The sequence below is a fragment of the Chenopodium quinoa genome, unplaced genomic scaffold (genome assembly GCF_001683475.1).
Source record: "Chenopodium quinoa cultivar QQ74 unplaced genomic scaffold, ASM168347v1, whole genome shotgun sequence".
NCBI classification, from domain to species: domain Eukaryota; kingdom Viridiplantae; phylum Streptophyta; class Magnoliopsida; order Caryophyllales; family Amaranthaceae; genus Chenopodium; species Chenopodium quinoa.
In genome coordinates, this window is record NW_018745454.1 from 445,266 (window position 1) to 574,112 (window position 128,847).

General features: G+C 34.8%; 15 protein-coding genes and 1 pseudogene across 20 annotated transcripts; 11 read left to right on the forward strand and 5 right to left on the reverse strand.

Annotated features, from left to right (window-relative positions):
- The first annotated feature begins 1,945 nt into the window (after positions 1-1,945).
- LOC110714426 (protein transport protein SEC16B homolog) lies at positions 1,946-11,727 on the forward strand. Of its 2 annotated transcripts, XM_021892937.1 has the most exons (15): positions 1,946-2,285; positions 2,476-4,512; positions 4,630-4,947; positions 5,532-5,651; positions 5,732-5,854; positions 5,974-6,132; positions 6,316-6,441; positions 6,701-6,835; positions 7,718-7,845; positions 8,213-8,321; positions 8,400-8,696; positions 9,161-9,301; positions 9,466-9,764; positions 10,713-10,804; positions 10,957-11,727. In XM_021892937.1, exons 2-15 carry the CDS (start codon positions 2,629-2,631, stop codon positions 11,010-11,012), a joined length of 3,987 nt encoding a protein of 1,328 aa, XP_021748629.1. In that variant the 5' UTR covers positions 1,946-2,285; positions 2,476-2,628; the 3' UTR covers positions 11,013-11,727. The 2 variants fall into 2 exon arrangements, with proteins under 2 accessions (XP_021748629.1, XP_021748628.1); XM_021892936.1 differs by having other exon boundaries at positions 1,948-2,285; positions 10,713-11,727.
- A 12,279-nt stretch (positions 11,728-24,006) lies between these two features.
- LOC110714582 lies at positions 24,007-30,636 on the forward strand. Its single transcript, XM_021893123.1, has 2 exons — positions 24,007-24,575; positions 28,986-30,636. The coding sequence occupies exons 1-2, from the start codon at positions 24,201-24,203 to the stop codon at positions 30,099-30,101; spliced, it is 1,491 nt and encodes a 496-aa protein (XP_021748815.1). The 5' UTR covers positions 24,007-24,200; the 3' UTR covers positions 30,102-30,636.
- Positions 30,637-30,877: 241 nt separating this feature from the next.
- On the forward strand, positions 30,878-43,239 carry LOC110714583 (putative pre-16S rRNA nuclease). Its single transcript, XM_021893124.1, has 6 exons — positions 30,878-31,659; positions 31,761-31,820; positions 31,907-32,019; positions 42,274-42,342; positions 42,450-42,501; positions 42,757-43,239. Exons 1-6 carry the CDS (start codon positions 31,327-31,329, stop codon positions 42,880-42,882), a joined length of 753 nt encoding a protein of 250 aa, XP_021748816.1. The 5' UTR covers positions 30,878-31,326; the 3' UTR covers positions 42,883-43,239.
- A 606-nt stretch (positions 43,240-43,845) lies between these two features.
- LOC110714301 (NAC domain-containing protein 14-like) lies at positions 43,846-44,970 on the forward strand. The gene has a single exon (XM_021892805.1). It carries the CDS (start codon positions 43,846-43,848, stop codon positions 44,968-44,970), a length of 1,125 nt encoding a protein of 374 aa, XP_021748497.1.
- Positions 44,971-45,507: 537 nt separating this feature from the next.
- Positions 45,508-57,721, reverse strand: LOC110714581. Of its 3 annotated transcripts, XM_021893121.1 has the most exons (18): positions 56,571-57,721; positions 54,450-54,986; positions 52,116-54,131; positions 51,921-52,037; positions 51,590-51,772; positions 51,433-51,495; positions 50,615-50,686; positions 50,269-50,529; positions 49,717-49,836; positions 49,409-49,468; positions 48,487-48,527; positions 48,288-48,365; positions 48,087-48,171; positions 47,406-47,569; positions 47,177-47,302; positions 46,712-46,803; positions 46,261-46,398; positions 45,508-46,161 (listed from the first exon to the last, which is right to left on the reverse strand). In XM_021893121.1, exons 1-14 carry the CDS (start codon positions 57,426-57,428, stop codon positions 47,444-47,446), a joined length of 4,617 nt encoding a protein of 1,538 aa, XP_021748813.1. In that variant the 5' UTR covers positions 57,429-57,721; the 3' UTR covers positions 45,508-46,161; positions 46,261-46,398; positions 46,712-46,803; positions 47,177-47,302; positions 47,406-47,443. The 3 variants fall into 3 exon arrangements, with proteins under 3 accessions (XP_021748813.1, XP_021748811.1, XP_021748814.1); XM_021893119.1 differs by lacking the exon at positions 46,712-46,803; XM_021893122.1 differs by lacking the exon at positions 46,712-46,803 and having other exon boundaries at positions 54,450-54,993; positions 56,571-56,699.
- A 6,734-nt stretch (positions 57,722-64,455) lies between these two features.
- On the forward strand, positions 64,456-67,799 carry LOC110714172 (SPX domain-containing protein 3-like). The gene is made up of 3 exons (XM_021892649.1): positions 64,456-65,037; positions 66,865-67,030; positions 67,214-67,799. The coding sequence occupies exons 1-3, from the start codon at positions 64,786-64,788 to the stop codon at positions 67,579-67,581; spliced, it is 786 nt and encodes a 261-aa protein (XP_021748341.1). The 5' UTR covers positions 64,456-64,785; the 3' UTR covers positions 67,582-67,799.
- Positions 67,800-70,990: 3,191 nt separating this feature from the next.
- On the forward strand, positions 70,991-72,650 carry LOC110714302. The gene is made up of 3 exons (XM_021892806.1): positions 70,991-71,230; positions 71,328-71,393; positions 71,700-72,650. Exons 1-3 carry the CDS (start codon positions 70,991-70,993, stop codon positions 72,648-72,650), a joined length of 1,257 nt encoding a protein of 418 aa, XP_021748498.1.
- An 876-nt stretch (positions 72,651-73,526) lies between these two features.
- On the forward strand, positions 73,527-76,647 carry LOC110714245. Of its 3 annotated transcripts, none has more exons than XM_021892742.1 (3): positions 73,527-73,836; positions 75,034-75,096; positions 75,320-76,647. In XM_021892742.1, the coding sequence occupies exon 3, from the start codon at positions 75,370-75,372 to the stop codon at positions 76,345-76,347; it is 978 nt and encodes a 325-aa protein (XP_021748434.1). In that variant the 5' UTR covers positions 73,527-73,836; positions 75,034-75,096; positions 75,320-75,369; the 3' UTR covers positions 76,348-76,647. The 3 variants fall into 3 exon arrangements, with proteins under 3 accessions (XP_021748434.1, XP_021748433.1, XP_021748432.1); XM_021892741.1 differs by having other exon boundaries at positions 75,052-75,096; XM_021892740.1 differs by lacking the exon at positions 75,034-75,096 and having other exon boundaries at positions 73,531-73,836.
- A 501-nt stretch (positions 76,648-77,148) lies between these two features.
- On the forward strand, positions 77,149-80,739 carry LOC110714247 (vesicle-associated protein 1-2-like). Its single transcript, XM_021892744.1, has 8 exons — positions 77,149-77,498; positions 77,597-77,667; positions 77,788-77,869; positions 78,321-78,436; positions 78,658-78,801; positions 78,907-78,948; positions 79,400-79,477; positions 80,359-80,739. Exons 1-8 carry the CDS (start codon positions 77,447-77,449, stop codon positions 80,467-80,469), a joined length of 696 nt encoding a protein of 231 aa, XP_021748436.1. The 5' UTR covers positions 77,149-77,446; the 3' UTR covers positions 80,470-80,739.
- LOC110714246 lies at positions 80,588-84,971 on the reverse strand. The gene is made up of 7 exons (XM_021892743.1): positions 84,353-84,971; positions 82,058-82,153; positions 81,647-81,796; positions 81,503-81,563; positions 81,134-81,258; positions 80,937-81,018; positions 80,588-80,835 (listed from the first exon to the last, which is right to left on the reverse strand). Exons 1-6 carry the CDS (start codon positions 84,761-84,763, stop codon positions 80,950-80,952), a joined length of 912 nt encoding a protein of 303 aa, XP_021748435.1. The 5' UTR covers positions 84,764-84,971; the 3' UTR covers positions 80,588-80,835; positions 80,937-80,949.
- A 2,580-nt stretch (positions 84,972-87,551) lies between these two features.
- Positions 87,552-88,652, forward strand: LOC110714535. The gene is made up of 2 exons (XM_021893068.1): positions 87,552-87,934; positions 88,138-88,652. The coding sequence occupies exons 1-2, from the start codon at positions 87,791-87,793 to the stop codon at positions 88,477-88,479; spliced, it is 486 nt and encodes a 161-aa protein (XP_021748760.1). The 5' UTR covers positions 87,552-87,790; the 3' UTR covers positions 88,480-88,652.
- A 3,534-nt stretch (positions 88,653-92,186) lies between these two features.
- On the forward strand, positions 92,187-95,939 carry LOC110713896 (spindle and kinetochore-associated protein 1 homolog). The gene is made up of 10 exons (XM_021892334.1): positions 92,187-92,598; positions 92,698-92,822; positions 93,066-93,178; positions 93,420-93,501; positions 93,612-93,679; positions 93,794-93,899; positions 93,988-94,017; positions 94,235-94,348; positions 95,300-95,389; positions 95,478-95,939. The coding sequence occupies exons 1-9, from the start codon at positions 92,502-92,504 to the stop codon at positions 95,375-95,377; spliced, it is 813 nt and encodes a 270-aa protein (XP_021748026.1). The 5' UTR covers positions 92,187-92,501; the 3' UTR covers positions 95,378-95,389; positions 95,478-95,939.
- Positions 95,940-96,038: 99 nt separating this feature from the next.
- Positions 96,039-96,781, reverse strand: LOC110713899 (putative lipid-binding protein At4g00165). Its single transcript, XM_021892337.1, has one exon. It carries the CDS (start codon positions 96,557-96,559, stop codon positions 96,182-96,184), a length of 378 nt encoding a protein of 125 aa, XP_021748029.1. The 5' UTR covers positions 96,560-96,781; the 3' UTR covers positions 96,039-96,181.
- A 5,469-nt stretch (positions 96,782-102,250) lies between these two features.
- On the forward strand, positions 102,251-105,857 carry LOC110713898 (annotated as a pseudogene).
- A 7,398-nt stretch (positions 105,858-113,255) lies between these two features.
- LOC110713897 (vesicle-associated protein 1-3-like) lies at positions 113,256-118,213 on the reverse strand. Its single transcript, XM_021892335.1, has 8 exons — positions 118,005-118,213; positions 117,739-117,809; positions 117,552-117,633; positions 117,043-117,158; positions 116,797-116,946; positions 116,671-116,712; positions 114,171-114,248; positions 113,256-113,852 (listed from the first exon to the last, which is right to left on the reverse strand). Exons 1-8 carry the CDS (start codon positions 118,054-118,056, stop codon positions 113,739-113,741), a joined length of 705 nt encoding a protein of 234 aa, XP_021748027.1. The 5' UTR covers positions 118,057-118,213; the 3' UTR covers positions 113,256-113,738.
- Positions 118,214-119,575: 1,362 nt separating this feature from the next.
- LOC110713895 lies at positions 119,576-124,522 on the reverse strand. The gene is made up of 5 exons (XM_021892333.1): positions 124,279-124,522; positions 122,041-123,135; positions 120,713-121,586; positions 120,544-120,610; positions 119,576-120,070 (listed from the first exon to the last, which is right to left on the reverse strand). The coding sequence occupies exons 2-4, from the start codon at positions 123,007-123,009 to the stop codon at positions 120,600-120,602; spliced, it is 1,854 nt and encodes a 617-aa protein (XP_021748025.1). The 5' UTR covers positions 123,010-123,135; positions 124,279-124,522; the 3' UTR covers positions 119,576-120,070; positions 120,544-120,599.
- Between the last annotated feature and the right edge of the window lie 4,325 nt (positions 124,523-128,847).

Here is a 128,847-nt window from a genome sequence, read left to right on the forward strand (position 1 = left end):
CATTAAATCATCCCCGCCTCGTGAGGCTGTTAATGAATAACGAAATGCATAAAATAATGTAAATGAATGCTTGTATTGTAATTACTTTTGGATAATAAATAGATAAAATATATAGGAAATTTTGTTTTTTACCACCTCACAAAAACACGAAAATGGCTTTTACCACCTCCAAAAAAAAAAGTTTTACTTTACCACCTCATAAAAAACACGAAGATAGGTTTTACCACCACTTAACGATTTCCATCCGAAAATTCCATTAAGTGTAGCCAACAGTAATACGTGTCAGCATTTTATTTGTTCAAAAAAAAAAGAGAGATTAAAAAAAAAACAAAACAAAAAAACCTAAAACTACCCCAGCCACCACCCCTGCGCCACCGCCGCCTTCCCCCAAACTCACCACAGCCCTCCCCGAAACCACCACCCGCGTCGCACTACCAGCCCCAACCCACCTGAACCCTCCCCCTCCCTTTCCCGCAACCATATCGCCCCCAAAAACCACCAACACACAAAACCCTCGTCCCACCTAAACGGCCACGAATCCGGCCTTAAAAGGTCGAAATCGGCCGATTAAGGCCACTAAGCCCCAAAACCAGTCGATTTTGGCCATTGTGGCCAGATTCGTGGTCGTTTTGAGGGTTTTGGGTTTTGTTGTTTTCAGAGACGACAGGGTTGCGCGAAAGGGAGGGGGAGGGTTCAGGTGGCTTGGAGCTGGTGGTGCGACGCCGGTGGTGGGTTTGGGGAGGGAATTGTTGGGTTGGGGAGAGGGCGGTGGTGGCGGGGGATTGGTGATTCGGAGTGTCATGGTTCGAAGGGTCAGGAGGTTTAGGTTAGTTTTAGGTTTTTCTTTATTTTTTTTTAATTTTTTTCTATTTTTTTTCATTTTTTGGCCAATAATAACACAACACGTGGCTTTATGGGCCCACTTAACGGATTCCTAAACGAAATCAGTTAAGTGGTGGTAATACCAAATATTTGGAAATTTATCTGGTGGTAAAGTAAAACCTTTTTTTGGAGGTGGTAAAAGCAATTTTCGTGTTTCTGTGAGGTGGTAAAAAACAAAATTTCCAAATATATATGTAAATACGAATGTTGTTTTGCCAACTTTTAACCCCTAAGTCCACAATCCTCCTATATCTTTGTATATTTGCATTTTTAGAAAAGAAAACTTTCCATGATATATATAATTTCCAACATTGCTTTTGTTTGAATATATTGAGAGTGAGTGATAGCTAAGGTAGTTAGAGCTTCACTCCCAAAAGGATCCTCAGATTAATTCTCATCATACACCTTTTATGTCAAAAAAAAAAAAAAAAAAAACATATCCAATACATTAGCACAAATATATTATAAGGTTTAATATTATCTCGGCTGTTTTCCTCATGGAAAAAAACAAAACAAGAGATTAATAAGGGATTCCTAATTTACTTTAAGATACTCCCTCTATATGTATGAAACGTTATTTTTAATTGATCAATAAATAAAACTATTACCCGTAACAATTTACTAATAATGAACTATTTATTTTAAGGGCTATATATAAGCATTGAATATACTCTTGGAAATTGTATAGAATTAGGAATTCATGACAAAAAACACGCGTAAATAAGTGTTATTAGTGTTTATATTTTGATGATTTCTTAACTATAAATATTATTACGTAAAAATCATAAATATTAGTCAAAGTAAATTAAATGAATAGTTCAAAAAGTCAAATTTATTCATTTGTATAAATCACAAACATTATTTGAATGAATTAGATGGACAATGCAAAAAGTTGAAACATTTTACCTGTTTAGATATGAAGACGGCAAGATAAGATAATTTCAGATACCAAATAAGTTTAGATAAGTTAAAAAAAGGAGTACTTGTATTAGATTTGATTAACGTTTATCTATATCTAATACCAAATTCTTTTTATTCACATTTTTTGGAATTTTTTTCTTAGCTAACGTAAAATTGTTCTTTTTATCCAGAAACAAAAGCATATCATTGGACGGATGACGTCGATAATAAATTCCATAAAGAGCAATAATCCAATTATAAACCAAAAAAAAATTATTACTATGAAAAAAAGGAAAGTATTATCGTTAATCACAAAATTTGCCACCAAAAAATGAAATAATTAAATGACCTCCTACGTGGTGGCTACTGGGTTGATGGGTTGCGGTGATCTGTCGGCTGTTGCCTAATTCATCTATTCTTTGTCTCTTCTTCGTCTTTCTCTCTCTACCCTCTCTCTTTCTCTTTCTTCTTCGATCGATCTCCAGATCTTCGAATTTAATCGGGTATGCTTACTTATTTTGTTATTCTGTATAATGTGAATCTTATTTTTTTGATTGTTATTGTTTTAATTTTTCGAATTACGGTTTGATTGATTGCGGAATTCGAATTTATTTTTTTTTGGATTTTTTAGATCTTGTTTTATGTTTAATTGTTGGATTTTTGGATTGATTTTGTGACTGTTATGTGTTTCAGATGATTTGTTTGAAGAGTTTGATCAATGTGGATTGATTTCGTGGTGTAATTGGGGATAATTTATTTGAGGAGTTTGTGATAGAAATTGAGCGTAAATTAAGTGATTTGGGATTGATTTTAGGGTTTGTTTTTGTTTTAATAAGGATTTGATTGATGGCGTCACCTCCATTTACAATGGAGGATCAGACGGATGAGGATTTTTTTGATAAGTTGGTGGATGATGAGGTTGATGACGGTGGATTTGAACCTAGGTCTTTGAATAATGTAGGGAGTAATGATGAGCAAGCGTTTGCGAAATTGAGTATTGATGAAGTCAGTGCTGCCCCTGCCACTGGCACCACCGTAGATAGCTTAGATAATGTAGGTAGTGTTGAAGGAGATTGTAGTGAAAAGGGTGGGGATGGTGATGGAAAGGTGGAAGAGTTTTGTGTCGAGGGTGGTGATGGTGGTGTCACTGGAGTTTTTGAAGCAGTGGATCGAGAGTCTAGTGACCTTGTTGTCGGGGGAGATAGTGAATCTGATTCGAGGGTTTGTGGGAAGGGTGCAAATGCCGGTGTGGGGGTTAAAGAAGTGCAATGGAGTGCACTTAGTGATGTTACACATCAGGTTTCATATGCGGATTTCTTTGATCAAATAGGAGATGGTTCAGAGGATCCTTTTAGTGAAGTGACCGATGGTTTAATGGTTGCATCAGGGAGTTTGGACAGTGTTTCATCTAATCAAGCTACCTGTTCAACTTCATATAGTCTTGTGCATAATGGAGAAGATACACAGCATGCTTCGTCTATGGTTACATCAGGTTCTTTGGACAGTGTTTCGTCTATTCAAGCTACTAGTCCTAGTGCACATAGTTTTGGGCATAATGGAGTTGATATGCAACTTGCTCCGTCTATGATTTCACCAGGCACTTTGGATGGTGTGTCATCTAATCAAGCTACTTCTTCAGATTCATATAGTCTTGTGCAAAATGGAGAAGCTACGTCGCATGCTTTGTATGCAGAAAGTGAACAAGGGATGCCAGACCAATATAGTGTTCAATATTGGGAGAGCCTATATCCAGGTTGGAAATATGATCCGAATTCTGGACAGTGGTTCCAGGTTGATGCTTCTGGTGCCAATGGTCTGTCTACATATGAGGGGGCTGCTGCCAATCTGATATCTGATGTTTATTCTCCTCAGCAGACAGCTCGTGTTGTATCTGGGAGTATGCCCGAGGAAAGTACAGCAGGCACCTCTGCTTGTTGGGATCCGGCTGCTTTTGGAAACATTGAGTATCCTGCACACATGATTTTTAATCCACAATATCCTGGTTGGTATTATGATACAATTGCACTAGAATGGAGATCACTAGAGTCTTATATTTCATCGACCAACCAGTCAAATATATTGGATCAAAACCGACAAATGTCTTATGGGAGTGCTAGTACAGTTAATTACTACCCTGAACAAAATATAACCTATAGTCAGGGTGAACAAGTCCATAACAATCCTTACCAATTAAAGCAGCCAGTGCATTGGAGTGATTCTGGGAAGGACACTTTGAATATGATGCAACCTGTTAATAGTGAGGCCTTCAGTTCTACTGGAAACACACAATATGGAAATGGATTTATATCGAATGGTGTTGCTAATTACCCAACAGACCATAGAGTAGGTGCTGCTCCGTATGAAAAATCCTTACTAAATGAACAATCAAGACAGTTTTTTGATAACAGTAATGAGGTTAACAGATCTCAAGATGTTGGAATTGGTGAAACTGGTTTCCCAAACTTTGTTTCTGCTGGAAACTCTCAGCCATACAATAATCATTTTAATGCATCTGATCAACAGTTCTCTGCTACTGGCTTTAATGGTCCAAATATCCTCAATTTTACTCAGCAGCCACTTCAAAATGGCAAATTATCCTATCCTTCCAGTGAGGGGAGGTCACCAGATGGACGACCTCCACATGCCCTGGTCTCTTTTGGATTTGGCGGAAAACTTATAGTCATGAAGGATCAGAGTAGTTTATTTACACAACCAGCATATGCAAGTCAGGTAAGGTTTGTTTTATATGGATACCTCAAATCAGTTATTGATTTTACGGTTTTACCGCGTCACTAGGTTATAAAGGAAATGATAATTCTCTCAAGGTTTTTTCTATTTGATTTGAAGGACTCAGCAGGAGGTGTCATCAGTGTTCTGAATGTGATGGAAGTAGCCATGCCGAAGAATGATGGTTCAGATGTTGGAATTGGTTGTGAATATTTTCATACTCTATGCCAGCAATCGTTTTCAGGCCCACTGGTTTCAGGCAATGTTGGAAGCAAAGAGCTGAATAAATGGATTGATGACAGAATTGCAAGTGGTAACACCCCAGATGCAGACTACAGGGATGGTGCAGCTATAAAAATGCTTCTCTCTTTGTTGAAAATAGCGTGTCAATATTATGGGAGGCTACGGTCAGCTTTTGGGACTGACCATAATGTGAAGGTAGCATTGTTTAGTTATTATATGTTAATCAGTAACTTTATTCTGTTCTTGAAAATTAAATTTCCAGCATGTGTGAACAAGGATCTTTGTATTTGGTGGTCTGCTTTCCTCTGTACCTAGCAAGAAAATTATGTATTTTGAAGTCTTTGGTGTGGATGGTCTAGATTTGGCGGTGAAGCAGGATTCATATTACAAGAAAGTCTCCAGACTCCACATATTTTTTTGGACTTTCCCTTTTTTGGAATGAGAATTTATTAGTTTGGATGCGGTGTTATAAAAAACACCTAACCCTGAAATTATCACTTATTGATTTGGGAATTAGTTAGTGTGGATTTATTTCATTCTTGTGTGGAATAAGTTTTAGTGTAAGCCTGTGCTTATGAGCTCTTGTTTGCAGCTTCTATTTAGATAATCACTCATGAACTTTTGGCATAACACAAACTTTGTTGCTGTTAGTACGTGAATATTAGTGTCTAAATTCATGTCAGGTGTTAATTGGCAGTTCAAGTCATTGGAGTTTCATTTATTAAGGTATCCAAGTTTGAGTTTATATTAGTGCTGAGTTATAAGTTTTCTTTGACTAGGAAAATGATTCCCCAGAGACAGAATTGGCAAAGCTTTTTTCATCTGCAAAGAGAAATAGTGCACAGTTCCCTGCCATCTCCCAGTGCTTGCAGAACATGCCTTCCGAGGGACAGATGAAGGTATATCATCTTATTTTTTGGTCATGCGTTCTTGTGTTGTGATTGTCAATGTGGTTTTTAGCTAATTTGCTTTGCTTCAGGCAACGACTGAAGAAGTGCAAATGCTTCTTGTATCTGGTAGAAAGATGGAGGCTCTTCAATGTGCACAGAATGGTCATTTGTGGGGACCAGCTATTGTTATTGCCACTTTGCTTGGTGAACAGGTTTTTAATGATGCAACTTCTTGCTTCCATCACATTCTGTGAATGAATGGATTAAATTTGTTCACATTTCAGATGAATGATTATTACACCTGACTTTTGTATTAATCGAACAATTGCAGTTTTATGGTGAAACCGTGAAGCAAATGGCTCTTCACCAGTTGGTAGCTGGATCTCCTCTGAGGACTTTGTGTCTCTTAATTGCTGGACAGCCTGCTGAAGTATTTTCCACTTCCATTCCAAGCAGCGCACAAAATGGAGTTAATGCTAACTTATCAGGGGTAATATGCCTATTTTAAATTTAAAGACAGTAGCTACTGGTATTGGTTGGCTTTTGCTTTCAAGTTTGTGCTTTAGAACCTTGTTGAGGAATCATGCAGATTGTTTCCTTTGTTTGAAATTAGAATTTTGTGTACCTGGTCTTACTATTTTTATCTGCCCCCTAATCTTTTTTGCTACTACAGGTTGGGCCTGGTGGTATGCTAGATGATTGGAAAGAGAATCTGGCCATGATAAGTGCTAACAGGACAAAAGGTGATGAGCTTGTAATCACTCACCTTGGGGATTGCCTCTGGAGAGAGAAGGATGAGGTATGGTGCAAAACACATATTTCCTTTTCATTTTGTAGACCCCTATATTAATGCTTGTATGATCTGCAATGGGTGAATAGTTGAACTAGGTTCTGCTTTGTGAACTCTATGGGCCATGGGATGACAAATTGCATATGAAAGATCCTTTCTTCTTAAAGTGGGATCTTGTTAATTGAAAAGTTTTGAATCAAATTGATAGGTATCCTCCATTTAATAGAGTATGCCTTTGACATTCCTGCAACAATTTCTTGCCATGTAGGTGACAGCAGCTCATATCTGTTACTTGGTTGCTGAATCTAACATTGAGTCGTATTCAGAGAGTGCTAGACTTTGCCTTGTTGGTGCAAATCATTTGAAATATCCAAGAACTTATGCCAGTCCTCAGGCGATTCAGGTATCTGTAATTCTTTGGTAGTCAAATTCTGTTTAATGTCATGTCCTTTGGATCCCTTTCTTGTGCTCTGTATTTCCTCTCCTTATGCTTGGCTTATGCAAATGGATGTATTTGAGAAAAGGATAGAAATTTGATTGGATATAGCAAATTAGACGATGGTGGCAAGATGTTTCGAGTAGAATAATTTGAAAAAACATGAAACAAACTTAACGTGAAGTGAAAGACATCTTAGATGATTTCAAGATTTAAAGGTCTGCATTGGAAAGTGAAATGCACATGCTTGCTCTATAACCTGATAAGTGTAGTTTCTTACTCAGATATTCTGTTTGTTATACAAAGCATTTTGTTTGATTGGATTTAGTTGTTGGCTTATTCACCAATCATCTTATGTTTCTCTTCTTTTTTTGGCTATTTACTTATCTTCTATCAACTATATTAGCCTCAATTAATTTCAAATTTTCATCATACTGTCTCAGTAAATCCTTCTCCTTTACTGTTTTCTTTGTATGGGAAGATTGACTGGGGACTTGTGGCTTATTAATACATGTAGAACAAATAGCTACATGATCTTATGGTTTTCAACTCTCCCAGTCCAAAATATACTGTCATGTATACTTTGGGTTATTTGGATAAAAGGTATCCACTTGCAATTTTAATGGCTGATGATTGGATATATCAAGATGACACTGCCCTAAATGAGTATGGAAAGATTGTAAGAATGAAGCAACTTTCATGAAGAATCTTAAGGAAAATCATATTATCATGGCAGTTTTCGGATGGAAGAGTTTTTACATTTGGTGTTTCTTTTTTTTTTTTCCCCCCTCTGGGGTTTTCTTCTTTGAGAAGTTAACTAAAATGGCTTTTATCTTGTCAAAATCACAGAGAACAGAGTTATATGAATATGCTAAGGTGCTTGGAAACTCTCAATGTGTACTGCTTCCATTTCAGCCATATAAGCTTTTATATGCTTGTATGTTGGCAGAAGTTGGAAAAATGTCAGATTCTTTGAAGTAAGTACTGTTTAAATTTCTTCCTTCTTTTTTTTTTTTCACTTCAGGTGCCCATTTGCCTTATCGGTCTTATAAATAGGGTATTTCAATGCTGCTAGCCTGAGTAATTTGTCATTTGCAATACCATATGATGTTTGAAAGTGCTCCTGAAATACTTAAATGACTGAAACTTGTCAATTTGGATTTGTAATTTACTAACATACAAAAATGATATAGTATCTTTGCGTCTGGTTTAGACTTCACTGAAGCTGGTTACTTAGTAATTAATACTCGTACAAAGTTCCAGAACAACATTACTCTTATGAATGTATGATTACACATGTCAGTAACCCTATTTTAAGTTTGTAACATTATTGCATTTATTTAGATACTGTCAAGCAGTTTTGAAGTCTGTGAAAACTGGTAGATCACCAGAGGTTGATGCGTGGCGACATATGGTATCTTCTCTTGAAGAGCGGATAAAAATCCATCAGCAGGTATGCTTTCCTAGTATACTACTACATGTAGTAGTTGTCACTCTCAATATTTTGATATAATAATTACACCATTTGCAGGGTGGTTATGCAACCAATTTTGGTCGAGCAAAACTGGTGGGTAAATTGCTGAACTTCTTCGATAATACTGCTCATCGGGTTGTTGGAGGCTTACCACCACCTACACCTTTAACATCACAAAATAATAGCCAACACAGTGAGAATGATAATCAGTCAAGGGGGCCACGGGTCTCTAGTAGTCAGTCCACAATGGCTATGTCTTCATTAATGACATCTACATCAGCTGATGGCAGCAATCGAATGTCAATGCATAATAGAAGCATGTCAGAGCCTAACTTTGGTAGAGCACCAGGAAAGGTAGATTTTTAGTATCACTGTACTAAATTGAGTTTTTCTCTTCAAGTTTTTCACTGCTAGGTCAAAATCAAATTTGTTGTTTTGTTAGTGTAGAATAATATGGTAGTGTGATGTTTGAAATTAGGATTTTGGGTCAAAATATTTCCGAGTCAATGGTGGAACTTTGAGAACAATGATGTTGTTGGGGATGGGTCATGGGGACGACCGGTCTGCTATTTCCTTTTGATAGAGTCAAAGATCACATTTGGTGACATATGGATGATATTCCATGACATTAATAGTATTGTTATAAATTTTGGTGCATGTCTGCACTAGACCCAAAAGGAAGAAATTATGATCCTTTTACGTTCGTTCCATTTACTATACTCATGATTTAGATAAGAGCACAACAAATATACTGCTGTGCCAATTTTTAAATTGATATCATGATCTGCTCAAAGTTTAAATTCTGTCTCTTTTGTCAGGATGAATCACCAAAATCAAGCTCATCTAGTCCACGTGATCATACATCAGTGTCAGGCAGTTCCTCTCGCTTTGGTCGTTTTGGTTCACAGATATTCCAGAAGACCGTTGGCTTGGTGCTAAAATCTCGTTCTGATCGTCAGGCAAGTCAGAATGGACCTTTTGGTTTCCACCTTTTATGTAGATTGATATAGTTTTAATTTATGAGATGCTTACAGTTTTGTGGTCCTCTTTTTTTATTTTTTATTTTGTGTTTGTGTGTATTTAAATACATACTGATTTGTCTTTACTCCTGTTCTTTCTGCAGGCCAAGCTGGGGGAGTCGAATAAGTTCTATTATGATGAAAAACTTAAGCGCTGGGTTGAAGAAGGTGCTGAACCTCAAGCTGAGGAAATGACCTTGGCTCCACCTCCAACAACTACTGCGTACATGAATGGAATGCTAGATCACAGCAAAAAAGACGAATCCGTTAGTGCGACAGTTCATGCAAATGGGGAACCTGAATATAAATACTCAAATTTCAATGGAAAGGGTGCTGAGTTACCACCCATTCCGTCTGGTTCGAATCATTTTTCAGCTCGTGGGAGAATGAGTGTTCGATCAAGGTATATATTTTCTATCTTTCTGTGAAGAGACCACAAGTAGGTTGGGTGGCAGGGACATGGGAAGGCTGGAATGCTTTTAAGGTTTTGGACTTAAAACATCCACATGTTATATCCCTTCTAACATCTCGTTTGGCATGGGGCAAAAATTCAAGGGAATATGTTATGAAGTTTTTTCATAATCTGACCTAGAATGTCTGATATGAATCTCATAGGGCATCTCCACGATAAAATGCGTTTTTCTTTTAACATTTATTTCCATTCTCTTACCACCTTAGAATGGGGACTTGAGTGATTTTAAAAATTGATTAGGAAAATTTATGGCTCTCAACTATCTCTGCCCCTGTAAAACTTAAGTTTCTTCATTGAGATTATCAAAACTAATTTCAAACTTCTGTTTCTTCTATCTCAAGCCCGTTGTTCCTTATTTTGTCTTTCTCCAGCACTTCCTCTTGTATCCCTCTCTATAGCGACTTCCAGAATTTTTCTATTATATTTGACCTTTTTTGTATAGCTCCATGCCTGGCAAAAGTGTGTTGTTTACTTGGGCATGATAACAGTATTAAAAAGGCATTACTCAGGTTATCCTTGTGAGATACATCATGCTTAATCCTACTTAAATTCCAATCACATATTTTTAATCTTTTGCCAAAAGCACTGTATACATCGGGCCTAGAGGTGTTTTTTTCATGACTTGAAAGTTGAAAGTACAAATAGTATACCGAGACACTTGTAACTTCCTTTATTTTTTATTCCCTTGCATCTTGTCTAGATTTCTATTTTTCTTGTGCATCAGATTTCTCTCACTTTTTGCTGCTGTAGATTTTCCCGCCTCCCGCTCTTTTTAGGACTTGATTATTTCTTCTCCAATGGTTTATTTGAGCTATTGGACAAGCTTTAATGATTTCTTATGGCGGTTTGGAAGCTGATTATATGTTATGATTGTTTTAGGTATGTGGATACGTTCAACAAAGGTGGAGGAACTCCAGCAAACTCATTCCAAGCACCGTCACCTCTTGTTCCAGCTATAAAACCTGCTATTGGTAATCCCAACTTTTTTATCCCTACTCCAGTTCCTGGAGTACAAGAAACTGACAGTACCCAAAGTACACAACAAACTTTTGTTATGGATGACAATGCTACCACATCTAAAAGTCATGATTCATTTTCATCACCTCAAATGTTTTCACCACAGTCAACAATCCACCGGAATTCAAGCATGGACAAGGGAGCGGGAAGCATGATAAATAGCAATGGTTCTTTACCTTCAAATACAAGGCGAACATTATCATGGGGCGAAGGCCTTGATCTGTCAAATCATACTGGAATGAATGAATCAAGATCTCCAGGGTCATCTGGTTTTCCACAATCTACCTAGTATGCTCTATGAAACCATTTACTTCAGATAATACCGGTGGGACAGAAGAGCTTCACAAAGTCTAGCTTCAAAATGATGTGGCCAAATTTGTATATTTCAGTATAGTATGGCAGTTCGTCCCCTTTTTGACCTTGGTGAAAGTGGTGAGCATTATAGTATGAACTATATACAGGTCGGAGGGGTGATGATAAGGCTAACTTCAGACAAGTTTGTGGGTTTCATAAACAGATTATGCAGATCATGTAGTAGCTGCCTCTGTCATTTGTGGTATACAATCCCCGAGATCTTTTGAGTTCGGGGGAAAGGAGGTGAGGATTTTGACATTGTTGTACAGATAAATTTGTTGATTTACTGGGAAAAGATCGCTGCAAGAAAGAGTGGTGAGGTGTCAAAGTAAAGCTCCTCCCGATGCATTCATAGGGGAAATTTCACTCAAGAGAAACTACATACTGCATAAAGATATCTTTGTTATTTTGTTGTATATTCCCCCATTTTGTTACATCACACGGGTACATGAATACACTATACATGTTCTGAATGAGTAAATGACGTCTCCTTGATAAATGAGGAGTACATTTGTTTGTCTTTTTCTCACTCCCACTTGATTAAAAAGACTAGTACTACTTCGGATTTTTATTATTTGCAAATTTGGGGTATTATTTGTGAGATATAAAATATTTCAAAGTTGCAAATAATAAAAATCGAAGGTAGTACATAAACTTGATAGTCTCAGAATTGACATTGTTATATGTTGACACAAACACAGAATTATTGAGAGAAAACATAAAGTTGACACAAAACAAAATCGATTCGAATATGGTCGGTTTTGATCAATATATCATGTTATGCGATTGTCTTATATTCTACATAGTTTCTTATGCATTTTATGAATAAGTGTAACACAAAATGAACACGAGATCGAACTCATGTTCTACATAGTTTCTTGTGCATTTTATGAATAAGTGTAACAGAAAATGAACACGAAATTGAACTCATGACATATTTTTTAGCTCAATATGCAAAATGGTCGAACCTAAGTTAATCCAATACCTAAATGGTCTTACCTAAGTTAATTTGATACTTAGTTGGTTCAATCTGATATGTATTCCGTACCCAAAATGACCTCACCTAAGATATTTGATGTGTAATTGGTCCGACTTAATATGGATCCAAAATCGGGTAGATTTTGACTCAATATGCACCCAATGTTCAATTGACTTGCCCCAATATATGTATATAGTACCTGATTGATTTGATGCGATATGTAATGAAAACCCAAAAGACTAAACTCTATTTTAATCCAATATAGCCTGACTAAACTCTTTACAACATGATTGATTTCAACCCGAATTGAATAAGACTCTACTCGAATAAGACTTGATTTCCTTACAACCTAGAGAAAAATATGACCAACTTGACCGATTTGCTTATTTCTTATAAGTCATAACTAACCCAACTTAATCTACAAGCCAAATTTAAATGTTTATAATTAACCCCTTTCAGTTCATTTTGACCTGATCAAATTGCCCAAATTGACATCTATTGTATAATTAGACAAGTGTTACCTTATACACATTTATGTCCTCAATTGTTTTCCATAATCATGTTTTACTTTAAGTTTTGACTAAGTGAACTTAATGAATATAAAAGTGATGCAATAATACAATTATAGTATGGTGCCTATATATATATATATATATTGGATTTGCTAGAATGAGAAATAAGAAATGAGAAAAGAAATCTCCACCCTTAGGTTTTAGTAACCACCAACGGCTCAGATTAGAACATTAAAAATTTACCCTTCTCTTTCATCCCTCTCCCACGTTTCTATTTCATATATATGGCTGGTTTCCTTTCTTTCTCTCTCCTCTCTTTTCTCTTTCCCTTATTTTTGTTTCCTTTAAACTTATCTTTTTTTTTCATTTACATTGGCTCTTAATTTATGCAAGCAACAACTCCCGCCGACTGAAGACCAATTCAAGATAAATTTGATTTTTTTTCCCTTTTTTTTCACAATTTTACTTTTAGGGGTTCCCAATTAAAGTTATTGGGGTTCCCAATTAAAGTTATTGGGGTTTCCAATTAAACGTTTCTTATTGCTTTTGATCAATCATAATTTTAGTTTCAGGGATCTGCAACTAAATAAAGTTTTTGATTTTTATTTTACAAATTCTACAATATTTGTTAATTATGGTTTTTAAAAATTGTTCTTTTTTACCCAAAATTTGTGTTTTTTGATTCATTTGTTACGAAACCTATGATACTCTTGGAAATGGTTAGTGGCCTAGTGCCTTGATATATTGGTTGTTGTGCTTACTGATTAGTGGAATAAGAAACATATTAGCTCCTTTTTTTGAGATCTAAAATATATACTACGTAATAGGCAGAGGTACTCTTGGTTGTATCATTTTTTTTTGCATTCATAAGTTGAATTTTCGGATATTATTAGATAACAAAAAATGATTTTGTGAAACCTATTAGCTCAAACGGTAGAGCATTGTGCATTTGCACAAGGTTGTGGGTTCGATTCCCTCATGGGTTATCAGTTAGTCGTAATTTGTTGTTTCCTGAGTTATAGTTTTGGCATTATTGCATTAATCGTATACTGAAATCAATATAGCAATGGAGCATGTAAAAATGGAGTTGAACCAAATAATAATTATTCAAGATAAATATATATTTGTCATTCAATCCCAATCACAAAATCAATTACATGTCCATGTGAGACAAAAAATGGAATAACTCTGCAAACATTCAATAGCCAAATTAAACCCAACACCGTCTGAAGTGCCTATATCTTGATAAGCATCACAAGCACCAACCTGTAAGGGCAAAAGGTTATAAAATAGTTTAACATAAAAAAAAATAAAAAAATGATGCTAACATCATAAATAAGAAATTATATTGTTAATAAGGAATAACTAACCAAAGAAGAGAATCAAGCCTCTTTCATAGGGCAATTGCGACTATCATGTTGTGGATATTTTCCACATGATTTACAGAGTCTCTGTCGCTTTTGCTTATCTTCAATAGCCTTCTCTTTCCCACTTGGAATTCTCTTGCAACTTCCTTTAGTTATTGAATGCTTTGGTGGATGAATATCAATTTTCACTGGAATGGTAGACTCCACATATGCTTCCAAATCATTTGTCTTGTTATCTACACAAACATTGGTACTCTCGAGCAAAGATTTTTTTAAATCTATGATCCCATTCCTTAAAACACGAATTTTATCAATATCATAACCGACCAATTCTGCACAACCATGAAAATCTTTCCATAACTCAGATATTTCTATATTAGCAAGTTGAATTTGAGAACAACCTTCATCTACAACAGTATCCATATCAAATATAAGTGAGCAAGTTGCACTTTTAGTCCATCTGTGAACAATATAATATGATGGTATTGCATCAATTCCTCTGCCCTTGAAAACACAAAGAATATGACGACATGAAATGCCATCTTGTTCAAATAACTTACATGAGCAATGAGCCACATTGTCCAAAGTATTATAAGATACAATTCTTTGTTTTGGTTTCCAAGGATTACTGTCATGAACTTCAAATATTATACTTCCATTTTCCTCTTTGGTCTCCTTAACTCCACAATACATACAAGAACACCAAAATTCCTTTTGAAAGACATAAAAATTTGCATGAGTATAAATATCTCTTGCATGCTTTTCTATACTATGATTTGTCTTCAATATAGGAAGTGAATGTGATGTGTCATGATCAGATTTTTTTTTGGTTATGCCTCTGCCTGTCGATAATACTTTCATATCGAACCCAAAATTCAACCAAATTGAGCCACTTATCTGTAAGACTACCAAATACTGAATTTTCACTTTCAGAAATAGAAGTTGTTCTAAATAAACCAACCAAGAACAAGTCTTTGAAGTATGCAGGTATCCATGAGTGTCGTATCTCGTACATAGAAGAGAACCACTCGTTTTTGTGAGCTCAAACTCATTAACAACTTGTGTCCAACTATGCTCAAATTCCTATGGAGTCTCTGATTGCCACACACATGATTTAAATTTATCTTGAAAATCCTCGTTACTATTAAGACTTCCACCTACCTTCTCAGAAACTTTTTTTTAAAATATGCCACATGCAAAATCGATGCGAAGAGGTATCAAATATATTTTTTATTGCAGCTTTCATTGCTGGATCTTGATCGGTGATTATGCATCTAGGTTTATGACCACCCATTGCTTCTTAGAACTTCTCAAACAACCAAGTAAAGGATTCAGTTTTCTCATCACACAAAAATGCAGCACCAAATGTAATGCATTGTCGATGATGATTTCTTCCGGTAAATGGAGCAAATATCATTGAGTATTTATTTGTTCCATATGTCGTATCAAAAGAGACAATACCACCGAAAGTGGCATAATTTTTTCTCCCAATGCCATCAGCCCAGAAAAAAATACTTTAACCGATGTTCATCATCTACCTCATATGCAAAATAATAAGAAGGATCAAGTTCTTTTTTTCTTTCAAAATTCTCTTTAAACATCTGTGCATCATAATCACTGATCATAATTTTAAGTCCTGTTTGATAATTTTGAAGGTCTTTTTGCGTACATCCAACTTTATCATATCCTCCAACTTGATGTTTAATCAACTGATATGCTTTGGCAGGTCCTATATTGGCTCGACTACATGTGAATAAAACAGCCTTATGCATAGAATTAACCTTTCTTGCTGATCTCAAAAGGTGTCTCTTTGTAGGAGTTGCAAGTGCATGGGTATGGTGCTCAACAAACTCCTTAATCTCATATTTACCCTCTTCCGTTCGCTTGATTTTGATTTTGGCACCACACCCTTCTCTTGTTTCTTTCAACCTTTTAGATTTACCCCCATTCATAGATTGATTTGTAGGTTGATTATAACCTTCTTTAGAACACAAAAAGTATTTCAATATAACAAAACCAGTCTTCTTATCTTTCACCTCCGTCGAAGACCTAACGCTAAAACCAATATTATGCGTAAACATGGGCACGGGCCGTGCCGGCACGCGGGCGGCACGGGCCTGGCACGACTCTGGCACGGCACGGCACGGCGGCCCACCTGTGGGCCGTGGGCCGTGCCGTGAACAAATTTCTGGAATTTGGCACGGGCACGACACGTGGCACGCCGGGCGGCACGGTGGCCGGCACGTGGGCCGACACGCTGGCACGACCCGCCGGCACGGCACGAGCCCGTAAGGCACGGACCGGCACGTCACGGCCCGTGCCAAATTACCGTTGGAAAACTAGCCGTTTATTGGCCGTTTTCCAACAGCTATAAACGACTAGTTTTCCACCCCATTTCCCACCCAAATTCCCTATAAATACCTCATATTTTCCTCCAAAATTTTCACAATTCATCAACTCATCTCTTCTCTCTTATTCTCTAATTTTCTTACTCCCAAATTCTCAATTCTCAAATTCCTAAAAATCCTACAATCTTGCTCTCTTTTGTGAAAAAAAAAAAAAATTCCTACTCTCTTATAAATTTTACATTTTTACTATTATTACTTTTATTAGTCTACTACCAAAAAAAAATTTTATATTTACATTCGGGAAATTATAAATTCGGGAAATTATAAATTTGGGAAAGCATTGAAGCGTCATTGTAAGATCTAACTCAACTTTATTTTAATTTGTTATTGTTAGTTGTTAATCTTGTTATTATTATTATTATTATTATTATTATTATTATTATTATTATTATTGTATTCTTGGAAGTTGGAACTACTTAATTATATAAAAACTACTTTCTATTTTAATTGTGGGTTATTTGGATTGTTGAAATCTGTCTAAGGCGGGACTTGGGCTCTGGACAACGTCACTCCTAACCTCTCCTACCTGGGATCTCATTGATCCAAGTAATCTACTATTATTATAATTATTTTTAAAAATTTAATTTATATAAAAACTACTTACTAATTCTTATTGTTATTGTTATTATTATTGTTGTTAATTGTTATTATTATTGTTATTGTTACTTTGTTATTGTTATTTGTATTATTATTATTATTGTTATTGTTACTTTTATTGTTATTATTATTAATTAATCATGGCATCAAACCCGAACGCTTCCTCCTCCTCTAGAAAAGCCAAGTCAAAACATAGGGAATCACCAAATCCAAACACTTCAATGCCTATGCCCCCCCTAACATGCCCTTTCCAAACACTTCCACCCCTTTCTTTCATCCCCAAAACACGGGAGGGCAAGAACAAATGGATTACTTGGACCCAATTTCAACAAACCCACTTTCAATAACATGAATTTCCTTTTCCTCCTCCTTCCCAAGGTAGCCAAACACAAGCCTCCGGGTCGAGTGAACCATCCACCCAAATGCCCAACACCCAAAATCCTAACATATTAGAGTGGTGTACCGAAGAGGATTTTGCTCAAACCAAAAGAAAGAGTGAAGTTTGGTCACATTATCAATTAAGTAAAAATGGACAAAAAGCCAAGTGTCGGACTTGTGGTAAAATTTTCTTGGCCGATACCAAGGGAGGGACGGGTCACCTTAGTAGACATACAAAAAAATGTGGTGGACCATCTAGTGATCCAACCCAACCCAAAATTTCTCAATTCCATCCGCAAAGCTTCATTTACAATTACGAGATAGATAGGGATGAACTTGGGAGAATGATTGTACATGCGGAACAACCTTTTCTTTTCGCCGAAAATGATGCCTTCAACAACTATATTAACCGAGCACTACAACCAAAACACAAAAAAATCTCCCGAAAAACCGTTCGATCTGCTGCCATGAAGACTTATCTAGAGTACAAATTGAAATTAGTAAATGAATTAGCTAATCTTCCTAGTAGAGTTTCTTTAACCGCCGATGCATGGGATGGTGGATACGGACTTCACTATTTATGTGTTACTTGTCATTGGTTATATAATGAGTGGTTGTTACAAAAACGCATCATTCATTTCAAAATGCTTGAATACCCTCATATCGGTCTTAACATTTCACATCATTTAATGGAAGCCATTGATGCATATAGTCTTAGGGATAAAATCATGTCTATGACTTTCGATAATGCAACTTCTATGACATATAGTGCGAATTTGGTCAAATCCCAATTGACCGATTTTATATTAGATGGAGATGCACTTCATGTTAGATGCATTTGTCATGTTCCTTGTGTGTGAAGGATGGAACACAAGCAATTGGTCCATTTTATCACAAAATAAGGAATGCTATTATGTCTATTAATAGCTCTAACATGAGATATCAAGAATGGAAAGGTTTTTGCAGGCAACAACGGATAAAAACCATAAAAATAGCACCGGATTGTCCAACTAGGTGGAACTCCACCTATGAAATGTTGAGTCGGGCAATCGAGTACAAGGTTCATTTAACACTTTTTTATAATATGAAATTTCCACAATGTGCTTTACTAGAAGATGATTGGGTTAATTGTGAAAATTATATGCAGTTTTTACAATTACTATATGGTATGACACATTGTTTTTCTTCTGTATATAATCCTTGTTCTCATTCTTTTCTTAGCAATGCATGTTTACTTGCACAAATTTTTGCGGAACACCGATCTCAACATGTTTATCGTGGATATCTTCCATCCATGGAGGAAAAAATGGCGTAAATATTACACCGATATTCCTATGATTTATATTTTTGCTTCTATTTTAGATCCTAGGCAAAAATATGATGGCACCTTTTTATTAATTGATATTTATTAGTAACATGAATTTTGAAGATGATGTTGAAACTTTTAAAAATAAGGTGACTAATGATTTTTTTTCTTTATATAGAGTTTATGAAAGTAAATATGTAACCGTGTCTCGATTTGCCCCTTCTCAAACATCCAAAAATGTAAGTAAACGGGCCAAAGGTTTATTTGCACAAGCTGCTAACATGATGTCCAAGTTTTCAGGTACGGGATCATCATCAAGTAAGAGAATACAAAGCGATGTTTCGGAGTTGCAAATGTACTTAAGTTACGACTTCATGAAAGGCATGGACGATGAAGAGAAGTTTGGCCTCGACATCCTCGATTGGTGGAAATCACAAACCGTGAAACATCCAATTTTGTCGGCAATGGCTCGTGATATTTTTGCTATCCAAGTCTCCTCCGTTGCCTCCGAAAGAGCTTTTAGTGCGTCGGGACGAGTTTTAGATGATAGAAGAACAAGACTAAAACCCGAAACACTTGAAATGTGTGTTTGCTTCAAGGATTGGTTGGATGCCGAAACTCGTTCTCAAGATCGTACTTATGCACAAAACGACGACTATGAAGGAACGTCGACTTCTTTTAGTTCTCATACTTCTCAATCAACTCAATTGGCGGATGAACTTGAACCTCTAGGAGACGAAGACGAAGACGAAGATGAAGACGAAGGCGAAGGCGAAGACGAAGACGACCAATAATAATTACATGATTACATATTTACATTATACACTATTGTATTCTTTTTGTATTATCGAACTTCGTATTCCGTATAATAAATGAAGTTATTCAATATTCATACACTATTGTACGATTTTTAATTATCATTACTTATTTTGTATTATTGAATTATCGTACATTCGTACCGGCTACCGTCATATAATAAAATAATTTATTCTTCAATTTTTTGTGTTTTCGGATTATCGCACTCGTATTTTTTTTTTATTATATGCATTGTTGTTTTTTGCTAAATTAATAAAATTGTTTTTATTTGTTTAAATAAACTTAAACATAATTATTAATTAGATAAATAATTTATATAACCTAAATTAAAATAAAGTTGTTCAAAAAATGAAAACAAAATATATTAACATTAACATAAACATAAATTAATCACATATATTAAGTTGTACTAAAAAAAATATATATCGTTTAATTCGTTTTTTTTCATTTATTAAAAAAAACAAAAAAAAAAAGGTGGCACGGTTTGGCCCGCGGGCCGGCACGGCACGGCCCGCAAGGCATGTGGGTCGTGCCGTGGGTTGGGGTGTGCCAATTTCAGGCACGACCCTCCGCGGAGCCCACCCCGGCACGACCAGGCACGGCCCGCGGCGGCACGGGCACGACCCGTGCCCATGTTTAATTATGTGCATACCGTTTGTAAAATTCTGCTCCTTCATCTAAGTTATTAAATATCATTCCTAGTGATGGCCTGACATTATCCATTGCCTTGATTGCCTTCATAAGGGGTAACAATAAACATGTATCGAATAAGTAAAAGATATTATAATTGATGATGTAATTAAAAAATACATTAATGGTGTGCTATTGTTAGATACTACAGAGTATGAAATTTTAAGCATTTTTTATTAATGAAATAAAAATTGAATGTATGTACCTATTCCATATAAACACACAAAGACAATAATCAATCAAAGAAAACCCCAAAATCATATACTATCTAGTTAACCACTTGATTTGATATTAACAAAAAAAAAATGCAAACAAACGAACAAGAATTATTCAAGCCAACAATTATCAAGTCTAGGTATTATTAAAAAAATAAAAAAAACAAATACCAGTCCATACCTCAATTGTGATTGAAATTGTTGGTCAAAGCAACAAGATAATACTATTGTAAAGGTGCAATTTTTGTCGTTTTTGCCGATCACATAATTTTTTGGGTATTTTGATTTTTACCACCTTCAAATAACGACTTTATTGAATTTACCACCTCCAAAAAAAAAAGATTTACTTTACCACCTCATAAAAAATAAAACATCAGTTTTACCACCAATCACCTCCAACTAACGGATTCCGTCCATAAATCCGTTAGTGGGGCCTACCTTGCACACGTGTCGTCATATTATTGGGTAAGTTTTAAAAAAAAATTAAAAAAATCCCCATTAATCAACCGGTGTTGCTGCCACCGTCAGGACCCCCACCGCCGACCAGCCACGACCAGCCCCCACCACCTAACCGCTACAACCAGCCCCACCACCGCACCGCACAGCCACAACCACCTTTCCACCAATTTTTATTTATTTTTTTGCTCTGTTTTCTCGAAAGCCACAACAATGGCGTCTCTTCCAATGGAGTTAATCACCTCCATTCTTTTCGATTACCCACTAAATCACTACTTCGCTTCAAATGCGTTTCCAAGGCTTGGCATTCCTTAATCAATCAACAACACCCATTTAATCAGACTTCATCTCGCTCATTCTCTCTCCTCTGACCGTCGTCTTCTTATCCTCAACCATGGAAGTCACCTGGAATCGACTCCATTGAAGTGGGGTTCTGAGCTTGATGCTAAAAACGATTAACAAGGTTTGATTTACCCAATTCTTTTTCTGGTTTTGAGGTTTCGATTTGTGGGTATTGTAATGGATTAATTGCTTTGGTTTGTAGAAATGTTGATGATAATCGATTTCTATCGTTGTTGTTGGTGATTTGGCTTCTTAGTTTTTGGCAGCCACCAAATCCCGACCACCCATAAATCCCCTTCTAATTCCGACCACTCTAAAAACCCTAGCCACCACCAAATTTCGCACTCCTAAAACCCTAACCACCACCTAATTCCGACCACCTCCCTAACCCACACACCAAATTCCGGCCCCTCCTTAGTCACACACAAAATTCCGACCAACCGAGGTAGTTGATTTCGTTGCTGGTTGGTTTACACGGAAGATCGGGGAAGATGAAGAAGAAACGTCAAAAAGGTGGGCCCTACTAACGGATTCGTGGACGGAATCCGTTAGTTGGTGGTAAAATCGATTTTTTGGAAATTTTGTTGGTGGTAAAGTAAATCTTTTTTTTTTTGGAGGTGGTAAATTCAATTAAGTGGTTATTTGAAGGTGGTAAAAGTCAAAATAACCTAATTTTTTGGTCAATTGATCAATTAAAGGAGAATGAAGAGCTTATTGAAAAAAAAGGAACTGAAATAGAAACGTGGGAGGGGGATGAAAGAGAAGGGTGAATTTTTAAATAAATAAATAAATATATATATATATATATATATATATATATATATATATATATATATATATATATAATGAAACAATGCATAAGAGACAATAAATGCTCTCTTCATTTGAAAGTAGTTTGACCAAATAAAATACAAAATTGACACTCAGTAAAGAAAAAAAAACACCTTGTTTATTAACATATTTTATGAAAAAAATTTGCTTTTGTTACGTTACCACAAAAGGGGGTGTTAAACACCGCCATAAAAAAATGATTAAAATCGTCAACATTTCAATGAATAGACCATCATGCCCTTAGTACTTCATCACTATTTTTTCTCTTTCCATTAATCACTAATACCTGGACACCACCACCCTAAGCTGCAATGACCACCACCACCTCGACCGGAGGCGCATCACATCCCTCTCAATGACGACCCACCATATTCTCTCGCGCGTCTGGGATAGTGGTGGTTTTTTTTTTTTTTTTTCAGCAATCACCCAACATAATCTAATAATGTAATACTTGCTTCAAAAAAAATAATACTTCATCCGTCCCCGAAAGAATGCCCCATTTGGTCTAATTTTAGTCCCAAAAAGAATGACCCATTAGCATTAAAATACCTACCAATTTGCAACAATATTTGTGTAAAATTAGCTTCCCCATATAAAATTTTGTTTTTTCATATACTTTTATTACTATCTCTCTCTACTTTTTTGTAAACCCCATGTGAATTTATCTTTCCAATATACTTTTATAGTTTTACCTCTTTTTATTTAACTTTATCAATACCAGAGAAATCAACCCAAAAGGGTTGTTCTTTCGAGGACAGAGGGAGTATTAGGTGGTTGCAAGGGATGGTGAAGTAATAAGGGCAAAATTGTCCATTTACACTAAATGTTGACGTTGATGATAAATTTGAATGGCGGTGTTTAGCGATCCACGAATATAATGGTCAATTATCGGAGAAAGTAATTTGCAGCCAATTACTAATTTTTACGGAGTACTATATTTGGAGCCCTTTCCCTAAATTATGTTGGGAAATTATCTAATTCCCAAATTACAACTATTCTTTTTTTTATTCTCACCATACCGTCCACGTCACCGGTTATGTGGGATTTTTTTTTTTAAAAAACGGGTTTATTAGAAAACCGCTACTTCAAGTAGCGGTTTACATATTAGAAACCGCTACTTGAAGTAGCGGTTTACATATTAGAAACTGCTACTTGAAGTAGCGGTTTGTATTTACTAATTAATTTTTTAATAAAATCACTTTCTCCCCTTCCATTGTAAAATAATTCAGCAGAATCATCCAAAAAGAAAAATAAAATAAAATTCGAACGACACTTCTCAAGTAGCCTTCCAACGCAGCAATCCCTCACGCTGGAAGCCGTTTTCGCCACCATCAACGCATTCCTACAGTTGTTTGCCGACAATGATTGCTGTGAGAATATAACCAGAAACGAGGATATATAAAAGGATTTGTGATTGCCGACACCGATTGCACAGATTATCAAAGGTTTATGGGACTTGGTGATACACCTATTTAAGTACTTGAAGGTTTAATTTTGAGTGATTTACAGATTTTGTTTTTAAAGAAAAACTTACAAAACAAACCCATAAACCACTACTTGAGGGTTCGTTTGGCATCACTATAGTTTTCTGTTTTTTTGGTTTTTTTTTTTTAAAAGTATGTTATATATGCCACATAATAAATAAAAAATTATTTAGACTTTTTAAAATCATGATAATTTTGAAAACTGGCAACAGAAACGTGGAAACACCTTTTTCTTGTTTCCTATTTTTGGTTTTTAGTTTAAAAAAAAAAACAGAAAATTAAAAACCAAAAATGATGCCAAACAAGCCCTGAAGTAGCGGTTTTAATTTCATAAACTGCTACTTGAAGTAGCGATTTGTTGCTAGACCGAGAAAATAAAAAACCGGTTTGTTTTCCTTAGCTAACAATATAATGGGAATTAATAAAAGAGAAGGAGTAACTTGGGAATTAAAAAAACCGGTTTGTTGCTCCTGTATTTGTTCTTCACTTCTTCCTCATTCTCCTCGTCTTCTTCTGCGCAACACAAATTTGGGAAATATTTTCCACCAATTACAAACCCTAAAATTTATAAACATTTGAAGAATCGTAAATTCGCAAAGTCATTCACTGATTACAATGGAAGCCCAGCAACAACAACAGCAATATCATTATCAATATCAACCTCAGACGACTGAAACTTTAACAACTCAATCCTATGATCCTTCTTCCCAGATTCAATCATATGATCACTCTACTCAATCTTACTATGCTGCTTATCAACAACAATATCCAACTAACCCTTACAATCAACCCCAACAACAACAAGATTATTCATCTTATTATTACCCAGATTATTCAGCTTCTTATCAAACTGATCCCAATTTAATTCACCCACCTGGGGTTCCAGTTTCTGTTGATTCTCAACAAACCCATGTTCAAAATCCCCAGAATTTGTATTACCCACATGGGGTTGTTGCCTCTCATCATCCTCCTTCTCAAGGGTATTTGATGGTATGATTTATTTTCATGATATTGTTGAAATTTTGGTTTTGAATTTTGTGTTTTCATGGTGTTTCATTTCTTTTTTGCTGGGATTTCTTGGCTTAAATTTAATTATTGTGATGTTGTTTATATATATATATATATATATATATATATATATATATATATATATATATATATATATATATATATATATATATATATATATATATATATATAGAATTAATCTCTTAGAATTTAAAGACTGGGTAAATGATACTTGTATTAGGACAATGCCATGAAATTAATGTTAAATATAGTATGGTTATGAGTTTAATGTGGTTTAGGTGGAATTGTAATGTCTAGCCAGTAGTCGAAACTTGAAACAATGTCTTCTGTAAGGGCTGAGCTTGTTAATCTCATACGCAGTAATGAAAAATTAGAACTCGGAAGCTTTTCTTTTATATATGTTATATTGAAGTTATTTGTAATAGTAATGGGTTCGATATTGTCTAGTACAGCATTGGAGCCCAGAAATATGCAAAGTCATTAAGCTGGAGATAGGAAGTTGTTTGCTAGGGTGCTTGTTCTGGGGCATAAGGGGGTGTCAGATTGACAGTTGGGGACAATATTAGAACTATGGTCTTTATTAATGGTAAAGTTAGGAAATGTGTCTATTTTTTGATAACATCCTAAATTGTTGAGTACCTCGATATTTTGTGCCTTGTTTCTGGAGAGTCTTGACTTTGATATTATAAGTTGTTAAGATGAATTATCAATTTCTTTCTCTTTTAACCATTACAAGCTATGGCGTAAATAGATGAATTATTTTGGTAAATTATTCCATCAATTTTCCAATTCTTCGTACACCATGTTATATTTAAAGCCTACATACAATATTACAATCAATTGTCTACATGACAACGAGTCAGTAAAGTGCTACTGATGATCAACAGATAACTTAGAAAAAGTTCCTTTTGATCTTTCTGATACATTTGCTGTTAGTTCTGATCAAGCCAGACTGTAATAACTTAAACGACGGTAGAAGTGAGGATTGCTTGTTTTCAAGAGACAAAATACTTGGAAGCAGTATAAAATTATTTGGCATAAAGTGGAATGCATATGGTTGAAACTTTTAACTTTAATGTATCAAAGATTGAAAGAAAAATCCGGAAGGGAAAAAATAAAACCAGGGATTCCCCCATCTGTGATCTGCGTGTCTTTTCAGCACCTCCCACCCTCGCCGGAATTATGTATTTCTTTGGATTTTTTTTTACCTTATATCAGTATATGACTATTGATAGTTTAGGAATATTGCATTTTATTTTGTAGATTCTGGTGCTCCCTTTGGTGGATAAATTTGTGCACATCAAGGTTATGTTTTTAAATTTGATATGTGAGTCAGATAATAGTACCTGTTATACCTCTACAAAGTGGATTCGGTTTATTATATGCCAGTGATAGCTGTGCAGTGCACATTTTGGGCAGTTGGCCATATAATTGGACGTTTATCTCATTCTAATTGAAAGTTATATTTAAGGGCTATAATCATGGGTATTTCTGATCTATGTTCATCCATTTCTTATCTTTTTTTTTCCATTACATTTTGGGAGGGGGTGGGGGGGAGTTTCTCATGACTTGCTGGTGCTATAGTGAACAATTCCGGCACCATTTCACTGTTTGTCTTTCGTGGGAGTTCTACAAGTTTGCCAGTGCTATATGAACAGTTCTGGCAGCATTTCATTGCTTGGATTCGGTTTGTACATATCGCTACAAGTTTTTCGCCTTATTAAGCTAATGTTAGGAACCTACTTTGCATGATTTCGTTCTCCAAGAACTTGTTCCTTATCACTTTGTTTGGCATAGTATTAGTGAGGAAGAAGAAGAGAAAGGAAGGAAAGGAAAAAGAATGGAAGGGAAAGGAGAGGATAGAGATTTAAGTTTCTAACGTTTGGTTTAATGAAAAAAGTGAAGGGAAGAAAGGATTTTGATTAACAGTTTTTAATTCTCTTTCCTCTCAAATTTCTTCAATTTCCTTTCTGTTCTTTTCTACTTAATTCCCCTCTACTAAAAAGGGTCTATATTCTCTTTTGGTGGCCATTGCAATTCTGGATCATTTCAAAATTACTAGTACATGCTAGCAGAATAATTTGAAGGAGCAAGCATGATAAACAAGGGATGGAGTTATCCATATTTTCCTTCCAGTTTTTACTTGTGTGACGACTCTTTCCTTGCAGAACTCTTTGTCACAGGCTGATGCAGGATTGGAGATGTTTTGACATTGATAAATTAGTGAAGTAGGGCTCACTGACAACAATTTTTATCTTACCATTCTATTATTTTTCATTTTTTTTTTTCAATTACTTTCAAGTGGATCACTGGACTGAAAAGTTTCTTTCAATATCGCTGGGCTCACCAAATTCTAAAGGATCACTTGATTTAGGTGTCTATATGACATTTGATAACGATAACACGACATGAATACCTGGACTAGATATTCCTTGGTCAGAATGGTCACTATAGGTTTATTGTGGGTTCATAGTTTTTTTTTTTTTTTTTTTTTTTTTTTTTTTTTTTTTTTTTTTTTTTTCTTGTTTCAGTCTTCTGAAAGTTATGTGTATCTCCTCTTCGTTTGTAGCAATCATCATCAAAATTCAAGACTCATCTTCTACTTGTCTACTACTTCTCTGTATGGACCCAAAGATACAGGTTTAAGTTTTTTTGTATAGCAAAAGGGCAGAATAGATTCTCTTTCGTAGCAACTCTCCTCTATTTTCTAGAAAAAACAAAGTTAATATTATAAGAATAGGTTTATGCGGAGGAATTTTTTTTTTTTTTTGCTTTGCTCTTTGCATGTCATCATAGGTGAGCGTGAGGGATGCTGGGACTATTAAGTTGAGTCTTCAAGGAATTACTAGTGAAGTGGATTACTGAAGCTGTTTGATTTTGGTTGACAGTTGTGGAAAGATTTGAGGTCAAAGACTTGGTCTTTCTATTCTCGATGCAGTTGCCGTCTTTGAAGGTTTAGTTGTATAGATTATGAAGGTTTGGCCAGTTCTGGATACCATACTGTTGATACCTGCTTCAGTATTAAGTCATACACTTTTAAAGGTATTAAGCAATTTTGAAGTTAAGGATGTACTCTATTTTGTGTATAGAGGAGGATTATGCTATGTTTACATTAATATATATGTGGCTATAGACTGAGCAAAGTGCTTGATTTGTCGTTTGGGAGTATAACTATCTGGAGTTTAGTTTGTTTCTGAACGTTTCCTTGAGAAAGCAACTCCAGTTGGTTAACTCCCAAAGGCTGGGCATTTATGTTTAATGTATACTTCACATGAGTGCCTCTACATCTAACCATCCCTGGTTAGTGTAGGAGTATTCAAATTTGATGGCCAACCTGGATGATAGGCGTTGTTCAACGGCAGAGTCCTGGTTTTAGGTCTGCCTTTTGTCCAGACAGGTCTCAAAACATCCTTCCATACAGGGTTAGGCTCTAGTTGCAAATTCTTGACTTTGCAGTTAATTTGCAGCTGGAACCTGGCCTGAAGCTAAACAAATTTCTATTGAATTTTCTTCTTTTGTTTGACCTGGAGCTGACCCCAACTGGCTTAAACAGTCCAAGTCCAGAATCCAGATTACAGATGGCCATCAGTCGATAGGCCTTGCTGGGAGTCAATGGAAGATTGATTGGTTGCTCAAACCTGAAGTAGATTTGTCCCTGGTGCCGGTTGTATAATCTTTCTCTCTCGTACATTAAGTTGAAAACTGAAATTAGTTCTCAAGAAATTGTTGATGATTTTGAGGTAATGAAATTCTTCTTGTATGAGTTCAAGTTTGTGGAATTTTCGAACCGTAGCTGTTTTCTGCTTTCAGTAATTGTTGATATTACTTACTTTTCAGGATAGTTCATAAGCCTCCATTGTATGGATTCTGTTGAACTTGAAATGTAGAGGCAAATAGGCAATACTACTATGAAACAAAGGACCATCCCTTTTGATGGTGTGTCATAATAGATGATTACTTCAAGTTATTAGTTTTATAGGTATGTCAATGTCGTACTTAGATATAGCTTCTTGGTTCTACATATTTGATTTTTGTTACTGTTCTGCCTCCCGTTAGGCCGTTATAACAATGAAACTGCCATACACTTGATATTTGCTGTTGCATGTAGATATATTTTAATCACACATTTTACATTCAGACTCTGTTGCTGCTTGAAAGCGTGGAAAATGTACTTAATTTATTATTGTAATACCATAATTATATTCTAGAATGGATGATTAACATGAAAGTTTCTAACGCAAGATATTTCACTTCAGTTTTTACATAATGATGGTTAATTGGTTTATAGATTATCTTTCCACATCTCATTTTGCTTAGTGATGTTACCGCCATTTAAATACTATTGTGCAACCTCATAATTTTGTATATTAGGCTGGAGGCAGTCAAGCTGTTCGGTCTTTGAGAGGGCGTGGCACTTTTGGTCGTCATGGTAGAGGGAGAGGTGGTGGTCGTGGCAAGCATGGTCAGATTTCAAGGTCATCTGCAATAGCAGCCTCTAGTGGTGCTCAATCAGTGACAGAGGGACAAGCTGGTCCAACCAAGCCACCTCTTCGTATGGCATGGTGTGAAATTTGCAGAACTGATTGTACTACCCTTGAAGTGCTTGAGCAGCATAAGAATGGAAAGCGACATAAGCGAAATTTAAAGGTGCATGAGGAGTTGCAGAATCTAAGCAGACATATAACAATGCAGGATCCTAAATTACCTGTCTCTCAGCCTACACCTGAAATTATTCCGCCACAAAAAGATGTAGGATCCAACTGCATTCCTCCCTTAAATGTGAATGTAGCTATTATTCCTGCAGCTCCAGATAATAAAGTTGAAGCTACTGCAGAAAAGGATACAACTGATAAACCTGAAAGTTCAGGGGCACTACCATCACAGGAGTCAGTCAGGCATGGTCAATTTGGCGGTCGGGGTGGTTTAAAGAGAAGGGTGAGAGGGGGCCGCGGTGGTAAGTGGATGAGAGGCTTTGATGGGTCAAGAAGGGTAGTTGAGCCTCCAAAGCCTAAACAGGCAGTTCCTTTAATATGCAACTTGTGCAATGTGAAATGTGAGTCTCAGGTTGTTTTTGAAAGCCATGTAGCAGGTAAAAAACACCTTGCAAATGTGAAGCGTTTCCAGGGTCATAAAGAGGCACTTGGAGATGGTATTGAGGCGTTATACCCTACTATTGCTAATCTTCCATCGACTGTGATCATTCCCCAAGCCAATCAACAGGGTCCTGACAACGCTCAAGCCCTTGCAACGATGATGCTGAGCCAACAAAATTTGACAGATCCTCAAGCTGCTCATGCAGCTTTGACACAGCTTCTCCATCAACATGGTATTCACGATGCTCAGACTCTTATCACTCAGTTGGTTCCACATTTGCTTGCTCAATCCCCACAAGTACCTGGGGTATTACCTGTCCCAGCAGCTGGATTTGGGATAGATACCCAGCAGAATTTTTTTGAGTCAAGGAGCACATGTTTCTGCTGGAGCTGAGAGCCATAATGTTGCTGTAGGAAATTTAGCTGAGCAGAAAAATGTGTCTAGTAATGTCGAATCCCAAGCCGTCAAACCTGCTGATGCCCCACCTGAAAATGAAGGTCAGAGCTGAGAACGTTCTCTCTGGGCGAAAAAGGAAGCTTTTGTTTCATGACATCATAAACTGTCCAGTTCAGATGGAAGTCGATTTTCACACAGTTGATGTTGTACATTTTGGCCTTTTGTATGTTGCTCCATCTAAGAGTGTGTGCTTCTTGGTGATGTGGGAAATATCTAGGGATAGCCTGATAATGTACACCCTTAGGCTGTTGTCGTTGCCAGCTTGCTGCATTACCCAAGAGTTCATGTTTTTGGGTGCACCAAATAATAGATGGATGCACTTTTAAGTTTCTACTGTTGAATCTAATAGGGGCTGGATGTTTTCCCATTGTGAAATTCCTTTGCAAAAAATTATGTTCGATAGTTTTTTTCTACAATAAAGAAATTAAGATCAGGTGCTTCCAGCTTATTTATGCTAGCTTTTCTTTTGCAAGTCTGATGCTTTGCTTGGTTTATGTAATAATGGTCGTCAAGTAGCCAAAAATAGAATAATTCCCTATCTAATTGAGGGAGGTTGTGACCAGCTGCATGCGATGAAACTTGAACTTGAACTACGTCTTGCATTTAACATCATAATTTATGTTATTGTTACGTACAATCACTTTACACCTTCTAAATCTTATTGTTACATATAATGTATGTGAGATGATTTTAAACACTTGAATGTAATATCTTAGTTACCACCTTAAAGATGAGTAATTAGGTTTATGTAGAATTGACTAAAATAATCTAAGTAGAAAGATATCGCGAGAGAGTAGCTGTCAATAATCAACTAAATCAAATTCTGTCAAGGCTATGATATCTCGGGAAAGTGTTTCATAAGTATATGTTTAAACCCTATTAAAAGAAACTAATATTCTGGTTAAATGAGGAAATGACATTTTGGACTCCACGAACATGAAAAAAAAAAAAAAAAAAAAGGAATTAGATCTATTAACATGCAAAAAAATAGGAATTAGAGAGCTATTAACATTACTATCATTTTTTAACCAAAATTAAACAACATAAAATTACAATATTACCCTAAAATTTGCACAATCTATGCTTGATTTCTTTGAGGTCCATACCCCTTATTGTCCCCTTCATTTCATTTCTTGTTCTCGTTCCCTAATTTTCATTTTCAATGGCAATTCAAATAATACCTCTCCAACCGTTAATACCCTACAAATTCCAACCTTCCCTCCAATTCCAAGTACCCAATTCCTCAACCTTGTTTAATCTTCAAAATAAAATCACCAATTTCTCAACTTCTTCTCTGCAAATATCATGTAAATCCCTTAATTTTAATGGTGCTACAATAAGAGGGTCAGTGCCCTTGAGCAATGAAATTCCCCCAAATGCCCTTCGTAGAAAACAAGACCCACTTTGGAGAGGAGGTTTCAGCTTAGGGGTAGATTTGGGATTGTCTAATACTGGCCTTGCCATTAGCAAAGGCTTCTCCTTTCGACCTTTATCTGTAAATCCCCAGCTTTTTCCTGCGAATTTCTGTTTTTAATTTCTGGGTTTTATTTAATTTTTGTATTTATTCATGGTTCTTTTTTTTTTTTTTTTTTTCAGGTGTTGAATTTAAGAGGGCAGAAGCTTGAGCTTCAACTTATTGATATTGCAGAAAAAGAGGTGATTTTTGTGGGGTTTTAAAGGGTTTTGTTATTAACTTCATAATTTTTCAGTTATTGTTTAAGTTTGATTATATAAAATTGTAGGAAGTAGATGAATTTATAATTGGATTGCCAAAGTCAAGTGATGGCAATGAGACCCCTCAATCCAACAAAGTTCGTAGTGTTGCTGGAAGGTTAGCTGTCAGGGCTGCTGAGAGGTATTATTTTCATTTATTCATATTCTTATTTTAGTGTACTAAGGAGCCACAAAGGAAAATGATGTGAATAAGATTCGATAAGTTCTTGTCGTCTTAAGACGTTAATCAAGTAAGATAATTGACATCCACAATGTATCAAATTTTAAACCAGCTTATTTAATGATGGTTTTTGACACCAATTTGTTAAAAATATTTTTGGATGTTACATTTGCTATTATGTTGAAATGGGTTTTGTTACAATTCAAATATAGTGTGGTCATATTTAGAGCTGTCAATTCGGGCAACGGGTCGGGTTTGGGTCGGCTAAGAGTGGGTCGGGTCAATTCGGATTAATTCCATAACCTATGCGGGTTGGGTTTGAGTTGGGTAATGCCTGAGTTGGGTCACATCGGGTCATACTTCTTATCGGGTTTGGGTCGGGTTTAGGTCAGGCTAATAACAGGTCAAGTTACATTCGGGTCGGGTGATATATAGGTGGGTTTAATTCGGGTTTTCACGGGTTAAAACGGACTAGGGTAATTCTCGGGTTCGAGTCGGGTTCGGTTCAAGTCAATAATTTACGGGTTAGAATCAGGTCGGGTCATTCTCGGGTTTGAGTCAGGTTCGGTTCAAGTCAATAATTTGCGGGTTATAATTAGGTTGGGTCATTTTCAAGTAGGGTCATTCTCAAGTTCAAGTCAATAATTTGCGGGTTATAATCAGGTTGGGTCATTTCCAAGTCGGGTCATTCTCGGATTTAGGTCAGGTTATGTTCAAATCATTTCCAAGTCAGATCATATTCAAGTTCAACTAACTATAAATAGATAATTATCATTTTTATCAAGCTAATTATTTCCTTTGACTATAATATATATGACAATATACTAAGGAATTATAGTCTATAATTTAGAAAGATAATTATCTTCTTTGACTATACAACAAATATATACTATATTTAGGGGTGTTCAAATCCGGGTACCCGAATTCCCGGATCTTCGGGTATTTAGGAACTCGGCCCATGACCTGACTCGAGAAACTCGGGTACCCGGATTTTCCGGGTCGGGTCACAGGGTACCCAAAATTTATAATTCTGCCTGCTAATTTTTTTTTTTAATGGAAATAGGAAATTAACCAAATACAACAAAGCCTGAAATACATCTTGCCCATACTAAGTTGAGTAGTACAAAGTTTGCACATTTGAATTACAAATAATAAATAAATATAAATTAAATCTTAAAATGTGAAACAAACCCACCATAACCACCAAAATTATGTTTTTTGCAATGGCTTCCACTGCCACAACAAGTCAACAAAGCCCAAACAAAAAAAAAATCAACAATATCCAAATAATATTACAAATACTACAACCTCAACAATGCTAATTTAATAAAAAAAACTCATTTCAATGAAAACCAAAGCATTTAAACAAATTCGTTCAAATAAAGCTGAGGTATATGACTTGATTTCAATGGTGGCTTTGTGTTGCGCCGCTACCGCTGTTGTCCATTGGAGAAGATAGTGGGTTAAGGAACTTATTTGTATAAAGAAATAGGAGAGTTTGGATGTCTAGATCTAGGAATGAAAAAAGAAAATTGAAGAAATAAGGAGGGTTGGGCGGTTGCTTGGAGAAGGAGAAGGTAAACATGTGTATTTTATAAAACAAAACCCTACAAAAGGCTAAAAGTGACTATATATGTCACGCACTGGCACACCTTAGTTGGTACAACCCAAAAATAAAAAATATGAAATATAGGTTCTCGGGTCAGCGGGTACCCGTCAAATGAATAAGACGGCCCATGTCCCGGCCCAATTTCTGGCAAATTTATCGGGTCGGGTACCCGGCCCGTTAATTTTGAAAAAAATAGAAAAATACCCGGTTAAAATGAGCCGGGTCAGCGGGTCATCGGGTCGGGTCACTCGGGTCGGGTATTTTTGAACACCCCTAACTAAATTTAACTCTTAAATTTGAGGATGATGCTCCTTTCTTTTGCTAGCCTGAACCGACTTGGTTTCCCTAGATAAAATGCTTTAATCAACAATAATAAGGTGATCCAAATTGCAATTAAGGTCATTTGAAATCGGGTTAGGAACAATTTTAGTTGAATTTAGGTCGGGTCAATAACAAGTCGTGTTAATTTTGAGTCGAGTTAGTAACAGATCAGGTTGAATTTTTTGGTTAGGTGTAAAATTCGGGTCGAGTCAATAATATGTCGGGTTGAATTTAGGTGAGATCAATAACAAGTCAGGTTGATTTCGGGTCGGGTTTGTAACAGGTTGGGTTAAATTCGGGTCAGTATGGAACGGGTCGGGCTGAATTCAGTCAGGTTAGTAACAAGTCGAGTTAAATTCGGGTTTTGACGGGTTAAAATGGGTTAGGGTCAATTTCAGTTCAAGTCAGGTTCAGTGCAAATTATTTAAATTGGCCGTTGTAAACCGCTAAATCGGTGCAAGTTGTAAACCGATAAATTGGCCGTTTAACAGCAAATTGGATGGTTTCACACAATCCACACACCCAACTGGACTCCCGTAGGATATTAAGGACCATGGTAAACATTTCGGCAATTTTTATTTTCGGGCAAAAAAAAAACAAAAAAATTCCAAAATTGAAGGCTAATATCCACGCTTTTTAAGAAATTTTGGAGGTTTCGAGCCCGATGTCGAAAAGTCTTGAAATTCTTGGTAAAACATCTCGGGGTCATATAATGTCGTTTGGAAACATATATGATCATTATTTGTTATCATAAATGTTCGTGGTAGGCTTGAATTAATGAAATCGGTGTAAGTTGTAAACCGGTAAATTGGTCGTTTAAAGGCGAATTAGATGGTTCCACCCATCCAATTGGACTCCCCGAGGGTATTAGGGACCATGGTAAACATTTCGGCAATTTTTATATCCAGGCAAAAAAAAGTCAAAAAATTCCAAAATTTAAGGTGTCGAAAAGCATTGAAATTTTAGGGGATACATCTCGGGGTCATTTAATGTCGTTTGGAACCATATATGATTATTATATGTTGTCATAAATGTTCGTGGTAGGCTTAAGTTAATGAAATCGGTGCAAGTTGTAAACCGGTAAATTGGTTTATTAAAGGCAAATTGGATAGTTCCACCCAGCCAATTGGACTCCCGGAGGATATTAGGGATCAAGGTAAACATTTCGGCAATTTTTATTTCTGAACGGAAAAAAGTAAAAAAATTCCAAAATAAAAGACATATCCACGCTTTTTAAGAAGTTTTGGAGGTTTTAGGGCCTGGTGTCGAAAAGTCTTGAATTTCTAGGTGATACATCTCGGTGTCATACAATGCCATTTGGAACCATATATGATCATTATTTGTTGTCATAAATCGGTGCAAGTAGTAAACCGGTAAATTGGTCGTTTAAAGGAAAATTGAGGGGTTCCACCACCTAATAGGACTCGCAGACGGTATTAGGGATCATGGTAAACATTTCGCCAATTTTTATTTTCTAGAGAAAAAAGTCAATAATTAAACAATGGAAGGCTAATATCCAAGCTTTTTGAGAAATTTTTGAGGATTGGGGCCGGTGTTAAAAAGTTTGGAAATTCTAGGGGATACATCTCGGGGTTATATAATGCCGTTTGGAGCGATTTATGATCATTATATGTTGTCATAAATGTTTGTGGTAGGCTTGATTTAATGAAATTGGTGCTATTTGTAAAACGGTAAATTGCTCGTTCAAAGGCAAATTGGATGGTTCAACCATACCAATTAGACTTTCGGAGCGTATAAGGGAACCATAGTAAAAATTTCGACAATTTTTATTTTCGGGCAAAAAAGAGTCAAAAAAATCCAAAATTGAAGGCTCATTTCCCCGCTTTTTGAGAAATTTTGGAGGTTTCGGGACACAGTGTCGAAAAGCCTTGAGATTTTAGAGAATACATCTCGGGGTCATATAATGATGTTTGGAACCATATATGATCATTATATATTGTCATAAATGTTCGTGGTAAGATTGAGTTGATGAAATCGGTGCAAGTTGTAAATTGGTAAATTGGCCGTTTAAAGTCAAATTGGATGGTTCCATCCACCCAATTGGACTATTAGAGGGTATTAAGGACCACGGTAAGTATTTCGGCAATTTTTATTTTCGGGCGAAAAAAAGTAAAAAAAATTCATATATTGAAGACTTATATTCACGCTTTTTGAGAAATTTTTTATGTTTCGGGTCACGGTGTCGAAAACCTTGAGATTTTAGTAAATACATCTCAGGGGTCATATAATGACGTTTGGTACCATAGATGATCATTATATTTTGTCATAAATGTTCGTGGTAGGCTTGAATTAATGAAATCGGTGCAATTTGTAAATCGGTAAATTGGCCATTTAAAGGCAAATTGGATGGTTTTACCCATCGAATTGGAATCCCGAAGGATATTAGTGACCATGGTAAACATTTCGGCAATTTTTTTTTTCGGACGAAAAACAGTCTAAAAATTCTAAAATTGAAACCATCCACGCTTTTTGTGAAAATTTAGAGATTTTGAAACACGGTGCTGAAAAATCTTGAAAAGTTAAGGGATACATCTCGGGGTCATGTAATGCCGTTTGGAATCATATATAATCATTATATGTTGTCATAAATGTTTGTGGTATGCTTGATTAAATGAAATTGATGCAAGTTGTATACCGACAAATTGGCCTTTTAAAGGCAAATTGGATGGTTCTATTAACCCAATTGGACTCCTAGAGTGTACTAGAGACCATAGTAAACAACTTCGCCAATTTTTATTTTCGGGAAAAAACAAAAGTAAAAAAACTCCAAAATTAAAAGCTAATATTTACATTTTTTGAGAAATTTTGGAGGTTTAGGACCTAGTTTATAAAAGTTTTGAAATTCAAGTTGATATATAACGGAGTCATATAATGCCGTTTGGAAACATTTATGATCATTATATGTTGTCATAAATGTTCGTGGTAGACTTGATTTAATGAAATCGGTGCAAGTTATAAACCGCTAATTGGCCGATTAAAAGAAAATTAAATAGTTCAATCTACTCAATTGGACTCCCGGTGGGTATTAGCAACCATGATAAAAATTTCGGCAATTTTAATTACGGGCGAAAAAAAGTCAAAAAATTCAAAAATTAAAGGCTTATATCCATGTTTTTTGAGAAATTTTGGAGGTTTCGGTCACGGTGTCGAAAAAACTTGAGATTTTAGGAAATACATCTCGGGGGTCATATAATGACGTTTAGAACCATAGATTATCATTATATGTTCTTATAAATATTCGTGGTAGGCTTGAGTTAATGAAATCGGTGCATGTTGTAAATCGGTAAATTGGTCGTTCAAAGACAAATTGGAAGGTTCCTCCCACTGAATTGGACTTCCGAAGGGTATTAGTGACCATGGTAAACATTTCGGTAATTTTTATTTCCGGGCGAAAAAAAGTCTAAAAGTCTAATATTGAAACCTAATATCCACGCTTTTTGAGAAAATTTAGAGATTTTGAAACCCGGTGACGAAAAGTTAAGGGATACATCTCGGGGTCATGTAATGCCGTCTGGAATCATATATAATCATTATATGTTGTCATAAATGTTCGTGGTAGGTTTGATTAAATGAAATCTATGCAAGTTGTATACCGGTAAATTGGCCGTTTAAAGGCAAATTGGATGGTTCCATCCACCCAATTGGACTTCCGGAGTGTATTAGGGAACATGGTAAATAATTCGGAAAATTTTATTTACAGGCAAAACAAAAGTAAAAAAAACTCCAAAATTGAAGGCGTATCCACACTTTTTGCGAAATTTTGGAGGTTTTGGGGCCTGGTTTAGAAAAGTCTTGAAATTCTAAGTTATGTATCACGGAGTCGTATAATGTCGTTTGGAACCATTTATGATCATTATATGTTGTCATAAATGTTCGTGGTAGGCTTGATTTAATGAAATCGGTGCAAGTTGTAAACCGTAATTGACCATTTAAAAGAAAATTGGATTGTTCAACCCACTCGATCGGACTCCTGGTGGGTTTTAGCGACCATGGTCAAAATTTCGGCAATTTTTATTTGCAGGCGAAAATAAGTAAAAAAATTCAAAAATTGAAGGCTTATATCCACGCTTTTTGAGAAATTTTGGAGGTTTCGGGTCACGGTGTCAAAAAAACTTGAGATTTCAGGAAATACATCTCGGGGGTCATATAATGACGTTTTGAACCATAAATGATCATTATATGTTGTCATAAATGTTCGTAGTAGGCTTAAGTTAATGAAATCGGTGCAAGTTGTAAATCGGTAAATTAGTCGTTTAAAGGCAAATTGGATGGTTCCTCCCCCCGAATTGGACTCCCGAAGGGTATTAGTGACCATGGCAAACATTTCGTCAATTTTTATTTCCAGGCGAAAAAAAAAGTCTAAAAATTCTAAAATTAAAACCTAATATCCACGCTTTTTGAGAAAAATTTGGAGATTTTGAAACCCGGTGTCGTAAAGCCTCGAAAAGTTAAGAGATACATCTCGGGATCATATAATGCCGTTTGGAATCATATTTAATCATTATATGTTGTCATAAATGTTCGTTGTATGCTTGATTAAATGAAATAGGTGCAAGTTGTATATCGGTAATTTGGCCGTTTAAAGGCAAATTGTATGGTTCCATCCACCCAATTGGACTCCCGGAGTGTATTAGGGACCATGGTAAACAATTCAACAATTTTTATTTTCGGGCAAAATAAAAGTAAAAAAAAACTCCAAAATTGAAGGCTAATATCCATACTTTTTGAGAAATTTTGGAGGTTTCGAGGCCCGGTTTCGAAAAGCATTGAAATTCTCGGTGATATATCACGGAGTCATATAATGTCGTTTGGAACCATATATGATCATTTTTTGTTGTAATAAATGTTCGTGGTAGACTTGAGTTAATGAAATCGGTGCAAGTTGTAAACCGGTAAATTGGTCGCTCAAAGGCAAATTGGAGGGTTCTACCCACCTAATTGGAATCTTGTAAGGTATTAGGGACAATGGTAAACATTTTGTCAATTTTTATTTCCGAATTAAAATAAATCAAAATATTCTAAAATTGGAGTCATATTCACGCTTTTTGGAAATTTTGGAGGTTTCGGGGTCTGATGACGAAAAGACTCGAGATTTTAGGGGATACATCTCGAGGTCATATTATGCCGTTTGGAACCATATGTAACCATTATGTGTTGTCATAAATGTTCGTGGTAGGCTTGAATTAATGAAATCAGTACTGGTTTTAAATTGGTAAATTAGCCGTTTAAAGGCAAATTTGTTGATTCCACCTACCCAATTGGACCCCCGAAGGGTATTAGTGACCATGGTAAACGTTTCGGCAATTTTTATTTCCGGGCGAAAAAAAATCTAAAAATTAAAAAATAGAAGGCTAATATCCACGATTTTTGAGAAATTTTAGAGTATTCGGGGCCCGGTGTTTAAAAGTCTTGAAATTCTAAGGAATACATCTTGTGGTCATATAATGTCGTTTGGACCCATATATGATCATTATTTGTTGTCATAAATGTTCGTGGTAGACTTGAGTTAATGAAATCGGTGCAGGTTGTAAACCGATAAATTGGTCGTTTAATGAAAAATTGGATGGTTTCCTCCACCCAATTGGACTCTCGGGGGGTATTAGGGACCATGGTAAAAATTTCGGCAATTTTTATATCCGGGCGAAAAAAGTCATAAAATTCCAAAATTAAAGGCTAATATACACGCATTTTGAGAAATTTCGAATGTTTCGGCGCCCGTTGTCGAAAAGCATTGAGATTTTAGGGGGATACATATCGGGGTCATATAATGTTGTTTGGAACCATATATGATCATTATATGTTGTCATAAATGTTCGTGGAAGGCTTTATTTAATGAAATCGGTGCAAGTTGTAAACTGGTAAATTGACCGTTTAAAGGAAAATTGGATAGTTCAACCCACCCAATTGGACTCTCGAAGGGCATTAGGGACCATGGAAAACATTTCGGCTTTTTTTAATATCCGGGCGAAAAAAAGTCAAAAAATTCAAATATTGAAGGTTAATATCCATGTTTTTTGAGAAATTTCGAATGTTTCGGGGCCCTGTGTCAAAATAATTGAGATTTTAGGGGATACATCTCGGGGTCATATAATGCCGTTTGGAAGCATATATGATCATTATATGCTGTCATAAATGTTCGTGGTGGCATTGAGTTTATGAAATCGGTGCAAGTTGTAAACCGGTAAATTGGTCAATTAAAGGCAAATTGGATGGTTCCACCCATCCAATTGGACTCACGGAGGGTATTAGGTACCATGGTAAATATTTCGACAATTTTTATTTGCGGGCGAAAAAAAAGTAAAAAAATTCCAAAATTGAAGGCTAATATCCACGCTTTTTGAGAAATTTCGAAGGTTTTGGGCCTGGTGTCGAAAAGCATTGAGATTTTAGGTGGTACATCTCGGGGTCATATAATGCCGTTTGGAACCGTATATGATCATTATTTGTTGTCATAAATGTTCGTGGTAGGCTTGAGTTAATGAAATCGGTGCAAGTTGTAAACTGGTAAATTGGTCGATTAAAGGCAAATTGGATGGTTCCACCCAGTCTATTGAACTCCTGGAGGGTATTAAGGTCCATGGTAAACATTTCGGCAATTTTTATTCTCAGGTTTGGTTCAAATTAATAATTTGCGGGTTATAATCAGGTCGGGTAATTCTCGGGTTTGAGTCGTGTTCGGTTGAAATCAATAATTTGCGGGTTATAATCAGATTGAGTCATTTTCAAGTAAGATCATTCTCGCGTTTAAGTCGGGTTCGGTTCAAGTCAATAATTTGCGGGTTATAATCCGGTTGGGTCATTTTCATGTCGGGTCATTCTCAGATTCAAGTCGGGTTATGTTCAAGTCTATAATTTGCTGGTTACAATCAAGTCGGGTCAATTCCAAGTGAGGTCATATTCGGGTTCAACTACCTATAATAGATAATTATCATTTTTATCAAGCTAATTAGTTTCTTTGATTATAATATATATGGCAATATACGAGGAAACTATAGTCTATAATTTAGGAAGATAATTATCTCCTTTGACCATACAACAAATATATGTTGTATTTAACTCTTAAATTTGAGGATGATGTTCCTTTCACCCTAGACAAAATGTTTTGATCAACAATAATAAGGTGCTGTAAATTGCATTTAAGGTGATTTGAAATCTGGTTAGGAACTATTTGGGTTGAATTTAGGTTGGGTCAATAATAAGTCGTGTTGATTTCGAGTCGAGTTAGTAACAGATTGGGTTGAATTTTTGGGTCGGGTTAGTAATAGGTCTGGTAAAATTCGGGTCGGTTTAATAACAAGTCAAGTTGAATTCGGGGCGGGTCAATAACAAGTCGGGTTGATTTCGGGTCGGGTTTGTAATAGGTTGGGTTAAATTCGGGTCAGGTTAGGAACAAGTCGGGTTGAATTCAGGCCAGGTTAGTAAAAAGTCGGGTTAAATTCGGGTTTTGACAAGTTAAAATGGGTTTGGGTCAATTTCGGTTCAAGTCGGGTTGGGTTCAGGTAAATAAATTACGGGTTACATTCGGGTCAGGTCATCTTCAAGTCAGTTCATGTTCGGGTTCAGGTCTCACATACTCGGGTCAACTCGGGTTTAGGGTTGGTTTCAGGTCGAGCCAGTTCAGGTTTGGGTCACCATTTTTTCAGGTTTAGATGGGTCGTTTAATAAACGGGTTTGAGTCGGTGTTTCGGATCGGGTCAACTTTTGACAGTTCTAGTCGTATTGTAATGAATTTTGTAGATAGATTATTTTGTTGATGAGTTATATTCATTCTATTACACTTTTCTTTTGTGTGATTGTGTTAGTCTTAGTGTCAGTGTTAGTGTTACTTGAGAGATCAAGGGGAGCCAAATGGTGACCTTAATTTTTCTAGTCCGTATCGAACTGGGTTGCACTAGTAATCTTTGGTGAAGGGGTGTGTTATATCCTATTCAGCTTATAATAAATCGAGTACATATCAATTAAGGACTGGAAATCAGTAATATGCTATAAATATTACGGAATACGGTATTTTCATTCATTTTGATGATGTATATGTTGTTGCAGTCTTTGCAGAGGTCTTATGTTGCTTAAACTTGTCTGGGATTCATTGATTTTGGCTTTGAACAACATTCTGACTCGAGTTAGGAGCTGTGCTTAGCTGTTGATAATCTTTTATTCTGTTAGCTCAAAACTTACAGCTGACATATCGGGATGGTGTATTTGTACTGATTCTTTGTGGCTGAGAGAAGTTGATGACTTATTGACACTCTTTTTGTGATATGAAGGGGCTGGAGGGTTTATCTGCAGGATGAATATGGCACATCAGTCGAAGCAATGGATCGAATGATCAACCTGTGAGTTTTTTGCTACTATGCCTTATGTGTGAGATACAGGGCACTATTTTCTTTCCACATAAATTTGTAATTCCCATGTATTAACTGGTACTCTTTGACTCCTTCAGGGGTGTCAACAAGTCTGCACGTCATGGAAAAATCGATGCTTATGCTGCAATGGTACAGTTTACAACATTTTATTGCCTTCCTATATTCTTTTAATCTTTTTCCATCCTTCACTTTGATCTTCAGTGACCAGATCAATGTTTTGTTGCTAATTAGAGACTATATAACTACTACGTATTTTTCTATGCAAAAAACACCTCTATTTTTGATTGATCGCATACAAGCCCTTTTAGGAATAAGGTTTTGGTGTTGTTGCTGTTGTATAATTAATTTATCGCATATCTTACTCCATTGTTTTACATCAAATAGATGGTGTTGGAGAGATATTTCACCAAGTCTGGTGAAGGAACTGAACTTGTATGGCCAAAGCAATTGGAATTACAAGAAAAGATTCGGAAGGGTCCGCCAGAAGATGATGATGGTTTTTTCTTTTGAAATGTAGCATATTGTGAAGCACTCCCACAACTTAAATACACACACCGGCCAGTTTATGTGAACAGACTCATACTGCCTTGAAGGCGGAAAGCAGAATAGAGGTATATCTACAAATTCAGATTCATTTGTTATGTATATTTTAGACAAGAAAGATTGATATCCTGCATAAACGAGTTTTCTGTATAATCTTGTGCATTTTTTCATTTGAGCGTTGTCCACTGCTTTTGTATGTGATTTTAGTATGCAATTGGTTCATTTCTATACTTCTATGGACTAATGCTTGTAATTTTATGCCTACTAATATTCGCATAAATTGATCCATGTAACTGTATTAACGAAACATGTGACGTATTACTTGTTACAAAATTTTGCTAATCCTTTTCTATGAGCCCATTAATAATGTTTTTACAAAATACCGAGTAATACATAAAATTCTTTGTGAAAGTCGCAACATATAGCTTGTGGCAGTTCTTCCAGGATAATGGGTACTTACATATGTACATTTTTTTTGAAGACCACTTACATATATGTACATTATAGCTAGGTTAATGGCAAAGTTCAGTTTTAGAAAACCGATCAGAAAACTGTTTTTTTTTTTTTTTTTTTTTATTATTATTATTTTAATCAATCTAGTTTTTTATTTTTATTTTTATTATTATTATTAAATATTTAAGTCAAGTGGATGGATGGACTAAAATTGGTAAAAAATAAGGGTCAAAATTAAAACTAATTACAATAGTTACGTATTTAACTGACATTTAAAAAAAAAATTGCATAGAAGTTTATCTAAAATATTCCCTCGAAAAAAGTTTATCTTAAATATTATCGAGATAGGTTTTTTATTTCCTTAAATAAAAAAGATAGATAACCTCCTCCCTCTTATTATATAAACTCATCATAGCAATTATTACAATCCCTATTGTTTGTGTTTGTTTTACATCTTCTCAAATTGATTAGTGAATCATGTCTAAACTACCACCCGGTTATCATTTCAACCCGAAGGACGATGAGCTGATTAACCATTATATTTGGAGAAGAGCATTATATGGTGTTTCTTCATCTTGTCCGAGGATGCCTCTTGTTGATAATATCTTCGGCGAAAATGCTGATCATCCGTCTACTGTCTTCGACTCTTTCGGACAATCTGACCGTGAAGAAGAGGATACAGTTCGGTACTTCTTTACAATTCCCAAGAACGTGTCTAGTGACAAAGATTACAGTTGTGTCAAGAATAGAATTCGAACAGCTGGTAAACATGGTACTTGGAAACTCCAAAGAAGTGATCCTGTTGTTGTCAAGAATACTAGTACTGGCCAAGAGGAAGTCATTGGGTTTCGAAAGCTGTTGAAGTTCATGGAGTCGACGAGCAACGGAGTTGAATGGAGTATGCATGAGTTTACCAGTAAATTGTTGGAGGAGAAGATTAATAATGTCAACAACTTTGTTCTTTGTAGGATCACCAAGAAACCCTCCACAATTAGACAAAAAAGACTACATAGTGTTAGTGTTGCTAATACTACTACTAACAATGATAATGATAATAATGTAGATGTTCAAGAAAACAAAAGGCAACACATAAGCTTGGTACCGGCTGTGATGAAAGAACAAGGAGTTTCTTATGACGGAATCTTTAACCAACAAGTCGGGGTTCCCGTTGATAATAATAATGTGGTGTTAGGACAACATCATCAACAACAAAATCATGTACAAGAAAATCATGAGCAATTAGGTTGTGGTGATGACATGTTATCAATACAAGATTATTCGCGTGGTTCAGACTTTGATCTTGCACCGGAGTGGTCTAGTGAGGGACATAATAATCAAGAATTACAAGAGTTGGTTGGTTCAGATTTTGATCATGAAGCGGAGTTGGCTAAGTTTGCTGAAGAATATGATAATGAAGTTGTATGCGTGGGTGATCAGATGCTTCAAGGTCACGTAGACGACGAATCAGGTTCTGGTGATGACATGATATCAATGCAAGACTTGCTAGGTTCAGATTTTGATATTGAAGCGGAATTAGCTAAGTATTGTCAAGGAGATAATAATCTAGCGGTATGGGCAAACCAATTGGAATTGCAACAATAATAGAATACAGTCAATCAACAAGGGTTTTCTTGTGTCAATGAAACGATTACACAATATTAATTTTCTTTAATCATGTATTTTCCATAATTTTAGTTGAGATTTTACATGTTCTTAGAATTACACATGTGAATTTAATATTAATCCGTGATAATATATGAATCATTCAAAATAGGGTTTGTGATTTGTTATTTTTCTGTCCCTTTAATTTCATAGTTTTTATAGCCTTGATCATCAAATAGTGCTTAATATATAAATCAAACTACCTGGCTTCATTCTTCACCAAATATTTTTCTGTCACTTTTATATTTTATATTTTCTGCCTCTTGTTGATAATATATGTTATTGAGTTTCAGACAAAAACTGTAAAAATACACAAAAGAGCAGTAATAAGGTTTACAATAATGGCTTCATTAATTAATCAATATGACTAAAAAAATTATGACTTAGACGCCTTTATGAGGACACTGCACTGTATTCTTCACTTAATATGACCACATATTTCAAGAACAGAACAGTTCTCAAAGAACTTTTATCAAATGAAAGAAGAGATCAGAACTTGAAATTGTATCCTTTGATAAGAAAGCAGAACTTAGCAGCATTCCTGTCAAGATAGCCACTAGTGAAAAGATGACATTGGAAGTAGCTTCATCGGTAGATCATTAACCACAAGGGTTACATAAATCGAAGGGCCGAATCATTACAAACAAGGGTTACATAGGCTGATCCAAAACATACCAAACACTTGATGACCAGCACCTAACCGAGGGGCCGAATCATTATCCGCAAGGGTTACATAAGTACCAAACTTTTTCACATAGATGCCCACCATGAAATCGATGTAGTTTCTCATCAGCATAACTCATGACTTCACTCTCTGATTGGTTTAAGTATATCCAATTCTCTTCCAAAAACCACTCATTGCAATCTATAATGAGGGGTCTCCCAAACATATTGCCACCTCTAGGTTAAAAAATCAGTTTGACAGGCTCAATGGCCTCTTTTTTTTATGGAAATGACAATATTTGGTGAAGAATGAAGCCAGGTAGTTCGGAAATTTGATCAATAGATCTTGATCCCTTACCCAAATCTATTTTTAAATAGCCAAGAAAGTATCCCGCCTCTCAGATAAAGTCATCAGATATCTATCTCGAGTTAACTTCGACCAGATCGAAGCGGTTACAGTAAAGCAGTCTGAAATATGTGCACCAGTAAAATAATTAAAAGCCATCAATGCAATTAATAAAAAGTTCCCAGCAAGAAAAAATATATTATTATTTCTAAAGGATTTACCTCTTTTCGTCAACTTAAGTTTTCTGTATTCAGAGGTGAGCTCTGCAAGCTCGACGACAAAAGGAGGAGCATGCATAATACAAGGTCAAAGGATGTATCCAAGCAGGTGAAGCATCCATCAGCTTACAGCATATTCACCTGTAATTTCGCACAATGAAACACCAGTCAGTAATCCTAGAACAGAAATTGTCAAGTTTTACAAAGATGAATCTACGGATGGATGGATGACTGGAAAAAAAAAATTATTAAAAAATTATTAAAAAAAAAAAAAAAAAACAGATGACTTGCTGGCAAAAGATAAACGATAATTAGGGTTGAATATGCAGATTGCCAAGGCTCGAATCAAGAGCCACTCAACAAGCATACATTCTATATATATCCAGAAGAATGACACAAATTATCCGAAGCAGTGACCAGAACTTATAGATAGTTTTTGATGTTTTACTCATACCCATATAACTCTACAAGCATCTTCACCTTCAACATCTCAGATACTTGACAAGCTCCAACTTTAATAAAGAACATGCCTCAAACCATTGAAATCTACCAAATACGTAAAAAAATAGTCATCAACAACCATTCAACTTTTACAAGCGAGTTGTTTGGGCCCATACCAGAGGCAGATATAAAAGACGATGTGTCCATGTTTTGCAGTACCATTCAAGTGTAATGAATGACCAAGCATCTACAAGCACTTAAATGCGTCCATCAAGTATAAAACCATATTTGAGACTAAAAGCATAGAATAAACCCACAGGCATTTGGATTAGCATGTTCTAGTTTGGTTCCGGCAATTTTAATTAACCAGTTCAGGTCATATTGGCATCAGCGTCAACGAGCTTGCCAATATAGTCTAATTAGTTTTGCTACTCTTGTTTGTTTTGGTCAATATTGATTTGGTTGAGAGTGAGCTTACCTTGCCATGAGACATCTTGGGTCACTGGTTCAGCCAACTCCAATAATCAGTCTTTCCAGGTATCAAAGCAAAACACCTCAACCAGGCACTGGAGGAAAACAATAGAATTGAAGTAGAAGTGTGTGCCTGGTGGAGAAGTAGGGATTGTCAGTTTGTCACTCTTTTATTCATGAAAAAAAATTAAGGAAAAAAATATCATGAAATAAGAATAATTCTAAAAAGAACTTACCAGAGTCATCAGCTCATCATAACTCATGAGATGGACCCCTATGGAAGACCTATACTTGGGATGACCTTTGGAAGCAATCGGTACTGCTGTGTTGTGTTTGCATCACCCTCAGCTAAAAGGCAGGTTAGCTCATTTTCCAAAGTAGCGTAAGCATCTGCAAATGCCTGAGCAATACCAAAATTGTCAAGACAGATTGCATATAGATTTCTATTCAGAGATATGTGCCACTAAATCCAGTTGACAAAAGTCCGGGTTAACCAAAAAAAATAAAAATAAAAATTAAAAAAAAAAAAGCAAACATTTTGTCTGAAACCAAAATGGCAATAGTTAATGTTAAAAAACTACTTATTGTAAAAAAGATACTAATAGTTCTCTACTGAAACACAAATTCTAAATGTCATCATCATTTAGAACGTCGCATTATAGAGCTTGATGATAGTTTTAACCTTTTATTAATCACCTGGCTTCAGCCCTTATATAAATTGAAGCTTGATCATGATAATTGTATATATTAAATTGAAGATTTGGTCAGATCAATATATTCAAAATAAAGCCAGCCACAAAGTTACGGTATGCAGCTCAGCAAGTCACATTTCAGAAAGGAAAAAAATAATTTAAAAATATATAAATGGACCAACAAATAGATGCAAGTATGTATAAATAAATCTACGTCAAACAAACCTTGATACACTGATGAATCCGGAAGCAATTTTTCCCCACATTATTTGTTGGAAACAAAGGATCATCGATGTAGATTGGATCAATGCTACGGTAGCATGCAGGCAATATATATCAAGATTAGACAGCAATCATGCAATCATAAAATCAAGATAGCAAATCAAACAAGAATGTATGCTGATGCCACAGTAGTCACTCAGTTACCTGCATCCTCTTTCTCTGTTTATATATAACCCACTCCCTTGTATTGAGACACGCATTTGTCGAGGATCAAACACATTCCTGCATCCAGTCAAGGAGTTAGAATGAACAATCCTAGATACCATCAAGATTTAATGTTTAGTCATTGAATTCAGCAGAAACAAAGATTTACACAAATATGACTAATCATCCTTCAACTCACCCAAAGAAGTAAAGAAAATCCATGAAAAGACTCCCAAGGTTCTGCAAAATATTTTACTCTATTGTTAATAAATCAAATATATAACCCAAGTTCAACAAATATTTGGGAACACAACATATTCCAAATACCAGGATTTGTGATAATTATTTGACAGCCTATATTACTCACAAAAGATGCACCCAAAGAAAACTGAATAAGTTATTCGGTCACATGCAAATGTCATAAATCCAAAAACCCATCTAAAATTACCCTCTCTTTTTTTTCCCTGTTCTCCCTTTTTTTGAGGATGATTTTACCAAATTATACTTCAGTTTAGCACTGAGGAATATAACTTGGTTATAGCCATCCCTACCGCTAGAACTGATCTCAGTCAACTAGTCAAAGATACTAATTTCCCTTGACTATTTCAACAAACATGGAATTAAAGAGTGTAAATATACATGATAACTTTTTTTTTTCCTTCTACCAAAGTAATATCTTACTACAGCAACCAATTTAAGCTTAGATATTTAACCTGGACAACCAAGCCCCCTAACATTGACCAACATAAATCATTTATTGTCATGCTTTGTAAGCAAAGTTTATCTTAGGAGATTTTTTTATACTTGTGAGCAAAAATTTTGCAGACAATTGAGGATATATTAATTGATTCCAACAATTATAATATCAATATGGCCCATTCACACAGATAGCATGAAAGATTTAACATGCCAGGCAAGTGATAGATGTCTATGCATATCTAACAGATGCTCCTTTAACACAAAATGCAGCACCTGCCTGCTTTTATTATCTAATAAAAAAAATCTCCCTCAAAGTCTATCATTTTAATTAAATATATTATAAATCGTAAAGCAAATCTAATCAGGGAAAAATAAAGTCTCCAAACTTTATCGACAACCAGTAATTTCACTAAGATTCATACTTGGTTAATAGGCCGCCCATGATGATGCTCATGCTGAAGAAAACGTGTAATCAGCAAAACCTGCAAAAGATTGCAAAATAGCTAAGCTAAGCACTGCACATAATTACAAAACTCTTACCAACAAATGTAAGTGCTACAGGAATTTGGTAGAAAAATAAACCAAAACAAATCACCATATTTCAATTATGATTGAAATCAGGAAACGCACAAGGAAGAGGGTAACAAAACTAAGAACAACAAAACTTGGCAAGCAATTATGTACTACAAGTAACAATGTAGCATAATAGAAAATCAGGTAAAATATTTACCAAACAGTATGAACTCAAGCCTCCCGAGTACGATTGATCAAGGCTACGGTCTGCTAAAAATTGCTTCAGTACCAAAGCCAGGGGAATGGCAGCAGGAAACTGGTCGGTAAGCTGTTTAACCTGCATAGCACATCTTGGAATGAAAACAATACTGATACAGGAACCCATTAATAGCTTCATCACAAACTAAACAAAAGGGATTTGTCAAGGGACCAACTAACCAAAAGCTTAAACTGATGTCCCAAGATTGGTTTATATTTTATCAGGATTTTCATTAGTTTTCCAACATAAGATTATAAGAAATTAGCAATAACAAATAAGTAAATAGTTGAAGCAATTACTTTCAGCACCAGATTAACCATTATATATGTCCAGCAGAGAATTAGCAATTATTGTCCCGAATTTAGCATCATTATGGCCAAATAAATGACTACAAACACAACCTAACTATTTTAACAATACACTTACAGTTTGCAACATTTTAACTGGGAACCAATAGTTTAAAATGATGATATAATAAGAAACAACTGAAAACCGAAGTAGAATGCATACCAATTCAGTTGTTTGCAGTCCTGTATGTGAGGGTGACTTAAAACTAATGTCTAGACGAACTGATATACAATCTTTGTTACAGTTGATAACTTTTGAGTGAGTCGATTGAGGAGCACTATCTGAGCCAATAGTATCAATTTTACCAACAGATCGTCCATCATTCAGCTTATTTTGTCCCCTTAAAGATATGTGCACAGTAGGCGCAGCAGTTGTAGTCACAAAATCATGTGGAACATCCACTACTAGCATGATAATGGGGATCTACAACAAAGGGAAAAGATTGATCATCAAAATCCGAAAGAGCAACCTCATTTGGTAGAGATATAATAAAAAAAAGAGTTGTTACCGCTGTATTCTCCACAGTCTTCAAAGAATCAGCTTTTACCCATTCCTGATTTCCCAGGTATCGAGCAGCATGCTGGAAGATTCATCATGTCAGATTAAAAATAGCTTTCTAAAAGGTCCACAATTAATGAACCACTTGAAAATAAGCAGACAAAAGAGTAATGATAGGTAGACAAAAGTCAAGAATCAAGAAGAAAATCAGGCAGATGAAAATCAATGAGCATAACTAGACTTTGAGAGCAGCTTAACTCATAGATGAATCTCATTTGAAGGTAAAATGCCACTTATCTAAAAAGTGAAAAATACTCTATGGAAGCCAACAGCAGCAGCAAAGTATTTCATCTATCAATTAACTCAATGCCCACTACATTAAACTTAACATAAACATAAATTTTGGCATACGCATCCAATAAATGATGTCCAGGAAGTAAGAATCAACTATTTAACTACAATACTGGAGCAACAAGCAGCATAGAGTAATGAAAGGAGGTACTAACTTACAGAAGTAAGCTAAATGAGTAGTTTAAAAATTAAATAAATTTGGTGAAGCAATTATTCTCAATTTTTTTCATCTGCAAGCAATATGGAGCAAGATATAACAAAACACTTGGAAAAAGCAAGAAGATCAGACACTGCAGTGGACAGACATATGGTTTAGAAAAATAATCAATCAAGGACTTAGTGCTGCTTGCTCATTACATCTCTACCACGAACCCAAGTATACCAAAACTTTGAGCAATGACCAGTGTAGCAAAAGAAGAACAGAGTCATAACATCAATGGCAGTAACACCGAATTAACAACTCTATCTTAAACTTACTTGTAGACATGTTTCCTTTATGCTATTACGGCCTTCTAAGATTCCAGCTTCCTTAATAGGCTCCTGGAAATGCATCAACACGTTATGCCAAAACACAGAAAAGAGCACAAACTTCAAACAAGAAAGTACAAATTAAAAAAGAACAAAAAATACTCACCAAGTTTCTCACTGGAGGAAGACAAACCACAAGATCCACATCACTTGTCGGAAGGGACAAGCCGGTGGCATTGGAACCAAATATATTGGTCCTGGAACGAGGCCAGAGAACTTGGAGCGAACGTGTCACCCGCTTCACCGCCCAATTAACATAAGGTCTCCTAATTAAATTCCCGGCAGCAACCTTGATCATTACAATAGGGGGGAAAAACATTTATATGCAGCATTGCTGTAGGGAAGAGAATGTAGACTTGGGAGGCACTACAATGTTCAAAGAAACGCACACAAGCTGCATCCAAACTAAAAAAAATAACAAGATTTCAAGCAACTACCTGCTTACAAAAGTAGTCAATTTCTTCATGAAGAAGATTGTGCATCAACGGGAGAGATGCCTTCCGTTTTGAGCAATTTACCAACTCAGGTGGTTGCACAGGAAGAGCAACATCAGGCTGCAGTTAAGTAAGGTGACAAGCTCAGATTTATTGTGAGCAATAAAGTAAAAGCAACAACAAAGAGGACTCACATACATGTTCCTGATCATGAGTTAACTGGGAGATTGCAATTAAGCGATCTTGCAGTATTGCTCCAGGCAAAGGCTGAACCATTTTCCGAGCAGCAAAGTTCTTATTTTTCCAAGATGGCCACATTACTTCAGCACCATCAACACGTAAACAAGCTTCTTCAACATTAGTCCCATCATGAAACCATCCTCTTACACCCAGGTGTCTTGGGCTGGAGCTACCAGACCTAACAATTGGAAAGCCTTTATGTTTTCTGGAGTCTCCTACAGAAGAAGGTGGAGGAGGACGGGGAGCACGTGGAACACAAAGCACTACAGGTGAAGGTGGGCGTTTAATTCTAGGATGTTCACACCTGTTTGGAGGAACGCGAGGACTTCTTAATTCACGATTACACTTGAACTCGGATCTTGATCTTTCCCTTGATATACTTGGAATTATAATAGGCCGGAGTATTGGGTAAGGAAGCGAATCTCCAGATTTGGCATCACAATCACCAGATATACTGGCCAAAGATCCTGGAAGTTTATCTTCCAACTCCAAGTCTGTCATTGTTGAGGAGCTATGAACCATTTTTCCTTCATTCCCGGACCTAACATAACCAATTGGTTGATGCCCTGGAGGCAAAGACTCGAAAGGAGAACAAAAAGGAGCAGCAGATGGGGAATTTAGTCCATTTGTACTATAAGATGATGAAAATGCAACCATGTCATCAACAGTCCTATTCATGTCAGCTTCGCGCCAAGCCCATGAACTGTCATCAGAACTAAGAGAAGGAGGGCGAGAGAAACTAGCTCCCCGATAATCAGAAGGATTCCAATACATGACGCCGCCACCAAAGAATTGATTGTAGTCCTTGCCAGAGACAGCATGGACTTCATATTCTTCTTCTGATACCCAATGGCTATCATATTCATCAGCTAACTCTTGTGCGCTTGGTGGTTCAGAGAAGTCAAAGTAGTCTGCAAAGTATTTTCTTTCTTCTTCACTACTTAAAGCACCTTTATGAGGACTTTGGGCAGCAAAGCTTTGTTGTTTTCCAGCTTGACGCCTTGAAATAAATGGAGAATCATAATTACAAGTCTGTACAACAGGGGACCAATCCAAACTAGCTGGTAATGGTTGTGGCATAATCCTACCCATCTGTCCTCCAATATTAGAACTTGTCTGATGCATCTGTTGTATGAAAGAATGTTGAAAATGATTTTGCCAGTTGTGACCAACTTCCAAATGCAATCGGTCTGTAGCAGGTGGAAGATGCTGTGAATTGAAGCCAGCCAAACGATTAGGGGCCACAGTAGGCCATTCATATGAGGGATAATATGCAGGAATTACAGCTTCACCATTATACCAACTCTGGTTATCTTGTTCACAGATCAGGTTTGTTTTACTTTTATCATCTACGATTTTTCCACACGATGACGTGGCATTTGTGCTGCAGAAAGCATGATCCTCATGACCATCGTCATCTTTTTGAGCAATTTGACTATTCTCATACTCTGTTGCAGCCACTATAACAGGGTCTCCGTCAGAATTAGCTTCATAAACACTTTTAAATTCTGTCGTCAGTTCAACAGGACTCATATCAGATTCCACTAAATGATTATCAGTTTCCATGTTGGGAACTACAGCATTCTTCAGCTTATTCGAAAGCAAGTGACAGTTAATCCTGGGACGATGTTGGTCTTCCACAGAAGATGTTATATCACCTCGTTCAGAGCTACGCAGATTGACCTCAGTACATCCAGCCTTACCGTAGCAAGGAGCTAAATTCTGCTGACCATTCAGACAACTAATAGAAGCTTCATTTGACAACTTTTTCACACCAGCAGCGTGATCCATAGAGATATGTTCTTTCTCACATTGTGTGGTGGTACAGGAAGAGAAAGCAGTCTGTGTTTCAGCTGAAGTGTTGAGGACTTTACTTGCAGAATCCGGCTTCCCACGCAACTTCTTTTTATTTTGTTTTCCCTTCTTTGCAGAAGAAGTTTGTGACCTCTCAGAAGCCGACGTCTGGTCCTTTACCTGTTTATGTCAGTGTTTCAGTAGTCTAAAAAGATTAATTAAAAAAAAAAAGAATTCAATTTTCAAGAAGGCAGTCGACCAAAACAAATACTACACTGTGCAACCTAACATTATTCCTTTCCCCAAAGAGAGAGGCATTATACATCCACTAACTCCCTTAAGATTCCCCACCCCCCCACGTTGCTCAACAGGTTGATGCAAGCATGCCCAAAACTAGATTCATTGCCTTGAAATATCTGAATTCATAAGTAACAAAATCATTTTTTCTCTATTATAAAACTGATCCGCAACAAAAGCAAAAGAAGGAGAGAGAAATACCTCAAGAGTCTTGTCAAGTACAAAGTCATTATTGCAATTCCTTATAGCTGGATTTATCTTTTTGGAATTACGATTCTTTCCCTTCTTACGTTGAGTTCCACCCTGCTTCTCCTTTGATTTATTTGCCACTATATTATGGTTCTCCTCATCCATTAGTTCAAATTTAATGTAATCAAGTGAAACAGCCATAAGTAATCCTCTCAATTTCCTCAATATGCCATCTGCAATCATATTTACAGAATCCAAAGAGCTGAAAAAGATCTTCTCCTTATTAAATTTATCATGAGGGCAAGTTAGTGCCATTTCAATTATAACCTGAAGCACAAACAACCGATTCACGACATGCCTTAATGTGGTAGGTGGCCTGGAAGAAGGTGAAACTAGATCAGATGTCAAGCCTAATTCTGCTCGTCTTTGTAAATGCTCTGTAGTGGGTGCATTCTGATCTCTGTATCTCACAGATTGCTCCTCCGCTAAACCGAAATTCCACAATTCGTCCTCCATGCTCCCATCAGCGCCTTTTAAGATTTCACCCGTCTGAAAACTTAGAGTAGTCAGAAGTCAGACTATAGTTCAGCAATGGCCAAAGTCCAAGGCAGCAACTTCATATTTTTCATACAAAAAATCCCCTATACCAAGTACCTATATACTTTACAAGAAAAGCTTGAGTCCTTCCCCACCATAAGCTCAAAAGAAAGCCGTATAGCAGAAAAAGTCATCGTCACTTAACCTCCAGACTTGCCAAGCTTTTTTTAGTAAAGCATGGCTATGGTATCTTGGAAATTGGGATAGAAGCTTCTTTCTTTAATATTGGACCATCAAGGTATTTGTAACATAAAAATTTGAGAACCAAGCAAGTAGTTTTACAAATAAGTGAGTTTGCATAGACTTCCATTGTCAATGCCTATGTTCTAAAAACCACCTCCATGCTCCAGGAGGTAAGCATTCTCCAGATAGCCTCAATTAGTCAGTCATACCTTGTAACCCACATATAGATTTGTAACATTGCATCAGCTGCGTCATCTGCGTCTAAAAAGGAGAAAAAAAACTAGGACCGGGAGAATGAAAAAGAAGATAAACTAACTCTTCTGAGAAAAATTAGATTGTTTCTTCAAGAGAGCACTATATCCTTCTAACAACAGCATCTTTCAAATCCTTTAGAAAAATTAATCGTGAAATGTCTATAAAGCAAGTCAAAGTTAATAAATAAATATAAAAAAAAGGGGGGGCATACTTCTCAGTTCTCACTTATCCTAACAAAAATCTTCTATGAGTGACAAAGAGAGTCACAAATACATTACCAAAACACAAAACATGTAGGTTAACATTGGGGTTTTGGACCCTAATATTTAATTTGGCTGAATATGTTGAATACTTTAGAATGAAGGAATGGACAATGGTTGACATTATTTATCCTTAGACTTGACATGCTTGTGGATGGTTAACAATGTAGCAAAGAACTGAAACTAAAGAAAAACAGTTCAAAGATTTTATTTATTTACAGAAACACCTTACTGTCTATCTATGTTAAAATACACAAACTTATGCTTTAGTAGCACGGCCTTTTTTTGTATGGTCTTAACTCTTAAGCCATTTCCACCTATTTCATATTTTCATACGCTTGTAAAAGAAGGGCAAACATACTCTTTTTTGAGCTATGCAAGAAAAGAAGAGTTCCCCAGCATTCAGCATTTGGGTTTCTTGACTCTCCAAACATCTACAGTCATACAACCTAAAGCTACTTGATTCCAACATAGTTTCAAATCATTTCCATCTAGTACTTCGTTTAACACTACAATGCACTCGACTCTTTCCAACAAATACCATGAATATTAACCTTGCTTCCTCAAATCCAAAATGCAAGTGTATTTAACCAATTGATTTAGATCCCATCATACAAGTCATTCAACCATATCAATGCAACATTATTGTTTTTCTTATAATACAGTAACAAATTGAAATAACAATATAGGTCATTCCACAATTCAAATACAACATAGAATGCCACTCCACAAACCAATGCAATTCAAACATATTCAAACCAATTCTTATAATTTGAATCAAAGGGAGTAAATTAAGTTAAATGACAGTATCAAAAAACTTATAAATTGGAGGACATACTATAGATTTCGCGGTCTTCCCCAAAACCATCCGAAACACCTTCCTTTTCATCCCATCATCCAACTTCTCCCACCAATCAACACACCCTTTCTTCCTCCAATACGCATTTACCCCCAATCCAACAGCACTGTTAGCCTTCTCTTTCAACTTCACCCCTCTCTTCTTCCCACCATTACCATTCACCCACGCCAACCTCAACGCCACCTCAACCCGATTCGCCACAAACGCCTCGAGACCATAATACCCTTTACCCTTCAACCACCCCAACTCAGGCCACTCATTCCCCAACTCAACCCAGTCCGAATTCGACCCATTTAAAAAACCCGAGTCCGAAACCCGGTCCATAACCCGAACAAACTGATCAAAATCCTCAAGAAACCCCTCACGAAACGTCACCGTATCAAGGGTTTGAGCACCCGAAGAAACCCCAGAACACTCAGAAGAGGAAAAGAGAAGAATCGACGATCGAAGCAAACGACTCGACTCATTGGAATCAGCAACTCGAGCGAGTAACCCACGAGATCGGCGAGTACAAATGGTGGGTAGAGAATCCTCTGAAGGAAGGTCAGGGAGGAGGAAGAAGGTAACGTGAGAAGAGAGAAAGAGGTGGGAACGCATGCGAAGGAGAAGCTGAGTGAAAGTGGGGTCGACAATGGTGAGGTGGGCCAGTCTTTGGGGAGGAGAGAGAGAAGAAAACCATTTCAAAATGGCGGATTTATCTGGGTTCGGGTTTGGGTTTAGGGTCGGGTTTTTGTACAGAGAGATGTAAGAAGGTAAGATGTCGATGATTTGCTTGGAATCCATTGATGCGGGTGGTTTAGACGGCGGAGAAGAGCGTTGATTGTGTGATATCTCCATTGAACTGTAAAACCAGCTAACACAGGTAGGAGGAGAGAGAAAGGAGAAGACTGTTGTTTTTTATCGCCGAAATGTATGGAGCGTTGTTTTATTTTGTTTATTTAATTAATTTATTTAACTACTCGTAATTCATTCATTTCTTTGGTTTATGCACGGATTACAAGTTTTACAACTACAAGTACTTATTTTGGCATTTCTAACTTTTTAAACTTGTTCATGTATTTAAGCGTTGTTTGACAATTGGCTGTTGGTCATTGATTGTTGGTTGTCGGCTATTTTAGTTGGCTAATTTGACTGACTGTTTAGATTGGTTTTTGAATTGGTTGTTTGAGTAAAGTTGTAGTGTTTGGTAAATTGGCTTATTGGGTGCTAGCTGTTGTTAAACTACACATACTAATTAGTAATTATTAACATTAATTGTTATTATAGATAATAATTTTTTATAACTAATTATAATTTAAATTAATTAATTATTGGTTATTAATTAATAATAATTGTATTAGTTATAAATTTATAATTATCAATAATAATGTACTATAAATTACTAATACTTTAAATACTAATTATTAAACACTAATAATTTATGTTTCAAAGAAATTATTAATTATCAAATATTTAATTATCAAATATTCAATTATTAATTATTGATTATTAATTATTAGTTATTAGTTATTAGTTATTAATTATTAATTACTAATTATTAATTATTAGTTATCAATTATTAATTAATTATTAATAATTAATTACTAATTATTAAAATTTAATTACTAATTATCTTTTATTGTGACTAATTATTATTAATCAAAAGTTAATTATGTCAACAAGCCAAAAGCTGCTCCAACTAGCTTTTTGCTTTTGGCTTAAAACCAGCTTTTCAGCAAGTTAAAAAAAGTCAATAATCAAACATGTTTTTTGGTTGTTTGACCAACTTGAAGAAGCCAAAAGCCAGCTAAAAAGATGGTTTCCAAACACCTCATTAATATCTATGGCGTCAATTACTCCCTCCGTTTTTAAATACTTGCTCCATTTCTTCATGTGCAGAGTTTTAGAAGAAATTGGAAAAAGTAATAAAATATGGATGTAGTGGGATCGGTGAAAGAATAAAAAATGTAAAAAAACAAAAGTAGGGAAGAGAATATATATTGGGTCCACTAGGTGAGAAAAATTAATTAAACATTGTAAAAGTTTTCCCAATAAGGAAATGGAGCAAGTATTTAAAAAAAGCATCAAATGGAAAGTGGAGCGAGTATTTAAAAATGGAGGGAGTAAATTTTGTGATTTTATATACTACTTCTGTTTCATTTGATTGCAACGATTTGATATAAAGTGGAGTGGAAAAATGTCTAATCGTTGCAAATAATATGAAACGGAGGTAGTACAAACCTCATTTGAAATGTGCTTGCCAAGATTTGACCCTTAGTTTTAGGTTTGGAAGTCAAAGAATTAGCCAACTATTCTAACCTCTAATCTCTCTTTTCTTTTGTAATTAGACCTTGTGATTTGCAATTATATACATTTATATTTATGTTTATTACATAATTGATAATTAGTTCAAATGGTTAATTAATCATCCGTATTTGCATCATTGTTGGAAAATATTTGTAAAAGCAATTGTGGACCATCTACGGGGGCTATTAGGGGTCTAGCCTCTAGCCCATAGTAGAGACCAAAAAATTCTTACTCCTGTTGCAAAAGTTCAATAAAGATTGTCATTTATGTGAACATGTATAGGCAATTAGTTCTAGGGCACATAGTATCAAAAGATGGTGTTTATGTTGATCCATCTAAGGTAGAAGCAATTAAATTATGGTCGGTTCCTAAGAATGCTTCAGAGGTACGTTCTTTTCATGGTTTAGCTTCTTTCTATAGAAGATTTGAAAAAAAAAAAAACCTTTTCTATTATTGTTGCACCTATGACTGAATATTTGAAGAAAGAGTTAAATTTGAGTGGAGTCAAAAGGCGCAACATGCATTTGATTTAATCAAGAAGAAATTGTGTAAATCTCCTAATTTAGCTCTACCTGACTTTTCTAGTCCATTTGAGGTGGAAACTGATGCAAGTGGAGTAGGAATTGGTGCGGTTCTAATTCAAAGGAAGAGACCTATTGCTTACTTTAGTGAAAAATTGAATGGTGCTCGATCGAATTACTATACTTGTGACAAGAAATTCTATGCAATTTTCCTCAAAAAAAAAAATAAATAAATAAAAGAAATTCTATGCAATTGTTCGTGCTTTAGATCATTGGAGCCATTTTCCGTCGACTCGCCGTTTCAGAGAGAGGTAGAGAGCGGCGTGAGAAAGAGTCAAAGAGGGATATATATATATATATATATATATATTGTAAATCTGTATAATAGTGAGTTGGATTATCAATATATGCATCTCCTTTAAATTCTTGTACAGTAGGATTTGTAAGAAGCACTGCTTCAAGAGGTTCAAGGACTTGGCACCTTCCTAGTAATCTGTCATCTGGAAGTAGTATTTTTTTTTTTTGAAAAAAGGAAGTAGTATTTTTCTTTACCTGTTATCTGCTACTGGCATTTTTGAATTCAAGATTTCCACCATTGTTGTTCCAAACACAAATTGAAATAATTATATCAGTGAGGCTTCTGAATCTTGTGGCTTCCCTAGGCTTAAGATTTGCACTATTATAGAAAGTAGAAACAGATTTTCCTACCTCCTAGTGAAAATTATTTGCCATGAGTTTCACTAGGGAATAAAAGACTATTGTTGCGGAGTGTTGGGAGATTTGCACTATTAGGCACAGAATAACTGTTTTATCAATTCATCATAGAGCTAACATTAGGATCCACATTGTGACATGGGTGACATCTTCTTTTTAAACTAACACTGAAAAGCTGAAGTTGGAGATAGTACAGAAGCAATCTAACAAATGAACTTCAAGATGGCCTACTTTTTGGCATTTAATTATAAGTTCTCAGGAACCTTAATTGACTAATACTCATATTCTGTCATTTAAAGTCCCGTGGTGGCCTTGAGTTGAATAAGGAGACATAAGTTGCAAACGGCTAAGGGTCTGTTCTCTTCCGTTGAAATTCAGTTCAGTTCAGTTAAGCTCTTAATTTTATGTCTAATGATATTGCTAATGATATAAAGCCAAATTTCATTCTTTTAAGCTCTTATTACAACAACAACAACAACAACAACAACAACAATAATAATATTAACAATAATAATATTAACAATAATAATAATAATAATAATAATAAATAAGTAATAAATAATAATAATAATAATAATCAATAAATAATAATAATAACAATACAACAACAACAACAATAATAATAATAATAATAATAATAATTTGGGGTTAGATACTAGTTAGATACATGTATTAATTAAAACATTAAAGAGAGTGGGTTACGGTGTTGGACTGTTGGGCCGTTGCCTCTGTTAGCTTTTCGTGTTTTTTTTTTCTTTTTTTTTTAAATATTTTTTTAAAAAAATTTGTTTAAATGGGTTAGATACATGTAAGTGTTTTGTGTTCTTTTGTCATAATACTATTTTATTTTAAAATTAAATAGTATATGTGTTTAAAATGTTTAGAGGTTTCAAGTTTATAATATATTTTCCATAAATTTTATAATTATATAACATATTTTTCGTAAATATTTTAATATGTACATTTGTATATACACATATGTATAGTAATAAATAATCAAAGATCACTAATCCGTAGTTAAAAATCACTAATTAATAAGTTCAGTTCAGCTCAGTTCAGTTCAGTTCATTTCAGTCAATCAGGACAGGCCCTAAATTGACAGTTTAAAGGCAAACCAGATGGTTCCAACCACTTTAATGGACTCCTCGGTGTTGTAAAGTCTATGGGAGCAACCCCAACATGTTTCCTCTCCGAATTTGAAATAGTGTAAAATTGTCCAAAATTGAAGGATATTATCTACGCTTTCAAGGTAATTTTGGGCAATATTTTCAAAATTAAACTGAGTGTATGGGTGTCCCCTAGGGTCATATAAGTTGGTTTGAAACCATCAAGTCTTATAAATAGGTTTATAAAGTACTAAGAATAGATTTGTTTCATTTATGTGGTTACTTTGGAATTGTGCTGCATTGATAGTGAAGGGATGGAAAATAATGTATCTATTTATAATATAATGCAACTATATACTAGTATAATACAAGTTTTGTACCTTTTGATGTTTGTTTTCATACATGAGTAAAATTCAATTGTTAATTGAATACTCATCTTGACATACAAAGTAGATGTTGATATTTTATCTAAATGTAAATTAAATGTTATAACCATTTAATTAAATGAAAATTAAATTAATAAATTTATGATAATACCTAAAAGGAACTAGAAAGATAATTTACCACCACTCATTGTGGTATCAACATCATTGCCTATATGATTAATTAGATCATGAGCAAATTAATAAAATTCTTGCAAAAATAGTCAAGAAAACCAAAAAAAAAAATGGAAGAAAAAAAGTATGCTTTGACACTTATAGAGACCTTGAAAACAATAATAAAAATTAGTAAATAAAATAGGCATATAGAAGAAAAAAAATCAAATTTAAATTTAATTTTTAACAATTTTCCGTAAAGCATGACCTTGACCAAATACTAAAAATGCAAAATAAAAGCATAATTTAACTTTAAAGTTCTAAGCTAAGGAGATTCGAAGTAGATTCCTTGGAACAAATGTATCCATCAATGAAGGCACCGAATCTAACACTATCGATATGATGTCATCGGATAATCTTGTCTTCACCAATAGCATATACTCACGACATTATGTAGTACAACTATATATTAATCCAATTTTTATATATGAGCATTACTTTATTTATTTTAATTAATTAGGATTTGTTTAGATTATTAATCATATGGATACATGTACGATCCATGCTTCAATTGTTACAATCAACTAGATTTAATTTATATGATCAATGCAATTGCTAGTCTTCAAGTTTCTACAAAATAAATAAATGTATCTTCATTTTTTTATTCTAAATTTCCAAAATGTATCATTACATCCTAAAAAGTTGCATTAGTTAAAAGAGTAGGACTTAAGACAAATTTTCAATTAGAATTTTTAATTTTTTTTTTTAAAAATGTAAGAATCAAGCCCTCACGGGAGGGTAATTATTAATCCTTCATATTAAATAAGACAATTATCATGACATATTGACATTTAATATTAAAATTTAGGGGATGTATAGGTTGAGTTTATCAATTGTTATCCTGTTGAAAAACTTGACTTTCGCCGTATTTGGTGAAAAAGTAGAAAACTGAATCTGATTGTATTTACTGTTAGAGGTGATCTTTGGGCGGGCCGGGGTTGAAAAAATCAGTCCATATCTCGGGTCAAGTCGAAATTTTTAAGCCCAAACCCGCCCAAAATGGTCGGATCTAGCGCGTTTTTCGAGCCATTTCGAGTTGGGCTAAAAAAAACTAACTAAAAATGCATAAAATGCATAAAATCGCATTCCCAAACCCGCCCAAAAAAAATCAGGCCGGGCCCAACCCGATTTTGGGCTGGAAAAATCTGCCCAAAACCCACCTAATATCGAGTCGGGCCAATGGGTCGGGCTATTTTTTATCAAGTCTTTTTGCTGATTTTAATTAACTGATTGTATTAACTGATTTGACTAGCTTATTTTATTACATGATTTTATAAAAATGTTTGGTATATAAATGATTTTTTGAAGTTGTTTAAGTATGTGAAATGACCAATAAGCTGATTGAAGGGGTATGTTAGTTTAGATAGGATTTTAAATTAAATAAAGGTATAAGTGTCAATTTATCATAAGATATTGGATAAGCTGATTGGAAAAGCTCATATAAGAGGAGATCGATAGTGGAGTTACTTTTATAATGAAAAATAATATAAATATGATAGAAGGTAGTGAGATAGTATTTTATAGTTATTGATTTTGAGAAACAGTGTAATACGGTGTAGAACTTTTTTTATTAATACGGAAAAAAATTCAACTTTAATTAATTAGTGCTCTTCTTGAAATGAAAGTATAAAATCTAATTAAGGATTAATGATGTAAAAACTAGTCTTGGACAAATGGATTAATATTCACTTAGAAAGACATGGTAAGATTTTAATTCAAGATTATCTATACAATTCAATCTCATCAATTATCCACACAAGTTTCATACAATGCTTATGTATTACCAGATCATTATACTAACTTTCATGGGTTGACTAGTTTAGGTTGTATGATCCGACCCCTAATGTTCTACTGTCTTATCTTGCTTTCTTTACTTAGCTTAGGTTGTTATCATGCTTTTCATTTATAGAACTCTTTGTCAAAAAAAAAAAAAAACTTTCATGGGTTGACTTTTATTCAAATGTCAATTGTAAGGGAGACTTTCCATTAGGACATCTTATTCTAAAGTTTATGCCTCAAATTATTTTGAAGATTGCCTTAGATTTTTTTTTTCTAAAAATAAATAAATAATAATAATAGTAACAATATGAAATTTCCTAAATTATATATATATATATATAAAAGACACTCGTAGTTGTTATTGATCACAATAAATAATTTTTTTTATCTTATAACAAGTTAGCAAGTATCTTTTTTCAAGTGCAGAGAGAGCCACAGAGGGTAGCGTTGTAGACATAATTTGATCTCAAATCTTGTGTATCACCATTCACCACCCAATTCTTTAAGTTTTTAACCAATTAAATTAGTTGACATATACAACAAGTCACCAATCCACAAATATAAATACCCGATGCCTCCTTCTTGTATAGTTGTATCTACTACGAGTATATAACATCTACATCAACAAAAATGAAAATTGTGACTACCTAACATGAGTTGATTTAGTCCCTAAAGTTACATACCCATGAGAGTGGTCTCAAACTAAAGATGGAAATTTTGAAATATCCCAATTTGATGCTCTTCTTAAATACCCAAAATCACTAGAAATCCTCTCCCCTTACATTGTCACATGGCATGCCAATTTGACAAGCAAAGTCATTACCATGCCTTATTCAATGTTGACCCAACTAGTAATTAACGGAATATACCGCCAAATTCCTATTTTCTACCTAACGCCTTTATTTACTGTCCTTTTTTTCTTTTTCTTTATTTCTCCTCTTATTCATTTGTACTTAACATTATTGTTTACCAAAAAATTAATTGTCACTCATAAAAATAAGCATATGCTTTTTAATATTCTTTGTGTTACTAATTCCACCCCTTTTTCCACATTATAAAGCTCACTATTTTGGTTGCTATCTTTCCCATTTATATACTAGTGATTTTGATCATATTTACACCTTCAAAGTAAATTATTTTCCTAGGAATTATTTTATTAATTGGGTTGAAATATATAGGAAATAAAAAAAAAATGAAGTTTGGGAAGAGGTTGAAGCAACAAATTCAAGAGACATTGCCAGAATGGAGGGACAAGTTTTTGTCATACAAGGAGTTGAAGAAGCTTGTACGTTTGATCTCCACGACGACGATACCGCCCGGTGGTGATATGTTGCCGGAGTATGGCAAGCCTGAGTCTGAATTTGTCCTGCTATTGAATAATCAGATTGATAAATTCAACACTTTTTTCATGGAGAAGGAAGAAGATTTTATTATTAGGCACAAGGTATGTACTTGTACAATGCAACTATTTATAAATCTCAATGCTTCTTTATAATTTAATTAAGATTTTGTCTTGAGGATTTGGAGAAAAGGGATTAATTTTTTAAAGATATAAATTTCGTCATAATTATTATACGTCATGTATTTAGGTTGTTAGAAATATGATAAGATTCATATATACTATACTAAACACTATACAGTGATGTGTACATACCTTTATGAAAGAGAATAAGACACGTAAAAAATATGTTAGGTAGATATTATTTACTATATAATTTAATATTAATAAGTGGATTCGAAATAGTGTTAATTGCTACTTTCATCTTCCCAATTATTCGGGGCCTCGGGGGTTTGATTCTTATTGTGGTTAATTATTGGGATATGACTATAGGTTAAAGGCATTAAAATGTAACCAAAAACCTAAAAATGGTTATATATGTAGATTAGGCCAGAAATATTCATCAATTTAATTTTTTTCCCTTCTATTTTCACAATCTACTACAGTAATAATAACGAGCTTTATCTTTTTCTTTTTTTCTTTTTTCTTTCCCTGATTTTAATAACAAATTTTAGTGGTTTCATAAATTATTATTTGATTAGCTTCAATGTTTCACTAACCAATTGCTGTATTTATGTCCTGAATTTAAGATTTGTGTTATGTTTCACCATTGTACACACATCTAGGTGCATCAAAATGAAGAAGTTAATGGTCTGAAAATTTAGCCAAATAATTAAGTTAATATTAGTAGGTGGTCACAAATTAAAAAGGGTGAGAATACTCCCAAAAAAAGGATATGCCTAAGCCCTGTTCTCAGAGAGAAATAATTGCCAAAAGAATATGCTGCCACTCGATCTGCATGCTTACGTAGATACTTATAGCATATACCCAGCTATTAAACTTAAAAAGGGTGTTACACCAAAACAAGTTATGTTTGCTATATCTCAACCTGACCACCCAATCTATCCATCCATATACTCCATAGCTTTTTATCGTCTAGTTACTACGGAGTACATGTTATCATTACGTTAATAAATTTGTTTGAAATACGTTAAAAAGGTGAATATATACAAATAGAGCATGCGCACACTGTGAAAATTTTACATTACTAAAACAATTGTCATTAGCTCTATTAATCGGTAATCCTATATTTGTTCATTAAATGTTAAGGGTCTTATACTATATAATTCGGAAAAAAAAAAGGTACAAGATAACAAAATAACAACCTCCTATTAGTTACAATTAAAGGTGTTTGTATAAAAATTAGTTTTCAAAATGTAGCTATATATTGATCACAAATTGTTATAAGTGGGCGTAGGGAAACCATACCATATACAAGTACAAAATTAACCTTGACTTGCTAAAATAATGAAGATTAAAAGAGAATATGATTTTCTAAAAAAACTGTATGTACTTTATGAACCTTGACTGGTCAAATAATATTTTGCTAATAGTACATTGGTACTTTCTAATGACCTCTTAGAATATATTTAGCACTAGTATTATGACTTTTCGTGAGGTTAACGGCTTTTCTAATCCAAACATACATGCACATTGCTCTCCACAGACTCCAATAGGTGAATATAGATAACAATAATCAAGCCATTTTATTTTATTTTATTTTCTTACGTCTCACCAAAAGGCGAAAACCACCTTTATTGCACTATACCACTATAAGTGACCTTTTATTTGTTACGTAACACTACCTCTTTTTGTGCACTATATACAAGACATGTAGCCACGTAGTAATTGAAATTGATTGCTTAGAGTTTAATTTGATGTTATGTTCGATAATATAAAGTACTCAAATTTAAAAATGCTTTGGCTATGCAGGAATTACAACAGAGGATTCACAGAGTTCAAAATACATGGGGGCCAAAAGGAAGTCATCCTTCTGAATTATGTTACAAAGAAGAATTAGGAATGATTAGAAAACACATAGTCAATTTTCATGGTGAAATGGTGCTTCTTATCAACTACAGCAACATCAACTACACTGGTATATTCTCTTGACACCATCAAATTTTATTTTCCTATTTATTTTCATACCACATATTTTAAAACAAAGGATTATAAAACTTATGTTAATTATTTAAATGAAGAATCATATTCTAAAATTACTATATACATGAAAAAAGTCCTTCCTCACTTTTTTTTTTTTGGCCTTTTCTTGGTTTCAAAGGGCTAGCTAAGATCCTAAAGAAGTATGACAAAAGAACAGGAAGTTTGTTGAGGTTGCCATTCATACAAAAGGTGCTTGAACAACCATTCTTCACGACGGATCTCATATCGAAGCTAATCAAGGAGCTAGAGGCAACAATAGAGGCAACGTTTCCTCGTGGAGTCGATCACGAAGAACACGTAGAAGATAGTAAAAGAAAGAGAGAAAATAATTATGAGTTACTAGTTGTGGGTGAAGGCATATTTAGGAATACAGTGGCTGCTTTACTAACTATGCAAGATATAAGAAGAGGAAGCTCTACTATTAGTCATTTCTCTTTGCCTCCTCTTAATTTGCCTAAGTTTGAGGTTGGACAATCCATGCTATAACCTTAGCTTCTTCAAAACCAATCGTCTAATTAATTATATTTGTATTAATCTCGTATAACCATTTTTATATATCAAAATGGTTATATAACTTTAGGGTAGTATAAATTAAATTGTCATGATTTATATGTTAGAGATTATTGGCTTATTGCCATGAGTATTGATGACAATTTACCTTTCTACTGTCTACTGATATTATTATTTGATATAGTTTTGCTATTATTTATACCTCTCATCAAGTTTCTAAACACCTTATAAACTTTTCTATTAAAATAACCTTTTAGATTGGTTACTAATGATACATTGGTAGTGTGGGTTATGAAATGACATATTGGTTTAGGTTATATTTTAATTTTAGGAGATGAAAAGGACTAATTTATTGTTTATGTAATGTGTACTAATTAATTTAGCTTTAATTTATTATATATTGGAAATGAATCACTTTATTTTCTTACTTATTGCAAGTTTCGGAATGCATAAAGACTTGGAATATAAAGACTTCGAATCACTTTATAAGGGTCTGTTCTCATTGACTGAACTGAATTGAACTTATTAAAGCTGAAATGAGCTGAACTGAACTTATAAGGGCTGAACTGAAATGAATATTTTATAAGAGAAGGAAATTGGGAGCTGAACTGAACTGGGCTGAGTTGAGCTGAACTGAACTTAAATGAAATGAAAATAATCATATGAGAACAGACCCTAATCATATAACTAATATATAAAGCTAAACTTTTAGTCAGGTCACGAGACAACGACACTTGGCGTTCCTACTTTTCGCTAAGTGTCGTGCCACGTTGGATAGATTTAAATAGACTTTATAAGATATAATTTTAGGATAAAATTGTTGGTTTAGAGTTTTATTTTCGATAAAATACCAATATTTCAGACGTGCAAATCATATAACTAATATATAATGATAAACTTTTAGTCAGACGACGAGATAACGACACTTGGCGTTCCAACTTTTCGCCAAGTGTCGCGCCACGTAGGGTAGAGTTATATAGAATTCAATTTGTAGGATAAAAAAGTTAATTTAGAATTGTATTTTCAATCAAATTTGGATAGAATTTTAGGATAAAATTATTAATTTAGAGTTTTATTTTCGATAAAGTAGCAATATTTCATAGGTACAAATTAAATTATAATTTATTAAAAAAAAATTATAACACTCATAAATTATCATATAAATTTATTTTTTGTATCATAGTATTTTTTTGGAGAGAAGGGAATTAGCTCAAAATGCACCACATACATTATTTATAATATATTCTAATCAATTAAAACAATATACTTTACAATCTAATATAATTTTATTACTGTGTGTAGACATGTCAATTGGGTCGGGGCACGAGTCATTTCGGACATGGTCATTATTTCAGGTTATAGGTCAAGAAATGTTTTTCACCAATGTTATTATTATTAGTCATTACATGCCTACTATATGGTTTAAATCATTACAAAAACACATCAATTCCTAACTAATTTTGTATCAATGATATGTTTTAAAATTTGACATATAGATTAAAAATTTATCTTAAAATTCAATAAATAATCCGGGTATCGCACGGGCACAAAACTAGTTATAGATATAGATATACATTCCATATCTACCAGGTAACGCCCTAATCATTTTCCACAAAATAAGATCCGATTTCTACCCTAATGTCATGCAAGACCCGTATATAAGGCCCAAATGTTATTGTCAAAAATCAAAATGTTTCCAAGAAAACCGAAAAGGCGTTTGTAGCAAATGAACCCCATAACCTAAGACTTAAGTGCAAATCAAACCCTTTAGAATTAATCGAAGCAAATCAGCCCTGCACCTTTAGAGAACGTGTAATTAGCCCATACATTGTATATTCTGGCCATATATAATCAGAAAATTTTAATTTCGCCGGAATACCACTATAATTTTACCATTATACTATCCTTAAACCATTGAGATACAACCCTTGTATATTTGAAGTACGTTATTTATAACTTACATACAATAACCCTATAATGAAATTAAAAAATACATCCAAAAAAAAAAGTGAACTACATGAACAACAGCTCCACGTTCAAGCACAACGCTCTCCAAAACATCTCAACTCTCTTCCATGGCTTCCTCTGCAGGTAACTTTGATTTCTCTCTCATGATATAAACCATGATTAAAACCTAATTTTAAATTGTACCTGTAGAAACAATGAAATTCAGATTATTCAAAATTGCATTTGAAAATAATTTAATAATAGATAATTCCTATAAGCAACAACAACAAAGTTGAATGCAATTGTCACAATTGTATGTTTTTATGGAGAACTGAATGTTATTATGAAGTCCCTTAATTATTATTTTTTCTGGTGCAGTACATCCAAATATAATTAATCTCAAATGCTTTCATGGGGGGAAATTAGTTGACGGGAGAGAAGATGTGATTTATGTGGGTGGTTCTTGTATTGAAGGAGAAATTGACATATGTAAATTTGATTTTAGAATGGCCAAAAAACTGATTGAGGTGTTAGGTTACTCTTATGATTATGTTGACATCTTGTATCTTGTGAAAAAAAGAGGCCTTCAAATTTTATGTGATGGCGAAACATTGGAGGAACTTCGTGTTGAAGGGGTTACACATGGGGCCATGGAGTTCTATTTCCATCATTCTATTGAAGAAGGTGATAATGAAGAAATTTTATATTCATCGAAAATAAAAGTTGATTATTCAGGGGAACTTAATAGAAAAACTACAGAAGTTCCTGTGGAAATTATAGACTATGATCAGAATGATGAGGAGTTATATGGGAGTGAACCTGAAAATATAATCGAAGATGTTGAAGCTGGAAGTAGCGATGACGAGTTTATTGATGTCCAAATAAAGAAAAAAGAATGGGTCACTAAAAGAAACAATTCTGGAAAAAAAAAGAACATGGAGGAAAAGAAATTTGAGAAGGTTAGTATAGATCACAATGGGGATATAGAAAAAAGTGGACAAGCAAACAAGCCTGCAAAAGCAAAGGATAATTATTGGGGTGTAGATGAATATGTAGAACAAGATGAGCATGGCATGGATGGAAGTGAAATAGATTCTGAGGATGAAAGTCCACTTAGTCGTAGCGATGATGAGGAGGATCCTGAAGTTCTACAGATATGTGCTTGGCCTCTATATGATCCTAATACTCCATTTGGATCTGTTCAAATAGAGCTAGGGCAATTATCCAAAATGTAGACGTATTAAAAAAAGCACTCATCCTATATAGTTGCCAAACCCATAGGGCATGGAACTATTGCCATAATGAACCGCAAAGACTACTTCTGAAATGCAAGTTTTATGAGAGTGGGTGTCGTTGGAAGCTAAGTGCGAGGTATACAAAAGAGTTTGGTTGTTTACAAATCCGATTTTTAAAAGATGTTCATAATTGCACACCCACTATGAAGAATAAAAGGGTACATGCAAACTTTCTTGTCGAGGAATACCAAGAAAAGCTTCTAAAACATCCTACTTGGAAGCTAAAATTGTTTGTTCGGGATGTAGAAGACACATATGGTGTGAAAATTAACAGGTGGCAAGCTGCAAGAGCAAAGAAATATGCCTTGTCTGCATGTGCAAAGGTTGTTGAAAAACAATATGAATTTCTCAGAAGTTATATGCATGAATTGAAGACATCTAATGTAGGTACTAGCGTGTTCTTATCTTTAAAACCACACATTTCACGTTCAGAACCTCAATTTCATATGTTCTACATCAATTTTGCTGCTTTGAGACAAGGATTCCTACATGGGTGTAGAAAGGTTCTCGGCCTTGATGGAGTATTTCTTAAAGGATATTGAAAGGGTGAGCTTCTTAGTGCCACAACAAGGGATGCAAATAATCAAATGTTTCCGGTCGCTTGGGCAATTGTAGAGACTGAATCCAAAGAAAGTTGGTCTTGGTTTCTTAAACATCTTATAGAAGATCTTGAAATGCAAGATGGCAAGGGATGGACTTTGTTATCAGATCAACAAAAGGAATGTTTACATTTAAGTTTAACTCTTCATTAGTTAATCTAAATTTTATGTTTAAAGGTATGTTTATTTTTTGGAGCTTCCATAGTTCATGGTTAAGTTCATTTTTGTACATCTAGTATAATGTCTATCATAGGGATTATTGTCTGTCATACCACAACTTCTCCCTAAAGTTGAGCACAGGTTATGTGCTAGGCACATATTCACAAATTGGACCAAGATTATCAAAGGGGCACCTTTACACAAACTATATTGGAGGGTTGTGAAATCATATACTCAAATTGACTTTGAAAATGCTATGAAGGAACTGCAAAAGCAAAGTTCAAAAGCTTATGAGGAGATGTGTGCAAGAAATGTGAAGAATTTTTGCAGATGCTTTTTTAAGACTTGGGCATGTACTGATGTAACTTGTAACAATATGGCGGAAACATTTAACTCATGGATCCTTGAAGCTAGGGAAAAACCAATATTAACAATGCTAGAAGAAATAAGAAGACAAGTTATGTCTAGAATGGTGGATAAGAAAGAGCAAGCAGCTAAATGTGTTAGCATTGTTACCCCTAGAGTTCGATTGAAGTTAAATGATTTCAGACAAGCTATCAGAAATTGGAGGCCTATCGAGGCCAAAAAATATGCATACGAGGTGCAACATACTCATAACAGCAACATATCATATGCAGTTCGATTAGATAAAAAGAGTTGTGCATGTAGATATTGGGATTTGAATGGGATCCCATGTGAGCATGCAACAACTGCATTATGTGCTAAAAATGAAACCCCCGAGAATTATGTAGCTTGTTGGTACAATAAGGACACATACGAAGCTGCATATTCATTTTCTTTGGAACCCATTAATGGACAAGCACTATGGAAGAAAATTGATGAAGGTCCAATCTTACCAAGTGACCCCCGAGTGAAACATGGGAGACCCGCAAATAAGAGAAAGAAGGCATATGGAGAAGGTAAACGGAAAACACATTTGTGTAGGGTTGTTAAAAGTGGTAAACAATTGTGCTCTAATTGCAAAGAACCTGGCCATAAAATTACAACATGCCCACAAAGAGTTAACGGTGCTACACAAAAGTGACATATTGCTGATGCCACATCTTAGTTAGTACGAGTATTGGTAATTGGTATGCTTCTATATGAGACACAATTTTGGTCTTAGTTACTCTATTGTGTTAAATTGTAATTTTTTTTTAATTTTTTTTTTGGAATAAAGTGTGTTTAGTGTAATTGATTTAATATTTATTGGTTATAGACTAAACAAATTTAATTTAGTGACTATTCCAGAAACTATCTTACAACAAGATGCAAAATAAAATGGGAAGTTTTCCATACATACCCAAAAAAATTACTGATAATTATCATCCATATTCTAATCTAATGCTTCAATCAAGTTTTAGACATGAAATTGTATGAATCAATTACCAAATAAACTTACAACATTCATAATAAGATCTATGAACTTGATTAACAACTTTGTAATTGACAAATGAGTATTACCTTTGTAATTGTAGTCCCTAAATGCGCTATATGTTGGTTGGAGCTCCGATGGACAATGGATATGGCGATACGATAGTGCTAGAAGTTCTACAGAAATTCTTTGAAAGTTGTAGAAGGTGGTAGTGAATATTGACTACTAATAGGATTCGTAAACAACCCTATTATTCCTCTCATTAAATTAGCTACTTTAATTTGCACTTAGATTTGAAGATAATTTGTCATTGGAAGGAGAGAGAAAAAATGAGAAAAGGTGGGTACAGGGAGAAAGTTGTATGTAGAATTGATGAAGAAGTAGACCAAAAGTTGGTAAGATGGGAAAAATGGGATACATGTGTCATGAATTATATTAGCATAAATATACGTGTACTATTTATTTGGGGAAAAAAATACGTAGTAGTTGTTTTCCGGTTTGTATTATGTATTAAGATTAAATGTCACCGAAAATATCTAATGGGAGTTAAATTGCACGATTTAAAAAGTAGTGGGGTTAATTTGCTGTTATTAGTACTTAGGGGGCTATTTTGCACTTAAGTCTTAGGTTATGGGGCTCATTTGCCACATATTCCAAACCGAAAATGATTGCCAATTGTATTCTACACAGACAATTTAATTGCAGGGTAACCTATTTTACCTCTTCTAAACAAAATTAAAATTTCAATTCAAGCAAAACCCCAATTGGGATATAAGCGAAATGAATCAAAATTAATTGAGGGATTTTCATTGAGAAATGAACAGCTTCAATCTGCAACAAATCATATCAACTACTGGTTAGTCCCCTTCTTTTTCTCATAGATTGCGTAATTTATATTTGTGGGTTTTCTTGTTTTATTGGATTAATTGAATTGAATGAATGAATTTCTTGTGTTTAATTTCTTTCAGATGTATAGTTTATTGAAATTTAATGTTTGTGATATGGGTTTATAATTTCATTGTTGATTTCTGTAGAGTGTGCTTTTGTGATCATATATTGCAGCGAATTACCTTTACGAAAATTTCTACCAATTTTTACGAACCCTAATCAGTAACTAGGGTTGAATGAAGGGAAAAGATGGATTTTTGGCGTAAAGAATATGAATTGGGATTAAATTTGAAATGGGTATTGGGTTTAAATGCATAGAAAATTACTGAAGCAGCAAGAAGTTCATATGTTAACATTTCAGCTTGGGTATCAACTATCAAGTATTGAATAGACTGTTTCTAGGGATCAGTTTGAGTAGTTTGATTACTGATATAGAGGTAGTAAAGTTGAATTTTGATGATTCAACATATAAAACTTAAGAATAATTAGATTAATTAGTGTAATACAGTTTACAGAACTTCTGATATCCTGAGCAAGAGGTTTGCCTTTTAGAATGTGATAGCAACCTCCAAAGATTGGCATGGAAAAAGAAATAGGAAAACATTGTTAGTACTTTGTCTGGTGGCAATGTGGCATTGCTGTTTTGAATTTTCTGAGGTCAAAAATTGAAGTTTAGCTTAGAATAGTGACTGAGAGCACATGTTGGATTTTCCAAGAGTTCGTCGTGGATTTCTGAAATATGCTACTTCCAATCTTTCGTCTTAGCTTATGCTTCATTTCTTATGGGGAAAAATCTAGATTTGAACAAGGTTCAGTATTTGGCAATTCTGTTCAACTTACTGATACCCTTTTTTGTAGATGAGCTGTAGTGCTGTACAGCTTCAGTTTGACTATTATTGAAGGGAGCTTCTTCCTGTCTAAGTATTCTTTGTCAAATCATCCCCTAATAATTTTGTGTCGTATTACCTCGTTATTGTTTTGTTGTATTTTGTTTTGAGGTGAACCAAGTTAATTGCTGGGTGAAAAGACTATTCTCAGTTAGCTTTAACAAGGATTGTGAGTGGTTTTGAAATTGGAAACAGAAATGCCATCTATGTGGAATGGGGGGTTTCAGGCAATGGTTTTAGTTTTGTTTTAATATGTCTACCTATCTTTCTAAACTCAGACTTGTCTGTGGGATCAGGCTACTATTGTTGGTCTTCAGACTCCAGCCATTCTTCTTTATGAGGTTGGACTGTTGATCATCTCTTTTTTACTTTAATATATACTCAGTAGAAACTGCTAAGCTTAATTCTGCAACTGAGGCTGAAATTTAACTACTCTGAAGTATAATTCCACAAATATGTACCTATGGATCTTTTGTCCCCCCTCCCTCCCCTAAGCTCCTCCTCTAAGGCAGTGTTTTATTCTCAGTCACTATGGTTGACATGTTTCTGTGTTATCTGTTGTAGATAAGGAATAGCAATTGGCTAGTTCTGTATATCAATTGCTTACAGGAGCCATGTCATCACTGATTAGAACTCCAGTGCCCAACATTTCTGTTGCTGGATTTCGTTACCAGAGCCAGAAATATAGGAGGTTTACCAATAATCATGTTGGAGTTACTTTTCCAAAACTCCATATAAAACGCCTTTTGGTTTGCTGCTCAAAGTTGACACCATGGGAACCTAAACCTCTTACGTATGCACCCACTGATGAGGCTGAACCCGAGCTTGTGGAAGAAACTCCCAATTTATTTGACACCCTTAAGTTGGAGGACAATGCAACTACACCAGCTACTGATTCTGAAAAATTAGCTCAAAAAGCCAGCAGCCCATCACAAGGAGCAGGTTTTCTGAAATGGCCATTGTGGATCTTGGGTCCGGCTTTTCTTCTTGGCACTGGCATGGTCCCAACTTTGTGGCTACCCATATCGTCTATATTTCTTGGGTCCAACATTGCCAGCCTACTTTCCCTTGTTGGGCTAGATTGCATCTTCAATCTCGGCGCAACTTTGTTCCTCCTCATGGCTCATTCTACCACCCAACCAAAAGACCCAATGGAAGCCCCCCAAAGCAAGGCTCCTTTCAGTTATCGATTCTGGAACATGTTTGCATCAATCGTAGGCTATGCTATCCCCTTGGCATTGCTCTTTGGCTCACAAAAGGGTTTCCTTCAACCACAGCTTGCACCAATCTCATACTTGGTACTTTTAGGTCCCTACCTCCTCCTTCTCTCGGTGCAGATATTGACAGAACTGCTGACTTGGCATTGGCAATCGCCTGTATGGCTTGTAACTCCTGTTATATACGAGGCCTATCGAGTGCTGCAGCTCATGAGGGGTTTGAAGCTTAGCGCAGAAATTAGTGCGCCTGCATGGATGATGCATACTATAAGGGGGTTGGTGTGTTGGTGGGTGCTGATTCTTGGTTTGCAGCTCATGAGGGTTGCTTGGTTTGCTGGTTTTTCTGCTAAAACGCGTAAAGAACAGAGATCATAACTGTAAAAAGCACCACCGGCTTTGAGCGAGGTCAATATTTTCTTATAAAGGTTTCGGTTTAGCTAGAATCTTACCTTCTGACCGTTCTGGGAATGGATTTTCGTCCTTTTAATGTACGTAATGTTGCTCTAGTTGTGCAAGTGTGATGATTGCTGGTCAGTTGTAATGTCCTAGTTCAGTACTGTATTTGTAACTACTTGTATGTACTAATTAAACCTGAGCGACCTACATTAAATTCTAAAATAAATACCTCCCTTTATTGGAATAAAATGCCACAGACCCACAATTGTCTTCTGAAAATGTTGGTGGCCTTTTTTCCTTTATTTTTTTGAAGGCACATTTACTATGACTATGAGTATATCGTACTAGGGAATATAGTACGAGTACGAGTTACATTTATACAGATCGATCCAACTACTAGTATATGTTTTTCACATAAATGTTATAAAGTTCTAGCTTTTGAGTAAATAAATTAAGTGATCGATTTATTTATAAACAAATTATATACCACCTCCGTTAAATGTTATGTGCAACTTTGGAATAATTTATATGACACAAATAATACCCCAAAGTTGCACATAATATTTAACGGAGGTAGTAAATTGAGCATTATTGATATGGGATACAGAGTAATTTGTAACGTTGGAGGTCAATTCATTTGATATAATCAACAATCAACGTTGAATTACCGTTAGTAAGACAAGATTGACTATTACAAATTCAGTCAAAGCAATTATATCATCAGGTGAAAATTATAGTACTTGTGATCAAAATCAAATCAATTTTTATTTGAAAAAAATAACAAATAAAAAAAAAAAACTTTGATGATAAATTACAACGATGATAAAAATAAAAAAAAAGTTGGCCCTACAAAAATAAAAGAAGAAAACACATAAAACACAGACATAGTCGACACTATTAACACTGTACCACGTCTCCCCTGTCTTCCCATTTTCTCTCTCCTCAACTTTCACTCTTGTTTTTTCTTTCAATTCAAACCTCTATTTTCTTCTTAGATCCTTTCTCTCTTCTTTCTCTCTCTAAAACCCAGTTCTTAATTTTAATTTTGTTTTGATTTTCTGGGTATTTTCATACAATTATGAATTCAGGGGAATATCTCAGCATTCAACCTCAAGAACTTCAATTCCCATGTATTGTTTTTACTTCCTATTTCAATTTATTTGCTTTTTTTGCTTGTTATTAACTTTTGTGATTTTGATTTTGTTTTTTTAATGATTATTACATGCAGTTGAGTTGAACAAGCAGATCCCTTGTACCATGCAATTGACTAATCATACTGATTGCAATGTTGCTTTTAAGGTACTTCACTTTTTATTATTATTTTCTTAAAAAATCCTACTACTTAAATTTCAAAATCCAAGTTTTTTTTTTTGTTTTTTTTTTTGGTAAAAATTGGTTGTATTTTCCCCCAATTTGTAGGTGAAAACAACAAATCCGAAGAAGTATTCTGTACGGCCTAATACTGGGATCGTTTTGCCACATTCTAATCATGATCTTTTAGGTAAAAAAAAAAGTATCTTGATTGTTGATGTCTATAATTTTAGCTTAATTTTTCTGGGTTTGAGTCAAATTTTGTGATAATTAACCGGAATGCTAATACTTTGTGAGTTAGGGGCTCGGTCTAGAAGGAATAGTCGCATTAATACTAGTTTAGGATGTTCGGGAACAATTGTCACATTTATATGAATTATTTATTAGTACAGTTTAAGTTTGCTGATTGATTTTGCCAAATACTCAGTATTATTGCTTAGACCTAATAAGGGGTGTTTTGATTGATTCTGCCAAGTGCCAAGTGCCAACTGCACTATTATAAGGGCTGTTTCAGTAGAATTGTGTTGATTATGCCTTTTAATCGAGGGGTTGGGACAATGCGACAATTATTTGAAGCTGGAGGGAGTATGATTATACTTGATATTGATTTTATCTTTGTTGGGTTGGGGGATTAATTGTAGTGACAATGCAAGCGCAAAAGGAAGCACCTGCTGATCTTCAGTGCAAAGACAAATTTCTTCTTCAGAGTGTGATTGCCAGCCCTGGACTCACTGTCAAGGACATCACTTCTGATATGGTAATCCCTAGTTCATTTTAAAGCACTAATCGCGCATATTCGTATTTAATTCGGCATGCCATAAGTTGCTACACTAGCCTGAGTGCTAATGCTTAATCACCCTAACTTTGATTCATCAAACAGCCTAACAAGGTTGATGGAAAGTTGATTTAAGGGTGCATTTGGTGTATTTTGTTGTTGATGAAAGGTCAAATTTTAATTTTGCCGTGTGCTTTTGATAGTTTAACAAGGAATCTGGGAATTATGTTGACGAGTGGAAATTGAAAGTCTCTTACATTCCACCCCCACAACCTCCAATGACTGTACAAGAAGGATCAGATGAAGGTTCTGTATCAGACAATGGGAATATGGATACCTTTTCACCTGTAAGTTATTCATATATAGCTATACTTAATGCTTGCTCGTTGAGTTTTGCAAAATGCTTTTCTCCTTTTTAACTTCTAAAGTAATTATGACTTTCGTTTTCGCAGGCTACAAGAACCCATGTTGAGCTGGAAGATGATTCACGTCAGGTGATTTTCCATCCGTCAAAGTTGTAATCATTGAATAAGATATCAGATCCTAGCAAACTATCTGATAATTTGTGATTTGAATATGATCAGCCTTAGTTAGATTTTTACATGTGTCGAATTGCTTCCTTGTAAATATTGAATATTTTGCACATTTTGAGCTTATACGAAAAATTAGCAGAATTTTTTTATCATATCACAGAATGTGTTTTCTTTTGTTGTTAGGTATATATCTTTAACCTTTAGGCTAAACCACGAATGCTTTGAGTATATGATGTGCTGATGTTGTATAATCAGCAAGACAACAACCAAATTTACCATTATAGTTATTAGGAAGTAAATGTTTCAAGCATCTGATGTTATGCTGTCCACTAAGCAAAAATTTGCTTAAAACTTCTCAGGGTGCTCTGATTTCTGTAATTGACTATGTGTTTTGATAATTTTAATATTTCAGGTGGATGCTGCTATTTCTAGGCTGATGGAAGAGAAAAACTCTGCAATTCAACAAAACAACAAGCTTCATCAAGAAATGGTATGCTTCTGGTTCTTGCTAATATTTAAATTTTCGAATGGATTTTATACAGCATGAATAAACCATGGTAGTGGATAAAATTGAAATAAACCGAGATAAGGGAGGGGCATCATGGGTAGTCTACACGGAGTATTATTCTGTTAATTAAATATCAGATTTAGTGTGTTTGGATAAAGAAAGGGGAGGGAGGGGAGAATAAGGGAAAAATGATGAGTATTCCTTTTAAAAATCAATTTCTTACAATTTAATCCCTTTATATCTCTCCCTAATTCCCTTCCTTCTTCATTTGTTATCCAAATTACTCTATTCCTCCATTACCCTTCATTACTTTCAATCCAAACACGCCCTTAGTATAAATAAGGGAGTTTAAGCATAGAAAAGGCATGCAAAATATTGTTAAAAAGTGGACACTTTGGAGAGCTCCAACCTCACGAATGTTGACTAGGGGAGAGAGCAAGCCTCTTGAAAGCTTGTACTTTTTTCCTTAATTTCAGATTTTAGTGCAAATTTCATCTTCTTCCATTGAAATTCTGCCTAAATTTCTAGTTCATAAGCTTTATCATGTTCAACTCTCTAGAATCATCTGTCTTATGCTGGTTCATTACAAAGAGAATGACCAAATTGATGGCCATGGATTGCTACTGAATTAGTGAATACTCAAACTTTTATGTACGAGCATTTATTATTTTATTTTGAAAAACTTGTTTTCAAAGATGCTTAAAACATTGAACTGAAGCTTGTTTTGTTAAGAGACTGATGGCTGCTAAAAATTGTAAAGCTTTATGTAGTAGGATAGATGGACATATTCACATTTGCTTGTATAAACTATGCATCAACATGGTCTTCTTTTTCATCCGTTACTGGAAAATTTGATGATGCAGGAGCTATTGAGGCGTGAAATTAGTAAAAAGCGTGCAGGAATTCCATTCATGTATGTTATCATTGTTGGGATTATTGGCATCATTCTGGGATATCTCATCAAGAAAATATGAACTGGGAAGATAAACCTGGCCTATCTGGAGGCTTGAAGTTGAGCTTGCTATTTGGTTATTACTCTTAAGAAGTAGCTGACCAAGATTTTTGGTTTGATAGTCTGATGGTACTAGACGATGATCTTTCAATAGGTTTTGCATTTGTGTCTTATTATCATACATCTAGTTGTAAAGTAAATGGTAATTAAACAAGGATTAACTCTGTCATCAAGTTGTGCATTTCTTTGCCAGTACATCATTTGCTACCAAAGAATTAAAGCATGTACTGTATCATCTTTCTTAGCTATTACTCCATTGTTTGCTACCAAAGCATCTTCAGTGCATTCAATCAATACTGATCATTGCTGTCAGGAGGCTCGAAATAATCTGCATCGATCAATGAAATGCAACGTCAGTTATGCTGTTACTATTTAAGAGTGAATGCATATGAAACTATATAACTTGATACTCTAGAAAATTTTGATTACCCTTCAAACCCTTTCAAGGATTTTCTGGCACGTGTAACATGTTGCACTGCAGAATAATGTTCCGAAAGTCATCCAAAGTTAGCTGAAATGAGGACATATGAGTGTCACAAGCGTTATACTCCATTTCCATGCAAATTATAATATGGTAAAGACTTAGAATAGATGGATATGGAGAATCTCGAACAACTAGAACAGACCTTTCCATCTTTATCACTGTCAAAACAGCGAATCATATCAACTAACTCCTTATCGGTCCAGGTAAAATCATGAGAAGCAGCCATCCGTTGCAAGTCTCTTAACGTTATGCTCCCCTTCCCAGTCTCTGCAACTCATATAGAATGATAAAAGAAAGGTAGCAACATCTTTTAAAGAAATATAGAACTCAAAGCTGATGTTAAGCTTTCTTAAAGGGTAATCAGAATGCATCATATCATGTTATTATATGCTTTTCTATGGTTAAGCTGAGGTTTTAAAAAATCATGTTGAAAAATCAACTAAGAATATCAGTGATAAAGAATACAAATTAATTGACAGTACAAATAGAATAAAAGCAAGTCAGAAATTACCATCGAATTGGCAGAAGTTTATAACCAGGTCATCCTCAGTCATTTGCACACGATTCTTGAACTGCCATGTTGCCATAGTATAGAAACATCAAAACATAACATGAGTGTAGCAATATTTAAACGCTACAACACAGGAATGCTTACTGGTCTTTTTTTCCTCCTCGAATTATCTTCCCGGGAGTTATCATAGCTCTTTTCATTAGCGTTAACTGCTTGATTGCTTGGGCTTAGAGATAATCCAGCATGCTGCATGTCTGAGGTTTCTCCAACATCTTTTAGAGAAAGAGCTATAGCCTGCAGTGGCAGATATCTACCAGAATAAGCAGTGTGTTTTACAACAAGAAAGTAAAATTCTATTCAATTTTCATTTAAGTCATCATATACCCTTCTAATTTAACTCTGGGCGTGAATGCATGATCAATTGATCATAAAAGTCACACTATAATCTAAGTTTAAATGTATAATCACCCGAGTCTCACATTATACCCATCTTACTTGTAAATCCCTCTGGCTAGTTCTAGGTTTTTCCAGCCAGTGAGGTGATCTGAGAATTACCTGCTTTAAAACTTCATCTTCATCCATAAGATCTGTGGTGTCTAACTGCTTCTGCGAAGATTTTTGCTTACGAGACCTCGACTTTCTATTGCTTACCTGGCACAAGCAAAGCAAAGAATCAGTTAGGATAATTTCTTAAATGTAGCAAAACTTTTGATTGGTGGCAGACTTTACTCATAATTACTTTTTTTTTTGTTCAACCTAAGGAGTTCCTTTCATAACAGAGTTTTGAATCATGCAAGAGGCAAACTTAAAAGCTCATTATCTCTTTGACCTCAGTCTGATTGATGAGTGAGTGCAACACTATTCTTTCATAGTTGCTTCTGGGGAAGGAAGAAAGCATTTAAATTGCAACAAAGCACAAGACCGGATTGTTTTTGGGAAAGGGAGAGGGGGCAATACCGCAATATCATACAAGCACAAAGTTCAAATCTTTATAAAATGTTCATAAAATCCACAAAATCAACTACCATCCTCTCCTTTGGTCATAAAACCACTCTATCCTCAATGAGATTGCAACCATGAAGCAACCTGTTGATAGCTGACAGGCAGAGCAAACACTCCAACACTTCAATTAATTTTCTACGCATACATCCATCAAAACTAAGGCATTCCAGAATAATTGCCCATGTAAGGTGGAGCATAGTTGGCATTATAAGGATTCCATGTGGTTGGGGCCATGCCAAAAGGAGTCATGGGAGGACACCAGTAAGGAAAAAACAGCCCGTGATCAGGATATATAGGAGCATTAAATTGGACATGGCCAGTGACAGGAGTGGCAGCCTGATGTTGGGGACATGGAACTTGAGTGGCAGCCTGATGTTGGTGACACGGAACTTGAGTGGAAGCCTGATGTTGGTGACATGGAACTTGAGTGGCAGCCTGATGTCGGTGACACGGAACTTGAGTGGCAGCCTGATGTCGGTGACACGGAACTTGAGTGGAAGCCTGATGTTGGGGACAGAAAACTTGAGTAGAAGGCTGATATTGGAGACAGGGAAAACTTTTAGATCCCTGCAAGATGACAGAGCAACATGAGTAATATATGGTGGGATACAAGGGGGGGGGGAATGGAGTTTTACCTGCACATATGATTGAAATAATTTCTTCAGTCTCGATTGAGCATTTATTAAAGCAACAATCACTCCACAGATTTCTTTACTTTCTTCCAGGTTAAACTACGAGTAACCAAGATGTATTAGAGATTTCAATAAGCATAAAATGCAAAAGCAAAAAACTCAAAAACAAGGCTTACCCCATTAAAACCCTCGGGAAAAGGCAGTCCCTCTATTACCTCCTCACAGAACTCTGGATATATAACATGTGATCTCCTCAATTTCCAGCAATCTGCCTTAAGTCCAGCAATATATCTAAGAGCTCTTTCACCTGTCTCGCGATTAAACTACAAGTAAGAAGCAATCTGAGACAAATTGTGAATTCGATTAGCAAAACATCTACAAAAAACTTGAAATGAAGGCTTACCCAATTAACCCTTTCGGAAAACAATCCATCAACTCCTTAACCTCCTCCTCGGGACCCTTGGGAAACGTTACACATAATTTCTCCCCGCAATGACCAATAAACTGCAGACTGCTATTAGGAATGACAATCCTTGAATCCAGCTCCACCTAGAAATCAAGTCGGTCCATTGAAAGCCGAACACTAGACCCGCATAAACGCAGGCAATCCTCACATTTCACAAAAGTGACACTAGCTAATCCCTCGTATATAATATAGAATATTGGATGCTTAATGAGGCAACTGCCAACGGCATAAATATAATCAAACTTCAACATTTGTTATACAATTATCCCCTATTGATCTCCAGTGTAGCATACTCGACTCCAAGGCACACACATATACATCCAATCCTTGGGCAATGTAGCTACCCAATACCTATTCTAACACCTTCTTAAGCGCTTTTATCGTTTTCCTTCCTTAGAAAAGCATCGTTCCACAACTCACTCTCAATTTAAGGCAGGACAGAATGAAATCGAATTGCAAAAAGTACAAGCATTGTAAAAATGGAGGCCTGTTTTTACAAAAATTCATCCACATTGTCCAATCCACAAAATGAAGTATCAACAAAAACCAACACCAAGAAAACAATCACATATACTAATCCAAAATACACAACATAAATGCACAAACTACATTAATTTAGAAAGCAGCAATCAAGAAAATCAAATTGAACAACTCACCAAATGCACAAACATTTAACCACAATTCAACACCAAAAACACACAAAAATTGCTTTAAATTGAAAAAAAGAGAAAGAGATATTAATCAATTTACCTTCTTCTTCTGCTTCTTCTTTTTCTTCTTTTCTTGCTCCTCAAATTCTTCACTGAAGCTATCCAAACTAGAATCACTACTATCATCTTTTGGGTCTTCTTCATCAATAGGCTGATATTCATCATCATCTTTGCCATTTTTGGAAACCCTTTTGGAATTTAGGTTTGATTTTCTCTTTCCTCCCTTTTGGGATAAATTCATCAAAGAATTCGCAATATTACGCAAACCCAAATCCTCAATTCTGGCCTTATTTTGAGCAATTCTCAATTCTCTTTGTTTCTCATACTCTGTCGCTTTGTTTTCTGGGATTTTCGGGTCATCTGAATTCGAATTTTCGCTAGTTTCAGAATCACTGGTCACTTTCTCCTCCACTATTTTCTGGGTTTTCGGTTTTCTAGGGTTCTTTCTCATTTTTTCCTTTTTGTGTTTTGGGAGTCTAATGAAAGAGTTCAGTGCTTCCAATATTTTCTCAAATTTTCTTTCTTTCTCAACTTCTTCTTTCTAAGACTCTTACAGTCCTACACTCCTACTACTCCGTAACTCAGAATCTCGGATAGTAAGAATGTAGGTTTTAACAGGGAACTTCATTTACATGGTCATAAAACAATTACTTTGCATATTTTATACGCAGTATCAAAAGTTTCAATTATTGAAAAGCATGATCCAAGTAATAAATCGTGCATCGAGCGGCTCAAAATGCTAGTTACATTTGAAACAAAGTTTTCGTAAGTAATGAAAACCATTTGGATGTATATAACCACCCCGTCAAACCCAATATTCATACTAATGCAAACTGTATGGGCATCACTCACCAAATTAGGAAATGTGATAATTAAGATTGAGAGTTTTGAGACATAAATAGAATGAAATCTAAAGTTATAAATTTGGAAGAAAGGGAGTATTATCCTTTGTATTTTGGAGAAAATACATCATCGAGATTTCCAACAAAATCGTTTTCACCGATAGAACACCAGACTTCTAATCAACTTCGAACAACTTGTCCACTAACTAATGCAAGAATTTATTGAGAGTTACTGAGTTAGTGAGAGTATAGAGTTTTTCGAGTTAATCACCTACTATTATCAAGCAAGGCTTGGCGGATTGGGCAATGAACCAAATGGTGTGATTTGCAGTTTTGCACCTCATAACTCCAACGCTAAGAGGTCAACTTTTGTAAGGGAGCATTTTAGGGTTGAAAGAAAAATCGTGTCTCCTCCCCCCCCCCCCCCCCAAAGGACACACTACCCACTAATCAAGAATGGGTCAACCTATTCAGTTAATGTCACTTACCAACAAAATTTAGTAGTATGAAATTTAAGTCAATCTAGATTTATAAAGCTCGCTAATCACTTTGAAAAAATCACAACACAACACAAACACAATCATACTGGCACGATATACAAGTAAAATTAGAACTCTTGTAAGATTTGTGAATTGTGATTGTTGTAGTTGACTCCATGATCCAATCCTAAGTGAATTTTGTAAGCCATAGAACTATGAAGCACCGAAACACAAAAAAACCATGTCCAAAGCTAATAAGCAATGAGATCCTTCAATAACTATGGTAAGATTGGTAGGAGAGAGAGTTGGGTTTGAAATGGGCCCACTGTGAGCGACAAAAGAACATGAATTTTGCGGCCCAAGTGGGCCTACTCCACGTGGCATAAGATTGTCTCACATGGGTCCCTTCCACGTGGCATGCTATGCCGCCCTTTGCGCTCTGGGGTTGCAAACCTTTCTCTTTTGTCATTTTAAACTTGGTTGGGAGTTGGGCCTCCATTTACGGACCTACACTCTACTATTAGGCCCCATTTGTGATTTCACTTCACATGTGGGTCCCACTTGTTTTTTTTAATTATACAATTGGCTAACAAAATATACTCGTATAAATGTATAATTGTGTTAATTAAACTAAATACAAATTTGATTTGATTTTATTTAAGTAGGGTTTTGAATGTAGCATGCCATGTTAGAGTGAGGGAAGTAGGAACCTAAATCTAGACACATAAAAATATGGGATGTTTTTTTAATCAAAATAGTCACTCTTTATGTTCTATGCCTCTATCGATCTACGATTCTAGCAGCAATTTAAAGATGATTATAATATATTCTTATATATTATTTTAAAAAAATGAAAATTGCAATGATCTATACCAATCCTAAATTATTTATAGAATGAGATCAATGATTTAATGTGCATTTCACAATAATACATGATAGGATTAGAATCAAAAGATACGTATCAGATATATGAATATTTTAGAATCAATATTTAACTTTTGTAATTATATCTTGAATGGTATGAGAATAACCTTGAATAGTTGAATGTTTTTGTTAAGTTTAGATATAAAAATAACAATTTTATTTAAGACGAGCTTTTAAGGATATACAATCACCTTATTTCAAAATCTATATCAACAAAGATGGGAAGAACATGAATTGAATGATAATTAATTAGATTTTTGCTTATAATGAACTATTTCATTTATCACTATATAAAAGGAAAATACTTCAAAATGATACTTGCATTATTTTGAACTTATCTATTTGCAATTGGTAAGGTTTTACTAATGGCTAACAAAAAGGCAGACCACAGCTCACCAAACAAAAATAACCTAGTGGTAGCTTCAACAAATTAAATGCCAGCTCAAAAAGTCTCCCACTTTTAGTTTCTAATACATAATTACCTTCTAATTTAAGCCATTCGAGGTCAAAAGTGTTTAGAAATAACAAGAAACAAGGAAATCAAACCCCCCATGCATTAATTTTGCACATTTGTGGACCAAATTAAAGACAAAGCATGATACAATTACTATAATTTAATTGGTATATAGTTTAGTACTCCCTGGATCAAACCAAACATTAGGGCATGCCCTAAACTAATATGAAGTATAATATCATACTAATTAAATGTTTGTGGGATCAACTAACTTATTTGGTTAAAGTATTAAGTAGTATTCAAGACTCGGGATCAAATTTCAAAAGAAAGTGTGTTAATTATTCTAAAACAGGATAGTAGCAATAATTTCTCTAATTTTCTATAATTCACTTGACAATACTATTTATTATTTAGTTTCACTGAAACGGAAAAAATCTTTATTTTGGCATTATTTTGCTTAGTTTTTGGCTTATATATCTACCCTTAAAACCTCTAAATTGGCTCTCTCTTTTTCTCTCTCCTTCCTAATAAGGTCTTGAATTTAAGGGTATGTAGGTTGATTTTAGAAGAAACAGGAAGACAAAAGAGAGGTCACTGACCCATACTATACCATGTTCGATCTTCAAAATATACATCTTAAATTCACCTTCATTTAATGCTTATGATCTCTTCTTGTATTATTATTAGCTTATTTCTTGTTCTCACTATTTAAACACAATTTTTGGTGCATCATCACTACTAGCTTTGAATCTCTCTACCTCCTAAAACCCTAGCATATCATGTCAAAAATCTCTTGTTTTGCTACCATCTCCCTTCTATGGTTATTTTCCTTGACTACATCAGCTAGCGCGAGCCGACGACTTACCGGAGTTGTTGTCAACCAAGAGCTGCCTCAAAACACCACATTTCAAGATCCTATGAAGGTTAGTGAACATGCTATACATATACATACTGTTACATGAATTAGGGAACAACGCTTGTTTTTATATAATTAGGTTTACTAAATATTAATTGAAATATAGTCTACACTCCATTTTTTTTTAATTTTTACTCAATTTTTTTCTACTATAAATCCCTTTAATTGGGGAAAAAAAATAAAATTGTGTATGTACACATCATTATGTAGAAAATGGAGAAGGTGAAAGTTAAGAGTACAATCAACATGAACGAGCCATCTCAAGTGACTTCTACGAAATTATTAGACGATGAAGACGGGATGAAGACGATGAAAAAGGAAAGAAAAAAGAAGGAAGATCGACACGATCACAAAACCGAACATGATACAAAACAAAGCAGAAGACAAGATGGAGCAACGCGTGCATACACTAAAACTTTAACGAAGCTCGTTAAGAGGAAGAGTCCTAGAGTTGTACTATGGCGTGTGCCGAGGCCGAAAAATGAAGTGCCACAAACAGGTTTTAACTTAGATTATGCACCACCAAAAGTGCATCCTCCTACTCACAACTAAAAATTTGAATTTTCAAGTTTCAAATCCTTGAGAAAACTAAGTAGTTAGAGTTAAGCGGTACGTTGATAAGACCAAATAATCTACGGTCTTTTACTCTTTTATATATCAAATAGTAGTAGAGTGTAACAACTCGTTTTTTGTACATAATAATAATTTTTTTTCCTTCTATGAAATAGTATATGATATGATCATCAAGTACGTAATTATTAATCTTATTACTTAGAAATGTTAACTTTGATCATAAATTTGTTATTAGCTTCTTTTTTCTTTAGTATTTTCCACTTTATAATTCAATCATTAATTTTACTTGTATCTTGTTTATGCATGTAAAGTGTACATGTTTATCAGAAACGACTTGGTTTTGATTTTCGTTGAATTCCAGTCATCACTACTGATTAGTATGTCTTGGTTTATTTAGACCGTAAGAATTTTCGTAATCACACGATTCACACCAATGTTTAGTTAAAATTAATTATTTAAATTCTAACCATAATATTTTTCAGTAATGAATAATAATTAATATTGATAAATTAGGATGTGGAATGATATGATACTACACAACATTTAATTTCAGTGTAAATGTTTCCTTATTAAGAATTTCGTGTCTACGTATTGATCATTTGGTTTTTTTGACACCAAATGAACCAGACTTTCAATTTAAAATATTGAATGTTTGTAATTCACGGTGAATAATAATGCTCTATATACGTGAAAGCATAATGTTCATAGTTTTCAAATTACACTTAAAAAAGAATTTAGTGCATGTATTGATTGCCGCATTTTGATGCTTATAAATGGGTGATGATGATCATCTAGTCCAATTTATGTAGATGCATTGTCATGAGCATCATATTAGATGATTACAATAGGTCTTTTACACGACAAGTGATAACAATAAGTTTAGATTACTTCAAATAAAATTACATACAAGTAGAAGTTTTTTTAAAAACTGATTTATGTGATTTTCATCATCGATCAATTAATCTTGTATACAGTACTAAACACTAGTATATTAAACAGATTTTGCCTATTACGTACTCCTACTATATAAAATGTTTGTTATACTATGACTATGCTCTGTTTTACTGAATTGAGTTGGATTGAACTAAACTGAATTGAGCTGAACTGAATTGTTTATGAGATACGAATATTAGCCATTGAATTAAATTGAACTAAACTAAACTGAATTGTTTATGAGAAAAAGAAATTAGAAACTGAACTAAAATTAAGCTGAAGAGAACAGGTCCTATGTATACATAATAATAATAATAATTAACACTCCAATCTATTAACAATTATCCGTTATTAATTACCTACTTTATTGTTTACGCGTCTTTTAGATAATGTAGTCCAAATTAATAGGGGTTTTTTTTTTTTTAGTTGAGCTAATGATAGAAGATAAAACTTGTGATCGACTTAAAGTCACTACTCACATTTTTGACTGGTGACAATATCCCCTCACCCTCTCTAGGGTCTTGTTCAATTCACTAGCATCCCAAACTCACAATAATCAACGAATTGAACATACTAATTCATTAAATTAGTACAACACAAATTAAATTATATTTCATATTTCCTATTAGAGGATGTTCCAAGTACAGTCTTCCAATTCTTTCAAACAAAGTCATACACTACGAATTCCAAAGATGCACAAAGAATAATAGAATATGACAAAGTTAAAAGTCAAATAACTAAATAACAAACGCAAACTTTAAAACTAAAGTTTATCAAAGAGTCCCCACCAACTTACTATAGGTACGGTATAGTAATTAATAAAGGAGGATGAAGTTATATTTGACCAAAATTAATCAACCATATTTTAAAAAACTTAGTTTAATCATATTATTTGTATATATTAAATCATAAATTGTACCAAAAAATAGTAAAAGTGTATGGATGAACAATGCATGCAGCAGATTCAAAGCTAAAGTTAAGCAACAGATGAGACAGATTAGTATGACTTTTCCAAGAATGTCTCCAAAAGCTAACCCAAAGTAAACGTATAATTCGATAATAATTTGTAAATCCCAGTAAAGGGTAGTTAATAGAAAAATAAGCAAAGCCAAAATTCATACTAAAATAAACACAAACATCCTGGGAGTAGAATCCCTATTACATGGGACGAGTACGTGAATTTTGGGTTTGCCTTTTTATGCGATCAAAGGGTTGCAAATTGTACCCCCCATGTGGTCGTAAATTTCTTGGTCCATTCAAAATTGCTACATTATTCATCTTAACTACATGAAAAATTATATAATACGGAGTTGTAGATTGCACTCGTCTATGAAAAGGAATGAATGTGCAAGTGATACAATAAAATGACACTATTTTCTTAGCTTATTTATCGAGTAGCTTCAATTGCTACTAGTAGTTTTAGTTGTGAAAAGTTGTCAACTTTGTTATTTGTTCTAAATTTATCACCATTGCCGATCCTTTTCTAATTATCAAATTAAACTACATTGAACCATATTTGAATTAAGGAGGACTTACATAGAAGTATAATTATTTAGGAGACCTTGAGTAAAAAGGGGGTGTGGAACGCTATTGTTTTGATAGAATTGGATTTACATTAATGAAACAATAATTAAGTTAATTAATTCAAACAATTACAAATAACTACAATTTGAAATACGAGTCTTGTTTTGTTTATTTGACCTTAGCTTATGTCTTGAGTAATTAATAGAATCAACAAAAATAATTATTATTCATGTCACCTTTAAAGTATGGGGTAATATCAAGCTACTCCTAATTTTTACATATCCATTCATGTTGAGGTAGTGATCATGATACAGAGGCTCATATAGTGAGTACTTCCAAATTAAAGTCTCACCTCACTAGTCCCTACTCCCTCTGTCCTTAAATTATATTTTTAATTCTAGAATTTATTCCTCACATAATAGAGAGAAGTAGGAATGTAATTTAGGGACAGAGGGAGTATCATTCATCATTCTATCGAAGGGCAAGAATAAAGAAGCGTAGGCCAAATAATACGGAAACAAAAGGATTTCATGAATGATTAATTTACAAGTGCTACAAAGTATTTATGTTTTGTAGAGAATTTCTACTATCAAATAGTTAGGTCAAGTAAAATGTACTCATCAATCATTATACTATTATGAGTATTATCATATCTCATTTTATTAAATGCTCCATTATATAAACTAAAGCTAAAACTAAACCCAACATACAAGTACATGCATGCATATATAATAATGAATGATAACATATCTCAAATAAAAATTGTTTACATATATTTATTAGTTGTATATGTATTGAAATGAAAAACAATGATTAAACAAACAATTGAAAAAAAAAAAAGTCAATTTAAATAGAAAATTGGACTAGTTTTGACCAAGCGATTAGTAGACAGAAAAATGGGGGATAAAGGAGGGAGACAACTCCATTATTAGCCAATAGGTAACATTAACTTCAATCAAGTTTGAGACTTAAATATTCATTCAATCATATTTTGATTGAAAATCAAATAATTCAATCAATTTTCAATAATATGGAGTACAAAATACATGTAAAGTTCAATAAATTCATTAAATTGATTAGATACAGGGTATGTTCTGATTGACTGAATTAAACTAAATTAAACTGAAATAAAAATTTAATAAGAGAAGGAAATTAAAAACTGAATTGAACTAAATATTTTATAAGAGGAGGAAATTAAGAGCTGAATTGAACTAAAAATTATTTGAAGAGAATAGATCTGTAGTATAAATTTAGTTCAACCAAAAAATAAATAATCAAAATGAATAAAAATAAGTTAAATTTAACAAAATTAAGCCCATGAACATTCCAAAAAGAGGAAGCCCAAATTAAACCTCCATTTTTTCGACCAAAAATATCGAATTCCTTGTGCATTGTCATCTTTGACTATCGTTTGACAAAGTTGAACTCCGAAACATTTTCCCGCCAACACAACATACTTCCTAAATCCCACCACAAAATTCAAACAGTTCTTCCTTAATCATCAGCAACATTCAACACGGAAACAGATAGCAAGCTTGATTACAATGGAAGCCAAAGAAGCTGGATCTTCAATTGAATCAATAATGGTGTCCTTCAATACTCGCATTTCCGAGCTCCAAGAACTCATTATCGCTCGAAACAGTTAACTAATTCTCTCTCCCTTTTCCACTCTTTTTTCTCACTCAATTTGGTGAAATTTCATAAATTTTATGTAATTGATTGTCAAAAACCTAATTTCAGTGTATCCGGGAAGTACCGTCGCCGATCTCACGGCGGTTGATGCGGCGGTCAAAGCTATGGAACTTCAAGTTCAATCTATTAAGGATAGATTACGCGAAGAAACCCTAGCTCTTCCCAAAGCCAAGGTTTCTCTCTCTTTCTCTCCTTTTTTAATTGAGGATTTTTTGTTTTTGTTTTTTTTTTGTTAGGGCTTATGAATTATGATTTCAATTTTGAAGTTAGGGTTTTGTATGATTGAAATTATGAGATGAGATTGATAAAAAGTGTTACAAATATTATTTTGGAGATGTGCGCAATTTCGGATGTAAGCCCTCTAATTGATCAAATAGATGATAAATTAAAAAAAATTCTGTTTTGAAAATATGCAGAAATTGATTGAAGCATCTCTTAAGCAGCAGAAAAAGCTGCAGGAGATGGCAAGTCAGGTTCCTTCTCACTTAACCACGAAAACGATGTCTTCACTGCCCAACTCTAATCACCAGTAAGTCTATGCTTTGATTCGTATAATGATTTCTAAATTGTGAAATTTTATTTTTACAAAGATTACTAAATTGGCAATTTGGAGGTTGTTAGTAAGTTGATGCATTGATTCGTATAATGATTTCTAAATTATGAAATCTTTGATTCATATAATGATTTCTAAATTATGAAATGTTATTTTTCACAATGATTACTAAATTGGCAATTTGGAGGTTGTTAACATTATTTTTTCATTGATAAAGTTTGCAGTCAGATTCTTCTAGGGATGACCTATCATCGTTTGGTTCGTTGAAGGTTGAAGAGGAGCCGGTTGTAGTGCCCAAGGTAACTTGAATGTTTCACTATAATAGTCTTATATAATACGGTCACTCTGTTGGTTAGCATAAGAGGATTTCAGTTTATCGCTAATTATGATTGATTATGTATCCTTACAGGAGAAAAAGGGTCGTGCACCTCCGCCTTTGTGGTACATTTCTGGAGATGAGTTGGGATCCCTATCGTCGTTAAGTTCCTAATAACCTTGCCAATTTGATTAAGATTCGTTTTTTGTTGCTTGGGTATATGCTTGTTATAATATCTTCTATAGTTTCTAACTCTTATTCATGGTGATTAATAGCTACATGAGAGGAAGGTTGACCCTGGAGAAAGTCAATGCTGCTATTAATGATATGGCAGCATATGCTGAATCAACTGCTCAGCTTATCTCAGCCCCTAAAAAGAAGGTTTACTGCTTTATCTTATGTTCATAGTTAAATATTCTGTGGTGTTTGAATCATTTATGTACTGATTGGTGTAATTTTCTTTGTGAAGTTGCCAGAAAACATGTGGGAAAGAGCCTTGGTGAGTTAATCTTATTACAATTCACTTATTTCAGAACATCTTACAATGAATTAGATTATCCCCTTCGTTTTATGAGAAAAATCTGTAGTTAAATTTGGTACTTGTTGAGCTGTTTTCAACATTCTATTTTCTTCCCTTCACCTGTCTAAGGTAACACGAAGCTTTATATCAATGCATAATTCTGCTAAAATGTTCAGCATTCCATCTTTCTATGCAGGAGCTGCGAGATATAGCAATGACTGAAGGAGTTAAAGGAAAGCATTTTTTTCTTGAGAGTGACATAAAGGGACCTTCCCTGAAGCTTGACAACACTGGAAAAGCAATACTGACGGTGAGTCAACCCCCTCCCCCTGTTCTCTTATTGACAAGCAGGCAAATTAAACAAGTAGTTAAGGTTGTTCTCTCTTGCTTACTTGTAACAAACGTAAAAAAATAGAATATAGCAGCAATTTTTAAAATCTATGAATTCATTCTGCTTTACTTAATGTAACACATTATTGAACCTCAACTACCTCTCTATGTCCATACTAAGAACTGATTTTTTTTCATATTTGGAATACTTGATCTGTTGTTGTTCTTTGTAATTCTTCACACCCTTTGTTTGTGAGATTGGGTATTGGTTAATGATGCCAACATTATGTTGAATTTTGCTGAAGTGATTTCAGTTTTTTTTATCAAGATGTAAATACTCAATACTAGCTAGTAACCGCAAATATTAGTCTATTACCTTGACAAGTTCATGTGTATCAGAATTGCAGCAACAGTTTCTAATAGAGTAATAGCAGTTTGATGATACAAAAATTTGTTATATCTTAATATTGGCAGCATTATTGTTTCGTGCCTCCACCTCTCTGATTGGCATAAGTGTATGGACTCAGGGCTTGCGTTATTTTTGCACATGAGAAGTTTTAAGTCATCCCCAAAAAACAGTTGCTTTGATTGTCAGATCGGCATCTAAGTTAGTCAAACTCGGTTTCCTTGAATTCCTTCCGATAAAAACCATTCTAACTTAATCATAGAGGGACAAGAAAAGTGAAAAAAAACCATAGTGTCTCTGCAACACTTTATTGCATGCTGTGTTACTGCCCCATAGCTGCTGAGGGCAATTCTATTCTAGCTGCTGAGATTTTTTTTTAAAAAAAATAAATAGATATCTTTAATTAATTCTAGCTTTGGGTGAGCTTATTCTACTTTTGTTAATGTTGGAACATGTTTACTGCCTAAATTGATGTCTGGTAATGAAAACCTTACATAAAATCATTTTATTTGTGATCTCTTACAGGTTCTTCGTCACCTAGGCCGTATAAGTGAGACAAGGGTTGGACATCACCGAGTGATTATCCTCTCAAAACCTCACTGAATGAAATATGAAGTACTTTTCGCTCTTGTTCTTCCTGTCTTTGTTCAGTGTTCATTTTAAAGACTGTAGTGGAATGATATTATGATACTTACAATTGCAGGCTCAACCGCTCAACATTCTTATCAGTGATTTCGAAGATGTCATATAGAATACTATGTTGAAGTTGTGTGTGGTAGATTAGCAATCTCCCATCAGCAAAGTTGGGAGTAAGTTTACCTTTATGGCTTTGCTTGTTTGATATGAGTAATTGTTTGTATACTGAATTACTTAACTACTAAAGCTATAAAGCTATCATTTAATCCCACTTTATATTTAGTAAGAAATAATTGTGGTTAAGATGCAAAGAGGCTTCCATTCAAGTTAGCATTTCATTGAACTTTATGTTTGAATATCTTGATTGTTTAATGGTCTTGGAATTATTCTTTTCATCTTTTTTTAAAAAAAAGCTCATACAAAGAAAGTTATGTTCAGAAAGGGATACCTTAGTTAAACTCACAAGTCACAATTGTATTATGTTGATATAAATTCAATTAAGAGCCAATAAGCTTAGATATGAAAAACTAAATTCACTTCAAGGGTTTCCCGCTGAACATAATGAAGCTAGAAGCCTAGAATAGCCAAGAAAATGGATCAAGTCAACCATGGTTAACTAAAGCAGTAATTGACAAACAAACTTTATAGGTCTTATTCATTATAGAATATAGAGCATTTCAAACATTATTTTCCAAACTGAAACTTAAAAAAAAAAAAATTAAAAAAATCACGCATTATCAAGCAATAATTGGACTTCATGATGTCCAATATTTAACATTTAAAACCTTTTGGCACCTTCTTTCCACAGCCATTGAGCAGGAGACTTAGGGCAACAGGCACCTTAAGCTTGACGACACCCAACACATTAGCTTTAAGTGCTGTGCACAGACACACTGCAGCTTCAAGATCAGCAATGCCCTTTACGAGGGTACAACATTCTGGACTAGGCTTAGTTCCAATTACTTCAGTAACCAAACCAAGCCAGCTACCACAGACCCCAAATTTAAGAGTATCTTTAGGACATTTAGGTTTTAGGCCTGAAGGGGGAGAGCATGGGAGAGCTGGGATACTGTGAGCTGAAGCACAAGCACAGAACAGTATGTTGAAAAGTATGAACAAAGCAATTGCCTTTGAGCTCTGAAAATCCATTTTTTTTCATACAAGTAATCTGCAGATATAATCTTTATAGCCTGATAAGTGTTTATATATAGCGTGAAAAATATAGTGATATGAAGTTATGAACTGTATTTATTTTGGCTCTTTTGCCTTTCTGTTTTGGGGAAGTGGGGTTGAGAGGTTTATGAGAATTGATATTATCAGTGTTTTGTGGACAGTATCTGATACTCCTGTGTGCCCGGAATTTTATCACATTGTTCTCAAGAATCTCAACCTTTCATGACTATGAAATCTCCGTACTTTCACTAAAATGCCCTTTTATAATAGCTGTATACCTGTTGTCTTCCCATTTCACAAGGTTTTAGAAATTATGACTTTTCTTCCGGACTTCGTGAAATAAGATACGAAAGAGAGTAGTAGTACTTTTCGCTGTTTGAGGACCATATAGCCATATAAGTGTTAATGTAGTGGCTGCTAGCGCATGTGAAGCTTGCTACTGATCTTGTGTAATCAATCTTGTTGTTGTTGCCATATTTAGCTATTGACCAGGGGCTTCAGGGGTCAGGGCCCATATATTATTAAGCTTGCTACTGATCTTGTGTAAATTGTTTGCTTCAGTCCTTTGCTTGAGAGCTGGCACTGGACCTTGGTTGGTAGCCTACAGGCTAGTGCTCTGGGTAGTGTTGCCTGTTGGGCTAAGCTGGCACTATCATTATTTCGGAGTATTGTTTTTGCTCAATTTGTTTCAGATTTTCATTAATTGGGTTAGCTGCGGGTCATCCCTCATGCCTCATGTCATGCTGATTTTTTGTGAAACTTGGCCATCCCATGATATTGAACTATGATAAGATGGTGACTTGGAGAGTTATTAGCTGAAAGCCAGATGTTTTGATAGAAGCAATTTACAGCCTCAAAAATATTTATCCTTGCTCATTTAGTCGGCTTGGTCCTCTCCGTCATGGATGTTGATTGAAATAATTAATGAACCCGTAACTTGGCAGTTTCAGAGCTATTGGAATTGCATACATAATCTGTGAACTCAAAACTCTCTCAATTGAGAATGAAACACTATTATCTCATGCAAGTATGCAACTAGGGATGTTTTTTTAATGTAGGAAGTCTAGGAACAATGATAGTATGCTATGGGCTGGTACAATGAGTTGCTGATGATATATTTTGACTCCATGGAAAATATGATACCTATTGAGCATTGAACATAGAAATTAGGTTAAGCTTTTCTGAAGCCATATACATGTATTATTTATTCCCTTTCAAGAGTTTCAACTGGATACAAATATTTATTTTCTTTTGCTCATATCTGTCAAAAGCTTTGTTAGGTGTTCAAATTTTTTTTTTACTGATTTGCCTTATATACTTGCACTACGAACATGAAGCACAACCTTAGTTATATTGAAGTGTTCATCCCAGGTGTTGAAGCATAAGAGTAGATGGATGCATTATCGATAGTAGAAACATATGTTCCTACCTCCTATTGAAAATTATTTGCCATGAGTTTCACTGGGGGAATAAAAGACTATTGCTGTGAAGTGTTAAGTGATTTGCACTATTAGGCACATAACTGTTTTATCTATTCATCATAGAGCTAACATGAGGAACCACATTGGTGACATCTGTTTTTCAAACTAACACTGAAAAGCTGAAGTTGGAGATAGTACAGAAGCAACCTAACAAATGAACTTCGAGATGGCTTAATTTTTGGCATTTGAAGCACTCAGGAACCTTTTTCTGCAGTCATTGAGCAGCAGACTGAGAGCATTACGCACATGAGGCCTGACACTCAACACATTGGCCTAGAGTGCTGTGCGCAGACACACTTACAGTCTTGAGATCAGCATGCCCTCTACTAGGGTGTACATCTATCTTAGTTCCAAAAACTTCAGTAATGTCTAAACCAAGCCAGCAACCATAGACCCCAAATTTATGAGTATCTTTAAGACACTTTGGTTTTACTGTTTAAGGCTGGAAGAGTTGAAGGTGGAGAGCATAGGAGCGATGGGATACTGTGTAGTACAAGATGTTTACTACAAGCAGAGCAATCGCTTTTGAGCTCTATATATGCAGGTCTTTCATACGAATAACCTCAAAGTTTGTATTATTAAAAAATAATTAAAAATTTGACTTATTTTTGACAAATTGCTCAGAGTTTCTACAGTATTGAAATTCTCATTTTTATCATTTAAAAAATAAAGGAAAAAGAATTTACCTTTGAAAAATAAAATAAAAAAATTCCAACGGACGAAGGTCAAAGGATATACTTGGAAAAATCCAACAAAATTTGAAGTCTGTGATTAATATAAATCATCCTCCTGTGCTTTCATTTGTAGCATGTCTTTCTTACGCCAAACTCCCCTCTCTCCTATCTCCACCGGTCCATTCCTCCTATAATCGAGTTTTCCATTGAAACGGCTTCTGAGGTATGATGTTTTCTCTCATTCTTATTTTTAAATTTTAATATTCGAATATCAATTTCAACATCTAGGGTTTGTGGTTAATTCTATTGTCAGTATATCCGATTGAAGTATTGGTTTTAATTTAGGGTCCTTTATCAATTATTTTCAGAATTATAATCATGATGGGAAGTGATGATTTGCGGGGTGTAATATTTACAAACCCTCTAATTGAGGTTTGTTCTGTGTCAATCCGGCCGTATAAAACATACAAATCATGTCAAATACATGGTGTAATCACTGCTGTTGACGGCAGAGACGAAACTTATGAGCTCTTTAATAGGAGTAAGGCCAATCCCCAGACCATCGACTCAGCCAGTCCTCAGACCTTATTGCTAACGGGTCCTAAACTCGGTGCTATCTCAATGGACGGTGACGTTCGCCTTGATTACCCATGATGGATCTAGTAACCCTTGAATGAATAACTCTTGAATAAGTAACCCCTTAAATTTACCCCAGACCAAACAAGTAACCTCAGAATAAGTAATCTTTGTAAGTAACCTATGACAAACGAATAACCCCTTACAAGTAACCCTTGACCAAATGTGTAACCCCCTACAGGCAACCCCTGACCAAATGAATAACCCCTAACCAAACGGGTACGTAACTCCCTACAAGTAACCCCGACCACACAGTGTGGCCAGCTACGTATAAAAAATTGTATAAATTTTCAAGAATTTGCATAACCTATTGTTAACCAAAAAAGCACTAAATTAATGAGTTTGAACAAAAAAAAAAGAATTAACTCATAGATGATGAAGAATTAACAGGTTATGTTATTGAATACTGAAATGTGACATCGATGCATCAGGCAGGGATAATCACCGACCTAATAAAGTGGTGTGGTATCAATTGTACATTGTATGGTCGCTTGGAGATGGCTTTAACTCATAGTCGTCCACACTCCACCCCATCATAAGCTATATACAAAACCATGTATGCTACATTATTTTAACCTCCCACAATTGAGGTTATGACATGATTTAACTAGCTGTACTGTGTTATTTCAATCAATTTATCAGTACAGATTCAATATCAAGTAAATTAAAGGATGTGTTATTTCTATCAATTTATCAGTACTGATTCAATATCAAGTAAATTAATATGCCAAAAATTTCAATGCATACATTCTATTAATAAAATTATGCAGAACTTTACAAGCTACATGGTAAGTGATTAGTAGGAAATGAGGTAACATAGTATTAATTCCAAACAGAGGAACTATTTGTTCAGTTCAAATTACATTCTTGTGAAGCATATTAATACCGCTTTCCCATGCATAAATATCTGTTTATGTTGTTGCTTCCTAGTTTCTTGATTCTATGCATATCCATAGCATCCAAACCATGGCCTTGTGACTGAAGTGAAAGAGATAAGCCAGAGATTTATCGAGACTCGGGTAGAAGTAACTTGTAAGGTTCTACTCCTGACTCTGAATTTAGTCAAGGGACTGTTGTTAGGTGTTCTTATATGACCCTCAGTGAGAGTTTAAAGAAATGATTTGCAATCACGTCACCGGTAAGTCCTTTCCCATTCCTCAGAAATGTCCAGTGACTGTCAATTCGATCGTAGTCGTTTATGTCTTTTGTAGTTTACTAAATAGTGATGCTTGAAAATAATGTCTATTCACTGAAAATTCACCTCAGAGAATAATGTCCAATGACTAAATAATGACCAAGTCACCTCAGAGTTGCAATTTTCTGAGGTGAATGGACATTATTTTTTTTTTTTTTTATTTTTTTTTTTTTTGAAACCTATTGTTAAAAATGGACATTATTTAGTTCCAATGACTAAATAATGATACTTGATCTTGCACCACCTGCCAAAGAGAACTTAAAGCCAGACCTCACACCAAGTCCTGTTTTGGAGGTACTTTATTATATATCTGCCTAGTAATGTTCGTGCAATAAAATGTGCGCTTTGTGAATTAGTGCATCGTTATTCAATACTCAACCAAAGATCTTATATTTTTAGCCAGGGTAATCACTTGTCATGCTAGAATAATAATGCTGTACTCTTACTAACTATTGCATCATTCATTGATCATTAGGAAAGAAACAAATTCTCTGACAGGCAACCTATCTTATGTCTATGCAGCGGTTTTATCATTTTCTTGATCTAAAAGCGAAAAAAAAAAAACCAAGAAGCTGCTGTGCCTCCACCTGAAGAGAATAACTAAGATTCATACTTGGTTGATAGGCCGTACATGACGATGCTCATGCTGAAGAAAACGTGTTATCAGCTAAACCTGCAAAATATTGCAAAACAGCTAAGCATTGCACATTTGCACATAATTACAAAACTCTTAGCAACAAATGTAAGTGCTACAGGAATTTGGTAGAAACATAAGCCAAAACAAATCACCATATTTCAATTATGATTAATTAAAATAAGAATTCATCCTAATCCATGTCAAGATGAAATCAGGAAACACATAGGGAAGAGGTAAAATATCTACCAAACAGTATGAACTCAACCCTCCCGAGTACGATTGATCAAGGCTACGGTCTGCTAAAAATTGCTTCAGTACCAAAGCCAGGAGAATGGCAGCAGGAAACTGGTCAGTAAGTTGTTTAACCTGCATAGCACATTTTGGCATGAAAACAATGCTGATACAGGAACCCATTAATAGCTTCATCACAAACTAAACAAAAGGGATTTTGTGAAGGGACCAAAGATTGGTTTATATATTATCAGGATTTTCATTAGTTTTCCGACATAAAATTATAAGAAATTAGCAATAACAAATAAGTAAATAGTTGAATCAATTACTTTCAGCACCAGGTCAACCATTATATATGTGCAGCAGAGAATTAGCTATTACTGTCTCGAATTTAGCATCATTAAATAAATGACTCCAAACACAACCTACCTATTTTAACAATACACTTACAGTTTGCAAGATTTTAACTGGGAACCAATAGGTTTAAGATGATGATATAATAAGAAAACAGATGAAATTGAAGTAAAAAGTATACCAATTCAGTTGTTTGCAGTCCTGTATGTGAGGGTGACTTAAAACTAATGTCTAGACGAACTGATATACGATCTTTGTCTGTTAAATTGAAACTCAAATGTCAGAAAAAATTAATAGAAAACAAAACAAAATCACTTTTTCCATCTAACAAATTTCATAATTTGTAAATTCATAATAATTTCACGTAATTTGTTATTGCACGTATACATAGTTTATGTATTTATATATTTGTTATTGCACATATATCTAATGCTTAAACTTAAACAAATGAAGATTAAAGACCGTTGTTTCTTTGATCTTCACAATCGAGATCAGCGTATTCACATTCGAATGCTCGAATGATGAACAATTGTTATATGAAAACATTGATTGTTATAAGCCTTTAGAGGAAAATCACGTTTTGAGTGATCCTTAAAATCTTCGAACACTTTCCATTGCTCCCCATTCTTAAACCCTAACCCATATAAATTTCAAAATTTCAAAGGTGGTATAGGATAGGATGACCTTACTGAAGCAGTGATGAGCTAGGAGAAACGCTTTATCGACCCGGTTTGTTTAGAGGAAAGAAAGTAGAAAGATAGGTTTAAGATTGGCTCTCTATAGTTATATTTAGGAAAGCTCAATATCTCCATGAACCCTTGCTGCAAAAGTAATGCTTTTCAATCATACAAGTGAAAGTTCCAATTCCATCCACTGAACCGATTCAATTCATTCCAAAAACAGAATGGAGGAATCCAGCCTTTTAAAAGATGGAGGGGAGCAGGAAAAGGGGAAATTTTTTCATAACTTTTTAACCGTATGCATCTTGCCAGGAAGTTGGAGTACTGTTTCAGTATGTATGTTGGGTCAAGATCAATGTTTTGATGTTACCATTTCGACTAAGGGTTTTGATGAATATTTATTCCATCATCACTCATGTAGTCATGTAATATCTATCTTACCCCGACGATACAATATACTTTCTCCAAAAATCACCCTACTCGTTAATTCATTAATGTTTGTAAAGTTAATTAAATAAAATAAGCAATTTAGGTAGTAAAAAGCGAATTCGAAAAAATATATAAAACTATATCAATATAGGTGTCTATGTGTAAACAGTGGCGGAACTAGAAACTATACATCAAGGGGGCCAAAATAAAATTGTTTACATATTTTCAACTAAAAAAATTGTTTTTCTTTTTTTTTTTTGTTAAAATAAATAAAAATTGTTTATAATAAATACTTGTATATTTATTTTTATTGACATCGAAGCAAATGAATTAAACAAACAATGGAACAAGAGAGTCGACATTTCTTAGAAAATTAGACAAGTTTTGGGTGCACATAAAGGTATGTGCACCCGGGTGTATATAAAAGGTTCTCGTAAGAGAAAACTCTACTTTTATTAGCCCATCAGGTAACATATACATTAACTTCAACCAAGTTTGAGACTTCATTATTTATTCAACCATATTCATTCAACCTTACCTAGACCCGAACACTCGGCCCAAAACCCTAAATTAACTCGTAGTATCCAACCCAATTATTAACTAATCCAAAATGACCTAACCTGAATCTAAAATATACCCAAAACCCGAATTGACTTGCACTTGACCCGATCTAAATGGTCCGTTTACCAGGTCTAGTTTAGCTAAACAAAAATAACTAGGTCAACGAAGGTCACATTGGGCAAAATTAAGTGGGTAAAAAAAAAAAATCCCTTTTTACGTCTTATATTTGACTATAGTTTGACAAAAGTTGAACTTCCATAACATTTTCCCGCCAACACAACATATTTCTTAAATCATCCCCCAAAATTCAAACAGTTCGTCTCATCAGCAACGAAACAGATAGCAAGCTTGATAACAATGGAAGCCAAAATGCAGGATCTTCTATGGAATCAATAATGGTATCTTGAATACTCGCATTTCCGAGATCCAAGAACTCATCATTGCTCGAAACAGTTATTTATTTCTCTCTCCATCTTTCACTTTTTTTCTCGCTCAATTTCCGTTCAATTTGATGAATTTCAATTGATTTTTAGAAATTGATTATCAAAAACCTAATTTCAGTATATCCGGAAGTACCGTCGCCGATCTCACAGGGGTTGGTGCGGTGGCTAAAGCCATGGAGCTTCAAGTTCAATCTATTAAGGATAGATTACGCGAAGAAACCCTAGCTCTTCCCAAAGCCAAGGTTTATCAATCTCTCCTCTTTTAATTGAGAATATCTTGTTAGGGTTTATGAATTATGATGTCAATTTTGAAGTTAGGGTATTGTTGGATTGAAATTGTGAACTGACATAGGTAAAATTCTTATGATTATTATAACAAAGATGTGCATAATTGCGGATTTGCGGGTAAGTTGTTTGATTGACGAATTTAGATGATCAGATGTAAATAATTTTTGTTTTAAAAGTATGCAGAAATTGTTTTAATCCTCTCTATATCCAGACTAAGGATTGTTTTTTTTTTTGCTGGAAGTCATTTCAGTGCAATACTAATTCGTAACTACCAGTGTTAGTCTATTACCTGGTCAAGTTTGTGTGTACCAGAATCGCAGTAACAGTTTCTAGCAGAGGGCATGCTGATCTCGAGACTGCAATGTGTCTGCACTGCACAAAGCATTCAAGGCCAATGTGTTGAGTGTCAAGCTTCAGGTGCCTAATGCTCTCAGTCTACTGCTCAATTAGGAAGATAAATGTTGGGAGTGACGGACGATGAGGGAGCAAGTAGAACCATTATTTTCAGCGAAAAAGGAATGGGGTTGAGACTTGAGAATTCATTCTATTTGTTTCCTTTTTTGATTCCACCCCATTCTTAACATGTTTATGTGCCAAATAGCCCCTTAGTGATGCACATTCTCAAAAGAATGAGGTTCAAGATTGATCTTTTATGTTAATTTTCTGTTGCTGCTGTTGTTGCTTGCTTTTTGTTGTTACGAATTTTGAATTCAAATTCTTGTTTATCCATTTAGTTACTGCTGTAGGAAGTTTCACCTTGTTACATGAAACTGTTTTTGTTAGGTATACCATGGATAGACCACGATTTCGTGACCATCTTGACGCAATCAAGTTCATCTGTAAGGATTTCTGGTCTGAATTCTTCAAGAAACTGATAGACAATCTGAAGACAAATCATAGAGTGAGCTCCTGCCAACTACTAAATGGTTTGATATTAATTATTTGAAGATTTATTGTCTCACAAGATTGTTCATGTTATATTTGGCTAGGGTACATTTGTGCTGCAAGAAATCGATTCCGTTGGCTATCACACATTTCTGTAGACCAGTCACCTGATAGTGCTGTTACGTCCCAAGATACATCTGACTGACTGAGGCTTCGGTGGAGAACAAAGCTGCACAAGCAGCAAGTATGCATCTCTACTTTCCATGTGGAATCATAAGGGGAACACTTACGAACTTGGGATTTGAGAATACCTTGCGCTGTTTCAGCAGATATTTCTAACCTTCCTTTGTTTGGCCTTTTATTTCATTCCTCCTATCATCTGAAAAGAAATACTTTGAGGCCATTTTCAGTACATTATATGACTTTTTAACAGTCAAGCTACTATAAATGGCCCACTATCATAAATAATGCCTAAGTTGAATTAAGACTTTTTGTGTGTTGGGTCTATTTTAAAATGTGTTATACATATATGGAAATCTGGAAATCCTCACAATATGAAATTAGACTCTGAATCAACTCTTTTCTTGCTGTCTTGACTACTGCTGCAGCTGGTCTAACTGTTTATTTCTAGAGGATATAGATAACTATATACTATGATCAATTGTTTCACTTTGAGATGCAAATTCAATACATCATTTTTTCAACACACACCATGTTTTGACTTTGCTATGATTTTATATTCCAATTTGTAATTTTCATTTCTGTGTCACAATTTAAGTGCTGCTCATATATTGCTTCCTGAACAGGTTTATTTGTTATTCGGATTAAGGTCTAGAATGAAGTTTACAGCCAGTGCTTTGTGGTGATGTTTCATGAATCTCAGTCATGCAAATCAGTTGCTTTGTCTTGGTTTCTTCTGATTGTGTGCATTTATGAAATCATGGAGGATGCCCTAGTAGTTAAGGCTTTCACTCTGAGGAGCCCCTGAGACCTTGACCGGTTTTCAGTTTTCATGCATCCAACAGATGTGACAAACTGGTTCTTTAGTTAGATTTTGATTTTGAAAATGCTCCATTTTGTGTAATCTGGATGAGAAATGTAGAACAGTATGTTACCTTACCCATTTTTTCAAAGATTGATATCATATGCTAACATCGGACAAAAAAAATGTGCTTGTAATTTCAATTGTGAAAGATATAATGATCACTATCTTGTCAGTATATGCTCTGTTATTTTACCCCTAAATTTAGGTGTATCAACTACCATTAAGTTTGAAGAGAACAAAGTTTCAATCACTAGTTTGAGTTTTTGACTACAATGTTTGACCATGAAGCTTTCAGTAATATTCATCAAATCATCATGTAAAGTATGCAATTCTTTTTTTCATGTAAACTTTGTTACAAACTTTAAAACGTTCATTTGGCTATTGTACAATATCTGTGCGTTTTTTTTTCTTTAGAAAGTATTTTTTTGTTGGAAGACATGGAAGTTGTTAATCAAATGCCAAAAATAGTTGTTTGTATGCCTTCTCCTTTGGGTGCATGTGTCGTGTTCCCATGCCACACACCCATTGCACCATCCAACACCCCAACACTAAGGCGTTGTGCCTTGTCCCAATCACATACTTGGCATTTTTATTTTAGCAAATGAGATGCACCACTAATGGTTTAGAAAAATATAGGTGTTTTTAAGGAATATAGGATGGTGGAAAACTCTAATAAGGCTTATTTGCACTACTACATCTTGTACTCCCTTCGTTTTATTAAGTGTTACACTTTAAACGACACATAGTTTTAGGCAAATTTATTGACTTGAATATAAAAAGGATGTAAGTTGGGTAATTAAAGTATTAAAATACTATAAAAGAGGAGAGAGATTAAAATAGAGTTGTTGCAAAAAAAGAAAAAAAAAAGTGTAATATGGAGTAATTAAAAAAAAAAAAAAAAAGGGTTTTCTACATTATAACCCTCTAACTTTTCGTTTTCTATGATGTGCCCTCTCTTTTTGAGAAATCTACATTATAACCTCAAAATACATTTAGCTTCTATACGGTAACCTTGCCGTTATAATGTCGTTAACAAATTCCGTTAGTGGGGTCCGCTCACCACTTAATAATATTTTTTATCGATCTGCGTGTTGAAAATTATTCCGTTTATGGTTTTGGGGGCTATTTTGGCCCTAAAGGGTCCATATTGAGCTCAGATTTAGCAAAAAAATAACACAAATACCTCGTATTGCATATTAAGAAATGTCTCGAAATGCGTGTTTATGTATTTAATACGCAAAACGAGACATTTGCGTCATTTTTTTGTCAAATCTGAGCTCAATTTGGTTCCTTAAGACCAAAATAGCCCTCAAAACCTTAAAAGAAACCAATTCCAACATGCAAATCGATTAAAAAAATATTATAAAGTGATGAGTGGGCCCCACTAACGGAATTTGTTAACGGCATTTGACCACAGGGGGACCCCCCGGATGGTCAATATAACGGCAAGGTTATGGTATAGAAGCTAAATGTATTTTGAGGTTACAATGTAGATTTCTTAAAAAGGGGGGACACATCGTAGAAAACGGAAAGTTAGAGGGTTATAATGATGAAAAATCCCAAAAAAAAAAAAAAAGGTCGCGACAGAAAAGGGTAAGGTCTTGTTTAGTTTAACTTATTTTAACTTATTTCAATATAAATTCAGATCAGAACAGATAAAATACGTTCTAATCAGATCACTGTTTTATGTGCAGTTTTTTATCGCTAAATATACTACCTCCGGTTCAATTTAGTCGCAACAATTTCCATTTTGGGGTGGTTCAAATTACTTGCAACAAAATATTTTTTTTTCCATATTTGGTAACTTTTAGCTTGTAAAATGACATATATGCCCTTACTTTTTTTCTTAAACACCCTTATTAAATTACAAATCTGATTTCATTAAATTAAACCCCAATCTTAATTAATTAAACACTCCTCCCATTGAATATTCTCTCTCCTCCTCCAACCACATTTTCATGGTAGTTCCATGGTGTTACGAGCGGCGGGGGTTGTAGATCGGTGGCGGCGTGGATTTGGTTTTATGGGTTTGATTCGTGGTTTCAGATCGGCGGTTTGGTTTATGGGTTTGATTTGTGGGTTTCAAATCGGCAGATCGGGGGTTGTAGATCGGCAACGATAATGGTTTGTGGGTTTGGTTTTCTGGGTTGATTTCGTGGGTTTGAAATTGGCGACTGGGTTGATTTCGTGGTAATTGATTTCGTAGGTTTTCTGGGTTGGTTTCGTAGTAATTGATTTTGTGGGTTTGAAATCGGCTGGGTGCGTGGGGTGGTGCCGTGGTAATTGATTTCGTGGGTTTTTTGGGTTGATTTCGTGGTAATTGATTTCGTGGGTTTGAAATCGGCTGGGTGCGTGGGGTGGTGTCGTGGTGGTGGTGGGGTCGTGGTAGTTGTTGGGTTCGTGGTAGTGGCTGGGTTCGTTGGTGGCTGGGTGCGTGGGGTGGTGCCGTGGTGGTGGTGGGGTCGTGGTAGTGGTTGGGTTTGTGGTAGTGGCTGGGTTCGTGGGTGGCTGGGTGCGTGGGGTGGTGGTAGTGGTGGGACGACGGGTTGCTGGGTGCGTGGGGTAGTGGTGGTGCGTTGGCGGTGTTAGGTTCGGTACTGGGTAGTTTCGGTGATGTTGGGTGGTGGTGGTGGGTGGTTTGGGTGATGCTTGGTGGTGTCAATAGTGGTGGTGGTGGTGGGTTACTATTTTAATTTAATTAAGGTTTTTTTTTGCTGGATTAATTGTTAAGCATGTACCCTTATTTTTCCATAATCATGCTTTCAATCTTTTGCCTAGGTTTGCGTAAAATTGTCTTTTGTTGCGACTAAAATGAACCGGAGGTAGTATTTAATTTTATAATGAAAAAATTAAGGAGTATGAAAATTACATATTAATAAAATATACATTATTTAGGATTTAACAAGACACCACCCTACTATGGAATTCACTTTTTTTATTTTCGGTTGAAAAGGGAGAAAATATTGAATCGTTCAAATCCATATCAGTAAATTTGACAATCAAATTAGATTACACCAGTTCAGGTCATATCATATCTGAACAAATTTGATCAAATCAGATAAACAAAAATAAGGTGAACTAAAAAAAAAGCCTTAACACACACACACACACACCCACACACAGACGGATCTGGGTCTTTAAAATTTGGACCCGTCGGATCCGGGTCCTGCTATAACAAACGGATCTGGATTCGAGTCTAGCCCCTAGACCCGGACCAGATCCGTTTACCTGTTTTTTTTTTAATTTTTCGATCCTATTAAAAAAACTAAAATTGTTTTTTTTTAATTAAAAATGTTGATGAAAGTAGTGATGATAAAGATTAGCCCTTTCAAGAGAGAATTTTGGATGCTCATATCGGATACATCATCGTTGTTTTTTCACTTGCTCATTTGTAACATCGTACTTTTTTCGTCGTTTATAATTTTTATTTCAAAATCTAATATATATATTTAAAGGGGAGTTTTTTCCCGAATTTTTAGAGAGCCACGTAGATCTAATTTTCTCAGCCCGCCATGTAAGATTATAAATCTTAGCAGTAACCAATTAAATAAGAGATTATTAATTTACTTTAGAATTAAATAATTCATATGCCATGTAAGCAAAATTTGGCGAATGAGATTTTTAAGTTTAAATTAATTAAATATTAAATATCATATTTTAATATTAGGAATTTTTTTAAATATATATCAAATTTTAACTCATAAATACAAAAAAAAAATAAGAAAAAAATAAATAAATAAAACAAATCGTGCATCGCACAGGCTTCATCTAGTATAAGTGTATAAGGTGGTTAGTTTGTGTTTTCAGATTAGTTGTACAACTTTAATTTAGGTTGAACTTTATAACCCCAGTTTGAAATGCATTTTTTAACCCAACCATTACATTTATTGCAAAAAATTAGGCAAAATGTATTGGACCCGGATTCGTGGACCCGTCGGATCTGGATCTGGGTCTCCATTTTTCAGACCCGGCGGATCCGGGTCGGATCTGGATCCTTGATACAAAAAAGGATCTGGATTCGGGTCCATCTGGATCCAATCCAGATCCGATCCGTTGCCATCCCTAGTTGAGAGACTACCGCTTTTAAAAAAAAACAACTAGTTATTGGCTCGGGTGATGCCCCGAATCATTATAATTTTATGATCATTTGAGTTTGATCAAACTTTAATTTAAAGGCGGGGTTGATTTCGATGATATTATTAAGTGAATGATTGAAAAAAAAAAACATTTTTTTTCTTAATTTTGCATCAATAGAATGAATCACATCTTTGTTATTTTGATATCCATACTATTGATACTATATCTCATACTCTATAAGTACAGTTTTATCATTAATTGACCAAGATGTTTACATATAATAGATAGTTGTTTAAATCAAAAGATTAAATATATGAAAAGTTTTTCTTGTAGAATAAATTCTATTAGTGCTTATTGTTAATTATTGCTAAATAGTAAGGTATTTAATATTAAAGTAATTGAATAGACAAAATATATAATAATATAGCTTATATGAAAGGTTTTATGAGGTTTGTCATGTCATTACTTATATGGTGCCACGAGTCCAAGACATGATGAGAGAAGGTGACACATGTCAATACCATGCAGTCCCTTTGAGTTTTAATAGTATTGTAAATTTATTTATTTGTTTTTGTGACTAGTTGAGTTGAATTGTTCGAGCTTAGCTTATTTTATGACAAATTGAAATTAAAATTTTTTTTCTTTTTTTTTTTGTTCAAACTCATTAATTTAGTGCTTGTTTGGTTAACAATAGGTTATGCAAATTCTTGAAAATTTATACAATTTTTTATACGTAGCTGGCCACACTGTGTGGTCGGGGTTACTTGTAGGGAGTTACGTACCCGTTTGGTTAGGGGTTATTCATTTGGTCAGGGGTTGCTTGTAGGGGGTTACACATTTGGTCAAGGGTTACTTGTAAGGGGTTAATCGTTTGTCATAGGTTACTTACAAAGATTACTTATTCTGGGGTTACTTGTTTGGTCTGGGGTAAATTTAAGGGGTTACTTATTCAAGAGTTATTCATTCAAGGGTTACTAGATCCGTCATGGGTAATCAAGGCGAACGTCACCGTCCATTGAGATAGCACCGAGTTTAGGACCCGTTAGCAATAAGGTCTGAGGACTGGCTGAGTCGATGGTCTGGGGATTGGCCTTACTCCTATTAAAGAGCTCATAAGTTTCGTCTCTGCCGTCAACAGCAGTGATTACACCATGTATTTGACATGATTTGTATGTTTTATACGGCTGGATTGACACAGAACAAACCTCAATTAGAGGGTTTGTAAATATTACACCCCGCAAATCATCACTTCCCATCATGATTATAATTCTGAAAATAATTGATAAGGACCCTAAATTAAAACCAATACTTCAATCGGATATACTGACAATAGAATTAACCACAAACCCTAGATGTTGAAATTGATATTCGAATATTAAAATTTAAAAATAAGAATGAGAGAAAACATCATACTCATACCTCAGAAGCCGCTTCTATGCTGATTTATATATTTCGCCTAATTTCACAATACCGGTCTGACATGAATCTCCAAGGAGGCAAGGAGTCTGCCTAATTTCACAATAGAATTCGGGGTAACTTTTTATTTATTATATTAGCAAACAAACCATATATTTACTATTTATACCTTCTATGCTAATTCATGCTCTTTTAATTTTTTTTGTCCTTACTAAAATGTTTTTTTTTTTTTCCAATGAGTACAAAGAAAGAAAGAAAAGAAAAAGAAAAAAAAAAACACACAAGCAAAAATTAAAAAGACATTCCTGAGCACGAGCCTTTCCAGCCAACAAGTGAGCAGGAGATACCCATTTCACGAAACCTTAAGAATTTTACAAGCCGTAAAGGTAGACTGAAGAACCCGGATATCCCAAAGTAACCAGTATAAAGAAACCTCGTCCCTATGTTGTTGGGCTAACATCAAACGCAGAGGCTCACAATCCGAGTAAATAAGAACCCTACGAAAACCACAAGAAAAGGCATTTCATAACCCCCAAAAACAAGCCTATAATTCAAACTATAAGGCTGAAGAAGGGAGAGAAGCACGTGCCCCTCCCCCACGGACTGAAATCACAATCCCGAAAAACCCAACCAGCACCTCCCGAGTTATCGGAGGACGGCCAAGACCCATCATAAATCAAACAAATATCAAACCCCGATGTAGGGTCCCCAGCAAGTGTGGCAGCAAACCTCGAACCCACCGACCTAGGACTAGGACCCAAAGCAGAGGAGGAAAGGTGAGAATCTTTGGCCTGCATCCCCTGCACATTCCACTGAGAAGCAAGAAGTAAAACATCATCGGGAGAGACAACCTTTTGCTGAAAACGTGCATTATTATGAGTCAACCAAATTACCCAAAGAAGGGAGAAAAACTGTACCAAGTTCTCCCAGTCCTTTGCAGCTGCTAATAACGAGACCATAACAGAAAACCATTGGAGGAAGGGAAGATGAAGAAGACCCTGGCTATTGAAATAAAACGAGTTGTGAACCCACAAAGGAGCAACTAAATCACAGTCTCTAAACAAATGGTCGACTGTCTCCTACTCCCTCTGACAGAAGCAGCAAACTGGATCCACTGAAATGCCTCGAACAGCTAGAATCGAGGCAACCAGAATACCAGCCTAAATTATTTTCCAACCAAAGATCTTCCATTTCGGAAGAAGGGGGAGCGCCAAAAATTTCCTCCACCGGGGAGCAGGCAAGGTCCCCAAAGGAGGACATCTAAAAGTATGCTCAAATAAGAGAGCATAGACAGACTTCGTAGAAAATGAGCCATCCTTAGAGAATTTCCAGTATACAAAATCGTCCATAAGTTATTACGGACGATCTAGACTAAGGATCCTAATTGCAGTTGGGCCAACAAAAAACCGATGGACTCTCGAGGAGTCCCACGCGTTAGAACGCGGATCAATTATATTAAAATGGTTTGTATACGTAGTAATTCCCATTTGGTTGTCTCCCGTTATATACACCGTTACTAGTTACCTCTAGCCATATAGTCAACGTTTTGACATACCTACAACCTAAAAAGTCACGCCTTAATATGGAGCAAAATTGAAACAAAGTAGAATGGCATGTTGTGCAAATAATATAAACACCACTTAAACACGAGGAGGTCGATGCATACTCCTTGAAGAAATGATATTCTCATAGTTCTAGATTGTAGCTATCAGCCATTATTCATTCAAACAAATGAAAAAAACACTACAAAAATTCATCCAAGTGTTAGTTCAGAGAGGCAAACGGGAAGGCCAAGATCGACAATCCACCATGGAAATTTTACGTTATACAGTCCTTTTTCTTGAAATGGGACCTGAGGATGGAGATAGCACACCAACAAGCTAACCGAGACCATGGGACTAGATATTAGACTAAATCTGGCAAAACAGAGTGCTGCAGTATGTAAAAACCTAAGATAGTTGATGCACAAACCAGATCTAATTGCCAGTGTGTCGACAGAAATAGAAATAACCAAGACACTACAACTTTTTTACAGTTTTGACAATGATGCATCCATATAGATGATCTATCTGCACATTCTGTTTGGCCTTTCGAAATGGTAATTTGCATGTATTGTGTGAGTCCTATGTTCTCTTCATCAAGTACCCAAGGAGTATGCTGAGAATGCCGATCAGTACCACTACATACACTGGCACACCACCAGAACGTCTTCTGCCAATTTCTCTTTTCATCATGTCCTGTTAAGTAGAACCAATATGTCAGGAGACTATTACAATTGCATAATGGTTTTGTAATAATTCAGTCTTATCCAAGAAATAGCTTTTTAAGAAAGGAAGACACAGAGTAACAAATGTCAAATACAGTTTTTAAAGATTATTATCACAATTGTAACAAAACTAACAATTATGTGGAGAGAGAGAGAGAGGGGGGGGGGTAAAATCAGGACAAGTGTACATGATGTTACCAGATATAGCAAGAAAAAGAAGAAATCTAAGTAACAGAATGATAAGCAATTAAGCATAGATAAAGTGTCAAAGACAAACTAGGCATCATACCAATTCATGACGAAGTTTCTGATTCTGATGAATGGCAGAAGCTTTCTCATTAGTCAACTTTGATATCAAAGACCGTGCCTGGAACAGACATGTCCGTTAGCATTCTAATTCGGGAGATATTAGAGGGATAAAAAAGCCAACATCTAGGAATAGCATTAATGTAAATACTGCCTCCTGCTGAGATCCCTATACATGATACCAACATTAACATAAAATCCTAGCAAAACAATCTGTCACAATGAATTCACACTCCCTCGGGAGTTAGACCACAACAGACATGAATGTTAAATGATGCTGCAATATATAGCTACATCATAAATACTATGCTAATAATACTAATTTTGCTTATCAAACTCTAAAAAAATATGAGAGTGTTAGACATAATACAATGACACTAGGAATGTAGCATGACATCTTATTCTTACAAGTTGCAACCAAACAAAAAGAACTTGAAACTATGCTCTTCATACAAATCTACATTATCAATTAATAGAATAATTTTAAGCTATGGACAACATCACAATGCAATTAGATTCAATTAGATCAGGGAGCATGAAACACTAAGGATATAGAGGTTTTATACAGCATTAGGCACCAGCACATCTCTCACCAAAGGACCACTTTGCCCATGAAGCATGAGTAATTGGACCATCCCTCTAAGAAAGAAACAAAAAAACAAAAAAACAAAAAAACAAAAAAAAAAAGAAAAAACAAATATTGAAAAAGCAGTATCTAGCAAGTAGAACACAGCGCAAAACCCAAAGAACCAGCCATACAAGTAAGAGAAAAATGTCTTAAAATCTATAACTTGAGGGTCACATTGGCATCTTAAAACAAAACTGCTAATGTATATATGCCAAGCAGCTTTAACTTGCTAATTCTGAAATTAAACAAAACAGTCCCAGTCTTCCAGAGAGAGAGAGAAAGAGATTAAAGTTCGTTTAAGAAGGGCAGTTTAGGAAAGAGATGAGGAGCATGAGAAGTAATCTAAAACTTAGGTTAATCAAAATTTAACTTTTAATATGAGCTGCACTTCATTCAGGATAAATCTGGAATAACAGAACAAAATGTAAACCCTTTCTCCTCCTTGCCACATTGACTGTACACTCCATCCCCACCATAGCTTCTTTCTCCTTCCTCCTCCCTATGTCAGACTTATCCTACTTTTGAAACTAGCTACCAGAATCCCAATCATAAGAAATTGGAGGTAAGAAATATTTGGGTAAGTCAATGTCCCAATTAGATGCAAGATGCTTTTCACCTAATCTTCCAATAAATTTAAAAATCTTTAGGAGTTCCCCAGCAGTTATTTGATGTAGGAGCTCTGGCAATCTAGTATTATGCAGTAATAATCTTTGGCATAGCCATAGATATATCTCTATATTAACCTGCCTGATTTGCAAAACCTATAGATGAAAAACTAAATCTATGTATTATTCCCTCTTGTATATTAACCCCTCCCGACCTCCCCCAATACTATTTCTCTCCTCAACTAATTCTTTCACATTTAATCTCCACTTCACCTTTCCCGACTCTGAGACAGCATAGGTGGAGTTTGAAATTCATTATAGGAAAAGGTATGAAATAGCTAATTGGCCAGTAGTCCAGTATGATACTAGGATAAAGGCAAAGAGAACACAGTGGCAGATAAGGGACCTGGTGACGGTATGGTGATTAAGGAGAGAAGATGGATAAGGTGAACCTGTGGAATTTGTTCAAGTACAGCCCACAGGTATCAATTTTGCACTTTTCTTAACTAAATATGTAGAATGGCTTTATAATTTATCCTGTACTAACCCGTATACCCCATAGGCCCATACCATGCTCTGAAGTCTGAACTCAGAACTCAAACACCGCCTTAGACTGAAGATTTTTCAACCCCCAATCTCCCCAGCTGGAGAAGATGAAATGCAGAAGAAAACAGAGAAACAAATAGAGTATTTGAGTTTTTCTACGCAGTGATATGTGCATATGTAAGTTCTAACACTGCAAATAAGAGAAACCAGAGGGGGTGGGTTTTTTTTTTTTTTTTTTGGGGGGGGGGGGGGGACAATTCTTGTACAGCATGTAGACAACTACACATAATCTTCAAGACATGGAACAAAATCATCAGAACTTGAGAATTATATAAACAAAAAGCATGTCATATTATAACAGGTCAAGTCAACTCATCAAAATAGATGTCTTCCGCCACAAAATGTGCATTAAGATTTCAGAATCAGGCATTGAGCAATGTAGATGCCTTCCACCAAAACAGTGAGCATTTGGATTTAAAAATCAGGCATTTAACTATTTAAGAATCATTCTACCTTCCACCACATAGTTTATGTAAGATAACATTCACAATGCAAGTTGTTTTTCAGTTTATACACTTATATTTATGTGTATCATGTTCCTTATCAAGTTTAAGCTAGCACAACAAACAAACAGTTTGGCCTGCAGAAAGCAAATTAAAAATTTTCTAATTCTCCAAATAATTAACATAGACAAATGGAATTACCTCAGAATCTTTTTCTTTGGTCCCTTCAAAAGATCTAGTTACCTATAAGAACCAGCAACCAAAATTAATCATTTGGGAAGAAAAGTCACTCAGAAAATAAAAAAATCAACGCATGAACACACATACAGCTGACGCTAATGCAGCCTGCTCATTTACATCTTCGCGAGGTGGGGATCCTTCTTCTGATTCCTCAGGGACTGGTGAAGGAGGGTTAGGAGGAACGTAAATAACCCTCAACTTGAACTCCTCCACAACCTTCCCATCATCCTTGTTAAACTGAAGATATAAAATAAAAGGCCAGCCAACTATGAGAACAAATTAAGATCCAAAATCAAGTCTTCATAATAAGTAAGTGATGCGAAACAGCCATACCATCTCAGAAGTTATATCCTTTGCTGTAATGCCATCAGGTGCCATAGCACTCTGAACTAGGAATTTGTCCTTGCATTGCATATCAAGTGGTGCTTCTTTCTGGGCTTGCATCGTAACTACAATGTCCAATTGGAAATCACAATCAATTTTACTCAATAAAACTAATGACCAATATTCATAACTGCACAACCATGGTCAACTCAAAAGCCTCAAATAGCACATATATGTCGTAGCTTGCGAATTCAACTAGCATTTTTAATATGACTAGGTAAACCCAATTTAGTCCTAGAGCACAACCAGATCTTCAGATTACAAGTCTACTAAACAGTGTGAATCACCAAAACGATCTTTCTTTGTAGCCAAGTATTATAATCCATGGATCCAAATTCCCAGTACAATCAATCTCAATTATCAGTAACGCAACGACTTATGACAATAATTTCAGATTGGAGTATAAACTAATCTCAAACACATAATAATAAAATGAATGTCATACAATTAATCATTACCTGTAACCTCACATGCTCCTCCAGGTAACACAACCCCAGTATTGGGACGCACACAATACTTCTTTGGATTGGTTGTTTTAACCTTTGTAAACAAAAACACAGAGCATATTAATCAAATCATTACTATAAGCTCTAATTATCAGACTAATCAACAATCATTAATACAAAAAATAAAATAAAATCATACCTTAAATGCGACATATTTGTCTGTCTTGTTTGTCAAAGTCATAGAACAATTGGCCTGCTTCCTCACTTCAACTTCATAAAACCAAAATCCAAAGCAACCCCACAAAAATTTAATCAAAACCCATGTCAAAAAACCCTAAATTGCATACAATTAACATTCAAAATCTGACAGATTAATACAATTAACCCAGAATTACCAAGAAACGCTACGAATTAGGGTTAAACGCAAACTAATCAATCAAATAGGAGAGAGAAGATTTGACTTACAGTGAAATCTGAGCTCGGTGGGTTCAATATTAAGAAGATCGCCAGTATTCATGACTCCGAATTTCAATTTCTCTTTTCTAATTTCTGGGAAAAGTAAAATCCCCAAAATAGAATTTTAGAGAGAAATTTGAAAAATGAAAGTAACCAAATACAATGCTCAAAATAAAAAGAACCTCTAAACAAATTTTGCTTTACGTAATTTTTTTTTTAATTTTTTTTATTTATATTATTGTATTTTTATTTTCTTTTGTTTATTTATTATGGTCTCTCCTGTCATCTTCAACTTTATGGGAAGGAGCTTCTTTTTAGGTTTTTGTTAAAACTTTGGCGAAAATTAATAAGTTTTTTTACTAAATTACCCTTACAATATCAAGAAATTTACAACAAATCTTGATTGAGGAACTGAAATTTTAAAGGGTAGATTGGTAAATTCGTTTGATAGTGGAAGGTTCTTTAAAATGGTGGGTGGTTTTAATATTTAATTTTTTTAATTTATTAAATTGGGAAGTTGGAAGGGGGTAAGCAAAGATTTGGCTCCCACCAAAGAAAAGCAAAGAGTGGTGTGAATACAATAACATATTGACCACCAAACTCTCAACTCTCAAGTCAATTTTAAATCAATTTTTTTGGATCAAACATAATTATAAATTAAGATTTGATTGCTGATTAATACTACATGTAACACTAATTAAAATGTTCTGGTGTGACTCTTACGTGTAGTAAAACAAGATATTATTGTAGTCGGTAAATAAATTGTTCACCAACTTAGTAAAACAACATAAATTATTCACCAACTTAGTAAAACTACATATTATGACATATTATAATTAACAAATTAGGTAAATAAATTAGTCATCAATTTATGTTTTTGAGCTTGCGAACTACTCGTACAATTTGTTTTTTTCACTTACACCCTACACTCTATCTAAAACTCGTGTCGATCATAGAAAAGCATTCTTTTAAAAATGAAGAGGAGGGTAGGGATTCCTGTTTTAAAAATAACATTAAAAAAAAAAAAAAAAAACAAACAAACAAACAAACAAACTAGATGAAGGATTATAAATGGTGTATGTGAAAAAATAGAAGAATGCTTCAGCAAATTCACACTTAAATCCTATACTAGGATACTCATATGACATGATAACAGGTGTGCATAGGAGCAAATCAATCCAGCAATACATTTGATTCTAATTAATCCCTGCTTAAGAGAAGAAAAAAGCCTGTACAATGTAACAATGATATATAGAAGACAAGCGTGAAATAAACCACATCAAATGCCTCCTTCGCCGTAAGGACTAGATCTCATTTTGTGAGTATTTTGATGAGAACTGAAAGATGCTCCAGTGATCCAAGACAATGTTTTTGTAGCTCTTTATTTTCCATTCTTCATAAACAAATATCAGCTGCCCAGGTCCCCCACATAAAAAGTAGGTAAGAGGTGTGCCTAGGTGCCAAAGTGAGCACCACTCAAACAGTCGGGCTACACCACATCCTCGACACGAGTACTTCTAACAAATCACTGGTTCAAGGTAGCTCAACAAGATATAGCAGACAGTAAATAAAACCAATGCTGGAAAACAAAATGACTTTAGCAATGTAAAGCAAAACACACACCCAACCAAGACTCTATATACAATATTCTGTTACACCACTACAAAAACATAGGAAAAAAAAGAGGGGGGGGGGGTAGGGGGGAGATAAAAGAGCTCATTTTGAGAGCAACACAATCGCTTCAGTCTAGATGTTCTTCACACAAATGCTCCATTCTTGGTTTTACTGTTAGAAGGAGCAAAACTGTCTAAAAATCTGGAAAAAGGGGGAAGAAAAATTGTAGATATGACACATGTTTTACATCTTCTAAATACAGTGACTCGAGTAGGTCCTATTTTGCACCTTCAAATTCCACAGCCTGCAGCTGCAGAAAAGGCTGCTGATGTTCGAAATTGAATACGATGAAGGATAGATTTTCTTTTACAGTGACACTTGCACCATATAAGGAAACAGATTCAATCATCTCAATGCTTAACCAAATTCTTCAAGCAGGGTTGTTATTACATTCTCAGTGCCTGCAAGAAAAATGGCGAGAAAATTCAGAGGAACATAGAAAAAAAGAATATTGATCAACACAATTGACATAAATACATGAATCAAGACTATTAAAACTGTGAAATTTATTTTAGATTTTTATCTGTTCGTTTTTTAATATAAATATGTATGCTCAAACTAGACCTTTAGAGCTCTTTGCTAGTTTAGAGGCACCACTTCTCAACACCCCAGTTTTGACTACATATTTATGTATCCAGTTCTATAACTACAATCATATGTATCTAGATCATTGAATTGTTGCAACCTATCTCAGCTGTCACTTGAATAAATTAGGGAGTGCAAGTCGGCAAGTTAGAAACTAAGCAGGATATAGAAGAAAAGATGTGTCTCTTGAAGCAGCTTAATACTTTTCCTTAAACCTTATATTTTACACTACTAGCAGCAGAACTCCCTTTCACTCATACACAATGCTTAAGATCAACGTAGATCCTACCTGAGTCCCACAAAAACTAGAGAGAGCGTTCTGCACTACGGTGCTTGCACTAGCCATCAGCTCAGCTCTGCACAATCAGCATCTTTTATAATTAATACCAATAATAACACATAATACTTGGTCAACGAGCTATGGAGAACTCAAAATAAATACTTGTATATTGTATTACCTTTAATAGAAGGTTTATTGTACTTGTTTTTTCGTTTTTTATCTTTGTTCCAGTCACGATCTTCTCTTTCAATTTCATGGTTATCTTCATCTCCTACATCACTTTCACTGGCCGTTTCCCATTCAGAATCATCAGTCTCTTGACCAGAATTGTCACCAGCACCAGCCTCCCCATGAACCCCTCCATGCTTCATAGCTGCTTCCCTAAATAACCAAGCTGCACGCATTTGCTTTTTAACTAAACGCTCAGCATAGTCGGGAACTTTATTTTGCCTCAATGAAAGGTCAGGATCATTTGACTGACAGCATTCATTGATGAATAAAATGGCATCTAATAAGCTCTCTTTAGCGAACCCAAGCATGTCATAAGCCTGAGCTCTTCTCCAAAGGCTTTTAGCATGACGATTGACAGGATTATGTAGACAAAGAGCACGTGTAGCATCGCTTATAGCAGCCAGGGGTTGCTGCAAGAGCAGATGGCATTGAGCGCGATTACTATATAAGACAACTCTCTCTTTCTTAGATCTCATCGGACATAATGACAAAGCCTCCGAATATTTAGCTGCAGCCCCAGCTATGTTTCCAGCAGAGAATTGTGAATTCCCCTCAAGCTTGACCACCAAGCCAGCTGCCTGTTTTATATGCAAGTCCTCTTTGGGCATGTTCTTCTCTGACTTCAATCTTTGCCTGGCACTCAGAACCTCCTCAATTTGTTCTTTTATGTGGTCACTCAGAGAGTTACGACCAGCTGCTGATGTGAAATTGACAACACATTCCGGAAGAACATTAACAATGGAGTCTCCCAATTTTTTGTGATCCCCAAGCGCTGATATCTCTGATAGATCCAGTAAAGCAGGCACTGCCTTCTCAAAAACCTGCAGATCAGAATGAGAAGCATTTATACACAAACGAATAATGTATTTGAAACTTAAATGAATTATTCTCGGAAAGGTTCAGAAAAGGAAAGTAGCATCATGCCACAGACAAAATTATGCTTTCTTTATCGACCAATAAAAAATTATAAACGAAGTACATAATTTTTTTTATTGAAATACTATTTAATTAAGATAGCTGATGTATTTCCCTCAGTTAAATTATCTTCAAGAAGGTTTTTGCAAAAAAATATTACAGATTATAAGCCTCAGAGGGTCTCCAAGTGGCACAACATGATTTATATTAGAAAGTTCATACATACTTGTAAATCTAATAAACATGTCTAAACACAGTTGGTATTCAAAACTTTCACAAGGGATACTTCTCACTGGCTAGGCTCTCTAAAGTTCACAATTATAATGAAGATCCCTATAAAGATTCAGCTCAGAGAATTACCTTGTGACAAGTACTTGTATCCTGGAGCAACCAAAGAAGACAATCAACAGCCATATATTGCCAATCATCTGAGGAGCGAGCAATATTGCACAGTGCTTCAATAACTCCCGGACAGTTAGCAACAGGTCCCCGGCCAAGTTTATGATGACAAATTGTCCGCAACAAACCAATGCCCGCAGGAGAGTTTTCATTTACAAGTCCACCCCACATACCTGGCAGCTTTGAGAGGAACTCAGGCTTGCATATAGTAGGAAGGAACTCAGGTTTAAATGCAAAGCAGTTTATTAGCTGAAGGGACCAGCATTGCAGTTGACTTGCCCATTCCTCTGCCTTCCTAGACTCCATTTCCACTCCTCCCATGCCACGTGTTAGCAAATCGCAATGATAACTAAGTCTTCTGTCAACATACTGATAAAAATGTGTGTAGACAATTTCTAAGCAGCTCATCGCCAGTTGAATAGATAGCTCAAGAATTTCACCATGACTTGCTATGGCAGGAAAAGTACTAGCATAAGTGGCCAAGTGTCCAAGAGCCCGAACTGCTACCCTCTGTTCAACCCAAGTCAGCCTACCTCTTAGAAGTTCTACTAATGGAGGGATTACTCCAGCATGAACAGAAGTTTCAGCAAATTCCTCCATATTCATAGTGTACGAACCAATTATATGGGCAGCATAGTAAGGAATGTATATATTTTGGTCATGAGAAAGCCAACGACGATTCTTTAGGCCTTTCCATATAAGAGCCGACATGCATTCAAATATTCCCAATTCAATGAACTCAGGGTCATTTGGATGTGCCATGGCAGTGTTCCAAAGGCCACTGATGGGAAGAACCTGACCATCATCATCCTGTGAAGGAAGTTCTCTGAAAAATTTATGAATGCTAGCTCTACGCTTACTTGGGTTTCCCTCCTTCATTACACAGAAAAAGCATCCTGGGTAAGGGCATTCCTGAGGTACTTTATCCATACTGTTCTCGGTTCTTCAATGAATATCCAGGCTAACTCTTCATGAAGTTACGACCCTATAACTTGAAGGCTGCAAGGTTATAGGTACTGGCTAAGCATCAAGCTGAAAATGCAAAACAGTCCTCCCCTGTGCATGGAAAGAAAATTTGTCAATGTGCTTAGAAAACAGAAATATAATACCCGTTCTTCTTTGATTTATAAAAGTCCTCCAAACTTGTTGAGCTCATCATATCACAGTAATCGCACTCATAGCAACTTCAATAAACACCAAGAAGTATCACTAGCTAGTTGCTACTATCAACAAACTCGTACTTCTAGCTAGGACTAAAGAAAAGGCAAGAATTTACTGGAAGAAAAATATGACATGAAAGATAATTTTCCCTAGTAAGCCAACACTCTTTTGTGCTACAACACACATAGACTGATAAATCAGTTTTAGGAGAATATATCAAGTAGAATATCCTTGAGTAGAGATAGTTTATAATTTTATACTTCGTATATTAGACTGATAATTTTAACCTGCCATTTACTACCTGGATTGAATAATGTCGATCAACATTTAAACCTTCATAAACTGTTCATACAACCAAATTTGTAGCAATTCCAACTTGGCTTCACACCCAAGGGTGCAAAACCACTCATGCAGGACTCGTAAAAAGGGTAAACCTCGATAAACCAAATATAAGCACGACTGCACGAGAGCAACATACTTAGGCAGTAATAGCATCACGATACGAGCAAAAAGCCAATGGCCATAGCATCCAGATACTAATAGTTTAAATTATTATCACCAACTTACAGCTTATGTGTTCATAAAGTGAAATCATTTCCCTTTTCTTTCTGGGATTGATATATAATGAGTTCAAATAGCAGCTTCATCAATTGCGGTCCAATAATCAGTTTAGTTCATCACTAACCCTAATTAATCTATATCAATAAAATAACAAAAATTGCAGCATTATTTTGCCCAAAGTATCGATAAATATCAATTTAACGACACAAATCTACACAGTTTCATCAAAATATCTAACCCATTTGGCAGTCAACGACAAAACAAAGCAATATAAACTGTCCAATTAATAAAGAACTATAAGAATAACACATCAAATGTGAGCATAATTGAGAGACAGTAAAACTAGGGCATACAAATTCACTCATACCCAGAAACTTTCATGAACCATTTCAATAGAAAACTGTCGTAAATCATACAAATTACGAAAAATGAAAAATTAAAATCCCAGAAGAAAAAAAAAATGAAAATGGGGTTCACCTGAAATGATTGAATGTTTCGATTTTCACAAATCCAGCTGACAAAATGGATAAATTGATAGTTCAAGAAGTTGAAATTGATGATTTCCCCTTGATTTTTCTGGGTTTTAGAGGTTCTAGTCGGAAAATCTACTGGGTTTGAAGAGAGAGAAAGAGGAGAGAGAGAGAGGAGCTGAAATGAATGAGTGAAAATAGTGATTAATAATTTTTGTCTTTGTTTGGGGCAAAAAGATTTAATTCGAATGATGAACGGTAATATTAATTATTCAGTATTCATTCATGGTGCAACGTACATGTACGATATGAGTCATAGACTGGTAGGACACCAATTCGTTTAATCATGGTGTTTTTATGGTATGGCCAACCTCAATTCAACCTAGCTTCATTTGTTGCACGATTATGTGTTTGTTGCGGAGTGTTTTGTTCGATTTGCATTTTGTTACATGACGGTCATATCTCATAATTACATACATGGGTCGAGTGAGAGTGAGGGATAGCTCGAGTGGTTAGAGCTCCCCTCCCGGTTCCAAGAGATCTTAGGATCGATTCTCATCACCCGCCCTTGTGGCTCTCTAAGCACCAAAAAATAAAAACATACACGAATATTCTCATATTTTCTCAATTCTAATATGCTAATTGTGTTAGTTGTGTTTTATCTTAATAAATAAATAAATAAAATACTAAAAGTTTATCACTAGTAACGTTGTTCAACTTAGCTAACAAGAAAACATGGCTTTTCGTTGCACAATGGTTGTATGGGTCTTCAGTAACGTATTTGTTTCCATTGAGAAGTTGGAGAGGTTACCTCGAACTTTCTATTATACAATGTCAGAGTTTATATTAAAGGGGGGTGTTGACTCGTGACCTGAGGAAACTCAACTTCAAAGGGAAATATAGCAAATTAGCACCAAGACTTTAACTCTATGTTCAAATTACCCCCTTAACTTTTAATTATAGCAAATGGACCCCAAAACTTAACATATCGTGCAACGTACATCTGATCATCATTATTTAACAATAAATTCATCAAAACATGCTAATTTTTTGTATTAATAATAAGCATTAAGAGTATTATACATGCGTTATATTTCTTACCATTTCAATTAAATGTGAGCAATTGAAGAGATTAATCAAGTATGATGGTTTGCTAAATTCCGTTAATTTTTTCGCCCTTTGTCATATTTCAGTGTCGATAATTTCTATATTTTATAGTATGTATTTAATATGTATGATAATGTATATGCACAATATTTTGGATGTAATTAATTTTTTTTTTAACTTTTTTTTGTCTTTTATTGGAGTATATTTTATGAAATTTATATATTTTAATGTGATTTTGCTCAAATTTGATGAATAGGTTTTGATTGCACAATTATATTAAGTTGTGGGGTTAATTTGCTACAAGTAAAAGTTATGGGGTTACTTTACACCTGCAATAAAAGTGTTTGGGCTAATTTGCTACTACACCCCAACTTCAAATGTTAGATAAAAACCACCAATATCATTAACGGATTTATACAATAATATCGTTAGCCGATGATTCTCCAACTAATCCATAAGAATGTCTGAACAATATGTTAGAAGAGTTGTTTTGAGACCAACACATATAAGGAATAAGCTAAGTTTGGAATCGTTCTAAGAGCACTCTCACTCATGGGCATTTTTTTGCCCATGAGGAGAATTTAATGAAAAAAAAATAAAATTTTGGCTTCCCACTCATGAGCATTAGAAAATATGCCCACGAGGAAATCCTCAAATGCCCATAGCAATGGCAAAAATTCATTGCTAAAGTAGTGTGGGCCATGGTACCAAATCAGCAAAAAAAAAAAAAAAAAAAAAAGCTACACATATTAAAAATAATGTAATGATAGTAATATATTAGGAGAGAGAGTGGTGTGGGTTTTTTTATTAGCCTTTGAATGTGTGAGAAGTTTTAGGAAAAAAAATGTCCATGAAAAAAAGTGGAAAAGAAGAGTGAGAAAGTGGATAGAGAGATAATGTCATTTTTTTATTTGCCCATGAATGAGAGTGGTCTAACAACATTAAACCCCCCTTCACTCTCTCTCTCAAACACACATTATTACCCATATTTTTTTTTTTGAAGAACATTATTACCCATATAAGGATTAAGCCAACATGTTAAAAACACACACATTATTACATAACAAAGGTATACAATAACCAAAAAATATATATGATTTAGTTAAAAAATAGTTCTGGCTAAATAAAGTTGAGTTGTTTGGGTTACATATATTACCGAGTTGGACCAATATATAGGTTAGGTGATCGAAGTAAAAGTTGACTCTATTTGGGTTACATATATTGTCATTTGTCAAGGTCTGATTAATAATAATTCGAGTAAATACAAGATTACTAAAACCATGTATTTATTTGGGTCTAAGTGATAGTTGATACACTTTGAGTTGGGTGCACATTAGTTTCAATGTGTAAAATTATCGTGGGTAATTAATTTCAAATAGAGTTGGGTCAGACGGTCAGTTGTAGTCATATGGGTCAAATTCAGGTTATTAAATGTCTAATCATTTTTAGCTATACTTTACATAAGATGAATTTGGATCTAAAATTTCTCTGGTTATATCATTTCAAATTGACCTTAGATTAGGTAAAAATGGATATAAAGCTAGGATGCACGATTTTTCTAGTTAATAAAAAATCAATTTGCTTAATTTTTATCCCAAAGAAAATTTATTTTATTATTAATCAATTAATTCTAATTCTACAATCTCATTTGTTTGTATTGGATTAATTATTTTTCAATCGTAAAATTATCCTTATTTTAAGCTTTAAATGATTTGTTATTGAGATATATTTTTTTTCCTTTTTTCCACTTAATTTTTAAACATGTTTGTTAATTTTGTTTTGTTGTTCTCGCAGAAATTGAATAATCTATTTTAATTTTAATCGAGTATTTTGTATAACTTTTTAGATAGAGGTGATTAACTACACGACATAGCCCGCTAACCCAACCTAATATGCAGACTGCGATTTGGGCAAGCTAAAAATTACATTTTTTTTGTTAAAAATTTGATTTTGATTCGAAAAAAGTTGCTATGGCTCAACAAGTCAATAATTTTTTTGTGGGTATAGATAACACAATGGTTGCCCACAACTATTGTGCTTATCACTTATTTTATTAATTTCTCTATTTTTCACCTCACCTATAAGACAATTTCCAATGGTAAAACTCAACTTTGAGTATTCAATTACAATATGAGTTATTTTTTACCTTCAATGGTGATACCCAACCCACTTCTCAATTTAGCAACCCATTTGAAATCTAATTTCTCAATGGTGAGACTTTCTAAAGTATACTGATATCACTTTCAATTTATGGCCCACCAAATCATAATATAAGTTTTTCTTTAGAAAAAAAAATTAAAACTTAAATAAATCACAAAACATATTACTCGTATAATATTGATAAGGGCCCACATATACACCCGGTTTTTAGTAATTTACTGTATATCGGGTACACTTTTGTCGGATTTAGTGTCACTTTTGTCAAATTTAGTGTCACTTTTGTCAAGTTTATCAATGAAGCATAAATAACTTTTATATATGTCAGGGTAACTTTTGTGCGTTTTAGTGTAACTTTTGTACATTTTATTGTCACTTTATAACGTATGTTAGTAATTTACTGAACATCCATTTTATTTAAAAGTTTGTCTTTTGTCAAATGAGATTCAAAGTTGAGTATCTAAACTTAGCAACTTTCTTTAGGAGTTGTTAAGTTTTATGGGTATCCTTTGCAAAAAATTCTATCTCTCGTGAAAAAAATTCACTTAAGTTTCACCATTGAAGAGGGTCTAACCACTTAATAACCAATGTACCTCAATGATGGATTGATGGACTATGGTTAGACATTTTCTCTTTCCTACTTTTACCCATTCCCACTACATAATCTTCCCCTTTCACTCAATGACCAAGAAAACTCGCACTACTATAATACTATTTCACTTAATAACCAAGCTTTATAACCTAATTATTTCCACAACTAGATTATTGTCTGTTCTCATTGACTGAAATCAGCTGAACTGAACTGAGCTGAACTGAATTGAGCTGAAGTACTGAACTGAACTGAACTTAGTAATTAGTGATTTTTAACTACGGATTAGTGATCTTTGATTATTTATTACTATACATATGTGTATATACATATGTACATATTAAAATATTTATGAAAAATATACTTTATAATTATAATATTAATGGAAAATATATTATAAACATGAAACCCCAAAACATTTTGAACACATATACTATATAATTTAAAAATAAAATAGTATTATGACAAAAGAACACAAAACACTTTGTTGTTTAATTTAAAAAAAAAATAAAAAAAAATAAATAAATTACGTTTTCAGTTGCAAATAATCGTTACTTGTTGTACTCTACACAATTTTATTCGTTTACATAAACTATGGATTCCATTCACGCACCAAGTTGAAGTCATGGAGCGAAGAGAAGATCATACTATGTACAATCCTAACAAAAAAACAGCTATGGATATTGTACGACAAGAAATAACTGATCAGATATGGGAGTCAGT

Excerpts from the sequence above, each read along its gene's own strand:
- LOC110714426 (XM_021892936.1), top strand. The coding sequence starts at position 2,629 with ATGGCGTCACCTCCATTTACAATGGAGGATCAGACGGATGAGGATTTT. Across the intron at positions 4,513-4,629 it reads AACCAGCATATGCAAGTCAG|GACTCAGCAGGAGGTGTCAT; the intron begins GTAAGGTTTGTT and ends TTTGATTTGAAG. Across the intron at positions 4,948-5,531 it reads GGACTGACCATAATGTGAAG|GAAAATGATTCCCCAGAGAC; the intron begins GTAGCATTGTTT and ends TTCTTTGACTAG.
- LOC110714582 (XM_021893123.1), top strand. The coding sequence starts at position 24,201 with ATGGAAGCCCAGCAACAACAACAGCAATATCATTATCAATATCAACCT. Across the intron at positions 24,576-28,985 it reads CTTCTCAAGGGTATTTGATG|GCTGGAGGCAGTCAAGCTGT; the intron begins GTATGATTTATT and ends TTTGTATATTAG.
- LOC110714583 (XM_021893124.1), top strand. The coding sequence starts at position 31,327 with ATGGCAATTCAAATAATACCTCTCCAACCGTTAATACCCTACAAATTC. Across the intron at positions 31,660-31,760 it reads TCTCCTTTCGACCTTTATCT|GTGTTGAATTTAAGAGGGCA; the intron begins GTAAATCCCCAG and ends TTTTTTTTTCAG. Across the intron at positions 32,020-42,273 it reads GCTGTCAGGGCTGCTGAGAG|GGGCTGGAGGGTTTATCTGC; the intron begins GTATTATTTTCA and ends TGTGATATGAAG.
- LOC110714301 (XM_021892805.1), top strand. The coding sequence starts at position 43,846 with ATGTCTAAACTACCACCCGGTTATCATTTCAACCCGAAGGACGATGAG.
- LOC110714581 (XM_021893119.1), bottom strand. The coding sequence starts at position 57,428 with ATGGAGATATCACACAATCAACGCTCTTCTCCGCCGTCTAAACCACCC. Across the intron at positions 52,038-52,115 it reads TAACTCATGATCAGGAACAT|CCTGATGTTGCTCTTCCTGT; the intron begins GTATGTGAGTCC and ends ACTTAACTGCAG. Across the intron at positions 50,530-50,614 it reads AGACTGTGGAGAATACAGCG|ATCCCCATTATCATGCTAGT; the intron begins GTAACAACTCTT and ends CCTTTGTTGTAG.
- LOC110714172 (XM_021892649.1), top strand. The coding sequence starts at position 64,786 with ATGAAGTTTGGGAAGAGGTTGAAGCAACAAATTCAAGAGACATTGCCA. Across the intron at positions 65,038-66,864 it reads ATTTTATTATTAGGCACAAG|GAATTACAACAGAGGATTCA; the intron begins GTATGTACTTGT and ends TTGGCTATGCAG. Across the intron at positions 67,031-67,213 it reads CAGCAACATCAACTACACTG|GGCTAGCTAAGATCCTAAAG; the intron begins GTATATTCTCTT and ends TTGGTTTCAAAG.
- LOC110714302 (XM_021892806.1), top strand. The coding sequence starts at position 70,991 with ATGAAGAATAAAAGGGTACATGCAAACTTTCTTGTCGAGGAATACCAA. Across the intron at positions 71,231-71,327 it reads ATGAATTGAAGACATCTAAT|GATTCCTACATGGGTGTAGA; the intron begins GTAGGTACTAGC and ends CTTTGAGACAAG. Across the intron at positions 71,394-71,699 it reads TCTTAAAGGATATTGAAAGG|GGATTATTGTCTGTCATACC; the intron begins GTGAGCTTCTTA and ends TGTCTATCATAG.
- LOC110714245 (XM_021892742.1), top strand. The coding sequence starts at position 75,370 with ATGTCATCACTGATTAGAACTCCAGTGCCCAACATTTCTGTTGCTGGA.
- LOC110714247 (XM_021892744.1), top strand. The coding sequence starts at position 77,447 with ATGAATTCAGGGGAATATCTCAGCATTCAACCTCAAGAACTTCAATTC. Across the intron at positions 77,499-77,596 it reads TCAAGAACTTCAATTCCCAT|TTGAGTTGAACAAGCAGATC; the intron begins GTATTGTTTTTA and ends TATTACATGCAG. Across the intron at positions 78,949-79,399 it reads TGGAAGATGATTCACGTCAG|GTGGATGCTGCTATTTCTAG; the intron begins GTGATTTTCCAT and ends TTAATATTTCAG.
- LOC110714246 (XM_021892743.1), bottom strand. The coding sequence starts at position 84,763 with ATGAGAAAGAACCCTAGAAAACCGAAAACCCAGAAAATAGTGGAGGAG. Across the intron at positions 82,154-84,352 it reads AGAAGAAGCAGAAGAAGAAG|GTAAGCAATAGAAAGTCGAG; the intron begins GTAAATTGATTA and ends TGCTTGTGCCAG. Across the intron at positions 81,259-81,502 it reads AAACTTCTGCCAATTCGATG|AGACTGGGAAGGGGAGCATA; the intron begins GTAATTTCTGAC and ends TATGAGTTGCAG.
- LOC110714535 (XM_021893068.1), top strand. The coding sequence starts at position 87,791 with ATGTCAAAAATCTCTTGTTTTGCTACCATCTCCCTTCTATGGTTATTT. Across the intron at positions 87,935-88,137 it reads CATTTCAAGATCCTATGAAG|AAAATGGAGAAGGTGAAAGT; the intron begins GTTAGTGAACAT and ends ATCATTATGTAG.
- LOC110713896 (XM_021892334.1), top strand. The coding sequence starts at position 92,502 with ATGGAAGCCAAAGAAGCTGGATCTTCAATTGAATCAATAATGGTGTCC. Across the intron at positions 93,900-93,987 it reads TCTCAGCCCCTAAAAAGAAG|TTGCCAGAAAACATGTGGGA; the intron begins GTTTACTGCTTT and ends TTCTTTGTGAAG. Across the intron at positions 94,018-94,234 it reads ACATGTGGGAAAGAGCCTTG|GAGCTGCGAGATATAGCAAT; the intron begins GTGAGTTAATCT and ends CTTTCTATGCAG.
- LOC110713899 (XM_021892337.1), bottom strand. The coding sequence starts at position 96,559 with ATGGATTTTCAGAGCTCAAAGGCAATTGCTTTGTTCATACTTTTCAAC.
- LOC110713897 (XM_021892335.1), bottom strand. The coding sequence starts at position 118,056 with ATGAATACTGGCGATCTTCTTAATATTGAACCCACCGAGCTCAGATTT. Across the intron at positions 117,810-118,004 it reads CACCGAGCTCAGATTTCACT|TTGAAGTGAGGAAGCAGGCC; the intron begins GTAAGTCAAATC and ends GGTTTTATGAAG. Across the intron at positions 116,713-116,796 it reads AGGCTGCATTAGCGTCAGCT|GTAACTAGATCTTTTGAAGG; the intron begins GTATGTGTGTTC and ends TGGTTCTTATAG.
- LOC110713895 (XM_021892333.1), bottom strand. The coding sequence starts at position 123,009 with ATGGATAAAGTACCTCAGGAATGCCCTTACCCAGGATGCTTTTTCTGT. Across the intron at positions 121,587-122,040 it reads ATACAAGTACTTGTCACAAG|GTTTTTGAGAAGGCAGTGCC; the intron begins GTAATTCTCTGA and ends TCTGATCTGCAG.